At 43.6% G+C, this 142,520-nt stretch overlaps 10 protein-coding genes across 19 annotated transcripts in view; 4 read left to right on the top strand and 6 right to left on the bottom strand.

The window, feature by feature from the left end:
- Positions 1-7,388, bottom strand: part of LOC139388802 (uncharacterized) — an 8,460-nt gene extending 1,072 nt beyond the window's left edge. The window contains exons 1-4 of one of the 2 annotated variants that reach the window (XM_071135739.1): positions 7,054-7,367; positions 6,609-6,734; positions 3,198-5,893; positions 1-2,900 (exon numbers count right to left, since the gene is read on the bottom strand). The exon at positions 1-2,900 is cut by the window's left edge and continues 1,072 nt beyond it. In XM_071135739.1, the coding sequence (XP_070991840.1) occupies positions 535-2,900; positions 3,198-5,493 (4,662 nt within the window). In that variant the 5' untranslated portion in view covers positions 5,494-5,893; positions 6,609-6,734; positions 7,054-7,367 and the 3' untranslated portion in view covers positions 1-534. Of the gene's footprint in view, positions 5,894-6,608; positions 6,735-7,053 lie in introns of both variants that reach the window. The other variant, XM_071135733.1, reaches the window with a different exon arrangement.
- Positions 7,389-8,223: 835 nt separating this feature from the next.
- LOC139388795 (uncharacterized) lies at positions 8,224-28,217 on the bottom strand. The gene is made up of 6 exons (XM_071135720.1): positions 27,612-28,217; positions 15,060-17,736; positions 14,597-14,754; positions 13,322-13,384; positions 12,938-13,123; positions 8,224-12,837 (listed from the first exon to the last, which is right to left on the bottom strand). Exons 2-6 carry the CDS (start codon positions 15,824-15,826, stop codon positions 11,660-11,662), a joined length of 2,352 nt encoding a protein of 783 aa, XP_070991821.1. The 5' UTR covers positions 15,827-17,736; positions 27,612-28,217; the 3' UTR covers positions 8,224-11,659.
- A 6,994-nt stretch (positions 28,218-35,211) lies between these two features.
- Positions 35,212-41,714, bottom strand: LOC139388786 (ubiquitin-conjugating enzyme E2S). Its single transcript, XM_071135708.1, has 4 exons — positions 41,248-41,714; positions 39,718-39,865; positions 37,617-37,807; positions 35,212-37,427 (listed from the first exon to the last, which is right to left on the bottom strand). Exons 1-4 carry the CDS (start codon positions 41,248-41,250, stop codon positions 37,080-37,082), a joined length of 690 nt encoding a protein of 229 aa, XP_070991809.1. The 5' UTR covers positions 41,251-41,714; the 3' UTR covers positions 35,212-37,079.
- Positions 41,715-45,485: 3,771 nt separating this feature from the next.
- LOC139388777 (josephin-2-like) lies at positions 45,486-48,641 on the top strand. Its single transcript, XM_071135696.1, has 5 exons — positions 45,486-45,708; positions 45,946-46,074; positions 46,313-46,438; positions 46,686-46,880; positions 47,226-48,641. Exons 1-5 carry the CDS (start codon positions 45,572-45,574, stop codon positions 47,335-47,337), a joined length of 699 nt encoding a protein of 232 aa, XP_070991797.1. The 5' UTR covers positions 45,486-45,571; the 3' UTR covers positions 47,338-48,641.
- Positions 48,514-87,951, bottom strand: LOC139388746 (tweety family member 1). 8 transcript variants are annotated; one of them, XR_011629327.1, is made up of 16 exons: positions 86,915-87,951; positions 74,636-74,813; positions 71,505-71,734; positions 68,872-68,983; positions 66,477-66,814; positions 66,165-66,260; positions 65,893-65,965; positions 59,452-59,527; positions 59,255-59,310; positions 58,869-58,961; positions 58,665-58,757; positions 58,432-58,571; positions 55,154-55,321; positions 51,358-51,436; positions 49,414-49,536; positions 49,097-49,176 (listed from the first exon to the last, which is right to left on the bottom strand). XR_011629327.1 is itself a non-coding variant. In XM_071135628.1 (15 exons), the coding sequence occupies exons 2-15, from the start codon at positions 74,768-74,770 to the stop codon at positions 49,093-49,095; spliced, it is 1,773 nt and encodes a 590-aa protein (XP_070991729.1). In that variant the 5' UTR covers positions 74,771-74,813; positions 86,915-87,951; the 3' UTR covers positions 48,514-49,092. The 8 variants fall into 8 exon arrangements, 7 of the variants coding, with proteins under 7 accessions (XP_070991729.1, XP_070991743.1, XP_070991769.1 ...); XM_071135628.1 differs by lacking the exon at positions 49,414-49,536 and having other exon boundaries at positions 48,514-49,176; XM_071135642.1 differs by lacking the exon at positions 49,414-49,536 and having other exon boundaries at positions 48,514-49,181; positions 86,915-87,950.
- A 755-nt stretch (positions 87,952-88,706) lies between these two features.
- Positions 88,707-98,283, bottom strand: LOC139405745 (leukocyte receptor cluster member 9-like). 2 transcript variants are annotated; one of them, XM_071148168.1, is made up of 7 exons: positions 98,191-98,283; positions 98,020-98,066; positions 97,695-97,847; positions 92,522-92,603; positions 91,193-91,323; positions 90,758-91,087; positions 88,707-90,286 (listed from the first exon to the last, which is right to left on the bottom strand). In XM_071148168.1, exons 3-7 carry the CDS (start codon positions 97,834-97,836, stop codon positions 89,262-89,264), a joined length of 1,710 nt encoding a protein of 569 aa, XP_071004269.1. In that variant the 5' UTR covers positions 97,837-97,847; positions 98,020-98,066; positions 98,191-98,283; the 3' UTR covers positions 88,707-89,261. The 2 variants fall into 2 exon arrangements, with proteins under 2 accessions (XP_071004269.1, XP_071004268.1); XM_071148167.1 differs by lacking the exon at positions 98,020-98,066 and having other exon boundaries at positions 98,191-98,276.
- A 236-nt stretch (positions 98,284-98,519) lies between these two features.
- LOC139388737 (folliculin) lies at positions 98,520-107,148 on the top strand. The gene is made up of 12 exons (XM_071135615.1): positions 98,520-98,814; positions 100,690-100,893; positions 101,247-101,393; positions 102,795-103,016; positions 103,217-103,383; positions 103,535-103,626; positions 104,605-104,768; positions 104,983-105,096; positions 105,194-105,317; positions 105,528-105,656; positions 105,921-106,023; positions 106,327-107,148. The coding sequence occupies exons 2-12, from the start codon at positions 100,690-100,692 to the stop codon at positions 106,532-106,534; spliced, it is 1,674 nt and encodes a 557-aa protein (XP_070991716.1). The 5' UTR covers positions 98,520-98,814; the 3' UTR covers positions 106,535-107,148.
- A 3,137-nt stretch (positions 107,149-110,285) lies between these two features.
- LOC139388730 (uncharacterized) lies at positions 110,286-113,203 on the top strand. The gene is made up of 5 exons (XM_071135606.1): positions 110,286-110,763; positions 111,073-111,182; positions 111,362-111,433; positions 111,848-111,985; positions 112,616-113,203. The coding sequence occupies exons 1-5, from the start codon at positions 110,751-110,753 to the stop codon at positions 112,970-112,972; spliced, it is 690 nt and encodes a 229-aa protein (XP_070991707.1). The 5' UTR covers positions 110,286-110,750; the 3' UTR covers positions 112,973-113,203.
- Positions 113,204-122,596: 9,393 nt separating this feature from the next.
- On the top strand, positions 122,597-129,434 carry LOC139405744 (glutamate-rich WD repeat-containing protein 1-like). The gene is made up of 7 exons (XM_071148166.1): positions 122,597-122,853; positions 122,934-123,051; positions 123,250-123,415; positions 123,577-123,787; positions 124,075-124,220; positions 124,406-124,597; positions 128,957-129,434. Exons 1-7 carry the CDS (start codon positions 122,640-122,642, stop codon positions 129,263-129,265), a joined length of 1,356 nt encoding a protein of 451 aa, XP_071004267.1. The 5' UTR covers positions 122,597-122,639; the 3' UTR covers positions 129,266-129,434.
- A 4,740-nt stretch (positions 129,435-134,174) lies between these two features.
- On the bottom strand, positions 134,175-138,636 carry LOC139388724 (uncharacterized). Its single transcript, XM_071135594.1, has 2 exons — positions 138,499-138,636; positions 134,175-137,242 (listed from the first exon to the last, which is right to left on the bottom strand). Exons 1-2 carry the CDS (start codon positions 138,548-138,550, stop codon positions 136,278-136,280), a joined length of 1,017 nt encoding a protein of 338 aa, XP_070991695.1. The 5' UTR covers positions 138,551-138,636; the 3' UTR covers positions 134,175-136,277.
- Positions 138,637-142,520: the final 3,884 nt, after the last annotated feature.

Genomic DNA, 142,520 nt, shown 5'->3' with positions numbered 1-142,520 from the left:
TCCCACCCTCTCCCTACTCCTACTAAATGCACTTTTTACATAAAAAAATCCCCAAAGGGGCTCTAGGTGAACATCAACAAGACATAGTACACAGCAGAGACAGAGTTATCATACAGCTAGGGGTATAGAAGGGATGCTAGTAAGGCTGAGGGGGTAGAGTTAAATTAGCAGGTCAAATCACCTAAACATGTCTAATAACTGCACAGTGTCAGCCAAGCATAGTGTCAATGCACTTAAGGGTTAATGATCATATGAAAACAGTCATGACTTTCAACATCCTCCCATACAGTTGGATGGAAGAATTCCGGGTGATCCTTGGTTGATCTACAGTAGTTCATGCTGTTAAAACACTCGTTCTAACAGTCAGTGAGTTGAGTTGATGAGGTCCAGACAGACACCAGACCAATTCAATCGCCCCCCCAAAGGCTTTTGTTTTTTAAAGTCCATCTTCTTCTATGTATAGTCCAAAACTGATAACCTCTCCCTTTCCTATCAATGAAAATCTAAACGCCACTACCTTAGAAGTCAGCAAGCTCAGTATCTGTACAATGTAAGCAGGGAGTGCGACATCTCCCCCTGCTCCTCTCTGCTCTTCCTCTCCCCCGCCCTCTTGGACAACTTCAGGCGGATAGCGCCACCTCGTGGAAGTCCCTTGGCCCGATGTCGGCAGGTCACCTTGTGCCTGCGGAGGAGGGGGGCGTTCCAGAAGCGAGCAGAGCAGCGTCTGCAGGAGAAGGACCCTCGGGCGCGATGAGTCGCCCGGTGGATGAAGGCTTCCAGGAGCCTGTGAGACTGCTTCCCACACACACCGCAGCACAGACGCTCCTGGGGGGACAGGACTCTCTGGGTGTGTTTAGCTGCCCTGTGGGCTAGCAGGCCGGCCTGGCGGGCGAACATGGCGTGGGGACAGATGGAGCAGGCAAAACGTTTCACTGGGACTTTGAGAGATGACAGGATTTGTATCTTCATCCCTCTTGTTGTGACCAGCTCATATCCTCCCCCTCCTGATTCCCCCCCTCGTCTAATCTTCAACAGAAGCTTTTTCTTCCTCAGCTGTTTTTGCAAAACAGACTTCCTCTTCCTCTGGTCTTTCCTCTCCTCGTCTCTGACGAAGCCTGAGGACTCCCCCCACATGTCCCCCCTTCCCTCCCTCCTGTCGGACTTTCTCTTCTTCTTGTGCCTCCTTATGTCATCGTGTGATTGGATGTTCCTGTGATGTGGTTGCTGGGACTGTGGCTCTGAACGGTGGTGATGTGAAGAATGGTGGTGGTGGTGGTGGTGGTGATGGTGGTCGGATGGCAGCTCCGTGAGGGGCTGGAATGGAGCTGTGGTGTGAAGGGTGTGACTACTGGACCCAGCTGGGTAAATGTGCTCCCCTTTCACCCTTGCAGGGGAATGCTGGTGCTGAGGGGGCATGATTGTGGAGTTGGGTGGCAGGGGCTGAGAGTAGGGAGGGACGCTGGAGGCTGAGGAGTGGGCCGTACCAGCATCATAGAAAAGGGGGGAGTAGCCAGCTGGGGGCTGAGGTGGCTGTTGTTGATGACTGTGGGTGACAACACTGTGACTCTGCTGCCCCCCGTGGCCCTCAGTGGAAGGTGCCATCTGAAGGAGGGCGTTGGTGGCTGCCTCGCTCTCTGACGCAGTCCCACTTACTCCACCACCAGCTGCACTGTTTACCCCTGACCCACTGCCGTCCCCTTGTGCGTTGTCAGGGCCGGTGCGGGCCAGGCCGTGCTGTGACAGCCTGTGTCGAGTGAGGCTGTTGGAGTAGGCAAAGGCCTTCCCACACACCTCGCAGCTGAACAGCTTCTCACCTCCGTTCTCATGGACCGTCTGGTGATGAGCCGTCAGGTGGAAGTGATGACGGAAAGACTTCCAGCATATGGCACAGGTGTAGAGCCTGGGCGGGGGCTGGCTGTTGGAGCCTTGAGGCTTGACATCTTGGGGGTATGAATAATAGGAGGAGGAGCTGTTTCCTTGGTTCTGTTCCCTGTCTTGGCCCATCCCACATGACGGGTTTGTGTTGAAGTTGTTGAGGTTCTCCCCTCCTGGTGTTGTGGGGACCTCTTCCACCTCCCCTTTCTGATGGAGTTTCCCGTGCCTCTTGAGGCTCTGGGAGTAACCAAACTCTTTCCCACACAGGCTGCACTTGTAGTTCTTCTCCCCAGAGTGAACGGTGTGGTGCTTGGTGAGGTGGAAGGCCTCTCTGAAGTGCTTCCCACATGTACTGCAGCGGTGGGGCTTCTCCCCAGTATGGACACGGTCGTGCCTACGCAGGGTCTCGCGGCGTGCAAACCCCCTGCCGCAAACACTGCACAGATATGGCCGCGGGATGTTGCTCAACTCTCTGGGAGCTCTGGGGGTGTACTGCCTGCGTTTGGGGGGAGCGTTGGGGTCTTTGGGCTTTCTGGGTTTACGGGGACGTTTTGGTTTGGCAGCAGGGTTCTGTGGATCATTCCCCTGCTGTTGGTTGTGGTTCATATTACCACTCATACCATCCTGGTTCCCTGCTCCTCTATAGGTCTTATCCATCCCAGATGTTGATGAAGGGGACCCCAAGGGGCCTAAGTCCAGCCCCCCCAACAGTCCTCCGATGATATCCCTCCTATCGTCGCCTCTGTTCCCACTGTTCATATCACAGTTGGCGGCAGCTGCGGCGGCGATGGCTGAGATGGCGTTGTTGACAGAGCTGGTGACGTCGTCTTCAGAGTCATCCAGGAGAGAGGACAGGGGGAGGTGCTGCTGGTGGTGATGTTGGGTTTGACTCTGAGGGTGGGGGTGCAGCGTCGGGGCCAATGGTGCCTTCCTCAGCGCCGGGCCCGCCATCCCACTGCCACAGGGGGAGGCTCCAGAGTAACACGGAGACGGGTTACCTTGAGAACGGTGGTCGTCATGGTAGCCTGTGTAACGATTCCGAGAGTAATCAGTGGGGTATTTACCATCTGGCCTGTCCCTGCTGTTAGCATTCCCTCCCCTCTCTGACTGAAACAGACCACCATCACACCCTAGCCTTGACTTCTGACCTCCCTCACCTCCCATGATCACACCCTCTTCATCTTCCTCAGTTTTCCCATAAATCACCCCTCTACTACCCTGGTAATCCCCACCTCCTCCACCTTCTCCTCCGCCCCCTCCTCCCATTCTGCCCTCCCCTACAGCTCCTTCCTTGCTGCTGCCCTGTGGTTTTGATGCCCTACCTGGCTTGCCGCATGTGCCAGAGGCAGCATGGTTGAGTAGAGAGGTACTCTCACGGAAGCATCGACCGCAGGCTGGACAGCGGAAGGGCTTGTCCTGGTGAATCTTCTCGTGTCGCGTCAGCGACTCACGGCGGTTGAAAGCCCGGGAGCAGATGCTGCAGCCATACGGGCGAGCCTCTGAGTGGATGACGCCATGCTGGAGGAGGTGCCCCTTTTTCTTGAAGTGCTTGCCACAATCTGAGCAATTGAAGGTCTTGTCAGGGCTGGGGCAGGAAGATGAGGCCTGGACTGAGTTGGAGGATTGTTGGGAGGATAGCGAGTTAGATTGAGAGTTCAGATCCTGGGTGGAGTGTTCCTGGGTGGAGTGTGGGAGAGTGGGGTCAGTTAGTGGTTGGATATGAGTCGGGTTTGGGTTAATGCTGACATTATTGCTAGTACCTGCTGCCGTAGACTCATGCATACGCAGGTGCCTGCGAAGGCTGGAGAGGTGAGTGAAGGTTTTGCCACACTCACCACAGTTATAGAGGGGCTCAGTGTCAGCCTGTGTAGATGCAGATGGCATGGAGCCCATGTTATCAGGTTTGGATAGGTGAGAACCATTAGTAACCAGAACTGATGCTGCAGTGGAGGGGCCAGAGGAAGAGGAGGATGAGACAACTGATGATGATGATGATGATGAAGAGGCAAGGAGGGATGGATCTCCTCCCAAACCTGACATGCCAACCCCTCCGCCCCCCCCCCCAACCAGCCCTGGGGAGGGGTCGTGGCCCAGCCCCCCTGCAATGCTGCTAGCATTGGGGTTCCCACTGCTGTGGCCGCTGCTGCTGTTACTGCCGCCATCTGACTTCCTCTGTGGCAGGTAGCCAGCCATCGCTTTCTTCCTTCTACTGCTGCTGCTTCCGCCCCCACTGCTGTCCCCCTTGCCGTCATCCTTGGAGAGTGACAGATGAAGCGGCAGGGGGAGCGGCAGGCCTGCTTCCTGCTGCATCAGAGAGGCCAGCTGGTTGGAGGAGAGCACTGGAATGCCCTGGAAGTCAAAACCACCCAGGGAAGAGGGCTGGGAGCCTGGGTGTAGGGGGTGGTGAGGGTGGGAGTGCGAGTGGGGGTGGGACAGGGTATGGGGAGGCAGCTGCTGCTGCTGTGGAGGCTGCTGCTGTGGCTGAGCGGTAGAGAGGCCATGCGAATGAGAGGAATGCAGAGCTGGAGGCGGAGCAAGGCCTGAGCTGGATCCCTCACTCTGAGCTAAACCTATCCCCAGGTGGTTGTGGGTTCCCTGTTGAACCAGAAACTGCTCTAAGCTAGCGTTAGCAGGCACCCCAGAGAGAAAGTACTGATTAGCAGCTAGCATGCAACTGAACTGCTGATGAAGACTCCGTGCATCAGACTGGGCCCCAACCAGCTGGTGTCCCAGAGAGGTGACTGTACTGCTACTGGGGGGATTGTTAGTTACCACTGAACTGGAGGGGGAGGGGGAAGAGGATGAAGGGCCAGGTGATGCTTGGGGGACAGAGAGGCCTGGATGCAGAGGGGGTGGTGGAGGGGGGGCAAGTCCCAACCCCCCAGCACCCCCACCACTGCTACCCCCAGAAAAGTGCTCGAAGCGGCTGACCCCAGAATGCAGTTGCTCCTGTGCCAGAGCTGCCTCTGTCGGGTGGAAGGAACGCAGGAACTGTGGGTAGCCCGACACATGGCTTGAGCTGCTGCTACTCATCTTGCTTGACTTGGATCTTGAGCTATGTGAGGACGAAGAAGGTTGTTGTTGTAGAGGGGGAGGAGGAGGGGCACTCATTTTTGCGAAAATAGAGGCAGAATCGGAAAAGGCGTTGCTTCTGGCCCCTTGGAGGGACCCAAGGCCTAGCCCAGACAGGAGAGCTCCTGAGGTCTCGGCCTGCTGTTGTTGTTGCTGCTGGAGCTGGTGCTGGTGAAGCTGCACCTGCTGCTGATGCTGTAGCTGTCGTTCTAACCCAAGGCCTTTGAACTGATGGGCCTGGTGTCCGCTTAACATCTCTATTATGTCCAAATTGTATTTTCCAAATTGGAACATCTCCCACTCACTGGCACATGGGGGTGCAGGAGCCACACCTCCAGCACCAGGAGCAGCGACAATGATCCCACCACTGCCGCCAATGGAAGAGCTTCGGCCGAGGGATCCTGCAGTGCCACTATTTGACCTGGAACTGCCTGAGTCGCCTCGGCTCGATCCCGAACTCCGCCCGATAACACTGCCGGTCCCCCCTGTTCGCGCACTTCGGCTGCTGCTACTTCCGCCCGATCGTCCACTGCCCCCACTCTCCATCCAACAGGAGAGGGAGCAAGTGTGTGGGGAATGGGGTTATTTAGTGTAAAGGGTATTTTTTCTCAAACGCGAACAGTTCTCACAGTTATTTTCAACGTGGATACCGTATTCTCTTTTTATCTTAAAGGGTTGGTGCCATTTTATTTAGTCTTAAACACTTTGTACAGTTTCATGGGGAGAAAAGGCCTTGTTTTGGTGTGCAATTGTTGTTGGTCTGTTGTTGGTTGTTGGTCTCTTGGTGTTTTATGGCACAGAACAATCTTTATTAGAGAGCAGTTCGGTCAACAGCTGTTGGTTGGCTGTTTCAGTTACAGCGTTTTCATCCATATCATCGTTTCCCTTCATCCACGTCAGTTTATTCACTCATTCTCTGGGAAGAGATGATGTTTTCTTCTCCTCACTGAAAAACAGAGACTACATTAATCAAAATTCATATTTCTGTTTGATAAAAACTGTTAAATTGAACAGCTGACATTTGTAAATACACCAACATTTGTACCATTATGATACACCACAGTATGTATGACAAAATAACATTTTCTTTAGCTTAAAATAAATCACACACAACAAAAAAAGGTATATAATATATACACACGTATATATATTTTTTTAAATCATGTAATTTTTAAATTATTGAAAAGGGATAAAGTAGGTGATGAAAATGCAATCACGAACACCAAACATCACATTCATAGATGCAACAAAACAAATTACACATGGTTTTGATAACAATGTGTATATTTATGTTGTATTATCCAGGGCGCAATTGAAAAAGAGACCTAGGTTTCAATATGTCGTCAAAATGTTAAAATAAAGGTTAGATAAAATAAAACTTAGTAATTATATATTTTTTAAAACGTCAGTCTTACTACAATTAATAGCTTTCCAAATGTAAGTATAGTATGCCGAATGACTATTTTATTACTACTGTTATTAGAATGTATTTATTGTTTATTACTAGGGTATTACTACTGCATATAGTTTCGTATGAACTGAGCACTGTGTCACACTTTTTAAGTCCCCCTAACTGGAAATAAAACAATAATTATTATGAATTATTATTGCATGTTTATAGGACGTCGGCGAAATATTGATCACGTTATGGAAAATCTTACCTTTGAATGTTGACAGGTGTCAATGAGTCAAAATATGTGTTTGCCCGACAGCGGAGGGAGATGGATTTTATTTCCCAATCGCATATTTTTGATTGCCTTTCACATTAGTAGTGTAGATGACCAATCCTGTGTGGAGGACAGAAATTCAGAATCAGCAACTGTTATTCAGCCACTGCAAAAATTGCATAACTGCACAATACTAGCTACGGGAACTACTAACTTTGGGTTGCACATTGCTTTGACAAACATTGGGGGTTTTGCAAAGAAGCGCTTACATGCAAATCTGACAGCTTTTGGTATAACATTCTGCTATTTAGCTAGCTATCGCATGCAACCCATTCAAATACACAACACACACGGCTTGCTATCTATAGCATAAAAAAATATGCATTCAAAAGTCAATGAATGCCTCTTGGCAGAATGAAATACGAAATTGCTTATTTACCTACACATCCAAGTACACGTTCAGGATGCGGCCTGTCACGCCTTCCTACCATCTAGCTATCATTCGCTTAGCTCTCCATTTCTGCGTACTGTTTTCGACTCGTTAGCCATAGCCATGTTCACTGATGCTGAGCTAGGTGAATGCTCGGCTCCCTTTCGCTTTTAAATACTCAGTATTTGAGTCTGCAACATTTTCCTCGCCATTTGACAGCATCAATCCCCATTGGTAATGATGAGTTGGTGATGTTTTTGTCGGCTTAAATGTTTTGGACGGTCGGTTATTAAAAAAAAAAAAAAAAATTTTGGGGGGGGGGGTAAAAGGGAATGACGTATGCTCACTTAACATTGGTCCTTTCCGGCCCGTGAAATATTTCCGGGTAGCATAACCTGTGGTTCAGTAGTTGTTTTGGATAGCAAGCATGCTATCTATAGCTAACTGATATTTTGCATTGGATTATTCTTATTTCCATTTGATAAAGATTTTTATGGTATATTATGTCAAGTCGTCACCCGTGTAGGTATCCGAATGACAAATAATGTGATAAAGATACGTCAGAAATAGATTCAGACTCTGCGTGAGGTTGAAGCCATTTTAACTGGCTTCATGCTGCAGCTGGGCATAGCATTCACCAACCAGACTTGTTAAAATGGCTGCCGTGTATTTTCTAACTTGCATTTCATTGTCATTCATATAAAACTTTTAAAATGGCTAGATGTTTGGACAAAAAAAAGTAAGCTTGTCATTCTGGCACGTGCGGGGTGACAGGCTTTGTCATGCAAATGTGGTGTTTCATTGAAATGGTAAAGTCGCCTGGATCAGGGGTAACTCCTGAAGGCTATTGGTGCAGGCTTTTGCTCCAAACCCGTGGTAGCATACCTGATTCAGTTAATTAAGGTTCTGGAGAACAGTTATAATTTCGTTGAAATTAAAGCTTGCAGGACAAGTAGCTCTCCAGGGGGGTGGTTGCCCTATTAGCTAGTGATTTAATTGTAGCCTACTGTAGATTTAGGAACAACTTCCCACAGAATGTCTAACATTTATTCAATCTTACCTGTCAGTAAAGTCACTTCATATGAGAATAGTTGAGTAGGATGGCTAGTTATCACTACTAATATCATACAATTTCATCAGTACTTGAGTAAGACCCTGATGAAAGAAACAAGTCTGACAACCTTTTCCACCAACTTTATTTTACAAATGTAGTGTTCGATCACTGCTGTATCCAAGGGGATCAAAATGCATTGGAGAAATTAAAAGTAGGCCTTTATATATTAAAATTAATAATAGTCATGAAAACATTCATGAAGTTCACTTGTAAATATCATCCCATACAAATCTATATAATCTCATACAAATCTAGATTTAGATTTATCCTTCGTCGTTCTACATAGGTTTAAATTAATTAATGATGGTGTCGAAACATACACCTATTCATTCATCTCTTTGTGTCTTATTTTATTCACCATCTATTACATGTGTTATGTGTCATTACTCATCAAAAATATCCCTGTTGCCACATAATAGGCTATATAGAAATATGTTAAATGTTAAGCATTTGGGTGGTCACTGTACATTCCACTAAATACTCACATATAATTTGTTGAAGCCTCAAATGAATGTGTTATAGAAGAGAGCCACAACCCATTAGAATATTCTGATTGTACTAGCTATACAAAATACAATATACTTACACAAAAAAAGATTTACCATGTACAAAATAATGGCAGAAGTGTATGTAATGACTGTTTCAATGGTTATGGCTTGTGGCGATAGTACAGACATTGCTACAGACTTTCTGTGACTTAAATACAAATCTAAAACTAGGTTAGCTGTCCTAATTCCCTGAAAAAAGACACTGTTACTGAACATTCAGGTTGTTACTGTTATACCCTTTTTACCTACCTGTGTTTAAGACATTAATGTAAACACATACATTGTGACATCATGTGTTAACCCTTTGGGTTTTATTAGGTTAGGCTGTGGTGTTAGCAAGTGTTTCAATTTGGTCCCAAACCCAGAACTTTCCCCTCCCTAGTCCCTATCAATATTGTCTGACCATGTGAACGGTGAGTGTAATGATTCCACCCCAACACGTGGAACCAACACAACTTTTGCTAATACCTATGCAATATTTTCAAATAGTCTAGATAGAAGGCTCCATCTAGGGAAAGGGACTAGGGAGAGGTTTGTAATTGGGCCTTTGTCTCAAAACATACTGTAATAAAGCCCTGTATTCAGGCATGTTGTCAATGCATTACCAGGCCATGGAGTTGACATGCATCAAGATTAGACAGTGTTAGTTTGAATCCCCATTTTGTGTTCAGATGTAACAAAAACAAACCAAATGTCATGAGAAAGATAGGTATCTAAAAACATGTAAACACTTCAAATCTCACTAAGAAAAATAACACCAACATCATTACTATAAGATAACCATTAATTATAACAACAATTATAATAATCATTAATAATAACACTTGTTGTAATCATGACAATAACCGACATGGACTACCCAGTGAACACCGTCTGACGCCGACGTCCATGGACGTCTAAAAGATGCCATTTTGCTCACTGGGTAAGTTACCATTGTGTATAGGAAGATTGTCAAAAGAAAATCTGTATCAACATGTCAGTCATTTTATCTCCTGAATTATGTCAGATTTTTTTCTTCTGTCCATTTGTAAGTTATATGAGACACTTTGTATACTGTAGATGATATATATATATATATACAGTTATACTTCTCTCTTAGTCGAATACAAGTCTGTTCATTTTCTTAAGTCCCTTAAGTTTATCAAACACAGCCCCGCGCATCACCAGTGATTTGAGTGTCCTTTTTTGCTGAATGTAAACCACTAAGACGTGATACAAAATATGTCTGTCTTTATCTGGTGCAAATATCAGGGGATTGTGCAAAAACGTTTCTGTCTTAGTGTTTCCCTCTTTGAGCTGGGCTGGAAAAAAACTGCTCATGTTTATTTTTACAAGTTTGACTCCAGGCATCTACAGGACATTAGTACTCACACGTCAGTGACAATATCAACACCACAAATTAAGTGAAAGCATTAATATGCTGTATTATATGGTCCAAAGCCACACATGTAGGATAGGATAGCCCTTAATATTAAGCATTATTATTGATATTATGACATTTCTACCTAATAGAGAACGGTTGGAGTGTGTTACTACGAACGAGCAAGGTCCTCTTCTGATGAAGGGCATGCTAGCCAACCAAGTCTCTTCTGAGTCTCACCCTCATATCTGACTGCTTCATCATTGGAGTCGTCCTACAGTATGCATTATAGTCCACTGCCTTGTTACAGTCAATTCCCTAGACACATACACTTTGGCTTGCTCTGAAGCCAATCATTTGTATTGTCCTGTAGAAATGTTGGCTTGTGTCAGTTCTCCTCTGGTGAGATTAATAAAATAGTGATTGTCAGATGTGCTTTCTCTGGTATTTTATTTGTATCCCAATGCATGGCTTTGAAGGTCAGTCGTATTATGAAGTGCAACACCTGCATCATACTGTACTTTTTGTGCTCTATGAAAGAAAATACCCTGTAGTTGCAGTAGCTAATCCTCCTATTGGTAGGCTGACCGACTCAGAAGTTCCTCGTCAAACATAGTGACTCATGGCTCAATCAGATTTGGTTGTCCTGATGAAGACAGGTGGGTCACAGGGGAGCTCCAGGTAGAAGTTGCACTTAGGCACAGATTTAGGATCAGCTCAACCTCCCCAAATGCTGAGCATAACTATTAGGCGGAGGTGGGATGCAAAACTGACCTCAGATCAGTTAATGGGGGCAACTAGAGAATGTATGGAAGCAATTTTCTCAAGGTCACTCATTCTTTCACACAAGAAGCAACTATCGACAGCTCTGTTTTCCTGCGTCAGAATGAGGCGGGCTCACTTGTATACCACTCCCTGGATTCAAAACCCTACATCATCCGACATTCCACATCATAGGTCATGAAGATCATCAGTTCAATGCTCCATGAGGAAAACAGCATCCTTTGATACAAGTGTAACCTGTTTTTCTATGTAACACTGAAGTACACAGTCTGGCCGTACACCACTCTTCTCTCTCTCATACTTAGATGTATTATCTTGGTCCCTCCTTTCTAATATGGCTCAAAAGTTTCTTTATTCTGTTAAACATTTGATATAAAACACAAGGTTATGCATGAACAAACCAGTTTCTTAACTAAGTCCTAGCTATCTAATTTCTCCCATGTTTGTTCTTTTTCAGTTATTCATGGAATCAGTGTATGGCAATATGGCACATTAGATATGAAATATGGCTGATGTATCACATATATAAAAATGGCAGGATAATTCTGTTCCTCTACCATTTTGACCTCTAAGCAAGTCCCTCATCTCCCTATATGTACAGATTGATTTACCATATTTCCTTCTCTACCCTTCCTATTCTCGTATGTCTACTCTCTTTATGAAGACCACACACACAGTAGGTAGAATTTGCCCTAACCACTGATACAGAGTCAGATATTTGTTCATCCCCCTTATGGTTAAGGGTGGGTTTAGGGGTGAGATAATCTGATCCTAGATTTGCAGTTGATGGCAATTTCTACCTGGTGCCCCTCACACTGTCACCTCATTCTTACTGCCTGTCCTGATGCCCTGACTGCCTCCCCCTCCTCCTCCACTTCCTCCTCCTCTACTTCCTCCTCCCGCTCCTCCGTCGCCCCCTCCTGGTATAAAGTGTAACTGCTCAATAGTGTTCTGCCTCTTGGCAGCGAAAGCCATCCTCTTGGCGCTGTGGCCCCCTAGCGTTCCTGTTCCCATGACAACCCCCGCCCCGGGCATCTCGCTACCACCCCAGCCCCCCATGCCTCCCCCCATGCCTCCACTCATATGCCCCGTCATGCCCTGGCTTCTCTCCTGCTCCCTCCCTGAGGTGGGGTGAGAGTTCATCTTGATCATGTGGTGGCGGTCCAGGGAGGGCGTGGCACATACATTCTGCTGGGACTGGGCTTTCTGCTGAGGGGTGAGACCACCCCGGGGGAGAGTGGGGACCATGCCTCCCCCGCCTCCATGGGCGTATGGATCCTGCACACCCACTCCCATCCCTCCGACCCCTCTACCCATGCTCTCCTCCAGGTGATCTGGGGACATGAGTAGGCGATCCTGGGGACGCTCCTGCGCCCAATCCTTGGGCTTCCTCGTCAGGGTCTGGTTGTTGGACTGAGGCCGTTCCTGGGGTCGATCCTTGGGCTTCCGTGTCAGGGTCTGGGTGTTGGACTGAGGCCGCTCCTGGGGTCGATCCTGGGGCTTCCTTGTCAGGGTCTGGGTGTTGGACTGAGGCCGTTCCTGGGGTCGATCCTGGGGCTTCCTTGTCAGGGTCTGGGTGTTAGAGTTCTTAGTAGCAGCAGCCATGGCTTTGTAGTACTGGTGCTGCTGGTTCTTGGACATCCTGGAGAGGGTCCCAGTGTTCCCGGGGACGTCCCCCATGTTGAGCAGCTGGTCCTGCGACATGACCTTCCTGGCAGGCTTGGACAGGGTGTCGTAGTTGGGATTGTAGTGCTGCTCGATTGGGTCCAAGGGGTAGGGGTTGACCGTGGGGGAGACGGGGGGTAGGCCGGTGGGTTGAATCCAGGGGCGGGGGGCGTGGCGAGGGAGGGTGCCCCTCCCACCCATGGTGTTGTAGTCTCCGCCACAGGGGATGTGGTGACTGGAGGACTGGAGAGCGGGCTGGGCTGTGTGGGGACGCCTCTTGGTGGTGCAGTAGCCCGATGAATATTCATCAAGACCACTCTTTTCTGGAATCAAAAGAGGAATAGTGAAACACATAAGTAATAGAGCTATTGTTTTCTGTGTAACGGGGTCTATCTCTATGTTGCTACGTGGTACACTACTCACCCAGGCGTTTGAGCGAGGAGTATCTGTTGAGCTCTGGCTTGGTGGCGTTCTCGTAGGATGGGGGGAGCTGTGCCAGGTTATGGAGGGAGTGGTGGAAGGAAGGCTGCTCTTTAGTATTGTTGTGTTTGCTGGACAGAAGAGTGCCTCCTGCCGCCAGCTGGGTGTTGTTCATACGGGGGGCGTGTTCTGAGGGGTCAAAAGACAGCTATGTTATGGTGTGTTTGTTTCTTAATTGTTGTTTTTTGGACAACCTTTATCTAACCAGGTTGGTATCATTGACATCTAAGACATTATTGTGAAAAACTGTAAAACATGGAAGGGCACCAGATCCATACATTACAGTATGTCGATGGAACCAACCATTTACACCACCAGTTGACTTACCGATGGTAGCAGTGTGATTGGGACTGGTTCCTGAATGGATAAAATTGTGTTGAATATTCCCCACTGCAAAACAAACAAACAGTCATCAGCTGTGGAGCAACAGTGTATACATAATGTAGATGTGTGTGTACGTGAGTGAGACAGCAGAGGGATACACTGTATGATGTGCTCAATTGTGGATGTTATCAGGTGATTTCTAGCTTCATGGTTTATTAACCATATTAAGATCAAGGCATCCATCCTCTTTTACATTACCTGGGCCAATTCCCCTTTACACGCTCACTCACTTATCATTTATTGAGCCTGTGGGAATCGACCAGGATATTGCACTTTGTTTCACATAACTGTCCCTCTTCGAGAACTTACAAGTTCCTCGACGTAGACATATCTGATGAGATGAAATGGTCAAACCACAGGGACACCGTAGTAAAGAAGGCACAGCAGCGACTCTTCTACCTCAGGAGGCTGAATAAATTTGTCCTGTCTCCGAGGGCCCTCACAGTGTTTTACAGGAGCACCATTGAGAGACTACTGTCGGTCTGCATTGCATCCTGGTACGGCAACTCCCCCGCCGCTGACTGCAAGGCTCTACAAAGGGTGGTACACTCAGCCAAACGAGCCATTAGGTGCTCACTGCCTGCCCTCCAGGACACCTACAACACCAGGCGTCGCAGAAAGGCCAAGAAGATCATCAGGGACCTCGTGGCACCCAAGCCATCATGGCCTGTTCTCCCTGCTTCCATCGCTCAGGCACTGGCAGTATAGGAGTATCATGGCAAAAACTGTCAGACTGGCCAATAGGTTCTACCACCAACCATCAGGCTGCTGAATAGCCACTAGGGAGCTACCTACTCCCTCCCCCTTGCTTTTCCCCCTATGGATATTCTACCCCCTCCCAATAGCACTTACCCTGCCCCTCCCCCCAATAGACATTATCATTGCTACAGTTGTAATATTATTTTTATTATTGTCTCATTCACTTGTCTTTTTTTGACCTGCGCTGTTGGAGCTCGGATCATAAGTATTTCACTGAGCCCTGCGATTACATCTGCAACACTGTGCATGTGACTAATAACCTCATCTAATCTAATCCATTTTACTCCTTCCCCTTTCTTACAAGACAGTTTGAAATAAGCCTAAAGCCCAACAACAGCACAAAACAGGAGAAACGACTTTGAAACAGAAGTGTACTATTAGAGCTTGTCCTCATTTCCCTTTTAAATTTAAAAACATGTTTCCCGTTTGTTCCAACTGAATGCTCCCCTGGCCACTCACGTCTGTTGTCCTTGCTGGGCAGGCCAGGGGCATAGAGGTTTTTGGGAGGTCTGCCCAGCGTACCCTGTCCCTCCCCTGAACCACACAGAGCCACGCTGTTGTTCCTCTCATCCTGCTGCACTGGACTGGACTGGTGACGCAACATGTCCACCAGCGCTCTGAGAGGAGAAACCAAAAAGAGAATGTCAAAAATGTAAACGTACAAGTAATTAGGTGTAAAATGTGTTTTATTGCCTGGAGTAATAACAGTCCCCCCCCCCCCCCCGGCATTAACGATATCATATCTTGTCTAATCTTATGAATGAAACATGCTATAAACATGTTATAACAACATTATGAAATGATTAAAGAATCTGTGTTTGTCTGTCTGTCTGACTGTCCATCTGTCTGTGTGACTGTCTGTCTGTCTTGCGCTCTGTCTGTTCATCTGTCTGGTCTGTGACTGATTGACCCCTCCCCTCACCTGGGCATGTTGATCTCTCCGTTGTTGGCCTGCTGCGACACCTTGTTGAACATTATCTTAATCCCCACGGCAACCGCTACCATAAACACAATGACACCTCCAATCACAAAGCCTGTGTTGTGGCTCAGAGGCTGCAGAGGGTCCAGTTCTGGCTCATCATCATCCAGGAGTATGGCGTTTGGTGGCGGGGTCTTGGCCCAATCCGGGGAGTCGTAGTTGGTACAGCTGCTCTGCTCCAAACGACGGGTGGGGTCGGGGCAGCAGAAGCGGTAGTGGCAGCTGCCACAGCAGTAGATGAAGCTGTCCTTGGAACAATTGAAGGTGTTGTCCAACTGGCCCATGACGTCATAGTAACCATGGCACACGTCCACGTCCACCAGTCTGTGGGGAGGAGGAGCCACCTGGGCCGCGCGCAACGGAGGAGCCAGGGCTCCCGCTGCCGCAGACGTCACGTTCTTGGGGAACATGATTTGGGCCAGGGGTCGGGGAGGGGTCTCCAGAACCCCAGGGGATTCTGGAAGTTTCTCTGGAGCTTTGGGCCTGCCCCGGAGGGCAGAGGGGCGGTTGGCATGGATGGTCAGGAGGAGGAGAGGGGGGCTGGGGGCGGACTGAGGGGGGTCGGTGGAGCCCCCCTGGCGAGGCCGGGGGTCGGTACGTAGGGGAGAGGGAGTGGGAGAGGGGGAGCTGTCCTCAGCTGTGGTAAGTGGGGCAGCAAGGAGAGAGAGGAGGGAGACGGCGAAGACGTGGAGATTGGTGGTGGGCGTCATCTTTACATGACTAAGAGCTCTATTTTCTGTTGTCGACTCAACGCTGTTACAAGGCTGTCCTTTTTTCAGAATTAAACCACTAAATTAACGATTTGAAACATTTAGGTAGCAGGTATGAGTTGTTTGGTATTTCAAAATATCTTAATTTAATAATTAATATGTCTGATGAACTTTGTGAATTAATTCTAGATATGCTTTAAGAGATGGAAGTCATTAGTGTCAACCAGTTGTAAGTGTCAACCATTGGTGACAGAGGTATTTACATGGCTTTCATTCTGTTACTATTATCTTCAACATCTTCTGTGATAATATTCTGCATCCCATTACAGTAAAATCAGACCTGTATAAGCCTCACAGAGTAAACGAGGGTAAATTGATCAAACCCAGATCGTCTATTTCTTCTCCTAGTTCTAGAATCTATCTACCATACAAAGCCTAGCTATGAATCATGTGAAGTTAGTTTGAGGTTTTAACATTCACATGCAAAAATACAAAAATAGATGGAATCTCCTTGGATGAAAGGTCAAACAGAGGGTTTTTACCTTCACCATGACGTATTCCTGAACACGTTGAGCTTTGTTTAGCTGAAGACAAGAAGTAAGCTTCCTCAATGAGTTATGGCAATTTTATACATTTCCTTTCGGTTATGGCACTTGTAAAATAATATGTCACAAAATGACACGTAGGCCTGTGTTTTAAGGGCAACAGTCCTCTGTAAACATTCATCCTAAAATGTAAACCGTTAATGATTCAATCATGTCGTTTTGCCACTGGATACATTCCAAGTTTGCACTTAGACTCAACCTGTAAACTAATATTCTCTGAAAAAGTAGAAAAATCTCTACATATAAATGTCTAAATGTTTCAATATTATGCTTAATAAAAGATTTGTACTAAATAAATCTCATGCTTAATAAAAGATGTGTACTAAATACATCTAAATCATTTGTGTTCCTGTGCTTTTAGATGTTGCAGACCATTTGAATGGCAGTTGGAGAGGTTGTGGTTCTTGACGGGTCAGGGCACTGATTGGCTGTGGCGTAGTGTAAACATACTGTGTGACTGTAAAGCAGGACATTGCGCTTCCAGGCATATAAACATCACAGGTCACTAACTACATAATGCATTGGCCACTTATTTACTTACATTTTTTATGGTCTTATCTAAAATGCATAGGCACTTACTGTTCCTCTGATTGGGCTGAAGGCTACAGAGCCAGCGCCCTACATTAAGGACAGAGGACAGTGAATACCACAAATGAGGAGAAAGTATAAAACGGTACGACAAATCGTATTATATCAAATAGACAGCTAGTGGCTGGATGGGTACCTCTGTTTTTAGATGTACAAACTTAGTATGTATGGTCTAGTATAGAATATACAAGGAAAAGAGCTTGAGGTTTAGATGTAACCCTACAGATTGAATTCAGTTGTGTCTCATTATGATGGTTGAGGACTGAATAGCACGTTGTAGTTCACATGTGCCATTCCTTCAATAACTCTGATTATTCCTGATTTGGTCCTAAAACTGAAAGAAAAGCATTTTTGGAGAGAAATATGTAAATGCGTGGAGTTATTGTGTCTGAGGTTACAGGTGATAATAGACAGAGACAGCTCCGTCTCCCACACAAATTATAATTACATACAATTATCAAAACAGTTCTTATCTGTTGCTGAGCATGTAGGCATGGATAGGGGAGGCAGGGGGGCTGCTGAAATCACTGATGGCTCTACTTGTTTCAATACATGTGAATAAAAACAATGGAGAATACAACCAGCAGTTCTCACTGTTGTTCCAAGTTTTTATAAAGAACTCTTCTATTCCCTGAAAGTTCTGCTTGATTTCCTGTATCGTCTTCAGATTTGGAAAAAGGGGATCAGGCCTGGAATGTCTTCACAGATTTGTGGATCCTGTATGGAACACAGAAAGAATCGATTAGGAGAGTGGACATCAAGACCCCCCCCCCCCCCCCCCCCAAACTCCCTCCCTCGTATTCTAACACACACACCACAGCAACACACAGACAACACACTCTGTAACACTCAGACAACACACTCATGAATTGCTATGAATTTCTAGCTATAAATTGGAATAGAACTTGTCAAGAAGTGTGCACCATGCATACTGTATGCACCGGAATTTGATTTGTGTGCTGTTGTGTGTGTGTGTGTGTGTGTGTGTGTGTGTGTGTGTGTGTGTGTGTGTGTGTGTGTGTGTGTGTGTAGGGCAGCCAGCCATATGCACCTGAATTGGTGTGCTGTTATGTGTGTGTGAGATAGCTGGCCCTCACATTGATGAGATTGACAGAGATAGTGATATCGTAATAAATAGTGTTGTTTTATTAAAAACTTGCAGACATCCCAGCAGTCCCACTCACACACAGAACACCATCCTCCATTTAAACAAACTGAAGTGCTTCAGGCAGGAGGCCACAGGTGTGTGCAAGTGCAATCAGCTAATTAACAAAGCTTGAACGCAGTCAGCTCACACAATTAAAGGGGCATGTCACTCATTCTAACGTTCCAACCAACAGGTAAAGGTTGAGCTGATGAATAAAGATCAATTAACTGGAAGGATGTGATAATTCATTGACAGTTTAGGATCCTATATAAATAAATACACAATAAATCCATGCATACAAAGCTACTAGGTATGCTAGGTGTGTCTGTGTGTTAGTGTGTCTGCCTTTTGCAGGAGCATCAGCTCCTGAAAAGCAGATGAGAGAGGGAGAGAAAGTGAAACAGAGAGAGAGAGCAGGGGGATAAATGAAGGGTCGGGATTTAAATGAGCAGAGAGAGTTGGTGGGGAGCGGAAAGAGCCAGAGGTATAGACGCAGAGACGGTCGTGAGTGGGAGGGCGGTGTGTGGGTGGCACAGAATCAAGTACATTTCTCCCAGCACTTACCAATATAACACCGCACAGCACAGTTAGACAGACCCACAAATGCACAGCCCAAACAACATAACAAGATAGGGTGACACAACAAGCATGAAATATGATGGAAGAGAGTGGTTTGGATGTCCTTTCACTTGCATCTGCAAGATCTGATATCTGCACAATGAACACTGTTAATGCTGTTGTTGAAGTGGCAGCATGTATGTCAGTCAGAGAGATTGTGTGTGTGTGTGTGTGTGTGTGTGTGTGTGTGTGTGTGTGTGTGTGTGTGTGTGTGTGTGTGTGTGTGTGTGCGTGCGTGTGCGTGTGCGTGTGTATGTGTGTGTGTGACTGCAGTATACTCTACAGGCATTCTGAGTCTCTCCCTCTCGCCTTTCATTCCTCTCGCTCTCTCCTGTCTCCCATCTCCCTCGTTCTCCCTTCCTCTCTCTTTCTCAGATTTGGTGCGTGGGTTGAGGCAGCTAACTCTCTTAGAATAGCACTGCAGCTCTGTCTGTGTGTAAGAGAGAGAGATAGATGGAGAGAGAGCGAGCGAGCGAGCGAGAGAAAAATAGGTATTGTCCAATCTACACCTATTAGCCAATTCTGAAACTTCTACCTCCATCATCACTGGTTGTCCATGATACCATAATATCTTCCATTTCATCCTCTATCTATACATTGTTCTATCTCCATCACCACATTCCTTATCACTTCCACTAACAACATCTATTCTCATGAAAAGGCATCCCAACCTGCATTTTCCAGCAGGAAAAACTAATCCAAAAGACTTGTCACGACTAAAGACGCAAATTAGAGTGAAACATCATGCAGTTATAATTCCTGTAATGTATCACCAGTATCCTAACACACCTACAAGTAAAAATGTAAAAATGACATATGCTGTAACATAAGAAATTAGATATCTCTATAGTTCTATCTCTATAGTTACCACTATATACTGTAAGGTAGTCTCTATAGTTATATCTCTATAGTTCCCACTATATACTGTGACATGAGAAGTTAGATGTCTCTATAGCTATATCTCTATAGTTATATCTCTATAGTTACCACTATATACTGTAACATCGTAAGTTAGTCTGCATAGGTTTATCTCTATAGATAACACTATATACTGTAAGTTAGTCTCTATAGTTATATCTCTATTATTACCATTATATACTGAAAGTTAGTCTCTATAGTTATATCTCTATAGTTATATCTCTATAGTTAAATCTCTATAGTTCCCACTATATACTGTAACATCGTAGGTTAGACGTCTGCATAGGTTTATCTCTATAGATAACACTATATACTGTAAGTTAGTCTCTATAGTTATATCTCTATAGTTATATCTTCATAGTTACCACTATATACTGTAAGTTAGATATCTCTATAGTTATATCTCTATAGTTACCACTATATGGGGCGGCAGGGTAGCCTAGTGGTTAGAGCGTTGGACTAGTAACTGGAAGGTTGCAAGTTCAAACAAGGTACAAATCTGTCGTTCTGCCCCTGACCAGGCTGTTAACCCTCTGTTCCTAGGCTGTCATTGAACATAAGGATTTGTTCTTAACTGACTTGCCTAGTTAAATAAAGGTCAAATAAAAAAATATATATATATACTGTAAGATAGTCTCTATAGTTATATCTCTATACTTACCACTATATACTGTAACATCAGAAGTTAGATGTCTCCATAGTTATATCTCTCTAGTTATATCTCTATAGTTCCCACTATATACTGTAACATCAGAAGTTAGATGCCTCTATAGTCATATCTCTATAGTTACCATATACTATATCACTATATACTGTAAGTTAGTCTCTATAGTTATATCTCTATAGTTATATCTCTATACTTACCACTATATACTGTAACATTGTAAGTTAGATGTCTCTATAGTTATATCTCTATAGTTACCATATACTATATCACTATATACTGTAAGTTAGTCTCTATAGTTATATCTCTATAGTTATATCTCTATACTTACCACTATATACTGTAACATTGTAAGTTAGATGTCTCTATAGTTATATCTCTCTAGTTATATCTCTATAGTTTCCACTATATACTGTAACATCAGAAGTTAGATGTCTCTATAGTCATATCTCTATAATTATATCTCTATAGTTACCACTATATACTGTAAGTTAGATATATCTATAGTTATATCTCTGTAGTTATATCTCTATAGTTACCACTATATACTGTAACATCAGAGGTTAGATGTCTCTATAGTTATATCTCTATAGTTACCACTATATACTGTAACATCAGAAGTTAGATATCTCTATAGTTATATCTCTATAGTTACCACTATATACTGTAACATCAGAAGTTAGATGTCTCTATAGTTATATCTCTATAGTTACCACTATATACTGTAAGATAGTCTCTATAGTTACAATGGGGAGAACAAGTATTTGATACACTGCAGGTTTTCCTACTTACAAAGCATGTAGAGGTCTGTAATTTTTTAATCATAGGTACACTTCAAATGTGAGAGACGGAATCTAAAACAAAAATCCAGAAAATCACATTGTATGATTTTTAAGTAATTAATTTGCATTTTATTGCATGAAATAAGTATTTGATCACCTACCAACCAGTAAAAATTCCGGCTCTCACAGAATGTTCGTTTTTCTTTAAGAAGCCCTCCTGTTCTCCACTCATTGCCTGTATAAACTGCACCTGTTTGAACTCGTTACCTGTATAAAAGACACCTGTCCACACACTCAATCAAACAGACTCCAACCTCTACACAATGACCAAGACCAGAGAACTGTGTAAGGACATCAGGGATAAAATTTTAGACCTGCACAAGGCTGGGATGGGCTACAGGACAATAGGCAAGCAGCTTGGTGAGAAGGCAACAACTGTTGGCGCAATTATTAGAAAATGGAAGAAGTTCAAGATGACGGTCAATCACCCTCGGTCTGGGGCTCCATGCAAGATCTCACCTCGTGGGGCATCAATGATCATGAGGAAGGTGAGGGATCAGCCCAGAACTACACAACAGGACCTGGTCAATGACCTGAAGGGAGCTGGGACCACAGTCTCAAAGAAAACCAATAATAACACACTACGCCGTCATGGATTAAAATCCTGCAGCGCACACAAGGTCCTCCTGCTCAAGCCAGCGCATGTCCAGGCCCGTGTGAAGTTTGCCAATGACCATCTGGATGATCCAGAGGAGGAATGGGAGAAGGTCATGTGGTCTGATGAGACAAAAATAGAGCTTTTTGGTATAAACTCCACTCGCCGTGTTTGGAGGAAGAAGAAGGATGAGTACAACCTCAAGAACACCATCCCAACCGTGAAGCATGGAGGTGGAAGCATCATTCTTTGGGGATGCTTTTCTGCAAAGGGGACAGGACGACTGCACCATATTGAGGGGAGGATGGATGGGGCCATGTATTGCGAGATCTTGGTCAACAACCTCCTTCCCTCAGTAAGAGCATTGAAGATGGGTCGTGGCTGGGTCTTCCAGCATGACAACGACCCGAAACACACAGCCAGGGCAACTAAGGAGTGGCTCCATAAGAAGCATCTCAAGGTCCAGGAAGTGGCCTAGCCAGTCTCCAGTCCTTAACCCAATAGAAAATCTTTGGAGGGAGCTGAAAGTCCATATTGCCCAGCGACAGCCCCGAAATCTGAAGGATCTGGAGAAGGTATGTATGGAGGAGTGGACCAAAATCGCTGCTGCAGTGTGTGCAAACCTGGTCAAGAACTACATGAAACGTATGATCTCTGCAATTGCAAAAAAAGGTTTCTGTAACAAATATTAAGTTATGCTTTTCTGATGTATCAAATACTTATGTCATGCAATAAAATGCTAATTAATTACTTAAAAATCATACAATGTGATTTTCTAGATTTTTGTTTTAGATTACATCTCTCACAGTTGAAGTGTACCTATGATAAAAATGACAGACCTTTACATGCTTTGTAAGTAGGAACATTTGCAAAATCGGCAGTGTATCAAATACTTGTTCTCCCCACTGTATATCTCTATAGTTACCACTATATTCTGTAACATAGTAAATTAGACATCTCTATAGTCATATCTCTATAGTTACCACTATCTACTGTAACATCAGAAGATAGATGTCTCTATAGTCATATCTCTATTGTTACCACTATATACTGAAAGTTAGTCTCTATAGTTATATCTCTATACTTCCCACTACATACTGTAAAATCGTAAGTTATATATCTCTATAGTTATATCTCTATAGTTATATCTCTATAGTTACCACTATATCCTGTAACATCAGAAGTTAGATATCTCTATAGGTATATCTCTATAGTTACCACTATATACTGTAAGTTAGTCTCTATAGTTATATTTCTATAGTTATATCTCTATAGTTACCACTATATCCTGTAACATCAGAAGTTAGATATCTCTATAGTTATATCTCTATAGTTACCACTATATCCTGTAACATCAGAAGTTAGATGTCTCTATAGTTATATCTCTATAGTTACCACTATATACTGTAAGTTAGTCTCTATAGTTATATCTCTATAGTTATATCTCTATAGTTACCACTATATCCTGTAACATCAGAAGTTATATATCTCTATAGTTATATCTCTATAGGTATATCTCTATAGTTACCACTATATACGTTAACATCAGAAGTTATATATATTGTAACATTTTAAGTTAGATGTCTCTATAGTTATATCTCTATTGTTACCACTATATACTGTAACATCAGAAGTTAGATATCTTTATAGGTATATCTCTATAGTTACCACTATATCATGTAACATCAGAAGTTAGATATCTCTATAGGTATATCTCTATAGTTACCACTATATCCTGTAACATCAGAAGTTAGATATCTCTATAGGTATATCTCTATAGTTACCACTATATCCGGTAACATCAGAAGTTAGATGTCTCTATTTTATGTTTATTTTTATTTCACCTTTATTTAACCAGGTAGGCTAGTTGAGAACAAGTTCTCATTTACAACTGTGACCTGGCCAAGATAAAGCATAGCAGTGTGAACAGACAACAACACAGAGTTACACATGGAGTAAACAACAAACAATAAACAAGTCAATAACATAGTAGAAAAAAATAATCTATATACATTGTGTGCAAAAGGCATGAGGAGGTAGGCAATAAATAGGCCATAGGAGTGAATAATTACAAGTTAGCAGATTAACACTGGAGTGATAAATGATCAGAGGAACATGTGCAGGTAGAGATACTGGTGTGCAAAAGAGCAGAAAAGTAAATAAAATAAAAACAGTATGGGGATGAGGTAGGTAAATTGGGTGGGCTATATACCGATGGACTATGTACAGCTGCAGCGATCGGTTAGCTGCTCAGATAGCAGATGTTTAAAGTTGGTGAGGGAGATAAAAGTCTCCAACTTCAGGGATTTTTGCAATTTGTTCCAGTCACAGGCAGCAGAGAACTGGAAGGAATGGCGGCCAAATGAGGTTTTGGCTTTAGGGATGATCAGTGAGATACACCTGCTGGAGCGTGTGCTACCATCGTGACCAGTGAACTGAGATAAGGTGGAGCTTTACCTAGCATAGACTTGTAGATGACCTGGAGCCAGTGGGTCTGGCGACGAACATGTAGCTAGGGCCAGCCGACTAGAGCATACAGGTCGCAGTGGTGGGTGGTATAAGGTGCTTTAGTAACAAAACGGATGGCACTGTGATAAACTGCATCCAGTTTTCTGAGTAGAGTATTGGAAGCTATTTTGTAGATGACATCGCCGAAGTCGAGGATTGGTAGGATAGTCAGTTTTACTAGGGTAAGTTTTGCGGCGTGAGTGAAGGAGGCTTTATTGCGAAATAGAAAGCCGACTCTAGATTTGATTTTGGATTGGAGATGTTTGATATGAGTCTGGAAGGAGAGTTTGCAGTCTAGCCAGACACCTAGGTACTTATAGATGTCCACACATTCTAGGTCAGAACCATCCAGGGTGGTGATGCTAGTCGGGCGTGCGGGTGCAGGCAGCGAACGGTTGAAAAGCATGCATTTGGTTTTACTAGCGTTTAAGAGCAGTTGGAGGCCACGGAAGGAGTGTTGTATGGCATTGAAGCTTGTTTGGAGGTTAGATAGCACAGTGTCCAAGGAAGGGCCAGAAGTATACAGAATGGTGTCGTCTGCGTAGAGGTGGATCAGAGAATCGCCCGCAGCAAGAGCAACATCATTGATATATACAGAGAAAAGAGTCAGCCCGAGAATTGAACCCTGTGGTACCCCCATAGAGACTGCCAGAGGACAGGACAACATGCCCTCCGATTTGACACACTGAACTCTGTCTGCAAAGTAGTTGGTGATCCAGGCTAGGCAAAACTGAGGCTACTGAGTCTGCCGATAAGAATATGGTGATTGACAGAGTCGAAAGCCATGGCCAGGCTTGATGAAGACGGCTGCACAGTACTGTCTTTTATCGATGGAGGTTATGATATCGTTTAGTACCTTGAGCGTGGCTGAGGTGCACCCGTGACCGGCTCGGAAACCGGATTGCACAGTCTCCATAGTCATATCTCTATAGATGTCTCTAAAGTTATATCTCTATAGTTACCACTATATACTGTAAGATAGTCTCTATAGTTATATCTCTATACTTACCACTATATACTGTAACATTGTAAGTTAGATGTCTCTATAGTTATATCTCTATACTTACCACTATATACTGTAACATTGTAAGTTAGATGTCTCTATAGTTATATCTCTATACTTACCACTATATATTGTAACATTGTAAGTTAGATGTCTCTATAGTTATATCTCTATAGTTATATCTCTATAGTTCCCACTATATACTGTAACATCAGAAGTTGGATGTCTCTATAGTTATATATCTATAGTTACCACTATATACTGTAAGTTAGTCTCTATAGTTATATCAATATAATTACTACTATACAATCAGTGGCCAGTTTACAAAAATAGTTTGCCACTACAGATTGAATCACATGGTAGTGGCGTGCTATATAAAGCAAGCATCGAGGCATTCAGATACTGTTCGATTGAACGCTAGAATGGGCAAAATGAGCGACTTAAGCATGGTATGATCGTCAGTGCCAGGCGTGCGGTTTCGAGTGTCTCAGAAACAGCTGGCTTCCTGGGCTATTCACTCACGATAGTCTAGGGTTTACCGAGAATGTTGCGACAAACAAAAAGCATCCAGTAAGTGACAATCCTGTGGGCGAAAACAGCTTGCTGATGAGAGGTCGAAGAAGAATGGCAAGAATCATGCAACAGGCAGGCCACAAACAGGCAAATAATGACGCAGTACAACAATGGTGTGCAGAATGGCATCTTGGAATGCACAACTCGTTGTTCCTTGTCACAGATTGGCTATTGCAACAGACGACCACACCGGGTTCCACTCCTATCAGCAAAAAACAAGAACAAGAAGAAGCGGCTCCAGTGGGCACATGATCAACAGCACTGGACAAAACTTTGGCTGGTCCAATGAATCCCAGTTCCTGTTGCGTCATGCTGATGGCAGAGTCAGGATTTGGCGTAAGCAGCAAGAGTCCATGGCCCCATCCTGCATGGACAGGCTGGTAGCGGTGGTGTAATGGTGTGGGGAATGATTTCCTGGTACACGTTAGGTCCCTTGATACCAATTGAGCAACGTGTCCATGCCCCAAAGAATTCAGGCTGTTCTGGTGACAAAGGAGGTCTGACACGGTACTAGATGGGTGTACCTTAAACTGGCCACTGAGTTTATACTGTAACATTGTAAGTTAGATTCCTCTCTATAAATGTCTCTCTATAGATGTCTCTATAGTTATGTCTCTTCCTGACTAGAAGCACTGCAGTTGCATGAGGAGTGGGGGCAGAGGCAAGGCTGTCTCACATACATTGTTTCATGCTAAAGGACAGGAGGAAAGGAGGGAGGGAGTGAGAGAATACATGGGAACAAAATGTGAAGGACAAAACACTCAGTGCTGTGCAGATCAGAAAGATGTATCCATGAGTTCCATGTCCACTGAAGGAAGGACATCATGACATGACACTAAACTTATTCAGAACAAACACACAGGACTAATCCTGCATGCCATTGTATCACAGCAACAGCATCTTGCTTATTGATTTACGATACTATAGTGTGAAGAAGATGTTAACAAAACTTGTCCATCATGACTCATTGGTTTCGGATTGGTTTGATCCAATCTGGGTGTGGAGAGGGAAATATCTCCACACCCTGTGAAGAGCAAAATGTTAAATGCTCACATTTGAACAACATTCCTTTCATATTCCATATTGAAAAACAATAGAGTCTAATATGCACCCTGCACAAAAAATGGCTTTAGTTCTGATAAAAGGCCAGCAAAGAAGAAGTAGCCTAGTGCAAACAGACGTAAATCTGAAATGCCCATAGTGAGTTTAACTGCGCAATGAACCTGCAGCTGCTTGTGTACCCATATCTGGCTGTAACCGGTCTGTGTATGAATGGACTTCGGCACATCTATATCTTTTACAGGTTAACAACTTGTAGCTCAGCCACTGCACGCATACATTATTGCATGTAGGTTACGGAGGTATTACTTGCATGTATCATTAAGCGTGCGTGGGTGTATAAGAACCCGAGTGTGTATACACTGACTGGCTGCGTGTGTGTAGTCTAATCACATATGAAGTATCAATGTATAAAAACGGTGTCAATGTGTATCAGCTGCGTCTTACAAGCGTGTGTATGTGATAAGTCGATTTCTGTGGCGCAGCTTTCAAATCAATATGTTTTGTTACTGTATCCTATATTTATCCACATTGATAGCAAATCACTTTGTGCCATATGTGGAACCCGAGGTAACGAGAAACACGAAGACAATTTAAACTATTACTGAGCATTTGTTTCATGATGTTCCTGCATCAAAAAAGGTTCATATATTGCCATGTCTTACCTGCGCGTTCTGCCGGATAACAGCCGGGGAGACCGTGCGCACTGGATTGCTGCGATACATTCGCTCTGGTTAGACAATAACGACTGTCTTATAAACTGTTGAAGGAAGACTATTGTGACAAATCATCCTCATTTTGTAGTCGATAAACTGCTGCCCAATGTTGTGTACCAGCATATCCGTCGACAATATGACATATCTGCACTATTTATTTTTACTAGCCTTAGCTAAACTCTTTTAGTTGACTCTATCGATGGAATAAACTATTATTAGAATAGCCTACAAGCTGTGCAATGGCAAGTTTATGGAAATATTGTCTAACTTTTTCTGTTGAAATACATTTTGTAACTAAACGATGTGCATAAATTCCATGTGTTGCACATATAATTGTCTGGTAAAAAAAAAATCCGTAGAAGAACACGCCAATCTAGCTATCCTACGAAACTCACTATAGCAAGCAAGTGCAGCACAATAGGCATATCACACCGTCAAAAGGAAGGTCGCCAGATTTTTGTCTTCCTGAATTAAACTACAAATTTTTCCTCTGCAAATTTGCGTTGCATTTATTCCATGCTGATATAAAGAGTTCCGTCAAAAATTCCGACCGACCCCGATCATACAATGCCTATGGGATTGTGCGACTGGTCTCACTAAGGTCCGCAAAGCTCAAGTGCGCTCCCATTGGTCGCTCGAACTGGTGTTGATGAGAGTTCTCTCCAGGGCTTTCGGATGCTGAGTTCCATCCCATCAATGATGGTCTGTAATTGGTTTAAGGAAGTGATTATGGTTCCAATACGATTGGTTCCAATACCAGAAAGACTGTATACAGAAGACATGAGCTATCCTTCTCAATCATTCTCAATAATGCACTGCAACTGCTATGCAGAGCCGGATTGTGGACCATTATGGACCGCAAACGTGCCACGGCCCCCGAACACGTCATAAGCAATGGCAAAGTTGCAGGAAATCAGCTTTAAAACTGCAGTTTACTCTCAGCCTCATGGTCAAATGTGAAGAATAGCATGATATAAACTATAAACAGCACATTTTTTACTTTGCCTCATGGCAAAATGTGTATAATTGCATGAAATTAGCTTTAAAACTGCAACATTTTCTCTCAGCCTCATGACAAAACCCCCTGGAGGTAGGTGCCCCGGGGCCCAAAATGAGGTAGTCCAGCCCTGCTGCTCTACAGTGTCACAGGTGTTAGAAGAAAAACATGAAGATGGAAATTGACAGCCATCAGTCATCATAATGCTGCTGGTCATCAGATGATAATGCGCAAAAATACATCAAAATGGGGGCCTTTGATATTTTTCTGCCTTGATACAGTCTCTCACTATCTTTTTTGTGTATGTCGGTATTAAAAGAGAGAGCGAGAGAGAGAGAAAGAGAGAGAGAGGGGTGCACCAACGGTTGCCACAGCAACTGTGTGATTATGTTGGTGGCAATTATGAAAGGGATGAAAACGGGGTGGGGGAAGAGGACAGGAGCAATCCAAAGCCAGAACACTGATGATGCGCGTGAGTGAATCTGTCAACCATGACGGATAGGCCTAAAATGTAAAATGTGATAAGACGCTGATGTCTTCAAAGAAGTGAGAGAAGTTTGAATCCCTAATTCCATGTAGTGTGCATAAAACATAAACATATTTTTTTGTATGTGTTTCATTAGATTTCATAGAATAATGACTATGTTCATTTATTTTTGACAAAGCACATCATACTCCCAGATTACAATACTTGCTCTTGTAGCCTCTCAGCCAACAGTAAAGCATGGGGCTTATTCATGGTGTTAAACCTCACAGATAATAAGACAAAACAATAATAGCCCTGTATGACATATGTATGTTCTATACCTCTATGAACAGCCTGAAATGTTTTCCCAAATGAATAAACCCATGCTGTGCAAATCCCAGAAAGAGAGAACAGTATTAGGTTGTGGGTAAAAAGGGCTGGCAGAAGCCAGCATAGGGGAGAGAATACAGACATTGTCCCAAAACACTGAAACAGCAGGGTCAGATATTGGGCTCGTTTGAGTGGTAAGGCGAAAGCAACCGACTGTAGACGAAGGTTGAGGAGTGAAGTTGGGGGAGGTGCATCTGCGACAGCCATAAGTCAGACACTGATGTGGTTTTCCTACAGCGAGGCTCAGTGTAACATGGCAGTGTTGCCATTGATTAGAAAAGTTGTTCTTTATAATGTCAAAATAAACATGTCTCCAGCCCCCATATCACACACTCACAAACTGAAAATATACAGTGGCAAGAAAAAGTATGTGAACCCTTTGGAATTACCTGGATTTCTGCATAAATTAGTCATAACATTTGATCTGATCTTCATCTTAGTCACAATAGACAAAACACAGTCTACTTAAAATAATAAACACAAATTATTGTATTTTTCTTGTCTATATTGAATACATAATTTAAACATTCACAGTGTAGGTTGGAAAAACTATGTGAACCCCTAGGCTAATGACTTCTCCAAATGCTAATTGGAGTCAGGAATCAGCTAACCTGGAGTCCAATCAATGAGACAAGATTGGAGATGTTGGTTAGAGCTGTCCTGCCCTATAAAAAACAACTCACAAAATGTGAGTTTGCTATTTACAAGAAGCATTGCCTGGTGTGAACCATGCCTCAAACAAAAGAGATCTCAGAATTGTTGACTTGCATAAAGCTGGAAAGGGTTACAAAAGTATCTCTAAAAGCCTTGATGTTCATCAGTCCACGGTAAGACATATTGTCTATAAATGGAGAAAGTTCAGCACTGAAGAATCCTAGAGTGTCAGCTAAAGCCTTACAGAAATCTCTGTAACATGCTAACATCTCTGTTGACGAGTCTACGATACGTAAAACAGAAAACAATAATGGTGTTCATGGGAGGACATCATGGAAGAAGCCGCTGCTGTCCAAAAACATTGCTGCACGTCTGAAGTTCGCAAAAGAGCATCTGGATGTTCCACAGCACTTCTGGCAAAATATTCTGGGGATAGATTAAACTGAAGTTGAGTTGTTTGGAAGGAAGGAACACACAACACTGTGTGTGGAGAAAAAAAAGGCACAGCACACCAACAGTATGGTGGAGGGAGCATCATGTTTTGGGGCTGCTTGGCTGCCTCAGGGCCTGGACAGCTTGCTATCATCGACGGAAAAATGAATTCCCAAGTTTATCAAGACATTTTGCAGGTGAATGTAAGGCTATCTGTACACCAATTGAAGCTCAACAGAAGTTGGGTGATGCAACAAGACAACAACCCAAAACACAGAAGTAAATCAACAACAGAATGGCTTCAACAGAAGAAAATACGCCTTCTGGAGTGGTCCTGACCTCAACCCGATTGAAAATGCTGTGGCATGACCTTGAGAGCGGTTCACACCAAACATCATATTGCTAAAATGAAACAGTTTTGAAAAAAGGAATGGTCCAAAATTCTTCCTGACCATTGTGCAGGTCTGATCCGCAACTACAGAAAACGTTTGGTTGAGGTTATTGCTGCCAAAGGAGGGTCAACCAGTTATTAAATCCAAAGGTTCACATACTTTTTCCACCCTGCACTGTGAGTGTTTACACGGTGTGTTCAATAAAGACATGAAAACTTATAATTGTTTGTGTGTTATTAGTTTAAGCAGACTGTGTTTGTCTATTGTTGTGACTTAGATGAAGATCAGATCAAATTTGATGACCAATTTATGCAGAAATCCAGGTAATTCCAAAGGGTTCACATACTTTTTTCTTGCCACTATGTGTGTACATTTTACTATCAATTGGCAAAGGAGAGCCTCAAATATCACATTAATGTGTACATATCCACTTTATACATGAATTGCGGCAAAGTTGGTTCCTGTTTCAGTCATGTCTTTGGTCACATCGGTGTGGGTCATATAAAATAACCTAATGATTGGTTGACAATAGAGCCTCCCACAATGCAGGTGATGGCTGCAGGATGGAGTTGGTGAAGAGCACCTGCAGAAACTTACTGGCGACTGCAGTCAAACCTTCATGACCTTTGATCACATGATTTATGTAAAGTTGGGCACGTTCAAGTGGATCACTTTTGCCAAATCGTGACCATTGTTGGTCACTACCATTTAAAGTACAGTGCCTTGCGAAAGTATTCGGCCCCCTTGAACTTTGCGACCTTTTGCCACATTTCAGGCTTCAAACATAAAGATATAAAACTGTATTTTTTTGTAAAGAATCAACAACAAGTGGGACACAATCATGAAGTGGAACGACATTTATTGGATATTTCAAACTTTTTTAACAAATCAAAAACTGAAAAATTGGGCGTGCAAAATTATTCAGCCCCCTTAAGTTAATACTTTGTAGCGCCACCTTTTGCTGCGATTACAGCTGTAAGTCGCTTGGGGTATGTCTCTATCAGTTTTGCACATCGAGAGACTGACATTTTTTCCCATTCCTCCTTGCAAAACAGCTCGAGCTCAGTGAGGTTGGATGGAGAGCATTTGTGAACAGCAGTTTTCAGTTCTTTCCACAGATTCTCGATTGGATTCAGGTCTGGACTTTGACTTGGCCATTCTAACACCTGGATATGTTTATTTTTGAACCATTCCATTGTAGATTTTGCTTTATGTTTTGGATCATTGTCTTGTTGGAAGACAAATCTCCGTCCCAGTCTCAGGTCTTTTGCAGACTCCATCAGGTTTTCTTCCAGAATGGTCCTGTATTTGGCTCCATCCATCTTCCCATCAATTTTAACCATCTTCCCTGTCCCTGCTGAAGAAAAGCAGGCCCAAACCATGATGCTGCCACCACCATGTTTGACAGTGGGGATGGTGTGTTCAGGGTGATGAGCTGTGTTGCTTTTACGCCAAACATAACGTTTTGCATTGTTGCCAAAAAGTTCAATTTTGGTTTCATCTGACCAGAGCACCTTCTTCCACATGTTTGGTGTGTCTCCCAGATGGCTTGTGGCAAACTTTAAACAACACTTTTTATGGATATCTTTAAGAAATGGCTTTCTTCTTGCCACTCTTCCATAAAGGCCAGATTTGTGCAATATACGACTGATTGTTGTCCTATGGACAGAGTCTCCCACCTCAGCTGTAGATCTCTGCAGTTCATCCAGAGTGATCATGGGCCTCTTGGCTGCATCTCTGATCAGTCTTCTCCTTGTATGAGCTGAAAGTTTAGGGACGGCCAGGTCTTGGTAGATTTGCAGTGGTCTGATACTCCTTCCATTTCAATATTATCGCTTGCACAGTGCTCCTTGGGATGTTTAAAGCTTGGGAAATCTTTTTGTATCCAAATCCGGCTTTAAACTTCTTCACAACAGTATCTCGGTGTGTTCCTTGTTCTTCATGATGCTCTCTGCGCTTTTAACGGACCTCTGAGACTATCACAGTGCAGGTGCATTTATACGGAGACTTGATTACACACAGGTGGATTGTATTTATCATCATTAGTCATTTAGGTCAACATTGGATCATTCAGAGATCCTCACTGAACTTCTGGAGAGAGTTTACTGCACTGAAAGTAAAGGGGCTGAATAATTTTGCACACCCAATTTTTCAGTTTTTGATTTGTTAAAAAAGTTTGAAATATCCAATAAATGTCGTTCCACTTCATGATTGTGTCCCACTTGTTGATTCTTCACAAAAAAATACAGTTTTATATCTTTATGTTTGAAGCCTGAAATGTGGCAAAAGGTTGCAAAGTTCAAGGGGGCCGAATACTTTCGCAAGGCACTGTATGTTGCATTATAGTTATACAAATTGACCACCTTGCACATGTCGACTGCATGAACCTTACAAAAATCATGTGATCAAAGGTCATGCAGTTTCTGAAGTCGCCGCCGCAGTTGCTTCTCAACACCTGCGATATGAGACGTTCTAATCATTTAAATGTACACACATTAAGTTTTCAGCTTGTGAATGTGTGATAAACTTTTACATTTATTCTGAAAAACTTTTGCAAACAGCAGCTATGTTGACACTGCCATGTGATCTGAGCCTTGCTGTTGGAAAACCACTAGTGTCCAACTTTCGGCTGTTGCAGATGCACCTCCCCAGACTTCACCTGAAGACTTTGTTCTAGTCGGCTTCGTTACGCTTACTGCCCGAACACACCCATTTTCTAGGCAGTGGTTGTCAATAAGACTTTTCTGGACCTCTCTTCCCGACAGTTAAAGGTCCCGAAGCTTTTGTGCATGTGCAAGAATCTGTACTTTACAGTCTCTGATCTACTCCTAGAGAACCTCCCTTCACATTTCTATCAATTGTGAATGATAACTTAAGTATTACCGGTGAAACATCCATGAAGCATCTGCATACCAAACATATGGTCTGTTTCAGGGGATATGCATATTTAGATCTTAATGAGTTAGTGTAGTCACAAATTACCCTACAGTGCAGTCACAAAGTACCCAACAGTGCAGTTAGAAAGTACCCTACAGTGTTATGAAGTATCCTACAGTGTTGTTATGAAGTATCATACAGTGTTATGAAGTATCCTACAGTGTTGTTATGAAGTATCCTACAGTGTTGTTATGAAGTATCCTAGTGTTATGAAGTATCCTACAGTGTTATGAAGTATCCTACAGTGTTGTTATGAAGTATCCTACAGTGTTGTTCTATTATGTAGTGAGCGAACGTGTTACCAAGCAGACGGAGTTAACAAACTGTAGCATAGCCTAGCTGTGCTTAGTTCAAAATCAAATATTTTGCCTAATGGAGCATGATGTTGTGTTGGAGAAAAATGTGACCATTTGTACAATCATCCTAAAATCTCAGAAGAAATGACACAGTAACATAGTATGATACTCTTTTTGGTTCTGTTATGTAGACCAGTATCAGTGTTTTTGCAGACATTGTTTCAGCTTTGATCTAACTAAATGAGCGCCAGTCACAACAGTAGCCTGTTCTTTATGAGTAAAGCCAAGGCTGTGTGTAAAGTAGAGAATTTCACACAAGCAAAAGCTTCGGGACCTTTAGCTGTTGGGAAGATGGGGCCAGAAAAGTTGGATCCGCAGCCACTCCATACGTTCTATCCCCATAATCGTCAAGGTGGTAGGGTACTCTGATAGACAGTTGAATCAACCTTTCCACTGATGGGGACTAGAAGGTGAAAAACCTTTCTAAACAGGAGGTTTCCTAGCATCACCTCCAGCCCAACACCCAGGTGTCTAGGGGCAACTACCAGGATCAGGCAGATATTTCCACCCAGATGGGTAGCTGGTTGCTCTGCATGCTGCTCACTGCAGCCAAGCCAGAGGAAGGAGCCCTTCATTACGTACGTCAACTGACAGCCTGCTTGCTGGGGGCACATTCCACTAGACTAAACATGTGTGTATGGAATTCATGACAATGGGTGGAGCTCAACAGTGTAGTGGCTCCCTCCTTCGACTCGTCTCCCCTGTTGTTTTTTCAGCCATCCCGTGTCTCAGACCTTTACAGATGAAGAGGAAATTAATCCTGTATTTTACTATGAAATATGCCCCAGATAGACAACCTACATTCAGGGCTCTCGAAAAATCTGATATCTCCCTTCCGTCATTATACTACTGTACCACAGAAAGCAATTCACACCATAATATGTTCAATATCTCACCAACACTGAAGAAAGAACTAAATTATACATTTTTTCCCAAATTTTTCTAATTTATTAATTTAAATAAATTAAAAACGGACACAAAAATACCCACCCGTTAAGTTTCGCAAGCACCTTCTCCCACCGAAGTAAAAGACAACTGTTGATTGTTTCCCTGGGAAATGTAGGCGCCAACGTGCATTTAGAACGGAGGGAGAAAACATGCCCAGGAAACCCAGCCAGAGGAGATCATCGACTGGGGAGTTCCTTTCTATCAAATCTGTTGAGGCTTCCCTATTGACAAATACATCGGTTTTTTCCAAATCTGGCCCATATGGGAACAGGATAGGAGCTGGATAGTGCATACGACCGGAGCAGGTTTTTGATCCATACAAATCAAATGAAAAACGTTTAACAATAAAGGTTCACAAGTAAACTATTGGCAAATCAGTACTAAAGACCAGATGTGCAGCTATGACCATATAAATAAATATCCATAATTATACATGGGATATAATTAATAATCAATGATATGCACAATCCTGCACCCTAACCTAATCCTGTATGGACAATAACCTACTTCATACACGCACCAAGACATCTGAATATAGGCATGTCACTTTAAAACCACTCTTCAAATACTGGACAGTGAATAAACAATGACAATTTTGTAAAAATGCAAAAACAGAATAGTCATACATGGGGATAAACATTTACAAAAAAAACAAGGGCAAAATCATTTTTTAAAGTAATAATCAGACCAAATGTTGCTCCCTTCGTGTCCATCTCATTTCAACCACGACTAGACAAACATTTTCTAGGAAAACTGCTCATTGCTGCTTCCTCATTTGACTACCCAATGAATGACAATCTCATCATGTTTTGTTGCACTCTATGAATCAAAAAATATTGCATAATCGAATAAGTCCTCAACCCTTACTCCCTTCCAACAACCTGATCTCGTATAAGGTAACTCAACTCAGACATGACAAAACATCACCACTTTCCCAACACGAGGCTAGCTGGGCAGTACACAGTACCATTTCAGCAACAGGAGCCATGTCATGAAGGGGGTGGGGAAAGAAAGAGGCATTTTCTGTTTCTGAAAAATATCCAAGACATTTTGTTTAGTGAACACTGAACAGAAAGAAGCCTAATTTCAGATAGGGGAGATGAGTCAGACTGAAGCTCAAACAGTCTAGCTACTGTATGACACACACAATCACTAGTGCTGTGTATGAAACACAAAGCCTTTTTCAGATCATGACAGCGAGGAACCATGGAGAGAACTAACACACACATCGGTGAACCCATTTGAATTCAGTCACTTTTTCACAACATCCCTTTTGTTTTAAACAAAACGTTCCAGACATGTTTTACCATGGAAAAAGTGGTCAGAAAGTGACGTTTTGGACCTAAATGCCAAAACATTCAGGAGATAAAGGTTCTCAAAGTTGACCTATTTTGCATACCCCACCCTACCAAGAAATAGTCTGACAACCCTGTTTGCAAGCTTTTAAAATATATCAAATCTCAACCGTTTATATTTTCCAGTGATGTAGACATGGATGTCTCATTGTGTGGTTCGCAAAAGGGGTCAAATTTGAGCACCTTTAACTTTTGTTTTGACATTGAGGTCCAAAAACTCACTTTCTGAGCACTTCTACAACAGACAAATATGGATGGAAGGTTTCCTTCAAATCAAAAAGGGGTGCTGTCAAAAAGTCATTGAATGTATATGGATTTATCCACAGGGGATTGGGAGAATATATGGCAACAAGGAATGAACAGGGATACAAGATGCAATGAGTACAAAAGGGACAATAGAGTCAGGGGGATAGAAAGAGTCTGGGAAGGGGAACAATATTCAGTATACACACACACACACACACACACAGAGAGAAGACTCCAAACAGCATTAGAGTCGCCTCAACGCTCGCTTTTTATCAGTTTTCTTCTTCCCTACAACATTACTACTGCTGGAGGTAGTACTGCTTCCATTGGCTCCGTTACCCAGAGCAGCAGAGGGGGCAACCCCTGGCCCCATCGCCCTCTTGGTAGGGTCCCCTGCGTGTTTTTTGGGCTGGGGGCCATCGGCGGGGTCCTGGGGCACCCCCGACGTCCCCCCGTGCCCCCCCATGGCATGGATCTCAGTCAGAAGGCGAGCACGGGATGCATACTCTGTATAGTCCTCCAGGAGCAGACGCCCCGCCTCCTCGTTGAGAGCCGACTCAGGGTTGGGATGGATCATAAGGCACTTGATAGTCTGAGGAGAGAGAGAGAATGAACACCATTGAGTCATCAGGGTATATTTCAAGGTTTTCCTTGAACCAAGCAGAGATGACTATACAAAATGTTAAGAATAAAAAATGAACCAGATACAATATTTTCTTTCACCCATTGCTATTTTGGATTATTAAGAAGCATCCATAGAGATGCTTAAAATGTTTCTTACCAGTAATACATGTCTGAGTCCCAGCTCTGCCCTCCAGTCCCTCTTCAGGACGTTGACACAGATCTCTCCCTTGTGGCCCACATTAGGGTGGAAGATCTTGGTTAGGAAGTAGCCTTTCGGTGGTGCAGCAGGGAAGTCCTTCCCCAGGACCAGGCGCATCCGGAAAACACCCCCGGCAAACGGGGTTCCTTCTATTGAAGCACAATAAATAAACCACGTCAAGCAGGGGTTGACATTACTGGTTGTCCAGGGCAGTTAAACTGAACAGTCGGTAAGGTGGAATCTGCCTTTTGTCCTGAAGACTAGCGTTCATTCACGTTGACTCGTGTTCCATTTGTTCATGTGCATAAGCGACTCAACAAAAAAATAAATCAAGCCAAGTGATCACAGAGTTCTCCCTACATTCTCTTTCACCTCCGTTACTCGTCTCACTCCATTCAGATCCGAACGCTCCCTCTACACAAACGAGTTGCGCACCTAAGCTCCCATTAAGACTATATAAATTACTGCCTAGACAAGCTACCTTCCTTGCCAAATCACGACAGCTTTATCACAAATTCAAAATGGACTGGTTGATTAAAGTAGGGAAATGTGTTCCAACTACGAGCTGCAGATTTGAAAAAAAATTATGCATCTGGTCCATTTAGCGAACAGCTAGTCTGTCATTTAGAATAGGTTACGGATGGACATATGTAACAAAAACATTGTTTTGATGAAGGCAAATAGCCAATAATAAGCTCATTACACCCTGTTAAAACAGGAGTAGGCTAAACGTGCAGTGATATTGATGAGAAAGACGCACCTGTTTCAGTAGCAAATGTCAGTGCTCAAATGGCGGTAGGAGTCCATAATTTAAGTGTTTTCCAGTTCAGACAGTGAAGATTAGACAACTAAATAAAACGTTTAGGCCTTTGTGCCAACTGCCTCTAGTAGTGTGTTAGCTAGCCAGTGTGTAATCTCAGCATAGTCGAGGTCTAACCTGAATTAGCCACAAAAACTAAAGTTTGAGAATGACTTTTCTGGAAGCTGTGCTGCAACTTTTCCCCTACATTTTACCCCACGTGGACCAGCCCCTAGCAATTAGTTTCAGCCAATGGGCTTCAACTCCTTGCCATTTGAGTAACAGTCAACAAGATAGACACAGCAGTACCACTTTTGGCTGCTGAGCTTTACTTTCAGAACCTTTGTCTAAAAAGTACACAAAAGTACCGGAGACTTACATTTCATGCCTCTATGGAGTATTTTACATGTGTGATCATTACTTCATACTTTAACCCTTTTCATCAGAAGTCTGTCAGAGTAAAGGCATGCTTCCCACCCGAAACAGTTCGGAAGAGTTTGTGCATATATTAAGACAATATTTTGTGCCGTTTTTGTTAGTTTTGGACTTTGGTAAGTTTTTTTGTTGTTGTTTGGGCGCACACTTTTTCTTGCTGCAAGCCAAAGTTGGTAGCCAGAGTCAGTAGCCGAAGTCTACACCCCTTTGTCAGTGATTGGCCAACAGTAGGGATTCTTCAGTAAAGTCGGTTGTCATTCAACGAGAGACGACTAATTTTCATGAAAATGTTTCATTGCGAAATACTGCAAACATCCTTGTCAGAAACATCAAAACTATTGACAGATTTCTTGAGTTATCTTAGATTAATTCTGACTATGTTGAGGAAGGAAATACTGGCTAAGGCATTTAACAATGGACAAACAATACTATTTCTGCTTTTTACTTGTTTTTCCAAGCGAAGGTCTTTTAAGGGAGTATGCGAGCACACTCGCTTGGTTCGCCTAGCAGACTTCGGCTAACTGTCAGCCGAACTGAAGCATGCTGACACCTTAAGGCAACTTTTTTACAGATTTAGCATGAAACTTATGAAAAAGGGGTTTGAATAGTGTCATAGTGTGCTGACTCATTCAAACAATGTTCAAATGAAAGGTACTTTATTTTTTTATTTGTACATGTAGAAGACCATTTTCATTTTTTGCTAGTACTTGCCCGATGGACAAGTACCTTTGAGAGCTTAATGTCAACCCCAGCATTAAGCATGTTCTACATTACAGCTTCCCTAGGCAGACAAAACATTTCCCATGACACAGAGGTATGCGTTACCTGGTCCCTCGATGGCTGTATGGAGTTCTGTGATGTCTTCTTCGCTGGGGTAGATCTTGATGCCCTCAGGGGGATCTGCAGCTAGTGCAGACACCTCTTTGTACACCAGGCGCAGAACCTGGGGCGGCAAGTTCTCTACATTGGAGTTCTATAAATGGGGCACACACATACATTACTATTCTGTCCCACTACCCACAGAAAGGTGCAAATATGGTAAATACTATAGATATGGAACCCACACATCCCATGATCACAAACACATTAATAACAGGAAAATCTCAGTCAGGGACAATTTCAGTAAAGCTGTCACCAAAATGGTTGCTCAGAAACAATGTAGCTATCTACTGTCTGATAAGCCTTAGGCCTGTAGCCGATTAAACTCAACTCAACACGATTTATGATGGAGATGAGCTGTGATCAGTGTGAACAGACTGGAGCTCCTTAGTCACAAAATCTATTTGAATAAAAGACTACTGATTTCAACACCCAAAGAATAGCCCACACACATTTCTGCGTAATTGCGTGGGATTCTTTGGATGCTATAATCAGTCGTTTTTGATAAAAACGATATTGTATGGGACTGAGTAAGTTTGCCCACACTAGTCGCTGCTCAACTCCATCGTAAATCGTATAGTTGAGTCGACTACAGTACAGGCCAGGTGGTGATTCACGTTAATATCATCATGAGAGTGCAGTGGATAAGCTGTGTGTCACAACTGACAACTGCGATTTCAGCCAATGTCTGGCAGTTTACTTCATTGATAAATGTACAAACCGGTCAAAGTTAAGATATTGTATTTTCTAGCCATACAAAACGGACATCAAGTAAGCCATTCTGTCTTTGTCAAATAAAGCTAGGTTGTAGCTAGCTAGCGAATTAACAGTTAGCCGAAAGCTAGCTAATGGTAGCATTGCTGCCTAAAATTACTGACTAGTTCACATCATTGTCAAATCAAATAGCTAATGTATCATTACATCTCCAAACCGTTTAACATATTGATGTAGTTCTTATTACAACTCATCAATTTAGCTAAAAGAGAGGAAATAAGATATCTAACTAGCAAGCTAACATTAGGTAGCTAGCCAGCCAAATCATCATCATTAGGTAGCTAGCTAACTTGCATAGGTAGCTACATACGCCAACTTTGGGGTGTGCTAACGTTATGCTAGTTAATTTGCTGACAATCGTGTAGAAGTTAGTTAGTGATTCATCTTTATGTTGGACAGTTTTCCATTTAAATTGTGTTCGGGAGAAGTGTCAACACTGAACTGGCCTGCAAAAGAAAATCGTAGCCAACGTTATATCAGCTAACGCCAGTTAGTTAACTATAGCAAGCAAATAACCAACTAACGTTAGCTACCCAACTTAACTAGTTAGCTAAGTTAGGTCTCGGCTAAGTAACGTTACTGTAGTTAGCTAGTTAACGTTAGCTAAACAGCCGGCAAACAATTTTACGTGCTTTGTTAGCTAGCTAAATAACCAATAATTGTATCCATTTATGAAAGTGTTTGTAAACAATTTTTACTTACCATGTCTTCCGAAGAATATTAGTATTCAGGTGACTGGGGCTAGCTAACTCTATGATCCTCGTCTAAATAGCAACGGTAGCTAGCAACTAATAAATGCTTGTAGCTTATGCTTGATCGATGAGAAAGTGGTCCACGACACCTCAAATAAATGCAGTTATCGCCGACTATTTAGATCTCGAATGCCAAGCAAGCGATCAAGTTATGCTAACGCGTTAGCTAGCTGCAGCTTGCTAGCTGAAATTCTTCTCCTCGAAAGTTCAGATACACCGATAGCACGTAAACTCCAATTCGTTATTCTGCTAAAAACAGCATGCTTTTGGGGGTAAATAACGTATACAGTAAAGGGAAGCGAGTAACTGGAAGAAAGTTTTTTTTAGCCAAAGTTATGTGGTGGCCAAGTGCTAGAGTAGCTAGCCAGCTACTATTTTCGTTGACACGGAACACAACTACGTCTCCCAAATGAAATTGTGTTGTCTTGACCAATCGGCATTTTAGCCATACAACACGTGTACAAACAACGTAACCAACAAGACCAATCATATATCGTAGGTGCTCTGTCGTCATCATACTTGACATTTCCACCAGCCATCCAAAGTCGAGAATGTCAAAAATGATTCCAAGCCATAGGTGCGTTTGAAAAACTCATACCCACCCAGAGGGTAGGCCTTCATCTTGACAGACAGCCGCACACAAAATAAACTTTTTTTCTAAACTTCAATATAACCTAACCCCAGTGAACCTAACTCTACCATACAATATACCAAGAGACGGCAGTGTCGGAGGAAGGCTTAATAACTGGCAGTGATTGGGAGTCCCATAGGGCGGTGCACAATTGGCCCAGCGTCGTTAGTATGGCTGGGTAGGCCGTCATTGTAAATAAGAATTTGTTCTTAACTGACTTGCCTAGTTAAAATAAATAAGACTTCTAAACAATATTGAGAAATAGCTAATCAAATTTCAACCCTGACTACCTGCATTGGCCCATTTTTGCACTGACTCTATGCACACTCACATATACTTACACTGACACCCCAACACACATGCATATGGACGGCACACACTCACCACATACACTGCTGCTACTGTCTATTATCTATCCTGTTGCCTATTCTCTTTAACCCTGCCTATATGTACAATACATAGCTACCTCAATTACGCTGTACCCCTTCACATTGACTCTGTACTCGTACTCCCTCGTTATTCACTGCATATTTATTCCTTGTGTTACTATTTCTATTTTATTTTTATTTGATCTTTAACTATGCATTGTTGGAAAAGGACCCGTAAGTAAGCATTTCACTGTGAGTCTACACCTGTTGTCTACGAAGCATGTGACAAATACAATTTGATTTGATTTGAATTGAATACTAGTTGAGGTACCAGTCTTTTTAGCTAACATTCAACTCCTTGCCTCTCCTGTCATTGGCTTTGGCAAGGAGTGGAATGTAATAGCTGAGCAGAGACACAGAGATGGCAACCAGGCTAGAATGCAACATATCAGAGAGAATTTAGAACGTTCGATGCTATCAGAAGCATGAACTATTAGTCAAAATGTTAGATATGCTTGGGAATTACTACAATAGCAACTTTGTGTAACAATATGGTCGTCATTCTAATGTTCACAAATAACGCCATCCATTCCAAAGCATTACAACAAATGTAGCTATTTCTCAAACCTGTCCATGACTTTTGGTGAGCAGCACAATAAAACCTGGGTACGTAACCCCTTGTTGCATGAGGTAAAACATTAATTTGCTCAAGGTTAAGGTACCAAACCATCAAGCACTGGCATCCAACATTATAATAAGGGGTTAAATATCTGTACCTGTACGACTCTTATCACATGTATTACTTGCATGGAGGAAACTTTTACAGCTCACAGCAAATCTAATGTAAGTGTTGCTTCTGGCCAAACAAAAAACAGAAAACATCACAGCCTGCCAACCCCAGTCTACTGACATCAATGTGTGACTGTGGGGACATAAGCTCAGATTGAATTTGAAAGCCCCTGGCCCTGACCAACCGTCCTGAGAACTATGGTCACAAATGCCAGAGTGGGAAAGTGCCTACCATGTGCCAGACACAGAATATTGCCTGTTATTTAAAAGTAAATTAATGTAGATGAGTGATTATTAATGCCATCCTCAAGATGCATTGATACACTCGAGATTTGAAAAGGTACATTCTAAGTAACATTACATTTAAATTATTCCTAGAATCCATAATTTTGGAAGGGGAGACTTTTTTCTGCAGTATTTCTATTAAACACTAGAGTGCGCCTCATCACTACATTGTCTGCGTGTTTTTATTTTTGGATTCTGGTTCTGGATATTTTCTTTGAATTATTTGTCGGAAAACAGTGCACAGAGATTTTCCCTTGTGGCCCTCTCTGCAATCAGAAAATGTTTTTCGATTAATGACATGATTGTTTGCGTCATATGCAAATACATTTAGTCAAATGTGATTTTTATGGCTGTTAATTGCGATGTAAAAAATACAATAAAATACAATAAAGTCATTCAATCATTTTTATTTACATTAAACCCCCAAACCAGTTTATACTAAGGCACTAACTTGTAATGCTCATTTGGACAGGATGTTTGTGGCTTTTCCCATAGAGATAGATAGAGGACTTTAGTTCCCAAATGTCTATTTTAGAATGGGCAGTGCCATTGAGCACTTTCACTATTTTGAAGTAGTCACTGGGTGGGACTTCCTATGGGTTAAGGAAGGATCACATAATTCCAACCAGGTCACCAGGAGGGATCAGCCAATGCATTATACTTGTGAACAAACATTCCATAACTGCAGGTGGCAGTAAATCGGCAAGCTTTATACCTGTTCAAACAACGCACTCCAGGTGGCAGTATGCACCAAGAGGACAGGGTTCCGGTCTAGAAGAATGGTTTTGACTGCTCTCACAGTTTTGCTTCTGTACTGCAGTTTAATCTTAAGGACCGGAACCTTTTTTTCAATTTTCAACTAAAATGACATACCCAAATCTAACTGCCTGTAGCTCAGCATTTGAAGCAAGGATATGCATATTCTTGATACCATTTGAAAGGAAACACTGAAGTTTGTGGAAATTAGAAATTAATGTAGGAGAATATAACACATTAGATCTGGTAAAAGATAATACAAAGAAAAAAAACATGCTTTTCTTTTTTTGTACCATCATCTTTGAAATGCAAGAGAAAGGCCATAATCTATTATTCCAGCCCAGGCGCAATTTAGATTTTAGCCACTAGATGGCAGTATATGTGCAAAGTTTTAGACAGAGCCAATGAACCATTGCATATCTGTTGAAAATGTTGTATCAAGACTAACCAAATGTGCCTAATTGGTTTATTAATACATTTTCAAGTTCATAATTGTGCACTCTCCTCAAACAATAGCAATAGCATTATTTCACTGTAATAGCTACTGTAAATTGGACAGTGCAGCTAGATTAACAAGAATCTAAGCTTTCTGCCCATATCAGATATGTGTATGTCCAGGGAATTTATTTTGTAACTTACAACCTCAGGCTAATCACATTAGCCTACATTAGTTCAACCGTCCCGTACGCCCGGCCCAAAAAGACCATTTCCATACACTGTCACATAGAGAAGTCAGATTAGAAAATTCTTAATAAGACACTTAGTCATCTCCTTTGTGAACAAAACATCCAATGAATTTTTCAATAATTGTTGCTGAGGCCGTTTTTTTTCCATCACTCATAGCCGAAGATATTTACATTTATATTCATCAAATGTCTGCTCTGTTTTTGGATGGTGTGATGACGTCATCACTGCGTGCGCTGCTCCTTGTGTGTTTGCATCCCAGATATATACAGACGGTCCATGAAATTAATCAACGTATGCGAAAGTGAGTAGATTACCTTGAAAACAACGGACGGACATTTTGGATGTAGTCTTCAGTTCTTATTATATCCCAGTGGTATGCACACATTCTGTTTGTTTACCAAATCATAGAAAATGGACTACTTCAAAATGGAGATGTCCTCAATTGCGCTGCCCCTGCTCTCACAAACGCCATAATGGTACATATACAATGATGCGATGTCTATCTAACTCTATGGGCTTTTCCAGGCGCGCCATCTTTGCTGGCACCACGCATAGTTCCTGGCTTTCAGCGCGCACTAATCTCTGATTGGATAGCCTGATGCGCGTTGCAGAGAAATTCAGCGAGGACAAAAACAACGCTCAATTTACGGGGCGTGACAGTTGAACAACAACAATCAAGCTTCCGTTTTTTTCCCATTCTTACTAGAGAGTTCACTAGCATGTTCTTGTGAGCGTAAAATCGCACAATCAGCAAGTTTATGTATAATAGATTTACGTGTACACTAGGTACATTTTATTATTTTGTTTGTCGTGGAATAAGAGCACCGAAAGAGCTATTACTGACTTTGATACACCGCTTTATTTGGCCATTACACTGCGGACAACTTCCAATACGGTAAAGACTGATCTAGTTAGTTAGCTAATAATTGAATGAAATTAAGCATTCTATTGGACTTCGAATGCACGTGTTTTTTTCTGGAGTATTACAGAGGAGATAGCTATTGTTTTGTTCCCTTGGAAAGTGTTTAATTCATTCCCTTTTCACTGTTTTGTTGAAAGTTCATATATTCAACAATGTATTGGACAGCTGCAGTCAACATGCTTATGTTTTGTGTATTTTGTCTATCAACAGGGTTATTATGAGCGAAGGAGAGGTATTCCATGAGAAGCAGCGACTGGAGTTGTGCGCCATTCATGCTCTGAACAACGTTCTGCAAGAACAAGTGTTCACCAAGGAGACGGCAGATGAAATCTGCAAGCGGTGAGGTCACTTAGGTCAGGCGATGTGTGTGTAATGTCAACTTTAGGGGGTGGTGTTTTGGCTAAACAGGGTTCTTTGTGTCAATGATAACACACAGACTATTCAATATGCAATCTCTGCATGTAAATCATCAAGTACTGCTATACGCTTGTGATCCAAAGAGCACCCACCACACACTTTCTCCATGAGTTCCAAGAGCATGTGAATCTGTTTTTACCATGTTCCCCTTCCTCCCCAGGCTAGCTCCACAATGTGTGGTGAACCCTCACCGCTCTATGCTGGGAACAGGCAACTATGACGTCAACGTCATCATGGCTGCCCTACAGAGCAGAGAGTTGGCTGCAGTATGGTGGGACAAACGCAGGTCAGACATCAATACCTCAGGGCCAGACAGATTCGGAAGAGATGATTGGCAATGAAATACACCTGTGTAATAAATCCAACCAAGTACTGTACAGGTCACAAAGAGCTACAGTTTTATTGACCAAATAAAATATACTGATAAGGAAACTTCGCCACAGATTCTGTTTACTCCTACTGTGCATCCCCTTCACCACCACTGTGGCTCTGTTGATTTTAAACCAAAATCTCTTTTCCTATTTCTCCCTCAGAACAGTACAGAGTCTCTGTGTTGACAAGGTCCAGGGGTTCATCCTGAACGTTCCGTCACGTGTCTCTCTTGGAATTGTGTCCCTCCCCGTCAAGCGGCGGCACTGGCTTGCAGTGCGCCAGGTTAATGGACACTACTACAACCTCGACTCCAAACTAAAGAGTCCTGTCTGCATTGGGAACGAAGCAGATCTCCGGTGAGTGATGGGAGGGATGACGACTATGCAGACATGTATTGTACAACTCCTAATCAAAGGCACAGTATCTCAAACTTTACGCTCAACTTCTCATGCTTGTTGTTTACAAACAGAAATGTCCCTCTGTAATTTTTTTTTTACATAGTCATCCTGTCAGGAACTTTTGAATGCAGCCCACAATTTGACTGTGGTAGACTACTCGTCAGTTCGATCTGATCCTGTTAGAGGAGTGGTCACATGGGGCTTACCACAGTGTCTGTTTGTTACAGTTTGTACTTTGCACTCTTGTAAACCAGTCTCTATCGCTCTCTCTCCCTCACCACACTCTGCTTCTCTCTCTCTCAGTACATTTCTCAGTGAACAGCTGTCTCCGGACGTGGCAGAGATGCTCCTGGTTGTGAGGAGGGACGTGGAGGAGTACGGAACCTGGCTGAACTCTGATGACCTCAGGAAGTGATTCCTCTGGCCTGGGCATTCCATTCATTCAACATGGGACTCAAACTCCTGCTCTACTCTGGAAAAACAAATAACATTTTAGAAAACAAGAGACTCTTAACAAAAAGTACATATTTCAGGAAATGCATTACCGGTTGCTGAGGAGTGTGGGCACTGTTACACACACACACACAAAGTTCCAAAGAGAATTTAAGATGACGAGGGATTTCTGTCCCAAATGGCTTGTTTGTAAGTTTACTGGCCTTTGTTTGGATTTCTACACTACAGCAGCATCTATATCCTCTTTCCTTCTCTCTCTTCCTTCCTTCTCTTCTCTTCCTATGCACTGCACTGTCAAGGTAGACCAGTTAGAACTGGTTTGTCTTTTAGTTATTCTATGCACTGAGAAGGTACAGAGGAGGCACTGGATGTCATGTTGACAACTGACTGTGTGAAAATAACGCTTCTATGTTTGTGTTCTGTCTGCGTTTACATCTAACTGCATATCCAAGTGAATGGGAGTACCGTCTTTGTTACACGAGCTCAAACTACACACACACTGAGGATATAAAGAAAATGTTATTTATATGTAACGATGTGTCTCATTGTCTTTGTGTGCATACAATCTTTGAGGTTCAGCAGTACCGTTGAGTGATTTAAATAAGGCCAAACTTTACTCATTGTTATTATTTTATTTATATTAGACTCTGGAGTGAAAAAGGATGCCATTCAAAAGGAGCATTGATTATACCATACAAACGCAATTCAAGGGTTAACAAGGTCAGTAGGCAGGGAGGGTGTTCAATGAAATCTGACATCACATATGTACATAACATCCTATAGAGACCCCAGAAACCCACTGCTGTATAGTTATTATTGCTATTTATGGTAGGGCTACTGCTGCACCAGTGGCAGGAGTTTTATTGCTATGTGCCTGCTGTCATTGCATGGGATTTGTAGTTCTCTAATGGTCTCGAGGTTGGATGGGAGATGTAGTTCTCCATTCAGCCTACAGAGAGGAAGTACTGTAGCCCTCTCTTGAATGTTCTTTTTAAGAGCAAAGTTTCATGAGGGGATGGGCAACTCCAGTCCTTGGGGACTTGGTGTCCCTTCTGCACCGGACTCCAACAATCACCTAATCATGATCTTCAGTTTAGAATGCAATTAGTTTATTCACCACTCTGGCCCCAAGGACAGGAGTTGCCCATCCCTGATTTAGATAATGTCATCAACAGTGAAATGTATAGTATCAGAAGGTAATACAAAGGAGGTACAGAATTTTCACCTATAAAAAGTAAATCAAATAAAAATTGCAAGTTGAATACCAAGTGAGGAGAGCATATTCATTCACCCAAAAATGTGTCTGGTTTCTACGTGTCAGTGTTTCTCTACAACAAGATATAGATATAAAAATGTGAAAATAAATTGGTGCTACATTTAAAAAACATAGAACTACAATGTCATAACGTCAATACCATTCTGGCTCGCCTCGCAACTGTTGACACTGGACAGACAAGGGGGATTGTAAGGGGTGACTTTGACCGAGTGAACCTGGTTCAGACGTCTTCATAATCATGCTACCTACTGTATCTATCTGACATTAGCTTACTGTGAGGTTCTACAGCAGGCCATTCAACCTTCTTGGTACTGATGTTACGCACCTTTAATTTACATCTAAAGCTACATTTTTGGGGATTAGTTATTTTTTCTTCATCTCAGTAGTGTCCATTCATAAAAAAACGGGAAAAAAAATCTGTACTTTTTTAAACAAAAAAAATTAGCGTGAATACAGGTTCCTTGAATGGGCGGAGTTGGGGTGTGTTTGACTACCCCCATAACCAGTCAGCATGCTGGGAGAGTACTGTACTTTCAGAAACAGCGTTTTGATTCGATATGGGGGAGCCGCCATTGAAGATCCACAGAGGAGGGTGTACAGAGAGAAGGGAGACAAGAAAACAACAAGAAATCTCCATTATTCAAATTTGTTTCAAAATCATCTCATTTATGAAGATGAGCACTCACATGGTCACATTATTCCCCTAACAACAGGGGTAGAGGAGGTAGAAGTTATCCACAACCACTGATCCAGGGTCTTTACCTCCAAATGGTTAAGGTTAGGAATGGGTGTCAGGTAATCTGATCCCATATCAGAGGTGGATGGAGGCAACTTCTACCACAAGCACCAGGGACTGTTGTAAAAGTTAGGACTGGGATGGTAATGCTAGAAAGGACAAAGGTAGGGTAATGGTTAGGGTTAGGTCTCAGGTTTGTGGTCAGAAAGCACTGTATTTACATCCTTTCTAGCATGTCCAATGTCAGAGAGGTGACAACCGACGGAGTTAGTTGTTAGGGGCAGAAAGTGAGTTTTCCCATTCAAGCGATAGTACACATACTTTAGGCTAGTTGAATAAAAAAAAAGAATGCCAGTTTACAGCAGGTGCGTAGACAGAATTTAGTTGGTAGATGGGCCTGCAGAAATTTGGATGGGCCAACGCTACCCAGGCCCACCCATGCCTACACTCCTGGCCTATAGGGCCCTGTGAGGTTGGAGCCACACCACCATCACAACCATCATCACCACTACCATCACCACCATCCCCAATACCATCACAACCATCATCACCACTACCATCACAACCATTATCATCACAACCATCACCACCATCATCACCACTATCATCGCCACCATCACAACTATTATCATCACAACCATTATCACCACCATCTCCACTACCATCACCACCACCACCATCCCCACTACCATCACCACCATCCCCACTACCATCACAACCATCACCACCATCCCCACTACCATCACCACCATCCCCACTACCATCACCACCATCCCCACTACCATCACCACCATCCCCACTACCATCACAACCATCATCCCAACTACCATCACCACCATCACAACCATCATCACCACTACCATCACCACCATCCCCAATACCATCACAACCATCATCACCACTACCATCACAACCATTATCATCACAACCATCACCACCATCCCCACTACCATCACCACCATCCCCACTACCATCACAACTATCATCGCCACCATCACAACTATTATCATCACAACCATTATCACCACCATCTCCACTACCATCACCACCACCACCATCCCCACTACCATCACAACCATCCCCACTACCATCCCCACTACCATCACCACCATCCCCACTACCATCACCACCTTGACCACCATCACCACTACCATCACCACCTTGACCATCACCACCATGACCACCATCACCACCTTGACCATCACCACCATGACTACCATCACCACCATGACTACCATCACCACCATGACTACCATCACCACCATCCCCACTACCATCACCACCATGACTACCATCACCACCATCCCCACTACCATCACCACCATCCCCACTACCATCACCACCATCCCCACTACCATCACAACCATCATCACCATCATAACCATCATCTCCACTACCATCACCACCATCACAACCATCATCACCACTACCATCACCATCACCACCATCATCACTACTACCATCACCACCACAACCATCACCACATTGACCACCATCACCACTACCATCACCACCTTGACCATCACCACCATGACCACCATCACCACTCCCATCACCACCTTGACCATCACCACATTGACCACCATCACCACTACCATCACCACCTTGACCATCACCACCACCACCACCACCACCATGACCACCATCACCACCACCACCATGACCACCATCACCACTACCATCACCACCACCACCACCACCACCACTCCCATCACCACCATCCCCACTAACATAACCACCATGACCACCATCACCACTACCATCACCACCATGACCACCATCCCCACTACCATCACCACCATGACCACCATCACCACTACCATCACCACCACCACCAGTTAGTTAGATCCAGAATGTTTATTATCGACTAACAACAAACGTACAGGCAAAAAACACCTCGAGGGACGATTTACATGCATAGTGATGATAAATGCCACAGATTAGGATGTCACGAATACAAAGGAACTCACAGAGGGGGGTGGGGACTGCCTGTCAGTCAGGGGTAGGCTCTCATAGCCAGGGTTGCCATTGGAGGAAACGTTTGGAGTCCTGTGTAGAGACAGAAAGAGAGAGGAAACAAAAGGAAAAGCAGGAAGGCAGAAGAGGAGGAAGAGGAGCAGGAGTGGAGAATGAGTGAGAGAGAGGGGAAAAAGGGATGAGACACATTGAGAAAGACGAAAAGAGGGAGGTGGACCAAAGGAGGGAACCGAGGTGGGGTAAGAAGAGAAAGGGAGGAAGAGGAGCAGGAGTGGAGAATGAGTGAGAGAGAGGGGAAAAAGGGATGAGACACATTGAGAAAGACGAAAAGAGGGAGGTGGACCAAAGGAGGGAACCGAGGTGGGGTAAGAAGAGAAAGGGAGGAAGAGCGATTAGAGAAATGGTGATGTAGAAACGGACCTCCTTTTAACTGGTGGCATTAGTGTTATTAGGGCACTATATCTACGTAGGCAGGGGGATAGCTGGAGGTTTCAGCATGGGGGACACAGATATTATACACACAGTGCACTCCTGATAAGTCCACTTTGGGAAATGCAAAGTCATGTACAATGATGAAATGCACATTTGTGTACAACGTGTACGTGCATGGCAATTTAAAACTTCACCAGTCCCAATTCAAAATACATTCATTTTTAATTGCTCTGGATATCCACATGCTCCACTTTAGTGTGTGCTTTCTAGTCGGCCCCAAACCAGAGCATTTATCAGGAGTCCACTGCATTCTTATTGTTTATTGGGTACCTGGAATCTGAGTTACTTTACTCTGGGCAGTTTGGTCATGATACTGTTACTATTAGATCTAGGCTAGGGCCACTGACGATCACAGTGTTTACAGCGCCTGAATACACCAACTGGACTTGGCATTTAGTTATGTTCTACATGCTAAGGCATAAGGTAGGAAAGTACACTTCTTAGGGCATTAACTGGACTTGGCATTTAGTTATGTTCTACATGCTAAGGCATAAGGTAGGAAAGTACACTTCTTAGGGCATTAACTGGACTTGGCATTTAGTTATGTTCTACATGCTAAGGCATAAGGTAGGAAAGTACACTTCTTAGGGCATTAACTGGACTGGCAAAGTATAGAAAGAGAGTGAAAGAGAGGAAGAGACAGTGAGAGGAAGTGACAGTGAGAGGAAGTGACAGTGAGAGGGAGTGAAAGACAGAGAGAGAGTGAGAGAGTGAAAGAGAGGAAGAGACAGTGAGAGGGAGTGAAAGACCGAGAGAGAGTGAGAGAGAGGAAGAGACAGTGAGAGGGAGTGAAAGACCGAGAGAGAGTGAGAGAGAGGAAGAGACAGTGAGGGAGTGAAAGACCGAAAGAGAGTGAGAGAGAGGAAGTGACAGTGAGAGGGAGTGAAAGACCGAGAGAGAGTGAGAGAGAGGAAGTGACAGTGAGAGGGGGTGAAAGAGAGGAAGTGACAGTGAGAGAGAGTGAAAGAGAGGAAGTGACAGTGAGAGAGAGTGAAAGAGAGGAAGTGACAGTGAGAGAGAGTGAAAGAGGAAGTGACAGTGAGAGGGAGTAAAAGACAGAGAGAGAGTGAGAGAGAGGAAGAGACAGTGAGAGGGAGTGAGAGACCGAGAGAGAGTGAGAGAGAGGAAGAGACCGTGAGAGGGAGTGAGAGAGAGGAAGAGACAGTGAGAGGGAGTGAAAGACAGAGAGAGAGTGAGAGAGTGATAAAGAAATAATAAAGGACAGAGACAGAAAGAGAGAGGTGAGAGTAATTTGAGAGACTTGATAACATGAGACTTGGACACCACAGTGTGGATGGTGGGTGGGAGTGATGGGGTTTACCTAGGTCAACCTGAGCCTCATATCTCCGCAGTATTAATGTATGTGTCTCAAATGACACCCTATTCCCCATATAGTGCACTACTTTTGGACACTTGGCCCCAAGTAGTGCACTATATGGTGAATAGGGTGTCATTTGAAACACACTCAAGATCTGTGAGTGATCGATCGGACCGGTCTGTGTCTGTCTTGGAAGGCGCGACAGACCGATAGACAGACACACAGAAAGACAGACTTCTGGAGTTGTGTCTGTTTTTCTGCCTACCCTGCAGTCCACAGTAGCCCTGTCTGTGTGTCTGTTTCTCTGCCTACCCTATGGTCCACAGTAGACCTGTCTGTGTGTCTGTTTCTCTGCCTACCCTACGGTCCACAGTAGATCTGTCTGCGTGTCTGTTTCTCTGCCTACCCTGCAGTCCACAGTAGATCTGTCTGTGTGTCTGTTTCTCTGCCTACCCTGCAGTCCACAGTAGCCCTATCTGTGTCTCTGTTTCTCAGCCTACCCTACGATCCACAGTAGCCCTATCTGTGTGTCTGTTTCTCTGCCTACCCTGCAGTCCACAGTAGCCCTGTCTGTGTGTCTGTTTCTCTGCCTACCCTGCAGTCCACAGTAGCCCTGTCTGTGTGTCTGTTTCTCTGCCTACCCTGCAGTCCACAGCAGACCTATCTGTGTGTCTGTTTCTCTGCCTACCCTGCGGTCCACAGTAGATCTGTCTGTGTGTCTGTTTTTCTGCCTACCCTGCAGTCCACAGTAGACCTATCTGTGTGTCTGTTTCTCTGCCTACCCTGCAGTCCACAGCAGACCTATCTGTGTGTCTGTTTCTCTGCCTACCCTGCAGTCCACAGTAGACCTATCTGTGTGTCTGTTTCTCTGCCTACTCTGCAGTCCACAGCAGACCTATCTGTGTGTCTGTTTCTCTGCCTACTCTACGGTCCACAGTAGATCTGTTTCTCTGCCTACCCTGCAGTCCACAGCAGACCCATCTGTGTGTCTGTTTCTCTGCCTACCCTGCAGTCCACAGCAGACCTATCTGTGTGTCTGTTTCTCTGCCTACCCTACGGTCCACAGTAGATCTGTTTCTCTGCCTACCCTGCAGTCCACAGTAGACCTATCTGTGTGTCTGTTTCTCTGCCTACCCTGCGGTCCACAGTAGACCTGTTTGTGTGTCTGTTTCTCTGCCTACCCTACGGTCCACAGTAGACCTGTCTGTGTGTCTGTTTCTCTGCCTACCCTGCAGTCCACGGCAGACCTATCTGTGTGTCTGTTTCTCTGCCTACCCTGCGGTCCACAGTAGACCTGTTTGTGTGTCTGTTTCTCTGCCTACCCTGCAGTCCACAGTAGCCCTATCTGTGTGTCTGTTTCTCTGCCTACCCTACGGTCCACAGTAGACCTGTCTGTGTGTCTGTTTCTCTGCCTACCCTGCAGTCCACAGTAGATATGTCTGTGTGTCTGTTTCTCTGCCTACCCTGCAGTCCACAGTAGATATGTCTGTGTGTCTGTTTCTCTGCCTACCCTGTAGTCCACAGTACCACCAATGTCAAACGTTTGCCATGTGTTCATGTATGCTAACATTACAGGGTGTGGTGAAGTAAATATGTGTGTCTTTTCAAGCTGTGCATCTAAAACCTCTGTGTGTCTCTGTTTTGTACCTATCCTTTACTTTTGCTCATTAACATAGCAGACTTAGTCAGTAGGTCTGTGTGTGTTCATGCACGCTCCACTACTCTATACTGGGCCTATATGAGTGTCCTGATCTTGTTGGCTTCAGTTGGGAGCTTTGAGTTGAAGTTACACCAAGGCACAGATCTAGGATCAGCTTAACCTCCCCCAAGTCTTCATCCTCAACAACTATTGTAAAAAAAAAAAACTGACCTTGGCTCAGTGACTGGGGGAAACTTCATCTTATTCCCGGGGGGTCTCTCTGAGGCAACTCTGTCTGTCTGTCTGTCTGTGTGTGTGTCTGTGTGTCTGTGTTACTCACGGGAGGGGTGGCGCGCTAGAAAAGGGAGGAGTCCACCCGGCTCCCTGGTAATTATAGAAGGGGGGCAAGGCCCCTCGCTGAGACCCCACGGCCGGCTGTCTACGTGCCTGATGGGAAGTGAAGGGGTCCTCGCTCTCGCTGTCCGAATCTTCATACTCCTCGGAATCACTGTCGCCCGTCAGAGAGAGGAGAACTCATGAGAACAACAATTAGGGGTTTTGGTAACACTTTGTATGAACCTGTGAAATCCTATGGAACAGATACGGAACACACTCTTCATGTGTGGAAGACAGCCACAACATCTGTGTACTTTTACCCTACTGTACAAGAAAACAAAACAAAATGTTTTGTCAAATAGTAATATACAGTACTGTGTAAAAGTTTTAGGCAGGTGTGAGAAAATGCTGTAAAGTAAGAATGCTTTTAAAAATAGACATGTTAATAGATTATATTTATCAATAAGCAAAATGCAAAGTGAGTGAACAGAAGAAACATCTAAATCAAATCCATATTTGGTGTGACCACCCTTTGCCTTCAAAACAGCATCAATTCTTGTAGGTACACTTACACAAAGTCAGGTATTTTGTAGGTATATAGTCAGGTGTATGATTATACAATTACACCAAACAGGTGCTAATTATCATCAATTCATTTCTGCAAATGTTGGGGATTTGGTCAGAATCAATGGTCTCCTCAATACTGAGAAGTACAGGCAGATATTTATCCATTATGCAATACCATCTGGGAAGCATCTGATTGGCCCCAAATTTAATCTGCAGCATGACAACGACCCCAAACACACAGCGAAAGTCATTAAGAACTATCTTCAGCGTTAAGAAGAACAGGGAGTCCTAGAAGTGATGGTACGGCCCCCACCGAGCCCTGATCTCAACATCATCGAGTCTGGCTGGGATTACATGAAGAGAGAGAAGCACCTGAGGCTGCCTAAATCCACAGAAGAACTGTGGTTAGTTCTCCAAGATGTTTGAGCCAGCCTACCTGCCGAGTTTCTTCAAAATCTGTAAATGTACAGTTTAGAAGAATTTATGCTGTTTTGAAGGCAAAGGGTGGTCACACCAAATATTGATTTGATGTAGATTTTTCTTCTGTTCGCTCACTTTGCATTTTGTTAATTGATAAATATAAACTATTAACATGTCTATTTATTTTAAAGCATTCTTACTTTACAGCATTTTTTCACACCTGCCTAAAACCTTTGCACAGTACTGTATATATATTTTTTTATCTGTTCAATTAATGGGTTTGTGATGGTGCATTCAGCAATGTCCTTTGGAATACAGACCTCCTGTTAATTTTACATCGATATTCGCAAATAGAAAAAATTAATCCCCTTGTTGATCCCTGAATCTGTTTTTCCCTTCATGTTTCTGGCTGTGACACAGTTGGAAGCTGTTTACTACAGACAGACACACAGACAGAAGCTCTGACAGACCTGGAGGTACAGTAGTGAGTTACATGCCCATCCAGTACGTCAACCCACACCTAAAGATACACCTCTATATACAGTGGGGCAAAAAAGTATTTAGTCAGCCACCAATTGTGCAAGTTCTCCCACTTAAAAAGAGAAAAGGCCTGAGAGAGGCCTGTAATTTTCATCATATGTACACTTCAGCTATGACAGACAAAATGAGAAAACAAATCCAGAAAATCACATTGTAGGATTTTTAATGAATGTATTTGCAAATTATGGTGGAAAATAAGTATTTGGTCAATAACAAAAGTTTTTCAATACTTTGTTATATACCCTTTGTTGGCAATGACAGAGGTCAAACGTTTTCTGTAAGTCTTCACAAGGTTTTCACACACTGTTGCTGGTATTTTGGCCCATTTCTCCATGCAGATATCCTCTAGAGCAGTGATGTTTTGGGGCTGTTGCTGGGCAACACAGACTTTCAACTCCCTCCAAAGATTTTCTATGGGGTTGAGATCTGGAGACTGGCTAGGCCACTCCAGGACCTTGAAATGCTTCTTACGAAGCCACTCCTTCGTTGCCCGGAGGGGTGTTTGGGATCATTGTCATGCTGAAAGACCCAGCCACGTTTCATCTTCAATGCCCTTGCTGATGGAAGGAGGTTTTCACTCAAAATCTCACGATATATGGCCCCATTCATTCTTTCCTTTACACAGACTAGTCGTCCTGGTCCCTTTGCAGAAAAACAGCCCCAAAGCATGATGTTTCCACCCCCATGCTTCACAGTAGGTATGGTGTTCTTTGGATGCAACTCAGCATTCTTTGTCCTCCAAACACGACGAGTTGAGTTTTTACCAAAAAGTTATATTTTGATTTCATCTGACCATATGACATTCTCCCAATCTTCTTCTGGATCATCCAAATGCTCTCTAGCAAACTTCAGACGGGCCTGGACATGTACTGGCTTAAGCAGGGGGACACATCTGGCACTGCAGGATTTGAGTCCCTGGTGGCGTAGTGTGTTACTGATGGTAGGCTTTGTTACTTTGGTCCCAGCTCTCTGCAGGTCATTCACTAGGTCCCCCCGTGTGGTTCTGGAATTTTTGCTCACCGTTCTTGTGATAATTTTGACCCCACTGGGTGAGATCTTGCGTGGAGCCCCAGATCGAGGGAGATTATCAGTGGTCTTGTATGTCTTCCATTTCCTAATAATTGCTCCCACAGTTGATTTCTTCAAACCAAGCTGCTTACCTATTGCAGATTCAGTCTTCCCAGCCTGGTGCAGGTCTACAATTTTGTTTCTGGTGTCCTTTGACAGCTCTTTGGTCTTGACCATAGTGGAGTTTGGAGTGTGACTGTTTGAGGTTGTGGACAGGTGTCTTTTATACTGATAACAAGTTCAAACAGGTGCCATTAATACAGGTAACAAGTGGAGGACAGAGGAGCCTCTTAAAGAAGAGGTTACAGGTCTGTGAGAGCCAGAAATCTTGCTTGTTTGTAGGTGACCAAATACTTATTTTCCACCATAATTTCCAAATAAATTCATAAAAAATCCTACAATGTGATTTTCTGGATTATTTTTCTAATTTTGTCTGTCATAGTTGAAGTGTACCTATGATGAAAATTACAGGCCTCTCTCATATTTTTTAAGTGGGAGAACTTGCACAATTGGTGGCTGACTAAATACTTATTTGCCCCACTGTGGTACAACCTTACCTTACTGCTGAGCATGTTCAGAGGAACTGTTAAACTATGATGTAGAAGATTTCAGCAACAACATTATGACATCAATAACATATCTCGTTCTCTATCTATCTCTCTCTCACACACACACAGACACACACACCTGGGGAAGCTTCTCCAGGCGCCGGGCAGGGAACAGAGGATGGCAGTGAAGGCCAGAGCCGAAAGGAAAGAGTAGAGAGAGAGGTAGAGCAATCCCTCCATCCCATCAGAGCACAGGCCTTTCAAAGAGTCAATATAATCCTAAGAAACAGAGACAGAAAGAGCAAAAAGACTTGAGAAAACAGCAAGAACACACCAGAGAGCATTACACCCCATGTTAAACACCAGGCCTACCTTGTTGAGACCTCGACAGTGGAGTAGCGCCACCAGCTGGTGAAAGTTGCCCTCTGTGGCATTGAGAATCTGCTGAACCTCCCTGAGTGACTTCTACAACGACAATAGGTAAGGATAATTTCACACTTAGTTTCATAAACTGTGTTTTATGTATTTGGCAGCCATTTTGTGTCATGGGTTGCACCCTGGCCCTGTGTGACGTACCTCTGCCTTGGGGACCTGTGGGAGAGCATTCCGGTCCAGGCTGGATAGGTGTGTGTGGATGCTGGAAAGGGACCTCTGTGACTGGGTCAGCAGCTGCAGACAACAGGTCATTGAAAATATTGCTTAGCATCATCATGCTAACACGGTATAATCTATAAACATCCTGATCAGTACCTATCAGATAATACAAGTTTACTTACTGTCCTATAATCAGTGCCACCAGGGTTGGAATTACAGAGCTGCCCAGAAATAATACAAACCCCCATATATTTACATTGGTCCAGCCCACTAATTTCAGGGCACTCAGAAGAGTCCATGTGTTATTGAAACCCTGATCCCCTAACACCACTACGTGAGACACAGCATCTACAGAGAACAGTTACTACCTGCTGGAAAGGGCTGTTCATACGTCTGCTGCAGGTCAGGTAATAATCCAACACGTCTGGATAGGACAGAGGACAGCAGCAGACCATCAATAGGCAATGAATAAAGTGTGTCAGGGCATTTCAGCATCAAAATGAACGGCTATATGAATGAAATAATCAGAGACTCTTTGTTAGTGTGCAGCGATGCACTACTGTACCTGAGCTGGTCCCAGAGTTGAAGTGGGTGGAGTTGAGCACAAAGGTGTTAGGATCTGTACAGAAGTCACTGACAGACTGGAGATGCAGAGAGAGGTAGAGGGGGAAGAGAGGTAGAGAGGGATATAGAAATAAATACATAGAAAGAGAGAGAGGTAGAGAGGTGAAGGGGGAGAGAAATTGAGGGAGAGATCACAAGGGAAAAGTTAACAGAGACACACTTCCCTCCTCAGATATCTGACAGCAGCACTTGACCCACTGCCTGTTCTATTGATTTACTGAGTGAATCACATGTTGAATAGATCTACTGTACCTTTACATGCTGCATAGACCTACTGTCCCTCTCCATACTGTATAGATCTACTGTACCTTTACATGTTGAATAGATCTACTGTCCCTCTCCATACTGTATAGACCTACTGTCCCTCTCCATACTGTATAGACCTACTGTCCCTCTCCATACTGTATAGATCTACTGTCCCTCTCCATGATGTATAGACCTACTGTCCCTCTCCATACTGTATAGACCTACTGTCCCTCTCCATACTGTATAGACCTACTGTCCCTCTCCATACTGTATAGATCTACTGTCCCTCTCCATACTGTATAGATCTACTGTCCCTCTCCATGATGTATAGATCTACTGTCCCTCTCCATACTGTATAGATCTACTGTCCCTCTCCATACTGTATAGACCTACTGTCCCTCTCCATACTGTATAGATCTACTGTCCCTCTCCATACTGTATAGATCTACTGTCCCTCTCCATACTGTATAGACCTACTGTCCCTCTCCATGATGTATAGACCTACTGTCCCTCTCCATACTGTATAGACCTACTGTCCCTCTCCATACTGTATAGATCTACTGTACCTTTACATGTTGAATAGATCTACTGTCCCTCTCCATGATGTATAGACCTACTGTCCCTCTCCATACTGTATAGATCTACTGTACCTTTACATGTTGAATAGATCTACTGTACCTTTACATGTTGAATAGACCTACTGTCCCTCTCCATACTGTATAGACCTACTGTCCCTCTCCATACTGTATAGACCTACTGTCCCTCTCCATACTGTATAGATCTACTGTCCCTCTCCATACTGTATAGACCTACTGTCCCTCTCCATACTGTATAGACCTACTGTCCCTCTCCATGCTGTATAGATCTACTGTCCCTCTCCATGATGTATATACCTACTGTCCCTCTCCATACTGTATAGAACTACTGTCCCTCTCCATACTGTATAGATCTACTGTACCTTTACATGTTGAATAGACCTGCTGTCCCTCTCCATACTGTATAGACCTACTGTCCCTCTCCATACTGTATAGATCTACTGTCCCTCTCCATACTGTATCGACCTACTGTCCCTCTCCATACTGTATAGACCTACTGTCCCTCTCCATACTGTATAGATCAACTGTCCCTCTCCATGATGTATAGACCTACTGTCCCTCTCCATACTGTATAGATCTACTGTACGTTTACATGTTGAATAGACCTACTGTCCCTCTCCATACTGTATAGATCTACTATCCCTCTCCATACTGTATAGATCTACTGTACCTTTACATGTTGAATAGATCTACTGTCCCTCTCCATGATGTATAGACCTACTGTCCCTCTCCATACTGTATAGATCTACTGTCCCTCTCCATACTGTATAGATCTACTGTCCCTCTCCATACTGTATAGACCTACTGTCCCTCTCCATGATGTATAGACCTACTGTCCCTCTCCATGATGTATAGATCTACTGTCCCTCTCCATACTGTATAGATCTACTGTACCTTTACATGTTGAATATATCTACTGTCCCTCTCCATACTGTATAGACCTACTGTCCCTCTCCATACTGTATATACCTACTGTCCCTCTCCATGATGTATAGACCTACTGTCCCTCTCCATGATGTATAGATCTACTGTCCCTCTCCATACTGTATAGACCTACTGTCCCTCTCCATACTGTATAGATCTACTGTCCCTCTCCATACTGTATAGACCTACTGTACCTTTACATGTTGTATCGACCTACTGTCCCTCTCCATACTGTATAGACCTACTGTCCCTCTCCATACTGTATAGACCTACTGTCCCTCTCCATACTGTATCGACCTACTGTCCCTCTCCATACTGTATCGACCTACTGTCCCTCTCCATACTGTATAGACCTACTGTCCCTCTCCATACTGTATAGATCTACTGTCCCTCTCCATGCTGTATAGACCTACTGTCCCTCTCCACGCTGTATAGATCTACTGTCCCTCTCCACACTGTATAGACCTACTGTCCCTCTCCATACTGTGTAGACCTACTGTCCCTCTCCATACTGTGTAGACCTACTGTCCCTCTCCATACTGTAGACCCACTGTCCCTCTCCATACTGTATAGACCTACTGTCCCTCTCCATACTGTATAGACCTACTGTCCCTCTCCATACTGTATAGACCTACTGTCCCTCTCCATACTGTATAGACCTACTGTCCCTCTCCATACTGTATAGACCTACTGTCCCTCTCCATACTGTATAGACCTACTGTCCCTCTCCATACTGTATAGACCTACTGTCCCTCTCCATACTGTATAGACCTACTGTCCCTCTCCATACTGTATCGACCTACTGTCCCTCTCCATACTGTATAGACCTACTGTCCCTCTCCATACTGTATAGACCTACTGTCCCTCTCCATACTGTATAGACCTACTGTCCCTCTCCATACTGTATAGATCTACTGTCCCTCTCCATACTGTGTAGACCTACTGTCCCTCTCCATACTGTATAGATCTACTGTCCCTCTCCATACTGTATAGATCTACTGTCCCTCTCCATACTGTATAGATCTACTGTCCCTCTCCATACTGTATAGACCTACTGTCCCTCTCCATGATGTATAGACCTACTGTCCCTCTCCATACTGTATAGACCTACTGTCCCTCTCCATACTGTATAGATCTACTGTCCCTCTCCATACTGTATAGATCTACTGTCCCTCTCCATGATGTATAGACCTACTGTCCCTCTCCATACTGTATAGACCTACTGTCCCTCTCCATACTGTATAGATCTACTGTCCCTCTCCAGACTGTATAGACCTACTGTCCCTCTCCATGATGTATAGACCTACTGTCCCTCTCCATACTGTATAGACCTACTGTCCCTCTCCATACTGTATAGACCTACTGTCCCTCTCCATACTGTATAGACCTACTGTCCCTCTCCATACTGTATAGATCTACTGTCCCTCTCCATACTGTATAGATCTACTGTCCCTCTCCATGATGTATAGACCTACTGTCCCTCTCCATACTGTATAGACCTACTGTCCCTCTCCATACTGTATAGATCTACTGTCCCTCTCCATACTGTACAGATCTACTGTCCCTCTCCATACTGTATAGATCTACTGTCCCTCTCCATGATGTATAGACCTACTGTACCTTTACATGTTGAATAGACCTACTGTCCCTCTCCATACTGTATAGACCTACTGTCCCTCTCCATACTGTATAGATCTACTGTCCCTCTCCATACTGTATAGATCTACTGTCCCTCTCCATGATGTATAGACCTACTGTCCCTCTCCATACTGTATAGACCTACTGTCCCTCTCCATACTGTATAGATCTACTGTCCCTCTCCATACTGTATAGACCTACTGTCCCTCTCCATGATGTATAGACCTACTGTCCCTCTCCATACTGTATAGACCTAATGTCCCTCTCCATACTGTATAGACCTACTGTCCCTCTCCATACTGTATAGATCTACTGTCCCTCTCCATACTGTACAGATCTACTGTCCCTCTCCATACTGTATAGATCTACTGTCCCTCTCCATGATGTATAGACCTACTGTCCCTCTCCATACTGTATAGACCTACTGTCCCTCTCCATACTGTATAGATCTACTGTCCCTCTCCATACTGTATAGACCTACTGTCCCTCTCCATACTGTATAGACCTACTGTCCCTCTCCATACTGTATAGACCTACTGTCCCTCTCCATACTGTATAGATCTACTGTACCTTTACATGTTGAATAGATCTACTGTCCCTCTCCATACTGTATAGATCTACTGTCCCTCTCCATGATGTATAGACCTACTGTCCCTCTCCATACTGTATAGACCTGCTCTGGTTTTCTCTTTCCATCTCGCTTTTCTCCTCTCTCAACTGTTTCCTCCCTTTCTCTATCACTATCATCCTCTCTCTCTCTTTTCATTTACATCGATCCCTTCCTTTTTCTTCCCTCCTGACTGCCACATTGTAAAAAGAGCTGCAGGCACACAGACACAGAACAAGGGGCAGTCTGGCCAGGAGAGGGAGTGAGAGAGCCAGAGAGAGAGAGAGAGAGTGAGAGACCCAGAGAGAGAGAGTGAGAGACCCAGAGAGTGAGAGAGTGAGAGAGAGAGAGAGAGAGAGAGAGAGAGAGAGAGAGAGAGAGAGAGAGAGAGAGAGAGAGAGAGAGAGAGAGAGAGAGAGAGAGAGAGAGAGAGAGAGAGAGAGAGAGAGAGAGAGAGAGAGAGAGTGTCCAGGGCAGTTTAGACCCACAGCTGGGTCATTGTTTTGTCTGTCAGTGGCCAGGGACAGAAGGGCTCTGTGTGGACCGCTGGATGGGCTCTGAGACATCTCCAGCCAGCTCCACATGACACTGGTCTGCTTGAAGCACTCTCCCTCCAGGCCCTTCAACCTTCTTTCATAGACACAGGGGCGCGCACACACACACACACAAATGTCTCCCATTTGTCTCTCCTGACAAACTTCCAAGGCATGGATTTGGAATGGGACAGTTGCAAGAAAGAACACTCCTTGGCAGTTCTCAGCAAATGTCAGTTCTATATTCTTGGCTCGCTGCCAATTCTTTTTTATTTATTCTTTTTTTATTTTACCCCCTTTTTCTCCCCAATTTCGTGGTATCCAATTGTTTTTAGTAGCTACTATCTTGTCTCATCGCTACAACTCCCGTACGGGCTCGGGAGAGACGAAGGTTGAAAGTCATGCGTCCTCCGATACACAACCCAACCTGGGCGCGAACCCAGTCTCTGACGGCACAGCTGGCGCTGCAGTACAGCGCCCTTAACCACTGCGCCACTCGGGAGGCCCCCGCTGCCAATTCTTTATCAAAGCAATATTGAATAAAGATCTCTATGTTCTCGATTCCCTCCAAATGTTTAATTATTTTTTATTTAACCTTAATTGAAATGCCATAATAATTTGTTGCTTTGCTGTAATGATGTGTTGTGGTCTGTGGTGTTGTGGTCTGTGGTGTTGTGGTCTGTGGTGTTGTGGTCTGTGGTGTTGTGGTCTGTGGTGTTGTGGTCTGTGGTGTTGTGGCCTGTGGTGTTGTGGCCTGTGGTGTTGTGGTCTGTGGTGTTGTGGTCTGTGGTGTTGTGGTCTGTGGTCTGTGGTGTTGTGGTCTGTGGTGTTGTGGTCTGTGGTGTTGTGGTCTGTGGTCTTGTGGTCTGTGGTCTGTGGTGTTGTGGTCTGTGGTGTTGTGGTCTGTGGTGTTGTGGTCTGTGGTGTTGTGGTCTGTGGTGTTGTGGTCTGTGGTGTTGTGGTCTGTGGTGTTGTGGTCTGTGGTCTGTGGTGTTGTGGTCTGTGGTGTTGTGGTCTGTGGTCTGTGGTGTTGTGGTCTGTGGTGTTGTGGTCTGTGGTGTTGTGGTCTGTGGTGTTGTGGTCTGTGGTGTTGTGGTAGGCATCAATCAATAGAATGGCCAAGATGTGTCATAGCATAGAATCAAATGGTGCTTTTACTGTCACTGGCTGTCCCACTAGTCCCATTTCTACACCACCCTAAACAAACACCTTCTCCAACTCCCTCTCTTTCTCTCTGTGGGTTCTGTTGAGTCTTTGGAGAAGTTCTCCCTCCCTCCCTCTCAACTCTCCCTCTCTCTGGGACTCACTCTCTCCATGGATTAACATGTACTACTTACATACACATGCGCCCACACACACACGCTCCCACACACACACGCTCCCACACACACACACTCCCACGCTCCCACACTCCCACGCTCCCACACACACACACACACACACACACACACACACGCTCACACACGCTCACACACTGCTCACAAACACACAGAAAATACACAGAACACACCTACACACTAATTTCTGCCCCATTTTCCCTCCTTCTTGGTCCCCTGCCATGACTGCAGTGTTCCCTAGGAGGCCAGTCTTTTCACAGTTTCACAGTTTAGCACAAGGGGCACAGAGACACACTGAATGCAATACAGAAACACATACACACACACATGCAGACAGACACCAACAGAAGTACACAGCCATTCTGTTCTGCTCTGGCCGGGACTTCTTTAAGACATTCCTGAGATACTCTCTAGCCAGCCATGAACGACCAACTCCCTCCCTTCCCCTCAACAACACACACCACCCCTCCACCTCTCCTCCCTTTATCAGTCAGTACTCACCACCACAGTGGCAGTCTCCAGGCCCAGGGATCCCCAGCTCAGGAACAGAGCCAGCCAGGCCAGCACCGTCATCCTGGGAGGAGAGAAACCACACACACATAGGGGTCAGCGAAGCACCAAACACACCTCCTAGGAACCATCATATATTACACAGCCTACATGACACAGAGTCGCGGAGCATTACAAACTCAGTGTTGTTCGATGCAATATAACACACAGGGTTTAACTGTCGGTCTGTGTGTCTGTGTGTCTGTGTGTGTGTGTGTGCTTACAGGATGAGGAGCCAGCGAGCCTGTTTGGCTAGCCCCAGCAGGATGAACAGACACACTAGGAGGTCCAACAGCAACAGCAGCACGTAGGACAGCCACCTACAGCCCAGGAGATAACAGCCATCTCAGCAATAGGACACCATAGAACCACACAATGCAGGGAGTACACTTCCAAATACATTTCTATGGTGCTGAACGCAAAACTCAATCTTTCAGCAAACCACAAGGGAGTGATATACTGGCACACGCTATGTGTGTTCTTAACACCCAATTTAAAACATTGGAGAAGAAGACACTCCCACTCCCTTCCCTCACCTGTAGTCCTCGTTGACCATCAGTGTGTTGGCTGCCCAGCCAGGGGAGAAGGGGCTTGGCATGACCCCTCCGACTGGTGCCACTGTGGGGGCCATGGAGGGGGGCACAGGGGTGAGGGCTGCTATGGGAGGATCTCCGCTATTGTTACTGCTGTTCCAGGCACCCCCGTCAGAGGAGCGAGCCATGGTCAGAGAGGTGAGCAGGGACACCACGTTCTCTGACAGTCTCCTACAGTTCCGGGTGGACACCAAATAAGGCTTACTGCCTGTAAACAGCTCCTCCATAGTGGTCAGGGGCCCAGCGATGGACTGCTGTAGCCCAGAGATTGTGTCTGAAACCTGGGGAGGCGGAGAGGGAGGGGTGGGGCAGGACAGAGAGGTGGAGGTTATAAGTCATACAATCAATCTCATGGTTGATTGTATGACTTATAACCTCCACCTCTCTGTGGAATAAAACATGTACAAAGAGGGCATCCATCACCCAGACAGATAAACCACTGAGTGACCGCATGGGGACAGACAGATAAACCACTGAGTGACCGCATGGGGACAGACAGATAAACCACTGAGTGACCGCATGGGGACAGACAGATAAACCACTGAGTGACCGCATGGGGACAGACAGATAAACCACTGAGTGACCGCATGGGGACAGACAGATAAACCACTGAGTGACCGCATGGGGACAGACAGATAAACCACTGAGTGACCGCATGGGGACAGACAGATAAACCACTGAGTGACCGCATGGGGACAGACAGATAAACCACTGAGTGACCGTGTGGGGACAGACAGATAAACCACTGAGTGACCGTGTGGGGACAGACAGATAAACCACTGAGTGACCGCATGGGGACAGACATATTAACCACTGAGTGACCGTGTGGGGACAGACAGATAAACCACTGAGTGACCGCATGGGGACAGACATATTAACCACTGAGTGACCGTGTGGGGACAGACATATTAACCACTGAGTGACCGTGTGGGGACAGACATATTAACCACTGAGTGACCGTGTGGGGACAGACAGATAAACCACTGAGTGACCGCATGGGGACAGACAGATAAACCACTGAGTGACCGCATGGGGACAGACAGATAAACCACTGAGTGACCGCATGGGGACAGACAGATAAACCACTGAGTGACCGCATGGGGACAGACAGATAAACCACTGAGTGACCGCATGGGGACAGACAGATAAACCACTGAGTGACCGCATGGGGACAGACAGATAAACCACTGAGTGACCGCATGGGGACAGACAGATAAACCACTGAGTGACCGCACAGGGACAGACAGATAAACCACTGAGTGACCGCATGGGGACAGACAGATAAACCACTGAGTGACCGCATGGGGACAGACAGATAAACCACTGAGTGACCGTGTGGGGACAGACAGATAAACCACTGAGTGACCGTGTGGGGACAGACAGATAAACCACTGAGTGACCGCATGGGGACAGACATATTAACCACTGAGTGACCGTGTGGGGACAGACAGATAAACCACTGAGTGACCGCATGGGGACAGACATATTAACCACTGAGTGACCGTGTGGGGACAGACATATTAACCACTGAGTGACCGTGTGGGGACAGACATATTAACCACTGAGTGACCGTGTGGGGACAGACAGATAAACCACTGAGTGACCGCATGGGGACAGACAGATAAACCACTGAGTGACCGCATGGGGACAGACAGATAAAACACTGAGTGATCTCATGGGGACAGACAGATAAACCACTGAGTGACCGCATGGGGACAGACAGATAAACCACTGAGTGACCGTGTGGGGACAGACAGATAAACCACTGAGTGACCGTGTGGGGACAGACAGATAAACCACTGAGTGACCGCATGGGGACAGACATATTAACCACTGAGTGACCGTGTGGGGACAGACAGATAAACCACTGAGTGACCGCATGGGGACAGACATATTAACCACTGAGTGACCGTGTGGGGACAGACAGATAAACCACTGAGTGACCGCATGGGGACAGACATATTAACCACTGAGTGACCGTGTGGGGACAGACAGATAAACCACTGAGTGACCGCATGGGGACAGACATATTAACCACTGAGTGACCGTGTGGGGACAGACAGATAAACCACTGAGTGACCGCATGGGGACAGACATATTAACCACTGAGTGACAGTGTGGGGACAGACAGATAAACCACTGAGTGACAGCGTGGGGACAGACAGATAAACCACTGAGTGACCACGTGGTGATCCATATCACACCTGACAAGTTTACACCCCACTTTCTCTCCCTCTCCACCAATATATCTACCACACACACACACAAACACACACACACACACACACACATTGTGCATGTCTGAAATTTGCTGGGAGGGAGGAGCTGGAGTACTCACCAGCAGATCGATGGAAGCCAGTGTGTAATTGGCTGTGAGAAGAGATGAGGTCAACTGATATATCCCATCATTAGCCTCACTGTTGCCATAGAAACCAACGCCTATGGCAACACTGCGAAAAGGGGAACAGGGATTGAGGGAGAGAGATTCATATTTCATTCAGTTTGTACTGTATGTACATATTAAATGAATTTGACACAACAAGATGGAACTGGTGAGAGTGATGTGAAATGTGAGAAATGGACGAATGAACGAACGAACGACCACAGGAAAACATACAGATAGCTTTAAAGAGTCTTAGCAGTGTCTGCATCTGCAGTCTTCAGTTGGCGTGATATTAGAAACATAAAAAATAATCACATATATATCTCTGTTATTCAAATATTCAGATTAAAGCTTAGGCCAGATGTTCACCAAATCCCCTCGCACCCAAGAGCAATGGTATGACCCAATCTCCCACAAAGTATGTGACCCAGATTAGAAAGCGGGAAAAAGAGGAGGGGGTGTTTCATACACGTTTGACTGTATGTTTTCTATGACAGCATCATGTGTGTCTCATATGTGCTCTGATGCACAACTTGAAGAATAGGGTGTAATTTGAGATTTTTCCACAATGCATTTCTAAAACTAAGATGTCTACTACCATGTCTCCCCTTTTTCATCTAAACAGCAAGGTATCCGAGAGAGATGACATCATCATGGCCGCAGGGGGGAACATTATCACCATAACACAAACACCTGCATAATGATGACATCACTGAAGCGGAAATCAACTCAAGCTGACAATGCAATCCGATAACATGTGACAACGCTATGCTGCTGAGATGGGAGGGGAAATCCAACATCATGCGGTGTCAGAGCTGAAGGTGTTTAACTGTGGGTTTTCTATATGAGAACCCAATCTGGCTCAGTAAACCAGCACCGTCATGCTGTAGCCCAGAGATTGTGTCTGAAACCTGGGGAGGCGGAGAGGGAGGGGTGGGGCAGGACAGAGAGGTGGAGGTTATAAGTCATACAATCAATCTCATGGTTGATTGTATGACTTATAACCTCCACCTCTCTGTGGAATAAAACATGTACAAAGAGGGCATCCATCACCCAGACAGATAAACCACTGAGTGACCGCATGGGGACAGACAGATAAACCACTGAGTGACCGCATGGGGACAGACAGATAAACCACTGAGTGACCGCATGGGGACAGACAGATAAACCACTGAGTGACCGCATGGGGACAGACAGATAAACCACTGAGTGACCGCATGGGGACAGACAGATAAACCACTGAGTGACCGCATGGGGACAGACAGATAAACCACTGAGTGACCGTGTGGGGACAGACAGATAAACCACTGAGTGACCGTGTGGGGACAGACAGATAAACCACTGAGTGACCGCATGGGGACAGACATATTAACCACTGAGTGACCGTGTGGGGACAGACAGATAAACCACTGAGTGACCGCATGGGGACAGACATATTAACCACTGAGTGACCGTGTGGGGACAGACATATTAACCACTGAGTGACCGTGTGGGGACAGACATATTAACCACTGAGTGACCGTGTGGGGACAGACAGATAAACCACTGAGTGGTTTAGGTATCCGAGAGAGATGACATCATCATGGCCGCAGGGGGGAACATTATCACCATAACACAAACACCTGCATAATGATGACATCACTGAAGCGGAAATCAACTCAAGCTGACAATGCAATCCGATAACATGTGACAACGCTATGCTGCTGAGATGGGAGGGGAAATCCAACATCATGCGGTGTCAGAGCTGAAGGTGTTTAACTGTGGGTTTTCTATATGAGAACCCAATCTGGCTCAGTAAACCCCGCAAATTCTAATCTGGACCGCTAAACCAATTCCACTTCAGGGACTGATTAAGACCTGGGACACCAGGTGGGTGCAATTAATAATCAGGTAGAACAGACAACCAGCAGTACTCTGGACCTCGTAGGGTCAGATTTGAATACCTGCTGCAATATCCTCATGCAAACTTAAAATTAACATCCTGTCACAATGTGACTAAACGCCCTCATGACAGTGGATGACAGCATAGTCACCAGAGAGGGAACAGAGGAGAGAGGATTCAATACACTGAGATGGAACTTCTGACATCATCGTCACGGTGATAAGAAACCACGAATCAATTTCCAAACCACAAACATGCTGTCACAAGCCCAAACACCTAACCTCAGTGGCCTGGTCCCTGTGGTCAAACGAAAACTTGACCACGGTCAGTTAGGTCAACTGTCTGTGTCAGATATTGCCGTGAGCAAAATACTAACCCATTGTAAAGCAGGGACTGGACACTACTTTCTACAGTGCTCTGAAAATAACTTACATCAAAACTCACACATGGTTATTGGACCATTGGGAAATAATGAAAGTTAGAAGATGGTACCTCTGTATTATAAAAAGGATTCCCTTTCCTCTATCCTTGTGACAAATGGTCATATGGTTTGGTCACAGTTCATGAATACAACACTCATGGCACTGATGTCACAAAGATGACAGGACATCACAATGACCCTCATGATATCACAACATCCCAATGGCCTGCATAAAGAGGTCACAATGACCCTGGCAGTGACGTCACAATAACCTCTCTAACTCACCAGCACAGTGTGACAGCCGCCACCGACACCCAGGTGACGCAGCAGATACCCCGCCCTTTCTTGCCTCCGTATCCATGGCCAGTGCTGCCCTCTTCATCCTCCTCCTCTTCCTCAGATCCCTCGCTCCGGTCACCACGGCGACAGCAGCAGTAGTGTATAAGGAAGGAGATAATGACGAGGAGGGAGAGAACGAGAGCAATGGCCGAGAGACTAGAGAGGACCAGTAGAGTCTGAGAGAGTAAATCAAATTAAACACAGCACATTACAGACGGATGCTTATGGTAACACTGTCATTGTACTTGATTGCATAATGGAAAATGCATTTCTAAGTAACATTATCCCTCTGGGCAAAAACCTGACATAACGTAAAATCAATCTCTATATTCGGTTGATATTTAATTGCATTGCTAACGTGAATAAATCAACCCTTGAAATTCTGTTGTTGATTTACGGTGGAAATCTGGTTCACATTTGTATACGTTTCAGTTCTTTATTTTCAAAAAACAAACAATTAACCTAAAATTGTTGACAGATGACATTGATTAAATGTTGGTTCAACATATTTTTGCAGGCGGGATAGAATTGTATTTCAGAAACTCCCATGAGTCTCCTCCACACCATTTGAGAGTCAAATATTGAGGCCAGACTGTAGCAGCTAGGGCTGGGTAAATGTGTCAATATACTGTGTTATGGATAACAAAAGGGATTCAGAGCAGCTGGGAGGTGCATGTGTTAGTCATGAGGACTTTAGTGTATTCCCAGCCTTCAATATTCTGCAAGAATCCCTACAGTGTATTTATGCAAAATAGCTAAATAACAGGTTGATATTGTGATACCTAAAATCACAACTTTTATCCAAAGCGACTTACAGTCATGCATGCATACATTTTACGTATGGGTTGTCCCGGGAATCAAACCCATTACCCTGGCATTACAAGCACAATGCTCTACCAACTGAGCTACAAAGGACCACAACATTCTTTGGTCCTATAATTCCACTGTGACAAATGGCGTACAGTCCTACCTAGCCAAGCAGTGGAAGTGAAAGGTGATTAGAACATAAAGTTTTCCAGGGGACATCAACTAAAAAGCTGGAGGCTTTTTTCCACACAAATACACACACACACACACACACACACACACACACACACACACACACTAATCTGTATGACTCCATTCACAAGAGCATACCTACAGCATACCTACTGCATTCATTAACCAGTAATTGAATGTAATAATATCATTCCTGACTGTTTAACATACATACTGAACATGATTAAGGGTTAAAAGCTACCTTGTATCGTCACACTCAGCTGCAAGCTGTAGTGAACATTAACGTTACTAACCCCTGTCACATCTCTCCTGCATCTCATCTTCAGCCTGCACTCTGACATACTAGCATCCATCATACTCAACTTTACTGGAGAGTGCATTTAGCCAGAACGCATATCTACAGCATTATCCCTCTCCATCTGCCTGTCTCCCTCCCTTTCCTCTCCTCCACCTTATCTCTTATCCCTTTCTTATCCCTCTCTCCTGCTCTCTATAGCCCCCCCCCCACCCATCCATGTTCCCCCTCCTCCCTTGCCTACTTTCTTTCTCCTCCACTCCCTCTCTCTCTCACTCCCTCTCCTCCCCCTCCCTCTTTCTCTCCCCCTCACCCTCTCTCTTTCTTTCTATCCACGCCACTGCAACTCTATTAATAATCTGTGACCTACTTAAATACATTCACTGCCACCCTCACTTTCTCTATCCCTTTTTACTCTCTCTTTCTGTCCTGTCTTCTGTTCCCCACGACCTCCCCACGTTACTCATCCTCTCCTTTTTACTATCTCTTTCTGTCCTGTCTTCTGTTCCCCACGACCTCCCCACGTTACTCATCCTCTCCTTTTTACTATCTCTTTCTGTCCTGTCTTCTGTTCCCCACGACCTCCCCACGTTACACATCCTCTCCTTTTTACTATCTCTTTCTGTCCTGTCTTCTGTTCCCCACGTTACTCATCCTCTCCTTTTTACGCTCTCTTTCTGTCCTGTCTTCTGTTCCCCACGACCTCCCCACGTTACTCATCCTCTCCTTTTTACTATCTCTTTCTGTCCTGTCTTCTGTTCCCCACGTTACTCATCCTCTCCTTTTTACTCTCTCTTTCTGTCCTGTCTTCTGTTCCCCACGTTACTCATCCTCTCCTTTTTACTCTCTCTTTCTGTCCTGTCTTCTGTTCCCCACGTTACTCATCCTCTCCTTTTTACTCTCTCTTTCTGTCCTGTCTTCTGTTCCCCACAACCTCCTCATGTTACTCATCCTCTCTCCAAGTGCTTTCCATTTCTTTTGTCTTTCTCTACTGGCGGATTATTTGAGAATCTCTCTAGGTACCATAGACATGTTGTAAACATGCAATGTGTGTGACGTAGGGAGTAGGGACGTAGAGCCACTGGAAGGGAATGGTGAAACCTAGAAATGAACAACAACACAACAAACATTTTGACAATACAACATTTTGCTGCTACTACTACAGTGTCTCCAGATTAAAACACTCAAACACACAAACCAAATCCTACTCAAACCGTACTGTGGAACTTTTACAATTGCATGCCGATGATGAGAATGAATGTGAAATAAGATGGAGTCTGTAGTGGAGCTGGGGGATGTAAACTGAACTGTGGTGGAGATGGGAACAGAACAGTGTAATTAAGTGCTAACAGTTTTGAGGAGAGACAGCCAGGTGGTGTAATATTTCTGAAGAGTTGAAATCCAGGTCAAGATTCTTCTGAGTGGTCTGGGCTCGTTTCCCTGTCGATAACTAGGCCACTTGCACCACTAGCATGAATAAGCTGTTTAAATGCTCTAATAATATCAGTAGGATTCTGCAGATGCCGCTGTGCAAAACAGAGAGGGATCTTTATGGGGCAGTATTTAACATGAGGGGGGGGGGGGGGGGGATTCTGGATCAGACTTGGTTCTCATTCTTACCAAGTGCAATACATATTTTCCATTGAATCTTAGCTGTCTTTTATGATCTTGTTGTTTGAACCAAGAGAAAACTTGAGATAAATATGAATCAATCAGTCGTGCTGTATGATTGGCCAGTTGTAGTTTGCGATGGATGTGATTGGCTGTGGGCGTTTTCTGTTACCTGTTGGTACTCCCAGCTGTCGGGGATGAAGAGGTTGTCTCTCATCGTCATGGTGAGGTCTAGCCGGGGGAGGGCATGGCACATCCTCACCCATAGCGAAGGGGTGTAGCTGGGCACGGTCGCCATGGCAGCCATAGTCTATCGCCTAACCCCCCCTCCTCCACCCTGTTGAAAGGAACTAAGTGAAGAGAAGGGTTAGAATATCAAAGGTGTGTAAGTGATAGACATATTCCACATTTCCACACCAGTGGCGGACCAATGATAAATACTATGAGTAAACAAAGCCTTATGCTGTATGTGGTGCTGGGTGATGGCTATTGCAACTGAAATGTTGTCCGTCTACCACTCCTTCTTACACACTGGAAGCCAGGGAAGAAAGATAAGATGTTTCAGAACAACCCTGCTGAGGAGGCAGGGAGGGAGGGAGCAAGGGAGGGAGGGAGTGAGGGAACATCACCTCACCAACCACCCCCCCTCCAGTCTGTGGGAGAGCCAGCCAATGGTTGAACAGTTGTCAGACATGCTCATGTTCACTGAAACTTCCTATTTCATCAATCAGTGTACTCACTGTAGGTGGTTCAGGACAATGTGAAGTTTCTCCTAGACTCTGATCTAAGGTGATGTTTACATTGTCTTCTCCTAGACTCTGATCTAAGGTGATGTTTACATTGTCTTCTCCTAGACTCTGATCAAAGGTGATGCTTACATTGTCTTCTCCTAGACTCTGATCAAAGGTGATGCTTACATTGTCTTCTCCTAGACTCTGATCAAAGGTGATGCTTACATTGTCTTCTCCTAGACTCTGATCAAAGGTGATGCTTACATTGTCTTCTCCTAGACTCTGATCAAAGGTGATGCTTACATTGTCTTCTCCTAGACTCTGATCTAAGGTGATGCTTACATTGTCTTCTCCTAGACTCTGATCTAAGGTGATGCTTACATTGTCTTCTCCTAGACTCTGATCTAAGGTGATGCTTACATTGTCTTCTCCTAGACTCTGATCTAAGGTGATGCTTACATTGTCTTCTCCTAGACTCTGATCAAAGGTGATGCTTACATTGTCTTCTCCTAGACTCTGATCTAAGGTGATGTTTACATTGTCTTCTCCTAGACTCTGATCAAAGGTGATGTTTACATTGTCTTCTCCTAGACCACATCAAACTCATTCCACAGAGTTCTGAGTGTCTGTGGGTTTTCGCTCCTCCCTTGTACTTGATTGATGAATTAAGGTCACTAATTAGTAAGGAACTCCCCTCACCCTGTTGTCTAGGTCTTAATTGAAAGGAAATAACAAAAACCTTCAGAAACTAGGCTGTCTGTGGAATGAGTTTGACACCCCTGTCCTAGACTCTGATCTAAAGGTGAGGTTTTGTGTAAGGAATTGTGAAAGTCAAGGTGATCTAATCCTAGATCAGAGCTATGCCTAAGGGCTTGTACCTGGAGCGAGGAGGTATGCAGGGTGAAACCCTGTGGAGCAGAAACCACAGAGCAAGAACAGACATTGCTAATTATTTTTGCTCAGCTTCTAATCTACATTTGGATCACGGTTGTGGTCAATTCCATTCCAATTCAACTAAACCAACTACCCTGTCGTCTCTACTAACATCCTACTTCATCATACTCCTCAACCTATGGGAGCAGAGTAGGGGAGATAGTGGGAGGTCCAGTGGCAATCTCAGCCACACCACACAACCAGCACTATATAACAGAGGCAGAGTTGGGTCAATACAAGAGGGAGATTCAACCACCATCCGACCAACTATCAACACAACACCCCTCAACCATCCTGGAAATTAGAAGATACTATAAGAGATAGTATGTCTACAACAATGATGCACAGTAGCAGACTTCACACAACCACCCTCCAAAGGGAAGGAGAGAGGGGAAACAAGGGAGGACAGGTCAGTCTTTGTAGCCAAACTCCACCACCACACCCTGCTGAGAGACTCTGCTCCCCCTCCCTTCCTCAAGCCCAGCCAAGAGGGAGAAAGTAGGGGAAATACAAAGGGAAATCCGGTTATCCCAAATAGACACCGCAATCTACATTACAATCACAGAGCTATGAAGAGGGGATGAGGGGGGATGGTAAAGGGGGCCACGACACTGATTGTGCAGATTAAGAGAATACCAGGGTTTTACAGTTGAAGACAAGAGGGTTTCAAGAGAGCCTATGAGATGAGATCAGCACAGACTAGACCATTGACAGGAGTTGTACTGAGGAGTAGAGACAGGGGGTTGTACAGTACTGCTCTACATACAGTGAGACACAGAGGAACGTTGAGGAAAGACAATAGTGTATTTGATAGTGTCTATCAGGGGGGGATTCTTAGATTTGGATTCTGCACCAGGCTCCTATCTTGGTTTTGCTGTCTTTGAATGTTTAGAACATTCAGCATTGTATCACATGAATTCTCATCCTTTTTAATGATCCATCTGTATGAGCACACGACACTACATTTGAATAGAAGCACTACACAATACATGATCAAGAATGTATGATCAAGAATCACATTTGACCTATAACTATAACTATTTTAGAAATATCAACCCAGTCTTTTTACTGTAGCAGCCATTTCAAATCCATTAAGTCTCAATGGACATAATAAGTCCAGGTGTTGGGGTCATTGTTTGGGATGTGTGTGTGTGGTGTGTGTGCATGTGGATTTGGGGCATCCCAGGCCCAGAGAGGGTTAAACAGACAACCCAGACAGTCAATCCCAAGCTCATTAGAATAAGCCTGTTCCCCTTAATGGCTCCAAACCCCCAACTGTCACTAACAAAATCAATGCCAACACTCTGTTTCACTTGTGAACAGTGGGAGCAGAATGGTTTCACACACTGCCGTCCATCCCCTCACACTGAGGCTGTCAACAGACTGGTGTTATTGTTGTAGTCTCACATTGTTATGGCCAGACTCTGATGCTATATCAACAAACAGGATTTTTCATGTTATAGTCTTAAATTATTCGGCTGTGAGGGTGGTAGAGGATGTTGTCACATTAGGTGAATTATAGGAATGTTGTTGTGTGGTTAGACTGTAGTGTGAATTGAAATTCAATTAAAAAAAGTCTACATTAACAATTTTTGGCAATTATCATTGTTACGGCTACAGGTATCCTGTGTGTATCCTGTGTGTATTTTCTTTCCTTCTCCCTTATTGGCGACACCTGTGAATCAGTCACCAATCAGTCAGCAATCAGGAGACACCTGCTCCTTTTCCCTTACCCAATCACATCCCCTTTCCATTGGTTTAAAAGTATCCCAATCAGTTCTCTCTTTTGTTTTTGCAACTGCATGTTACTTTATCCATTATACACTACCCGTAGGTAAATATTGTCTAAAGAACACTAGTTAGAACTGGGCGGACCACCCACTGTATTTTATTGGTTAGTGAGCTATCTGTTGTTGAAGCAGGTTGTCTAGCTTAGGGGTGTTTTTGGATAATGTTATTTCTTTCCTTGGGTCCAGCTCAGCCCCTTTTCCCGCCCCCCTTTACCGTGTGTTTAAAAATAAACCATGAGTGTTTGACGGTACTCTTAAGTTGTCTGTGATTTTTGTTCTCACTGTTCCTTTTCACTGTCATAATTTGCAAGAGTTAAGTTGCGGGTCTCGTTTCCACCCCCCCTAGACTGCAGGGCCAAAGGGATTCGTAACATAAGTGGGGGCTCATCTGGGATCGGTCTTTACTGACACCCATGCCGCTCGTGCAAATTGTTGTAGTGGTCTAGTTCAGTGTTGAGCGTCATAGCTGATGTAGCATTAGTGTTTGATATTTGTTGGCTCTTGTGTTTTCGTGGTAGTTCAAAATGGCTACATTTGATTTTAAATCCTTTTTGGATAACACTACATGCGAGGTTTTTGACAAATGTTGTAGAGTTGATTTACTGACCTTGGCTGACCATTACTCTGTATCGATTCCGCAGAGTTTACTTAATGCGGAGGTTAAACAACTGGTGTTAAGTGTTTTGTTGGAAGGGCAGGTGCTTGTGTTACCGCTGCCTGAGTCTACTACCCCTGTAGGGGATGTTGCTGCTCCTGTAAGCCCGTCGGTGTCTAAGGGCGAGGCTAAAGCTCCAGCCACATTGTCCATTTTGATCCACTCTCCCCACAGTCAAACGGTGATGCCAGGAGGGATGTCCGTTCGACACAGCTCCAACTGGAGGCGGAAGAGAGCCCAAATTAGGCGAGAAAATCTCCAGTTGGAAATGTGTAAACTTGAGGCAGAAAAAGAACAGCGGCAGTTGGAGATGTGTAAAATTGAGACAGAAAAATAACAGCGGCAGTTGGAGTTAAAAATGCGCCAGATGGAACTGGAGGCAGAGACAGCGAGGCTAGCCTCCGTTCCTGCTGTGCCTGTTAGTGAGCCGTCCTCACCAGCTGGAGCTTCCAACACTTTTGACATTAGTAGGCAGATTGACTCTCTGACCAAAGGCACTAAGGCAGAGATTGACTCCTATTTGTGTGTTTTTGAACGTATAGCTGTAGCATTGAAATGGCCTGAAGAGGTATGGTGCCTATTACTTCAGTGTAAATTAACTGGTAAAGCCCAAGAGGTTTTGTCAGCGCTACCTCTTGAAGACAGTTTGAATTATGAAGTGGTCAAAGCTACTGTTCTATGCGCCTATGAACTTGTGCCTGAGGCATACCGACAGAGATTTAGGTCTCATAGAAAGTCTTCTAGTAAGACTTATGTAGAATTTGCTAGAGACAAGGGAAATCTGTTTGATAAATGGCATGCGGCTAGCAAGGTAACTGATTTCAACTCTCTCGGGAGCTAATCTTGCTGGAAGAGTTTAAAAATTGCTTACCAGAAGGCATTGTAGTTTACCTAAATGAACAAAGTATCCTCCTTGTCAGAAGCGTCTGTGTTGGCAGACGAGTTTGTGTTGACGCACAAGAGCGTGTTTTCAGCTCATACTGAGAGTAGAGCCGCTGAATTGCCTACTTTTAGTCCTAGCCGGCCAGCAGTACATCAAGCACGCCCGAAAAATGAGCGTCCCTGTTTCTATTGTCATAAGGTGGGACATATGATTAATGATTGCTTCCTGCTAAAACGCAAACAAGGGATGCCTCTTCGTGCCAAGCCGCCAACAGGTGTTGGTCTAAATCGTACGGTTGTGAGGCCTGAAACTAAACAAGTGCCTCAGGGTAACTGTAGTTTGAAAGTCCCAGTCCCCGACCGCAATAATGAACCGTTCATTTGAGGGGTTTGTGTCCCTAACGAATGATGAAGCGTCTCAGCGTCCGGTTAAAATCCTTAGAGATACTGGTGTGGCGCAGTTGTTTATATTGTCTGATGTGTTTCCCTTATCTGACAATACATACTGTGGTTCCAGTGTGTTAGTGCAGGGTATTGAAATGGGTTTTGTCCCAGTGCCATTGCACTTTGAGTGTACACTGAGTTAATCAGTGGAATATTCAGGAGTGGGGGCACGTCCTATGTTGCCAGTAAAGGGTGTGACCTTTATAATGGGTAACGATATTGCCGGAGGAAAGGTAGTACCCGTATTGGATAAAAGTGACCACTCTCTCCAATGAGCTGGCACAGAGTTATCCACATGTATTCCCCGCTTGTGCTGTCACTTGTCCTCAGGCACGACAAGTGGGTGACGTGATAGATTTGTCGAACACTGTTCTGTTCAAAGAAGTTGATCCAGAGGATGGGTTGTATGCTACCTCTGAGGAGCCCAGGGAAGTATGTTGAACTTATTGCTGATGCAATACAGTTACCAGTCACTCGTGAGCAGCTGATTGCTAACCAAAAGGTTGACAACAAGCTTGCTAAATGTTTTTCTAGGGTTGTCTCATTGGAAGAGGTAAAGAAGAAGAACGTGGCTTTCTTCATTGATGGTAATTTCCTCCTGCATAAATGGACATCCCATGTTGACGTGGGCGGAGATTGGAATGCTATTTACCAAATAGTGATTCCTACAGCCTTTCGACAAAATGTGTTATCCCTTGCTCATGATCACCAGTGGTCCGGTCATTTAGGAATCACCAAGACTTATGATCGAGTTCTTCAACATTTCTTTTGGCCGGGTTTAAAACCAGATGTGGATCAGTTCTGTCGGACATGCCACACATGTCAGATAACAGGAAAATCTGGTTATTCCTCCCGCTCCTCTTTGTCCAATACCTGTCATAGGTGAACCATTCGAACATGTGGTGGTTGATTGTGTTGGACCATTACCGAAGACAAAATCGGGTAACCAGTTTCTGTTAACGATTATGTGTATGGCAACAAGATACCCCGAGGCCATTCCTCTGCAAAGGATTACAGCTCCGGTGGTGAGTAAAGACTTAATAAAATTCTTCACAACATTCGGGTTACCTAAGGTGGTACAAAATGATCAAGGTACCAATTTCCTATCAAAGCTCTTCAAGCAGGTGTTAAAATCCCTGTAAATTATGCACCGTGTGTCAAGCGCATATCACCCAGAGTCTCAGGGTGCGCTTGAACGTTGGCATCAGACACTGAAGTCTATGCTACGTAAATAAGGTTTGGAATCTGAGAAAGATTGGGATGAGCAACACCCATCAACCAAGAAGCCCCGCATGCGTACAGCCGATGACGTCATCTCTCGGATCCTGTGGGACCCGTCGGTGGAGCCGGCGGACTTTGTGGTGGGGTATGTGGACCGCTTCCTTGGGGTGCTGGAGCGGCTTGGTTTGAAGAAATCAACTGTGGGAGCAATTATTAGGAAATGGAAGACATACAAGACCACTGATAATCTCCCTCGATCTGGGGCTCCACGCAAGATCTCACCCCGTGGGGTCAGAATGATCACAAGAACGGTGAGCAAAAATCCCAGAACCACACGGGGGGACCTAGTGAATGACCTGCAGAGAGCTGGGACCAAAGTAACAAAGCCTACCATCAGTAGGCGCCGCCAGAGACTCAAATCCTGCAGTGCCAGACGTGTCCCCCTGCTTAAGCCAGTACATGTCCAGGCCCGTCTGAAGTTTGCTAGAGAGCATTTGGATGATCCAGAAGAAGATTGTGAGAATGTCATATGGTCAGATGAAACCAAAATATAACTTTTTGGTAAAAACTCAACTCGTCGTGTTTGGAGGACAAAGAATGCTGAGTTGCATCCAAAGAACGCCATACCTACTGTGAAGCATGGGGGTGGAAACATCATGCTTTGGGGCTGTTTTTCTGCAAAGGGACCAGGACGACTGATCCGTGTAAAGGAAAGAATGAATGGGGCCATGTATCGTGAGATTTGAGTGAAAACCTCCTTCCATCAGCAAACGCATTGAAGATGAAACGTGGCTGGGTCTTTCAGCATGACAATGATCCCAAACACACCGCCCGGGCAACGAATGAGTGGCTTCGTAATAAGCATTTCAAGCAAGTCTCCAGGTCTCAACCCCATAGAAAATCTTTGGAGGGAGTTGAAAGTCTGTGTTGCCCAGCAACAGCCCCAAAACATCACTGCTCTAGAGGAGATCTGCATGGAGGAATGGGCCAAAATACCAGCAACAGTGTGTGAAAACCTTGTGAAGATTTACAGAAAACCTTTGACCTCTGTCATTGCCAACAAAGGGTATATAAAAAAGTATTGAGATAAACTTTTGTTATTGACCAAATACTTATTTTCCACCATAATTTGTAAATAAATTCATTAAAAATCCTACAATGTGATTTTCTGGATGTTTTTTTCTAATTTTGTCTGTCATAGTTGAAGTGTACTTATGATGAAAATTACAGGCCTCTCTCATCTTTTTAAGTGGGAGAACTTGCACAATTGGTGGCTGACTTTTTTGCCCCACTGTACAACCAGAACCAGCGCCTTATGAGGTGGGCGCTTATTGTGCAAAAATATAATTTGGAGATCCGCCACAAAAAGGGTTCTGATGTTTTAGCAGATGCTTTGTCTCCTGTGTAAAAATTATGATTTTTGTATTTTTCTTAAGGTTGCCTTTGTTTGTTGATCTTGTTGGTGTTCATTGTAAATAGTTTGTAAATACTTTGGTAGCAATCCTTATAGGTTTGCTCTTTTAAGGGTGGGGGCGTTACAGATACAGGTATCCTGTGTGCATCATGTGTGTATATTCTTTCCTTCTCCCTTATTCACAGGTGTCGCCAATCAGGAGACACCTGCTCCTTTCCCTTACCCAATCACATCCCTTTCCCTTGGTTTTTATTTTTTACATTTTATTTCACCTTTATTTAACCAGGTAGGCTAGTTGAGAACAAGTTCTCATTTACAACTGCGACCTGGCCAAGATAAAGCATAGCAGTGTGAACAGACAACAACACAGTTACACATGGAGTAAACAATAAACAAGTCAATAACACAGTAGAAAAAAAGAAAGAGTCTATATATATTGTGTGCAAAAGGCATGAGGAGGTATGCGAATAATTACAATTTAGCAGATTAACACTGGAGTGATAAATGATCAGATGGTCAGTCATGTGCTGGTAGAGATACTGGTGTGCAAAAGAGCAGAAAAGTAAACAAATAAAAACAGTATGGGGATGAGGTAGGTAAATTGGGTGGGCTATTTACCGATAGACTATGTACAGCTGCAGCGATCGGTTAGCTGCTCAGATAGCAGATGTTTAAAGTTGGTGAGGGAGGTAAAGGTCTCCAACTTCAGCAATTTTTGCAATTCGTTCCAGTCAGTAGCTGCAGAGAACTGGAAGGAAAGGCGACCAAATTAGGTGTTGGCTTTAGGGATGCTCAGTGAGATACACCTGCTGGAGCGTGTGCTACGGGTGGGTGTTGCCATTGTGACCAGTGAAATGAGATAAGGCGGAGCTTTACCTAGCATGGACTTGTAGATGACCTGGAGCCAGTGGGTCTGGCGACGAATATGTAGTGAGGGCCAGCCGACTAGAGCATATGCTTTAGTAACAAAACGGATGGCACTGTGATAAACTGCATCCAGTTTGCTGAGTAGAGTATTGGAAGCTATTTTGTAGATGACATCGCCGAAGTCGAGGATCGGTAGGATAGTCAGGTTTAAAAGTATCCCAATCAGTTCTCTCTTTTGTTTTTTGCAACTCCATTATCCTGTGAGTATTGTTTTGTTATGGTGTTTGACTGTTTGTTTGATCGTGGGAAAAGGGGGTACCAAGACAAGTCGCCCATGGACATACACTACCCGTAGGTAAATATTGTCTAAAGAACACTAGTTAGAACTGGGTGGACCACCCACTGTATTTTATTGGTTAGTGAGCTAGCTGTTGTTGAAGCAGGTAGTCTAGCTTAGGGGTGTTTTTGGATAATGTTATTTCTTTCCTTGGGTCCAGCTCAGCCCCTTTTCCCGCCCCCCTTTACCGTGTGTTTAAAAATAAACCATGAGTGTTTGACGGTAGACTTAAGTTGTCTGTGGTTTTTGTTCTCACTGTTATAATTTGCAAGAGTTAAGTTGCGGGTCTCGTTTCCATCCCCCTAGACTGCAAGGCCAAAGGGATTCATAACAATCATAAATCTGTCTGTCCTCAACCAGATGTGGTGTCAACAATGGGAACTAGTGCTAACATGAACCCAGAAAGGGATTGAGGGGGCACCAGGGAGGGAGCAGCCTGAGTTGAGCAGTGGTCCAGCAGTAGTTGTCGTCAGAGGGAGGCAGGCTCAAGTTGACGTGATGCTTCCTGCCAGCTTGTTACCATTGCATAACTGAAGGAAAATAATGGGGAGTTCGCACTCACGTGATAGGGGGAGCAAGGAGAAGGGGAGAGGAGAGTGAGACGGAAGAAGGAAACTTCTGTGCCTTGCACTCGCTGCTTCAAAACCAACAAGAGACTCTCAGGAACAACAAAGCCGAGGAGAAATGGATAAAATACAGTAGAATAGACATCAACTATCTGTCACTGCACTGAACCAAGCTGACTGACTCAACCCTGGGAATGGCTCTGTTATGAAACAGTCACTCAGCTATTTGTATTGAGGGAGCCTCCAGAATATGTTTCTCCACGAGGCCATTTTGTAAGGCGGTTAATGAGGAAGACTGAGAATGTGCAGCTGGGAAGAAAATCCTCTTTGGACAGTAAAGCCACCTTCTCCTTTATCCTGTATTGCACCACATATTCTTATTACTACACATCACAAACAACAGCTTTCTTCTGGGCCACTGGGTATGAATAATGACATGCAACAGAAATCATGCCGCACGTTAAGACCCAATGGTCTCCCTAACGACCACTTAAGGACACTCTTAATGATTGCCGTTTATGAGACAGTTATATGGCCCTGTGATACACACCACAGCCCAGTTATCATCAGTCAGTGGGGACATGAACGGCCCATTCAGTGTGAGGACTGTAATGTATCTACACTACCGTTTAAAACTTTGGGGTCACTTAGAAATGTCCTTGTTTTGAAAGAAAAGCACATTTTTTGGTCCATTAAAATAACAATTGTCAGAAATACACTGTAGAGATTGTTAATGTTGTAAATGACTATTGTAGCTGGAAACGGCAGATTTTATGGAATATCTCCATAGGCATACAGAGGCCCATTATCAGCAACCATCACTCCTGTGTTCCAATGGCACATTGTGTTATCTAATCCAAGTTTATTTTAAAAGGCTAATTGATCATTAGAAAACCCTTTTGCAATTATGTTAGCATAGCTGAAAACTGTTCTGATTAAAGAAGCAATAAAACTGTCCTTTAGACTCGTTGAGTATCTGGTGCATCAGCATTTGTGGGTTCGATTACATGCTCAAAATGGCCAGAAACAAATAACATTTATTCTGAAACTCATCAGTCTATTTTTGTTCTGAGAAATTAAGGCTATTCCATGCGAGAAATTGCCAAGAAACTGAAGATCTCGTACAACACTCTTTGCTACTCCCTTCACAGAACAGCGCAAACTGGCTTTAACCAGAATAGAAAGAGGAGTGTGAGGCCCCGGTGCACAACTGAGCAAGAGGACAAGTACATTCGTGTCTAGTTTGAGAAACAGACACCTCACAAGTCCTCAACTGGCAGCTTCATTAAATAGTACCCGCAAAACACCAGTCTCCACATCAACAGTGAAGAGGCGACTCCGGGATGCTGACCTTCTAGGCAGAGTTGCAAAGAAAAAGCCATATCTCAGAATAGCCAATACAAATAAAAGATTAAGATGGGCAAAATAACACAGAACCTGGACAGAGGAACTCTGCCTAGACGGCCAGCATCCCGGAGTCGCCTCTTCACTGTTGACGTTGAGACTGGTACTTGGCGGGTACTATTTAATGAGTCATTTACAACATTAACAGTGTCTACACTGTATTTCTGATCAATTTGATGTTATTTTAATGGACAAAAAAATAGCTTTTTTTCAAAAACAAGGACATTTTTAAGTGACCCCAAATTTTTTAACGGTAGTGTATAAATACACATTTCCTTTTCATAACCACAGACTCTAATAGAGGTTGAATTGTTTCTTATTAAATTAATATTTAAGTTTCAGTTGAAATTCATGTTTGTGTAAAAAAAAAAATGTCCCACCAGGATCACGCACGTTTGTTTTACTATCCTTGTGGGTAACAAAGAAAAAAGACATTTAAAATGCTATTTTCCCTAACCCTTAACCCTAACCTTAACCCTAACCCTTATCCTAATTGTAACCCTAAGCCTAAAATAGCCTTTTTACTTGTGGGGACCAGCAAAATGTACACATTTGTCCAAATTTTGGATACAAGAATAGTTAAATCAAACCATACCATACACACACACACACACACACACACACACACTTCCCCAAATCAATGAAAGATTGAGTGCATTCAGCTGCAGGCTGCTCCGTGCTTGTAGAATCAATAAATCCAACATGGAGCTTTGGAGTGTGCAAGAGTATAACATACAGTACCAAGAGGATGGACAAATGCTCCCACACTAACAATCTCATTTAGAAGCTTGCACAAAGTCAACTGTAGCTTTTGTGAGAGGTTTGCTGAAGATGAAGCTAAGCAAACTATTCAGTGACATACAATGTGATATTTTAAAATATCACTTATCAACTAAAATATCTCTTATCAACTATGATAAAGTAGAGAGATTGACAAAACAATCCAAAACAGAATTAATCAAACTAACATGGTTCAACCTCAATGTTTTATAAATCATGTCCTAATTTCAACATCAGCCAATGCAGACATTGCGTAAAAATCCAAACATTTGATGTAAAACCCTCTCCCCTTTCCATCATTGAACATAAACTGCAATGGTCTAACAGTGCATGATGAATCTATTTCACTTGACTGCCCATTCATCTTGTAGAACACAGACAATTCACCCATGGTGAATGAGTGATTGAAGAGTGATCCGTTTCTTACCTTTGACTGTAGCGTTGGTAGGGTGTTCTGCTATCTCTTGCTCTTCTCTGGTGTTCTGTCAAATATCTACACACTCACTGAGGTATACCGTTGCCAACCATCAACGCTGGATCCTCTTGGGAAAAAAACTCATCCTGAAATATATAGGTTTAGGGGACATGAACCCCAAAAATATGTCAAATGTAAATAAATAACAGGGTCTGTTTTTGAAAATATTAAACAGCCTGTGATTGGATGGTTGTCTGGTAACAGTGGAGAGGTGCTTGTGTTGATGGATAAGAGAGGAGCCCTCAGCGCAAGAGAGAGAGGAGAGAGAGGGAGGAGAGAGAGGGATTAGGATTGAGAAGACACCCCAGAGGGACCCTTATCGTCATGTCAGAACCCCATTCAGGCAGCAGATCGCTCAGCCAGGCGACTTCACAACAAGGCAGCGACACGATTGTGCCAAGCGATAATGAATCTGTTAACGGGGATTAGGACTCCATCCATTCTCAGCTCACACAAATGGTGATGCTGCTGGGCGATACAGACACAGCTCTTACTGAAACCTCCATCAACACTCAGTCACACACACAACATACCAATCTCTACACTCTCAGATTAGGAGGCAAAAATCTGACCAATCAACAAATCATCACAAAAAAAATCTACGATTGTCTAAATGCAAAAATACAAAACGAGAAAAGGTCCAATTATTCGAGTTTGAGTCACATTTCAGATTTCTGCACAAAAAATCCACAAAATATTTGTTGAAGAAATCTCCTGTGTAGTTAGGCAGGGCAGTGTTTGGCTGTGTTGTGCAGAGAGGAAGAGGTAGAGATGCACATATATTTAGGCAGAAGCAAATAAGCACACCACTCTTGCTCTCAGATGGATACTGAGAGCAAGAGAGGAGGGAGGGCAGGATGGAGGGTGCAACAAAGATATTGTGAATAGGAAAAAAGATGGGTTGTCAACTGGACAGTGAGTGAGCGTGAGAGAAAGAGGGAGGGATGGAGGGAGGGATAGTGAGCGATGAATAGAGGGAGAGGGGAGTTGCAAAACCAGTTTCGAGTAGAGACTGCAAAATAGTGTCAACACCATGATTCAACAACAACGAGAAAAAGCAGAGATGGAGAGAATGAGAGATGATCTTCCATGACCGTGGGTGATTTGACTGAAAAAGAGGGGGATTACAAATAAACAATAAAAACAAAGTGAGAGCGGGTGGAATGAGAGACCAGGGTGTTTGTGCCATTGGAGGACGGGGGAGAACGAGAGAGCGAGAGGGAGGGGTGGCATTCGTTTTTCTGTGTCACAGAAAGGGAGTGGGGGAAGGGAGTCAGAGAGATAATGTGAGCAAGGGAGCGTACGGGAGTGAGAGAGAGAGAGAGTGAGAGAACACACTAGTGTGCGTGTATCTAGGAGGAAAAGAGAGAAAATTGTATTACGTATGCAAGAGTTACTCAGAGAGTTAACCGTGCCTCCATGGCTCTCACTTAGACCCAGCACTATACTGTAGCAGCCATCCTCTCTCCTCTCTCCTCATCTTATCCTCCCTTCATCCCCATTTCTCCTTTATCATACGTCCGTCCCTCTTCACTCTCCATCCCCCTCTCTCCATCTATTTATCCTCTCCATCCCTCTCTCTCCTTTTTCATCCCTCTCTCTCCTTTTTCATCCCTCTCTCTCCTTTTTCATCCCTCCCTCTACCCCATCCCTCTCTCTCCTTTGTCCATCCCTCTCTCTATCCCTCTCCTCTCTCTCTATCCCTCTGCTGTTACACAGAAATATCACCTCTCAGACATTCACAAAAATTACAAGTTCAATATTTAATGTCCTTGGCAATTCAAATCCAAAGGTCATAATTCTTTGTAAAAGCAGACATTTTACATGATCAACGTAGCAGCGATCAGTGGGTTTCTGTTGGATTATATTAAAATATTCATATTAAATTCATCTTATTACAATTATAAAATCATCTATGTAGACGCAAAGTATGAAAAGATTGGTTGAGATGCAGTTACCCTGATGGAAGTAAAAGACACAACAAATCATTTGTGTCTTTTACTTCCGGTTTTATACACCAGCTTCAAAAAGCTGAAAATACAATATTTTGGTTATTGAAAATATATTTTACAGCGGTTTAGATGGTACAATTATTCTCTACACAAAACCAGGAATGATTGCTTGTTTGTTCACAAACTGAAATTAGGCAAACTATTTGAATTTCAGCAACCAGGAAATGGCGGAGCGATTTCTGCATATTGCACCTTTAAATGTAAAACTATGGAGACAGGTGTGGAAATGTGGGTTCTGTGCTTTGTAAAATAGCACCTCCATACCTAAACAAACACACACCTACATCTCACCGGAGATTGACCAAACACAGTGTCTCATAAAACCCATCCCCAGTCATCCCCATGCTACACAGGTGTAGCCTATTTATAGGCAGTCGCCCAAAATTCACCCCCTTACCCACCTTCAGCTCTCCCACCCCCTCAAACACCCTCGCCCCCTCCTGGTCCTTCACCTTGGCCAGGGTGAGATGGTAGCGTGGGTTGAAGGAGTCCCTGTGCAGCCAGCCCTGCTCTCTGAAGGCCTCCTGTAGGCCAGCATTTAGCTGCTGGAGGTGGGGCTGAGGCTGGGGGCTCAGGTAGAGAACCTTCCCACCAAAGTGCTTCAGTTTCACGGGGAAGGAGACGGCCACAGGGGGGTTGCGGTCCAGGTAGGCGAAGCGTTGGAGCATCTCCCCGGCAGCAATGACCTCGGCTGGGCCGGGGAGGACCAGGTGACAGAGGGTGATGTGGAGGGAGGAGGGGGGCAACCAATGAGGGGCGGATGAGGGGAGGAGGGAGGTGAGCTCCTCCTGAAGGTGCTGGAAGGAGGAGAGGATGGCGGGAGTGTTGGCCCGGAAGGTGATGAAGTGGGTGGGCTTACGTTTGGAAGGCCGGCCTCCACCCCTCTCTGTTCTCTGCTCCACAGGTACAGACGGACACTGGGCTAGGTCTGGGCCTTTCTCTCCATCCCAGTAATCTTTCCATTCTTCCTCCTTCTCACCTTCCTCCCCCCTGCTCTCGCTTTCACTCTGAGATAGAGACATCTGGTCTGCTATGACGACTAAAACGGAATCCTTCCCAACTTCCTCTTCCAAGGGTTCTGATTCTCTTCTTGCTTCCTGTTGGTTCAGTGGAGTACTTCCTGTGCCTGGTCTGGTCGACTCAGGCACCTGAATACTTGTCTTGCTCTGATTTCTTTCCTCCAAGTGTCCGTTTTCAACATCCTGTTTTATCAGGGACTCTTTATTCTCCTCTGTAGTGATGATGCCATCTTGTTCTTCTCTTGATTCACGGTGGTCGTTTTTTGGGTCTTGTTGTTCTTGTGTCCCTGTCCCTGCCAACAAGCAGATTTTGAAGGTTAACCAAACATTATGACAAAAACATGTTATAAACTAACAAAGTGAAGTAGAACAATATGTTAATCCAGGTTCTAGAGCTGTGGAAATTCCTCCCGCTCTCCCTTCCTTCATACATACCTTCCTCCCTCCCTCTCTCCCTACCTTCCTCGCCCTCTCTCCCTACCTTCCTCACCCTCCCTCCCTACCTTCCTAGCCCTCCCTCCTCCCTCCCTCGCATTCTCTCCTTCCTTCCCTCACCCTCTCTCCCTACCTCCCTCGCCCTTTCTCCCTACCTTTCTCCCCTCCCTCTCGCTCCCTACCTTCCTCCCACCCTCGACCTCTCTCCCTACCTTCCTCCCTCCCTCCCTACCTTCCTCCCTTCCTCGCCCTCTCGCCTTCTTTTCCCTCTCCCTCTCTCCCGACCTTCCACCCTCCCTCGCCCTTGCTTCCTCCTCGCCCTCTCTTACCCTGCTCTTGCTCCTCCTCCTGCCCAAATGGGGCTGCCAGACACTGTCCAGTGGATCCAAACACCCTGTCAGTCCTGTTGTTGCGGTCCCAGACTCTACGCCCTATATGGGTGAAGTACTGAATCCTGTGTCTGGGCAGGGCTAGCTCAGAGGAGTAGTCACAATCGCAGGGGTCGGTGTCCCAGTTGAACTCAGAGAAGGGCCGCTCCAGCACCCCAAGGAAGCGGTCCACATACCCCACCACAAAGTCCGCCGGCTCCACCGACGGGTCCCACAGGATCCGAGAGATGACGTCATCGGCTGTACGCATGCGGGGCTTCTTGGTTGATCCTGAGGGGAGAAACTCTTTGTTAGTTAGTTATACTTAGTTTGCAGTAAACAGGTATTTTAGTGGATTCTCATATACTCAGTTAGATTTAATGGAGGAAATTGTACCTTTTCCCTCTGTGTCTTTTGGCTGGTTTGTTTTATTCCCTATTGCTTTCTTCTTGAGTTTTCCCTCTTTTTCTCCCTCCTTCCTGTTTTCCTGGTCTATAACAGCCTCTGGGTCGTCTAATGTTGGAGTGCTGAGAAAGAGGGAAGGAGAAAGAGGGATTGTATTCATCACTCTGGTCAATGTAAGAGCTAACCTGTTAGGTCTTCCTCATACTGATAGGACAGTGACCTTCAGATGGATGTATTTTAAGAAGTTTATCTAGATGTCTAAACAGATACATTCATTTAACTCTGCTATTCTACCTCTTCACTTCCTTATCCTATGGAATTAACTACCTATCTATTATATTTCTACTGTGCTACATGACTTGATTACCACTTGGTTCAGAGGCTCTGTTTGCTGAGAGGGCAGACAGAGCCAATACCACAGATGCTGCTTCTCACAGGAGGAAAAACAATATCTTCCTCTGAAGATTCCACTGTCGCCAGGCAGAAGGATTAGTGATGAGAGGGAGGACTCTGAGATTCTGAGGGCCATCTGTTTAGGGCTGGCAGCTATATGCTTTGAAGATTTCTGTCTTTCAGTCTTATTTAGTTGTTCAAGTGGTTAGAAGCCTGAAATATACTGAACATTGAGTAAATATTAGCCCCTAACCCCTGGGCATTTTCAGTTGTTCAAGGGCTGCACAAACATTATGCATCATACAATTTAATTCATTTTTGTTAATAAATTGCAATGAATGTTAAAGGCATGTTTAGACATCACAGTTTTATTTTATTTTTATTTCACCTTTATTTAACCAGGTAGGCTAGTTGAGAACAAGTTCTCATTTACAACTGTGACCTGGCCAAGATAAAGCATAGCAAACAACAACACAGAGTTACACATGGAATAAACAAGTGTACATATGTTTATAGTAGAAAAAAAGTATATATATGGTGTGTGCAAATGGCGTGAGGAGGTAGGCAATAAATAGGCCATAGTAGCGAAGTAATTACAATTTAGCAGATTAACACTGGAGTGATAAATGAGCAGATGATGATGTGCAAGTAGAGATACTGGTGTGCAAAAGAGCAGAAAAGTAAATAAAAACAATATGGGGATAAGGTAGGCAGATTGGGTGGGCTATTTACAGATGGACTATGTACAGCTGCAGCGATTGGTTAGCTGCTCAGATAGCTGATGTTTAACGTTAGTGAGGGAAATATAAGTCTCCAACATGGCACCATCAAAAGTCGAAATGCAATGTTACTTAGCCATTGCCCTGTCATAGTTTCTGGTATATAACAATTTTTTTACAGGTCGTGGTGATCGTGTTAGCTACAGACCTGTGAGATCGACGACACCTGTTTCCAAAACGACATTTTCCCAACAGGAAGAACTGACAGAAACCTGCTCCCTCCTCCTGGCCTGGAACATCAGAGAGAGAGGAGAGATGAGGGGGCAGTTATTTAGCAGCCCGTCTCACCCAAAGTCAGTACAAAACAACATAATATCTGTATGGCCTTATATAATATCTGTATGGCCTTATATAATATCTGTATGGTAGTTTGTGCTTCCCAGTGTTCTCTGTGTTATCAGTGTCCTTGGATTTACCTAGTTTTACATTGAGAACACATTTTAAATTCCCATGTATTGGTCCACCAAGACCAGTGTGTATATACTGTAAAGTAGGGGACTGAGCCCAGTAGACTAGATTAGTTCATGAGCTCATGGAGAGATTGGAGCAGTCAGGGAGAATGACTTCACTCAACAAGGTCATGATGACCCCGAAATGAGCCCCAGACACGCAACTTGCCAGACCAGCCAACCTGACCAAGTCTTTACTGAACTGAAGGAGCTGAGAGAGATGGTGGTGGAACAGAGAGTGGAGCTGAGGAACATGGTGGTGGAACAGAGAGAGGAGCTGAGGAACATGGTGGTGGAACAGAGAGTGGAGCTGAGGAACATGGTGGTGGAACAGAGAGTGGAGCTGAGGAACATGGTGGTGGAACAGAGAGTGGAGCTGAGGAACATGGTGGTGGAACAGAGAGTGGAGCTGAAGAACATGGTGGTGGAACAGAGAGTGGAGCTGAGGAACATGGTGGTGAACCAGAGAGTGGAGCTGAGGAACATGGTGGTGAACCAGAGAGTGGAGCTGAGGAACATGGTGGTGGAACAGAGAGAGGAGCTGAGGAACATGGTGGTGGACCAGAGAGTGGAGCTGAGGAACATGGTGGTGGAACAGAGAGTGGAGCTGAGGAACATGGTGGTGGAACAGAGAGAGGAGCTGAGGAACATGGTGGTGGAACAGAGAGAGGAGCTGAGGAACATGGAGAACATGGTGGTGGAACAGAGAGTGGAGCTGAGAAACATGGTGGTGGAACAGAGAGTGGAGCTGAGGAACGTGGTGGTGGACCAGAGAGTGGAGCTGAGTATCACTAAGACTGAACTGCAGTTCTACAAGAATAAGGTGGAGCCAATGCAGGTAAAAAAAAAAGGAGGCCAGACTGAGTGCCAGTGAGAGAGGTAGAGGAGCTGAAGAAGGAGAATGCAGGTTAGAAAACACACAAATGTAATCACTGCGCAACATTGACATTTTCTTAACAGGTGTAGGATTACTGTGTATACTATATCATATAATGTGAAATAAGATACAGTGGGGAGAACAAGTATTTGATACACTGCCGATTTTGCAGGTTTTCCTACTAAAGCATGTGGAGGTCTGTAATTTTTATCATAGGTACACTTTAACTGTGAGAGACTGAATCTAAAACAAAAATCCAGAAAATCACATTGTATGATTTTTAAATAATGAATTAGCATTTTATTGCATGACTTAAGTATTTGATACATCAGAAAAGCAGAACTTAATATTTGGTACAGAAACCTTTGTTTGCAATTACAGAGATCATATGTTTCCTGTAGTTCTTGACCAGGTTTGCAGCAGGGATTTTGGCCCACTCCTCCATACAGACCTTCTCCAGATCCTTCAGGTTTCGGGGCTGTCGCTGGGCAATACGGACTTTCAGCTCCCTCCAAAGATTTTCTATTGGGTTCAGGACTGGAGACTGGCTAGGCCACTCCGAGACCTTGAGATGCTTCTTATGGAGCCACTCCTTAGTTGCCCTAGCTGTGTGTTTCGGGTCGTTGTCATGCTGGAAGACACAGCCACGACCCATCTTCAATGCTCTTACTCAGGGAAGGAGGTTGTTGGCCAAGATCTTGCGATACATGGTCCCATCCATCCTCCCCTCAATACGGTACAGTCGTCCTGTCCCCTTTGCAGAAAAGCATCCCCAAAGAATGATGTTTCCACCTCCATGCTTCCCAGTTGGGATGGTGTTCTTGGGGTTGTACTCATCCTTCTTCTTTCTCCAAACACGGCGAGTGGGGTTTAGATCAAAAAGCTCTATTTTTGTCTTATCAGACCACATGACCTTCTCCCATTCCTCCTCTGGATCATCGGCAAACTTCAGACGGGTCTGGACATGCGCTGGCTTGAGCAGGGGGACCTTGCATGCGCTGCAGGATTTTAATCCATGACGGCGTAGTGTGTTACTAATGGTTTTTGTGTTACTAATGGTTTTCTTTGAGACTGTGGTCCCAGCTCTCTTCAGGTCATTGACCAGGTCCTGTCGTGTAGTTCTGGGCGGATCCCTTACCTTCCTCATGATCATTGATGCCCCACGAGGTGAGATCTTGCATGGAGCCCCAGACAGAGGGTGATTGACCGTCATCTTGAACTTCTTCCATATTCTAATAATTGCTCCAACAGTTGTTACTTTCTCACCAAGCTGCTTGCCTATTGTCCTGTAGCCCATCCCAGCCTTGTGCAGGTCTACAATTTTATCCCTGATGTCCTTACACCGCTCACTAGTCTTGGCCATTGCGGAGAGGTTGGAGTCTGTTTGTTTGAGTGTGTGGACACGTGTCTTTTATACAGGTAACGAGTTCAAAAAGGTGCAGTTAATACAGGTAATGAGTAGAGAACAGGAGGGCTTCTAAAGGAAAACTAACAGGTCTGTGAGGAATTCTTACTGGTTGGTAGGTGATCAAATACTTATGTCATGCAATAAAATGCAAATGAATTACTTAAAAATCATACAATGTGATTTTCTGGATTTTTGTTTTAGATTCAGTCTCTCACAGTTGAAGTGTACCTATGATAAAAATTACAGACCTCTACATGCTTTGTAAGTAGGAAAACCTGCCGATTTTGCCGGTTATCAAATACTTGTTCCCCCACTGTAAGTGATAAAAGTTGACTAAATCAGATTCACTGCCAGTGATGCCCCTAGCCCAGGAGACATTGGTGTTTACATGTACAAGAATGACATGTACAAGAATGACAAGAGAATCATGTTTAATTATGCACACAGTCCTGGTGGAAATTGTAGATTTGTGGTAAATGCAGTGACTCTAGAGCTGCAGGTGGGTGTGGTCTACATGAGTCTCCCCTCGGGCACGGGGCTGTATGATGATTCAGATAACCGCCAACAGTGGCTTCCTGCTCTTCCCTATGTGAGGGGAATCCCTTCAAATCATAGGTCCAATAAAACTATGTAACTACCAATGAAAACTCTTAATACAATTATATTTCTGAAAACTGATGGGGGTGATATCTAATCGAAATCACATACCACCACACCTTGAATGATGTCATAGTTGAGGATTTAATGAGCCTGTTGTTGTGCAACTTCTGATTAGGACAACCAGGACTCATTATGTCAAGGGTGTCAAACTCATTCCATGGAGGACCTAGTGTCTGCTGGTTCTTGGTTTTTCCTTTCAATTAATACCTAGACAACAGGTTTGTTAATTCATCAACAAGGGAGGAGTGAAAACCTGCACTCGTTCCTCCGTGGAACAGGTTTGACAAGTGCATTATTGCCTTTCCATTCATAAATCTCCCAACGTATTAGCTGTCACTGATTTCCCAACATTAATGTTACACCGTATATGACACACATCTGCAGTATTACTTGTGTGTAAGGCACATATTTTGTCCTTAGGAGGGGTTTCCCATAAGAAGTATGATAGTGCATTAAACATTGCACGTGTAATTCCATCTGTTCTTGGCACTGACAACATTTGGACTGGACTGACTTGGCTTGCAACCTAATGACACTAGAGGGGGTACACAGACAGTTTGGTTGGTTTCTCCCTTTCCCAAAAGTAGGAGTAGGAAGAACTCAGCCCTAGACACTGACCTAGGTTAGTTCTGTGTTTTCCTTAGAAGTTAGAGACAGTGAGCTGATACTCGATCTGTGCTTCAGAACAACTTCTACCAGGAGCTTTCAGAGAGAGTGGGGGAGTAACAAGTGGGACAAACACTGCTTTCTTCCAAATATCAAATCAAATGTTATTAGTCCCGTGCTTGGTAAACAACAGGTGTAGACGAACAGTGAAATGTTTACTCATGGGCTCTTCCCAACAATGCAGAGAGAAAGAAAATAGAGAGATAATAGAAAAGTAATAACAGGTAATAAATAATACAAGCAGATCTCAGAGAGATCATACTGTCTGATGAATACACTGTTAGATTCTGGGTTAAACTTGGAACACTGTTATACTCAGAAGTATAGTATCTGAGGAGTGATAGAGACTGGTTTTTACATCAGAAGTTATTGGTTATCTGTAGGAGCCAGATGGCTTTGGAATGTGTTGGGTGGACAGGAGGAAGTCACAGGATTGCTATAGCGGATACGGGTGGAGATCTTTGGATTAGGCATCAAGGGGGCTGAGGTCAGATCAGATCCCCTTAAGGGAGAAACAGTGGTTTATTACCCTATCACTTCGTCTTCCTGTCGAACCATAAAAGATGTAAGGATTAGAGAGAAGGAGGAGTGCCTAAATTGGAGAATATATACTTGTGTTGGTAGAATCATGTTTTGTCTAATGCAGCTGTATTGATCCTCTGGGAAGAAATAAACTTGGTTAAGCTTTCATGGTGTCCGATGAGTTATTTACTCTGAGAATTAGAACCTAACAACACAAATCAAATCGTATTGGTCACATGCAGATGTTATTGCGAGTGTAGCTTAAGGTACAAACAGTGTGGAATTTCTGTGGAACAGGCAAACCCAGACTTCCTTCAGAGAAGATGAGGATGGGGTGAACACCAGTGGAGGCTGGTGGGAGGAGCTATAGGAGGATGGTCACATTGAAAAGGCTGGAACGATATAAAGCACATCGCACATATGAAAACCACGTTTGACTCCGTTCCATGTATTCCATTCAAGCCATTACAATGAGCCTGTCCTCATATAGTTCCTCCTACCAGCCTCGACTGGTGAACACCCAACTTCCTCGGTACCTCGATATTAAAAACGGTCCTTCATAATTTGATCATACCTAGATAAACTTCAGTGTTGTGTAATTATCAAAATATGAACGTTCTCTTTCACCGTAATTTCTGCTCTGCCTCTAAAGAAGCGTATATGCCCTAGTTAGGCCTACATCTCATATCTACACCTACCAGCAGTGCACACAGAATCCAACTGAATGACAAAACATTACCTGCCGTCACCTGAGGTCCATCTTGGCTGGGACTGGCTGGGACCTCTGTCTTTGGCCCCTCTGTAGCTCTATGCTCCTGTGCTCTCCTGTCCTCCAGGTTCTCAGCTGAGTCCAAAGGCACACCTGTCTCCTCTGACGCCATAGTCAATCAACCTGTGGGTGTAAACGATTATTATACAAAGGTGTTAACTTTGTTTCTCACTGTTAACATTGCAATACAAGGACAACCAGTTAATAAATCAATCAATTAAGCAATAATTGATTTTGTAAATATAGTAGCTATATATTTAGAAGTAAGTTGTGCTAAAGTAGCTATAGTAGATACCTGAGCTAAGGAAAACTGAGAGGTAGCCTTCCCTAACGAGGATGTAGCTACAACACACCCAAGAGTCAAGATAACAAGTTATACAATGCCACCAAAATGTTAAACATTAATAAAACGATAATGTAGTACTGTATAAAATATGCATTATGAGACATTATTGTTGTTAGTTACCTGAATGTACACCCTCTGACTTATAAACAGATATACGACAGATTCTGTCTGAAACTACCGTAAATGTGCACTTTGACCTTTGGTATGTTTGTACTGAGGGGACTTGTGGGAAATGTAGGTCTATGTACCGCAGTGACGAGAACAGGCTTTCTTCTCTCGTTTAAATAATCATTCAAATCCTCAAAATAATTGATACTATAATATTTTCTATACTAGGCCATTTATAAATTGACGATAGTTTGTTATAATTTCCTCCCGAAGAGAGTATAGCAAAACTGTGAGTCATCTGTGCGGTCCTCCTGGATCCAAAGCGCGTGACTCCCCTCATCACATGACGACTACCACTAACCTAGAGAGCGAGCGTATCAGAGCGGTGAAAAAGTATAAACAAAGGCTAATACAGCAACAAGACTACTTTTGTGAATTAATTAGAAATTAGAACTTGCGTGTGCATTGGCGACTTATTTCCCATGCTTTTAAGAAAAATGATCATGATCTATTTTCGAGACATTGGTTCGTGCTGTGCTAGGGGTTAGCTTGTCAGTAATGTCATTTTGTGATGTTTTGATGCAATCTGAATACCTGTAATTTGTTGCAGTGATTGTTCACGCTGCTTAATTCAAGGTAAGTGTGCTTGACTTATAGGTTTCCATTTAGAAAGGTTGTAGGAAACTTTCCCCAGCAATTCAATTTGAGATGCATCATCAATGTTTACACTGAATCCAAAGACAAAGCATTGACAATAACACACCTCTGATCACCAGTCATCTCTTCCCGGGTCAGGTGTTGGCCGTTCTCTCCCGGGCCAGGTGCTGGCCGTTCTGCAGCTATAGGCCAGGCAAAGCAAATTGTCGACCTCCTATACCTCGCCAAACTTGAATGGTCCCAGTAAACAAAATTACGTTAAAAAGCCATCTAACATATTTATTTTCCTGTCGTTGAAGTTTATTTTAGGTTAGGAATGAAAAGTGAAAAGACGTCTTCGGTGGAGTACATACTGTACTGTGCTATTATACTGTACTGAACTATACTTTCCTATACTGTACTGTGCTATTATACTGTACTGAACTATACTTTCCTATACTGTACTGTGCTATTATACTGTACTGAACTATACTTTCCTATACTGTACTGTGCTATTGTACTGTACTGAACTATACTTTCCTATACTGTGCTCTGCTGTACTGTACTGTGTACTGTACTTTTTTTTACTGACCAAACTTGTGAAACATAGATGTCTATGATTGGTACAGATTTAGTCTGGTAAAATGTTTGGGTCCGGACCGGATCTAATCTCAACCAATTGTAGACGTTTATGTTCTGGCCAAATATATGCTGGTCTGGACCATATGTCTGTGGAGGTTGAAATCAAGCCTGGACCGGACCAAATATAGATGTCTATGTTTGGTTCAGATTTGTTTTGGTCCATGGATGTTGAAATCAAGGCTGGTCCTAAACATTTTTTTTTTAAAGATGCCGGTCTGAACAGCACCCAAAGAAGACATTCAAAAGACATTGGCCCGTGCTTACTGAGGTGTGGCCTACAGTTTAGGCCCCCATTCCATTTTAAGAATGCCCATTCATGTGGTAGGCCTACCTTTTGTAAAACAGGCAATTGCATTGGCTTTATTAATTCTGATTCTGATTCCTGTGACTTATAATTTTGTTTCCTTAAGCTCTGAATATCAACTACCCAACTTTATCAGAAGTTGTCCTGAGCCTATATGAAATGAGAATCAATGTGTTTACACAGCGGGAAATGCAGAAGTATTTTATTTTTTGCTATGATCATCTCGTCAAAAATGTATGGATACAAACATGAAGCCATTGATTATCATGACAATTTAGCTCAATGGGTGAAACTCCTAGACAGTAAGTAGGCTTGGGCTATCCAGACTATCACAACTTCGTATGATCCCGTTTGGCTCAGTTGGTAGAGCATGGTACTTGCAACGCCAGGGTTGTGATTTTGATTCCCACGGGGGACCAGTATGAACAAATATGAAAATATATGCACTCACTACTGCAAGTTGCTCTAGACTTATTTTATTATTTAACTAGGCAAGTCGGTTAAGAACAAATTCTTATTTACAATGACGGCCAAACTTGGATGACGCTGGGCCAATTGTGCACCGCCCTATGGGACTCCCAATCACGGCCAGTTATGATACAGCCTGGAATCGAACCAAGGTCCGTAGTGACGCCTCGAGCACTGAGATGCAGTGCCATAGACCGCTGCGCCACTCGGGAGCATCTGCAAAAAAAAATTTTTTTTAAAATACCAACCTTGTGCCATTCCAGGAAATTCGGTAATAGCGGCAAGGGACACGGGGTGTTTTTTTCAAACCCCACTAATACACTGAAATCCGAAGGTTAGCGTGTTGTTGGTACTTCTTGGTCAGTTTAGCTTGGAAAATGCCACCCTCGTCAATCTGCAACTGAAGGCTGCCGCCTGATCCTGCCTAACGGGTGTGCCGGCCCTGTTCTCTCCCCCTTCAGATGAATGCTCTGGTAGCTCTCTGTCATTTCTGTGAGCTCCATGGCCCCCGGACCCTGTTCTGCACCGAGGCTCTGCACCCCCCGTCCCCCACACCCTCCCAGGCTGGCGCCCCCATACCCGGGGACAGAGAGTCGGACAGAGAGGGAGAGGGACTCACCATGAGGGCAAACAGCTCAGCTACACAGAGAGGAGACATGTGCGAGGTGAGTGGGAGATGAGTGGGAGATGAGTGGGAGATGAGTGGGAGATGTGTGCGAGATGAGTGGGAGATGTGTGCGAGGTGAGTGGGAGATGTGTGCGAGATGAGTGGGAGATGTGTGCGAGGTGAGTGGGAGATGTGTGTGAGGTGAGTGGGAGATGTGTGTGAGATGAGTGAAGGGCTGAACGGACAGAATAGAAAGGACATTGACTCATTTGTTTTGTCTAATAACTATTCTTTCTGGCCATCTCGTTTTCTCTCCCTCTTCCCCACTCTCTCACTCACTCTCTCTCACTCTCTCTTACTCACTCACTCTCTCTCTCATTCACTCCCTGTCTCTCTCCATCTCTTTGTCAGGGCTGCCGGTCTCTCCCAGCGTCTCACCCTGGCTTCGTCAGCGTGGACAGTGAGACAGGCATCCGGTTCCTCAGCCACCAACACCCCAGACAACCCCAGCTCTTCAGTGTGGTCCGCCAGGCCTGCGTACGGAGCCTCAGCTGTGAGGTAACCACCTGTGTGTTCGTGTGTGTGTGTATGTGTGAGCGTGCGTGTTGCCATTTGTCTTGCATTAAGACTCATGACTGTTTGTCAATACACAAGCCTTTAGTTAAGGGCGGCAGGTAACCTAGCGGTTAGAGCATTAGGGCTGTAACGAAAAGGTCGCTGGTTCCAATACCCAAGCCGACAAGGTAAAACATCTGTCAATGTGCCCTTGAGCAAGGCATTTAACCCTCATTTTCTCCAGGGGTGCTGTACTATGGTTGACCCTATAAAACAAGACATTTCACTGCAGCAATCCGGTGTATGTGACAATATATATCAGGGGTCTCCAACCTTTTCTAGCGTGAGAGCTACTTTAAAAAAAAAATGTAAATGTTTTTTTCAAGCTTTCAAATAGGCACATTCTTCTTCTCTCCCCTGCAACTCTTCCCCTGGTCCTTAGTGCACTACTTTCTATTGTACACTATGTTTTATGGTAAAATAATGGTTAAACAACTCTAAGGGGGGCCCTATAAAATATTTTATATACAGTTGAAGTCGGAAGGGGGGGGGGGGGGATTGTGAGAGGGGTCTCGAATGGTTGAGGGACAGCTATTGGGGAACTGTGGGGGGGATCTTGGAAGGATCGTGTTTCACAAGATTGTGATCATTAAAAAGGAAACTATGACATTTTATATCACTATCATGCACACGCACCCTCACACATAAGGATGGCTCTGTTGCGGAAAGACTGATACATGTTTGATAGTGTCTTGATGGTGTATTGTTTGTCCTTCATGTTCTGATAATTTAATGTTACCCCTTCCTTGTGTTTTTTGTAATCAATAATTATACAAATAAAATAAAAACACTCAAACAGATTACATGTATTTTAATGTTTGTAAAACAATAAATGTATTACTAGTAAATTGTTTAATTTAATTATTTTAACCAAAATATCACAGATGAGACAAAAATGTTCACCTGCACCTTTAGGGTAGCGTGACTTTAGGCCCTAGTGACTAACCAGCGGTGGAATAATGTCAATGTTGCGTTGATTAGATGGTAGCTGGGAGCTTGCCGTGTCTGAGTCTACTTGTGAGATTTGTTTGCGGTGGAACACGTGAAAATTGCATGTACTTTCAGAATTGTTTGGGGTGCTACTCATTAGTGGGCTGCGAGCTACTGCGTGATCTACCTGTTGGAGACCCTGATAGATAGATAGATAGATAGATAGATATCACAGGAGGTTGGTGGCACCTTAATTGGGGAGAACGGGCTTGTGGTAATGACGGGAGCGGAATCAGTGGAATGGTATCAAATACATCAAACATGATTTCCAGGTGTTTGATGCCATTCCATTTGCTCTGTTCCTAATGTCTGTTCTCCCCTCAGTACCCTCCCTCTCTCCCTCCCTGCTTCTAGGTGTGTCCAGGTCGTGAGGGTCCTATCTTCTTTGGGGATGAGCAGCATGGTTTTGTGTTCTCTCACACGTTCTTCATCAAGGACAGCCTGGCCCGGGGCTTTCAGCGGTGGTACAGTATCGTCATGGTAGCCATGGACAGGATCTACCTCATCAACTCCTGGCCCTTCCTGCTTCGCCACCTCAGACTTACGATACAGAGTCTACAGAGCACAGCACTGAAGGTAAGGACACACACACAAACTAACACACCATGTTAAATGAATGGGACATAGATATATACACACACATTCAAACACACTTACTATTCATAACGTGAACATTAAACATAAGACAAATAAACATGAACACGAACTCTTACTACCAGACAGAATGTTTGACTTCTCTCCCTCTTATTTCTCCCCCATCCCCCTATCCTCTACAGGTGTTTGACAGTGAGCAGTGTGTGTGTCCTCAGAGGGCGGTGAGGATGAACAGCGTGTTCTCTCCTGCTGTCTTCCCCCACCAGAGGAGTGGTAACGCGGCCCGCTCCCTGCCCTCCCTCACCCAGCACACCAACCTCTGGGCCAGCCTACACTCCTCCTTCAGCTGGTGAGACGGCTAACTGTCGCTAACGATCACTAAGATTACTAATCTAAACAATAGCAGACATAGAGTCAACATTAGAGGTGGTAGGGCAGTGTTCTATCTGTCTATCCCAGTTGTTTGATACACTCTCTTGTGTTTTTCTCCTCTACTGCAGGTTACTGAAGGCCTGTGGTAGTCGTCTGACAGAGAAGCTGCTGGAGGGAGCTCCCACAGAGGACACACTGGTTCTTATAGAGAGACAGACAGGTACGCACTGGTGCTCATAGAGCGACAGACAGGTACGCACTGGTGCTCATAGAGAGACCGAGAGGTATGCGCTGGTGCTCATAGAGAGACAGACCGGTACGCACTGGTGCTCATAGAGAGACAGACAGGTACGCACTGGTGCTCATAGAGAGACAGACAGGTATGCGCTGGTGCTCATAGAGCGGCAGACAGGTACGCGCTGGTGCTCATAGAGAGACAGACAGGTACGCTGTGGTGCTCATAGAGCGACAGACTTGTGCTCATAGAGAGACAGACAGGTACGCGCTGGTGCTCATAGAGAGACAGACAGGTACGCTGTGGTGCTCATAGAGCGACAGACTTGTGCTCATAGAGAGACAGACAGGTACGCGCTGGTGCTCATAGAGAGACAGGCAGGTACGCGCTGGTGCTCGTAGAGAGACAGACAGGTACGCGCTGGTGCTCGTAGAGGTGCGCGCTGGTGCTCATAGAGAGACAGACATGATAACTCTAGAGGTGGAAGACACCGTGAGACCAGTTTAACACTAGTCAGAGAGACATATTACCCCATATGGCTCAAGTTAAAATAAGTGAATAAAAAGGGTGTGATCTGATATCAGGGTAAAGCATTATCATGAGAAGTCATGTGTTTGCCCAGAGTGGAACAGGAGTTCGTGTCTACAGTAAACGTGTGTTTAACACGGTTAGACCACAAGGACAGAGAGCTACGATGTGACTCACTCAACCATATCACACAAATTCCATTCTGATGACCATTCTTGGACCAAAAATGTTTCCATTGCTCCCCCGTGTTCAGCTCTGATATTGCAAGTCACTATGACACTTGAATACTTCCAATCAGGAAAATAGATGCAATTGTTACTTTGTTCACTATCCTGGCTAAATCAATTTAAATAAAATAACAGTATATATCTTGGAATAAGTCCCGATATTGGGTGTTTTGTATGTCTTTTTAACAATGTCCTGTTGTCTTCTCAGAGCAAGAGGAGGAAATGAGTTGCTGGGAAGGAGCAGAAGGGGGCGGGTCTAGACCCCAGTGCCACCAATCGGAAAGCGAGCTGTACAGAGACTTCTTGTTTGACGAGGGGAAAGCAGAGGGGTATCCTGGTCCAAAGTTCAGGTCCTTGAGACATTTAAGACAGGTAAACATTGGTGTGCCTTTCTCCCTACCACATCATGAACACTTTCATTTCTAGCACATCATACATCATACTTAATTCTGTTAACCACTTGGTTTCAAAAGAAACAACTTTGTGAACCAATTGGTTATAGAGGGAAACCAATATCGTCTTATTTTGTGAATGCATTTCTTGTCTGTTTCCTTGTGATGATATCTGTTATCTGATTGGTACACAGGTGCTCGGGACCACTGATTTCCGCCAGCTAGCATGGCACGTGCTCATGGGAAATCAGGTCATATTGAGAGGGGCTGACCCAGGGCTCATCCATTCAGCATTCACCATGTTGAAGGTCATCCAATCAAAAGTTTACTCATTGTATCCCCCTTTAAAGAATATTCCTCCTAACATTCTTTGCTAATCACATGGTTTGGTATATGTCCCATCAGGCCTTGCTCCCGGTGGGCTGTGTCCGCTCTGTGACATACAGCGCCCAGTATGAGGAAGCATACCGATGTAACTTCCTGGGCCTCAGCCCTGACGTGCCCATCCCCACACACGTCAGCTCCTCAGGTACACAAACCCAGAATACATCACTGTGGTTACTGCTTTATTTGGAGGTCTGCTTATAATCACTATTACATATGATAGTAATATGCTAATAATAAAATACTGTATGATAATGATATTAGTTATAAGTGCGAACAGAACAAACAACAAATAAAAGGTTTCGAATCCTAAAATACCCATAAAATATGATCATCTTGCTGTGTCCCTTCCCAGAGTTCTCAGTGTTGGTGGATGTGGTCAGTCTGGAGAGGGGCTCTCTGTACTCTGCTGCTTGTGGTGAAGACATTCTCTCACTCTATCAGTTCAACATCAGCAGTACCAACTCACAGCCTACAGATAAAGGTGAGGATATACCCCATCTGGACAATATACTATATACATCATCAACATGAAGGTATACATTATACTTCAAGGCACCTCTAGTTGCTAACAATCATGGCAAAGGTCAAAGAGATGCAATTAGTCATGTGAAATTTCCCTCCATTAACTTTCCAGTTTCAATCTATTGACCTGCATCTCTCGTGCTCTCTCCCTGTCTCTCTTCACCCCTATCACCCCCCCTCCCTTGCTCTCTATCCTTCTCTCTTCCCCCCACCCCTCTCTCAGGTCCCACGTTGTTGAATAAGATGGAGGTGGCGTTGTCCAATGAGAACCTGTCAGTGGACGTGGTCTCTCACTGTCTGCTGTGTCTGAAGGAGGAGTGGATGAAGTGAGTAACAACAACCCCTCTGATGAGCAGGGAATTTCCCTCAACTTTGAAGTTTCATTTCTTTGGCTTTTTCTAAACAGAGGTATGTAGGTATGCAACTGTAGATAGTGGGGCATTAAAGAGTCAAACAAGTCCCCCTATGAAACCCCCCAAAGCCCCAGCCTGGTTACATTGGCTGTGCAGTACAGGATGATGTGGAATGCTTAATGTAGTCCAGAATCATTGGGAAATTCCAATAACTCTTCTCCCTCCCACTTCTATCCATACCCAACCCCCCCCCCCCCTACCCTTTCAATTCCTTAGTAAAGTGAAGGTGCTGTTTAAGTTCTCCAAGGTAGATGGGCGTGGGAGGGAGGACACCCAGAAGGTGTTGGCCCTGCTGGGTGCCACGGGGCCTGGGGAGGAGGACAACGTCAGGCTGCTCAAGTTCTGGATGACGGGACTCAGCAAGACCTACAAGAGCCATCTGATGACCGCTGTCAGAGGAGGGGAGAGGCCCCTTAGCCAGTGAGAGAGCAGTGGAGGAGAATATGAGCGGTAGCGGGAGAGACCATACAGCTGGAGTGAAATATACTGTATCTCCGTATAGGAGGCTGGTGGGAGGAGGTATAGGAGGGTGGGCTCATTGTAATGGCTGGAATGGAATAAATGGAACGGAATCAAACGTGATTTCCATATGTTTGATGTGTTTGACACCGTTCCATTTATACCTTTCCAGCCATGACAATGAGCCCTTGCTATAGCTCCTCCCACCAGCCTCCTCTGCATGCATCTACTACTGTATTTGGACAGACAGAGAGAAAGGGAAAGAAAACGAGTGTGAATGAGTGAGTAATGACAGATAGACTGAAGGATATGTTTGTGTCCAGGTACTGACTTGATTCAAATCCATCCTTCACCATAAAGAACAAAAATCCACTCCATGGGTCGGTTTTAAATGAATAATTCATTCAGATACATTACGTAATAAGTCATTTGTATCTTTTTTTTAGTAATCAAATGGGAATTATTATAGGAACACTGTCCACAATGTTATGTCTAAATTATTATAAAAGTTTCAATAGTTTTGTTAACACATTGTACAGAGATATTCAAATAAAATAACTGCTTGAGCTGAAACTGAAATATTGGTGTGGCATTCATCCTTTTTCCCAACTGGCACCATCTTGTGGAGAATCATTAAATCTAAGAAAGAAGGGAGAAGGAAAAAGAGTGGAGGGGAAAAAAACGTGTGACCTTTGCCAGTTCCCTCTCACATGCTTTTTTTACAATGAGTGGCTGTCAGCCAAGAGACCTCAAGTGGTGTAAAACAACAGTTCTCGGTCTTCGGTGACACGCAAAACCCTTGCATAACGAGCTCTCAGTCCCTCAACATATCATTGTGTTGTACACTACCACATCCGCAGGGGGCTTCTTCACTAACGAGCTAGTAACTCATTATTAAAACTAAATAGTTGTTTTTGCAGTTATTTGATCCCTTTCAGAAGACTTGTAAAATCCACTGGCACAAGGCTTTGTTTTTATTCTTTTTACCTCGTATGTACAGTACCACTCAAACGTTTGGACACACCTACTCATTCAAGGGTTTTTCTTTATTATGACAAATGATGAAATATAGATTTTAGATTCTTCAAAGTGGCCACCCTTTGCCTTGACAACATATATGCACACTCTTGGTATTCTCTCAAACAGCTTCACCTGGAATGCTTTTCCAACAGTCTTGAAGGAGTTCCCACATATGGTGAGCACTTGTTGGCTGCTTTTCCTTCACTCTGTGGTCCAACTCATCCCAAATCATCTCAATTGGGTTGAGGTCGGGTGATTGTGGAGGCGAGGTCATCTGATGCAGCACTCCATCACTTTCCTCCTTGGTCAAATAACTTACACAGCCTGGAGGTGTGTTGGGTCATTTTCCTGTTGAAAAACAAATGATAGTCCCACTAAGCGCAAACCAGATGGGATGGTGTATCGCTGCTGAATGCTGTGGTAGCCATGCTGGTTAAGTTTGCCTTAAATTCTTACAAAGACATGGCGGTTGGAAACAAAAATCTAAAATCTGGACTCATCAGACCAAAGGACAGATTTCCACCAGTCTAATGTCCATTGCTCGGGTTTCTTGGTCCAGGCAAGTCTCTTCTTATTGGTGTCCTTTAGTAGTGGTTTCGTTCCAGTAATTTGACCATCACAGAACAAAGGAATACAGTTGGTTACACATGACCATTGATTTGATATTGTAAACTGTAGGACAGCCCACTGGTGGAACGTTAGGTCTTATAATATAGTAGAGTAGACAATAAAACAAAGTTACAGACGCAGAAATATCATACCCCCAAGACATGCTAACCTCTCACCATTACAATAACATGGGAGGTTAGCATTTTATATCATACCCCCAAGAGATGCTAACCTCTCACCATTACAATAACATGGGAGGTTAGCATTTTATATCATACCCCCAAGAGATGCTAACCTCTCACCATTACAATAACATGGGAGGTTAGCATTTTATATCATACCCCCAAGAGATGCTAACCTCTCACCATTACAATAACATGGGAGGTTAGCATTTTATATCATACCCCCAAGAGATGCTAACCTCTCACCATTACAATAACATGGGAGGTTAGCATTTTATATCATACCCCCAAGAGATGCTAACCTCTCACCATTACAATAACATGGGAGGTTAGTATTTTTGGGGGGTATGATATTTTTGAGTCTAACTTTGTCCATCATTATTTACGATTAATTCAGGACTATCCGTAATCATGGTAGCATCCACATTAATGTAGAAGTGTTTAGAAACATGTTATATTCTTATTTACAATAAAAGTGACTCCAAGTCACAAGCTTGATGTAATCATTGCGTGCTAGGAATATGGGGCCAAATACTACACTTTTGACTACTTTAATACACATATAAGTGAATTTGTCCCAATGCTTTTGGTCCCCTAAAATGAAGGGACTATGTACAAAAAGTACTGTAATTTCTAAACTGTTGACCCAATATGGAGGAAAATATCTTCAAATTAAAGCTGCCAGTCTGCACTTTAACCTCATAGTCATTGTATCATTTCAAATCCAAAGTGCTGGAGTACAGAACCAAAAACATTTTTAAAATGTTTCGCTGTCTCAATAATTACAGAGGGCACTGTATATACACTCTGGGTAGAAACTCTTAGACACAGATCCCGGACCATCTTATCCTTCCCACTTCTGAACCATAAAGGAAGAATATGCTAAACTGACCTGAGATCAAGGATCATCCTACTGCCCTATGCAGAGGACCAAGGTGAAAAGAGTTAGGACTGATGGTGCCTCTGGGAGGCTGAAGAATGTTGGTCTGTTGGACTGCAGAACTCTGTCTTCCTTTTCCCTTTGGACCTCTAGAACATTCACTGTTTCTCTTGGCCCATGTTCAAAATGGAAGTGACACAAGAAGTAGTACTACAACAATGACTTCGTAAAACCTGAACATGACAATGTACTAATTCATTTACTTCTGATCCCCACTCACTTTCTCAATAGTAGTTTGTCATAACAAAAATATCTGAGTAGCACTTTAAATAATAAACGAGTGTACCACAAACTAAAGTGCTATCAAAATGTGAGGAAGTATCTAAGCCTCCAAACTATAATATTCAACTTTTCCACTTCAAATCAACTGTCATTTTTTGTTGTTCATTTAGTTTTTAGTTTTGAGAAGGAACATCAGCTTCACTGTCATGATTATTATTGACTTTGCACACTTGAATGACTTGCAGCGTAAGTCAGTCAGTGTTGCAATCTTTTTAGCCTAAAAAAAATACAAGATAATTGTTGATTTATAAGATTCCCTCTGTGTGGTGACTCAACAGGATGAGTATTACTAACTGGCTCACTGGAGACAAGGAGGCATGCACACAAGCTCATGGGTGTGGGAGGTGGATTGAAAACATATGGCATGACTTGAGCCTTCTGAGGCCTCGTTTGGATTGAGGGGTGGGGGAGCAGAGAGAGGGAGAGAGAAAGTGAGAGAGAGGAACTTTTGTGAGTGTAATGTTTACTGTTTATTTTGTATTTTTTATTTCACTTTTGTTTATCTATATCACTTGCTTTGACAATGTAAACATTTGTTTCCCATGCCAATAAAGCCCATTGAATTGAATGTCATTGAATTAAGAGGGAGAGGGGGCTTGGTCAGTCAATAGGGAGGTGAAATGACTGGTGGTGGGAGGGGCTGAGAGATTTACAGGGAGCAGATATCAAGCACTTTCACTTTCAGGCTAGCCTCTGTCTGAGCTCACACAGACAGACTGCCCAGAGGGCGAGAGAGAGATAGCGGGTCTGTTTCCCCCACTCTGTCCATTAGCCATTTAAAGGGTGAGCAGAGAGTGAGGTCTGTAATATACTGGGTCAACAGGGAAAGAGAAGGAAAGGGAAAGGCTGAGAGGTCGGAAAATCCAAAGTGAGAGCGCAGTGCAGATTGCGTGAGAGAGAGAAGGGGGTGAAAATATTTGGAAAGTACCCGGGAGACAAAAAGAGGAATTCTAAAAGACAGGTCAACTAAGCTGGAGTCTCAACAGTAAAGGAAAAAGAAAAGACTCTCTCTCTCTCTGTGTGTCACACACTTGAAGGAACCGCTGAGGAAACTTTGCCTAGTCAGACCAAAGGACTTATTTGATCTGCGTATTGCATGCTTTCAACCACAGAAATGGAGAAGTGGCCTTTCTCATGAAGATAAAAGGATGTCACGATCAGGTAAGAGAAATTCAGTGATTACATCAATTCAGAGTATGCAAAAGTTAATTGATTGATTCGTGGATTTGTATTTGTTTGATTAATTTGACCACATTACCATTGTACTGTAATTCATATAGTGGTTCTGTAATTTAGGTTTGTTGTTAATTTTCGCAAGTTAACATGAAGTCATGATGTTTCTCATTAAGCATGTGGCTGGAACCACATGGGCAGGACACAGAAATGTTCCATCCATTAACCTGCTGCATCTCTCTCTCTCTCTCTCTCTCTCTCTCTCTCTCTCTCTCTCTCTCTCTCTCTCACACACAGTTTTACTGTTGCTATCAATATTGACAGTCCAAGGTAGTGGATGTGATGACTTTTTGAGGGAGGTTGTCAAGAATCTTCAAACCACCCTTAACTCAGACCATGCTGGATTTGTGAGTTGAACGTTGTTGCTATCCTTTTGTACCTGCATGCACCCTGAGTAATGACAGTAGTTTAAACAAATATGCGTTCACTTCCTAGTGGTTACATTTTTTATCAATTTGATGTTTTGTCTATTGGCATAGATACTCTTGTGAATACTGTGATTCCTGAACCAGTTTTTTCCTCCAAGCGTAAGGTGTTCCCTAAAGACTATTGGATTTCCCACCACTACAATGTCAACCTGCTGTGCAACACTGATCCGGTGAGGCACCATCTATTGATTAAATGACACCATTTTAGTAAATGATTTATTCTCGTGTTTTATACAAACATCACACTTAGTGTATCTGCTATGTCTATCATTAAATCCTTCATTATGATTCTCTGTTGAGCAATGTGGAAGGACCGGGATGGTATCAAATATACAGTATCAAACACTGCAATGCCATTCGCTCCCTTCCAAACATTACTATGAACTATCCTCCCCTCGGCAGCCTCCACTGGTTCCAGTACTCTAAAGTCTAAATTTGTGTTGTTGTCAGCGTTACTGGGCAGGATCATCAATAGCCTCTGATTAGCACAATGATGATCAGCTCTGTGTGGTGCTCCGTCTATTCAAATCATCAGCGTAACCTCTGTGTCTAAAATCCTGCTTCTGCCTCGGCTGTCCCTCCAGTGTTGTGTGTTCCGAGCTGCGACTGTTCTCTCTGACTCCTGGCTCCAGCTCCGCAGCCAGCTGTGGCCAGAGCACCATAGCTTCGAATTCATCTCCAACCTTATACAAGCCCTGGATGACAGGGGTATGACAAAAGGGGTGGGTATAACTTTTACAATGTCGTGGACATACTCTAGTCATTGTCGCGGGAAGTATGGGTGCTGCAGCACCCCCCTACTAAAGTAATGCATTGGTCCTTTACAAGTCAAGTATTAGCGAAACAATATAGCTGTCTGTATTGCCGGCAAAACTGTCTTCCCCAAACTACTTCCCGAGGCTATGACTCTAGTAGTCTATATGAACTGTTTTGGATAGAGAGTGTACTGTAGGTTGCCAGTGGGGGTGAACAAGTAGCAGCATGTACTCAAAAGAGACAGACACAGCAGCCTTAAACATTTTGGACTAAGTACTGTAAAAAGAACTGTGCCCCTGCAAATGCAACAAAACACTATAAAGATGCCTTGTTGTTATAGTAAAACAATGACATAAAAGGGCTAAAACAGGGGAGAATAACGTTTTTTTTCCTGACCATGTGGCTTGACTATGCTGGAACCAGTGCATAGTTTTCCTGTTCAGGTCACCTATAATGTACGCAATGTATATCACAGAGGTTAACTCCCCAGAGAACCGGCTATCAATCAATGACAGACTGTATGTTTGTTTAATAACAACTCCTCTCCTCCCTTATCCCCCTTTCCTCTCCTCCCTTATCACATCCCTCTCTCACAGAGATTTGAGGATCCTGACCCTTCAGTTCTTCCCTCTGTCTCCTCCTCTCCAGAGAAACTTCTCAACTTCACTTCATCTGTTTTCTCCAAATGGCTGGAGCTGGGGTGCTCGACCCCGGTGGACACTTGTCCCTTCCCCACTCTGGCCTCTCCTGCTGGGGAGGAAGAAAGGGCAGCTCTGGAAAGTAAAAAAGTGAGGTTATTAACCACACGAGCAGTTCACATGCAACACAGGGAGAATGAAGGGGAAACAGAGATGAGGTTAAACACACCTTCACCAACCAATAGGAGCCCAACATCCAAAGGTGGGCTCCTATTAGTTCTTTCTGGGTCTTTGTTTTTTTTTATCTTTATTTAACTAGGCAAGTCAATTAAGAACAAATTCTTATTTACAATGACAGCTTACATTGGAGCCTCCTGTTATGTGGACTGCCCTGGATGCTACTGTAGAGCGGTTGCTATAGTTACTGAAGTGGATCTCTTCAATGGCGCACACAAAATGCAAGAAATAAAATAAATACGATTCCCTGTTTCTGAAAGAATACATCCTTTTCTTTTTGCAATGTGTTTTGGAGCACTGGTTGGCTTTTTCTTCTCAATCTGTCCATTCTAGCAGTTCTAATACAGTAAGCTTTGTCAATCAAGTGACTGACATACACATGTAATTGTTGCACTGAAAGTACAACTGCAGTCAAGATTATGTATAGAATAACAACCTTTTAATTTACTGTCTGCACACCAGAGTTCTATTATTATAGTTATAACCGTTACAACATAGCCATATGTATAAAAAGCCATATTCTATGCAAGCTAACTAAACACTAACAAGTGTTTTATATTGAGCAAGCTACAGCACATAAATTATTGTCCAATATTTCTGATCAAATTCATATGATGTTTACAATGCAGTGGAATGTGAATATTTGTTTGTCTGTTGGTCTTCAATGAATGTTGTTTTTTTCTATGAACTTTTGTACATACTGCATCTTGTAAATAAAAACCATGCAGCCGTTATGAGTTTCTCTGATGTAGTCTTGTGTAGAGATCCCTGAGTGCTGACTGTTACCATCCCCAGTGTGGGGAGTATTTTGCAATTGCTGCAGAGCTGCACTGCTGTCTGATTCTCAACAGCTATCCTTTTTCTTTCTGTCTCCTACAGGAAGACTTCTGTCATAAGTAAGTTGTAGTTCAATAGAATATTTATGTCTGCAGTTACTGGGTAGGCCTACAACTGAGCCAAATCACTCATATTAATCACACACATCAGGTATATGTACAGTTGAAGTCGGAAGTTTACATACATTTAGGTTGCAGTCATTAAAACTTGTTTTTCAACCCCTTCTCAAATTTCTTGTTAACAAACTATAGTTTTGGCAAGTCAGTTAGGACATCTACTTTGTGCATGACACAAGTAATTTTTCCAACAATTGTTTACAGACAGATTATTTCACTTATAATTCACTGTATCACAATTCCAGTGGGTCAGAAGTTTACATAAACTAAGTTGACTGTTCCTTTAAACATCTTGGAAAATTCCAGAAAATGATGTCATGGCTTTAGAAGCTTCTGATAGGCTAATTGACATCATTTGAATCAATTGGAGGTGTACCTGTGGATGTATTTCAAGGCCTACCTTCAAACTCAGTGCCTCTGCTTGACATCATGGGAAAATCAAAAGAAATCAGCCAAAAAATTGTAGACCTCCACAAGTCTGGTTCATCCTTAGGAGCAATTTCCAAACGCCTGAAGGTACCACGTTCATCTGTACAAACAATAGTACGCAAGTATAAACACCATGGGACCACACAGCCGTCATACCGCTCAGGAAGGAGACGCGTTCTGTCTCCTGAAAATCAATCCCAGAACAATAGCAAAGGACCTTGTGAAGATGCTGGAGGAAACAAGTAGAAAGTATCTATATCCACAGTAAAAAACGTATGTCAACATAACCTGAAAGGCCGCTCAGCAAGGAAGAAGCCACTGCTCAAAAACCGCCATAAAAAAGCCAGACTACGGTTTGCAACTGTACATGGGGAAAAAGATCGTACTTTTTGGAGAAATGTTCTCTGGTGTGATTAAACAAAAATAGAACTGTTTGGCCATAATGACCATCATTATGTTTGGAGGAAAAGGGGGAGGTGTCACGACTCCTACCGAGAGTGGCTCCCCTTCCTGTTCGGGTAGTGCTCGGCGGTCGTCGTCACCGGCCTACTAGCTGCCACTGATCCTTTTTCCTCCCCCTTGTCTGTTTATTAGTTACACGTGTTTAGTTAGGTTAATTGGTTGGGCTTAATTATCCAGCCGGCCCGCCTGCTGGGTGTGCGGGATTGTTTTATGTGTACTCTTGTGCACGCCTGTAAGTCACGGTGTTGCGTGTACGTGTGTTGTTCGGGACTGTTTAGTTCCCCTGTGTTTTGGGGCATTTGTTTGAGTGGTGTCGTTTTCACCTGTGTGGTGAATAAAGAAGTATCGCTACTCTGAACTCTCTGTTTCCTGCGTCTGACTTCTTCCTCCACTACACCCCGGGGATTACAGGAGGCTTGCAAGCCGAAGAACACCATCACAACCGTGAAGCACGGGTGTGGCAGCATCATGTTGTGGGGGTGCTTTGCTGCATTATGGTCTGGTGCACTTCACAAAATAGATGGCATCATGAGGCAGGAAAATTACGTGGAAATATTGAAGCAAAATCTCAAGACATCCATCAGGAAGCTAAAGCTTGGCGGCAAATGGGTCTTCCAAATGGACAATGACCCCAAGCATACTTCCGAAGTTGTGGCAAAATGGCTTAAGGACAGCAAAGTCAAGGTATTGGAGGGGCCATCACAAAGCCCTGACCTCAATCCAATAGAAAATTTGTGGGCAGAACTGAGAAAGTGTGCGCGAGCAATGAGGCCTACAAATGAGGCCTGTGACTCAGCTCTGTCAGGTGGAATGGGCCAAAATTCACCCATCTTATTCAAATCAAATCGAATCAAATCAAATGTATTTATATAGCCCTTCGTACATCAGCTGATATCTCAAAGTGCTGTACAGAAACCCAGCCTAAAACCCCAAACACCAAGCAATGCAGGTGTAGAAGCACGTTATTGTGGGAAGCTTGTGGAATGCTACCTGAAACATTTGACCCAAGTTATACAATTTAAAGGCAATGCTACCAAATACTAATTGAGTGTATGTAAACTTCTGACCCACTGGGAATGTGATGAAAGAAATAAAAATCTGAATTCTCTCTACTATTATTCTGACATTTCACATTCTTAAAATAAAGTTGTTATCCTAACTGACCTAAGACAGGGAATTTTTACTAGGATTAAATATCAGGAATTGTAAAAAACTGAGTTTAAATGTGTATGGCTAAGGTGTATGTAAACTTCTGACTTCAACTGTATGTATGCCAATACATGCACACACCCTGACACATCCATGCATGCACAAGCACACACACACTTTGGACAGAACACTTGCAAAATCTTTGATACAAAAAGAAGGAGCCCCTTTTTTCCTGCTGTTTAAGACAGAACTTCCATTAAACTCAGCCAGGTGCTTTCTTTAATGCACACAAACTTTAAAAAGCAAGGCTCAGAGACCGACAACAATACCCCCAAGGCATGTCTCACTTCCTTTTGTAAATGTAGAGGCAGCAAAATGAGCATCAGCCTTTCTGAGAAACTATGATAAACCTCTGCAGACACAGCTGAGAGAGAGACACAGTTGAGAGAGAGAGACACAGTTGAGAGAGAGAGAGACAGTTGAGAGAGAGAGAGACAGTTGAGAGAGAGAGAGACACAGTTGAGAGAGAGAGACACAGTTGAGAGAGAGACACACAGTTGAGAGAGAGAGAGACAGTTGAGAGAGAGAGGCAGTTGAGAGAGAGAGAGAGAGAGAGAGAGAGAATGTTGCACAACATCAAAACAGACAGTGAGATTCAAACAAACAGATACACACAGATAATGTTTGCTGTTCTATTATGAGGAGAGGACAACCACAGAGGTCAGAGAGAGAGCTTTCAGTTATTAGTTCTGTTTTAATTAACTGCTTCATAGCCCCGGGTGTTGGGAAATAACATAAGACAGCAAAAATACACATTTTCTATGCAAATTTGACAATAAAGTTGTGTAGGGCCAAGGGACTTCAGGGGGACTGCAGTAAATACCATAGAGATAGATCGAGGACTCGTCTTTGTATCTGTGCAGTTATAGCGTCTGTGACAGCATGGGCAGCACCATTGAGGCAATCTCCATTTTGAAATAGTGAATTTTCTTCTTCATGGTTGACTTATCCCTCCTGATGATCTGGTTGAACATGACTCCAACAGGGTCACCAGGTGGGATCAGCAAGCGAAGTTGGAAGTCCCACCCAGTTGACTACATTAGAGAGAGATAGGGGGCAGCAGGTAGCCTAGTGGTTAGAGCATTGGGCCAGTAACCGAATGGTTGCTAGATCGAATCACCGAGCTGACATGGTAAAAATCTGTCTATCTACCCTTGAACAAGGAAGTTAACCCCTAGGCTGTCATTGTAAATAGGAATTTGTTCTTAACTGACTTGCCTAGTTAAATAATAGTAATGTGTCTTCTTGTAGGCATTAACTCCGCCATGGTTAGTTGGACAAAGCCTATGGGAAAATTAATGGAGTTTTTGGAGGATTTTTGTATAAATAAGGTCTGTGGTTTTGTTCTATGAGGTAATCTTCATCAGCTAACGGCACTTTTTTTGAATTTTGAAGCATTTATGTAATCGAAAACACACTTAAAGCACATAAAAGGCATCGTAATTCATAAAGGTCATGTTAACTGACTGATATTATCTCATAGAACAAAAAGTATAAGATCTCTGATCTTCAAAGCTTGTGTTAACCTTATTTTCGGGATTTATTACAAAACCTTATCCTTTCCCCATTAATTTTCCCAATAGAAATGGTTCAAGGAATCTGGGGAAACTCACTTCTGTTTTTGAGGACTACAAGGTGGCGAGCTCCATAGCGCTGCCTATGTTAATAATATGACCTTTTGGCCACTAGAAGCCTCAATCATTCTCCATGGTAAATACCCATCACCATTACACCAGAAGTAAACATGATGATATGTAGTATAGTATTGATATTGCATGACTGAAATTGCAATGATAATGCTCAGGCTCAGCAATGCAAGTGGCTGGAGTTTGGACAGTAGGCTCAGTGGCGATTTTAGCATGTAAATCTTGGTGTGGCAAACTCCCCAAAAATGTTTTTGATGCATGCCAGCAAATCCACTACACAACACAAGACAACATAAACAATACATTAATTCCACTATAATGGTTAACAAACGGTGCCACAAAAACTGTTAGGGCCTACATGAAGCTGTTCCAATAGCAGAGCCTTCCTTTCAGGAACATGGAGTGAATCCTTACCACCGCTACACCTGGCTATCAGCTATGCCTTGTCTGGCAGCGAAACAGTTAATTCAGCCTAATTTACTGCCTTTTAAAAAAACATAGCTTATATGGCTGACTTGTTTAAACAAATGTGGTTTCTACTGACAATTGATATGTACAAACTATGACATAAGGGAACGATAAGCGGATAAGAGGCCATCCTTAATATCGATTAAGACATTAATGAGTGAGCTAAGACGGATGTAATCAACATAACTATTTGTTCAGCACTTTTGAAATGTAGAGCCAAAGAATTCAGAACATTCTCCCTGTACACCAAGTCAGAACCGTAAGATTAAAAAAAACACCTTTATTTAACCAGGTAAGCTAGTTGAGAACAAGTTCTCATTTACAACTGCGACCTGGCCAAGATAAAGCAAAGCAGTGCGACAGAAACAACAACACAGAGTTACATGGAATAAACAAGCGCACAGTCAGTGTGTGCAAATGGCATGATGAGGTATGGCAATAAATGGCCATAGTAGCAAAGTAATTACAATTTAGCAGATTAACACTGGAGTGATAGATGAGCAGATGATGGTGTGTAAGTAGTGATATTGGTGTGCAAAAGAGCAGCAAAGTAAATAAAAACAATATGGGGATGAGGTAAGTAGATTGGGTGGGCTCTTTACAGATGAACTATGTACAGCTGCAGCAATCAGTTAGCTGCTCAGATAGCTGATGTTTAAAGTTAGTGAGGGACATGTAAGTCTCCAGCTTCAGCGATTTTTACAATTTGTTCCAGTCACTGGCAGCAGAGAACTGGAAGGAAAGGCGGCCAAAGGAGGTGTTGGCTTTGGGGATGACCAGTGAGATATACCTGCTGGAGCGCGTGCTACAGGTGGGTGTTGTTATCATGACCAGTGAACTGAGATAAGGCGGAGCTTTACCTAGCATAGACTTGTAGATGACCTGGAGCTAGTGGGTCTGGCGACGAACATGTAGCGAGGGCCAGCCGACTAGAGCATACAGGTCGCAGTGGTGGGTGGTATAAGGCGCTTTGGTAACATAGCGGATGGCACTGTGATAGACTGCATCCAAATTGCTGAGTAGAGTATTTGAAGCTATTTTGTAGATGACATCGCCGAAGTCGAGGATCGGTATGATAGTCAGTTTTACTAGGGTAAGTTTGGCGGCGTGAGTGAAGGAGGCTTTGTTGCGAAATAGAAAGCCGATTCTAGATTTGATTTTGGATTGGAGATGTTTGATATGAGTCTGGAAGGAGAGTTTACAGTCTAGCCAGACACCTAGGTATTTGTAGTTGTCCACATATTGTAGGTCAGAACTCTCCAGAGTAGTGATGCTAGTCGGGCAGGCGGGTGCGGGCAGCGAACGGTTGAAAAGCATGCATTTGGTTTTGCTAGTGTTTAAGAGCAGTTGGAGGCCACGGAAGGAGTGTTGTATGGCATTGAAGCTCTTTTGGAGGTTAGTTAACACAGTGTCCAAAAAAGGGTCAGATGTATACAGAATGGTGTCATCTGCGTAGAGGTGGATCAGGGAATCGCCCGCAGCAAGAGCGATATCGTTGATATATACAGAGAAAAGAGTCGGCCCGAGAATTGAACCCTGTGGTACCCCCATAGAGACTGCCAGAGGTTCCGGACAAAAGGCCCTCCGATTTTACACACTGAACTCTATCTGCGAAGTAGTTGGTGAACCAGGTGAGGCAGTCATTTGAGAAACCAAGGCGATCTAGTCTGCCAATAAGAATACGGTGATTGACAGAGTCGAAAGCCTTGGCCAGGTCGAGAAAGACAGCTGCACAGTACTGTCTTTTATCAATGGCGGTTATGATATCGTTTAGTACCTTGAGCGTGGCTGAGGTGCACCCGTGACCAGTTTGGAAACCGGATTGCACAGCAGAGAAGTTACAGTGGGATTCAAAATGGTCAGTGATCTGTTTATTAACTTGGCTTTCAAAGACTTTAGAAAGGCAGGGCAGGATAGATATAGGTCTGTAACAGTTTGGATCTAGAGTGTCACCCCCTTTGAAGAGGGGGATGACCGCGTCAGCTTTCCAATCTTTAGGGATCTCGGACAAAATGAAAGAGAGGTTGAACAGACTGGTAATAGGGGTTGCAACAATGACGGCGGATAATTTTAGAAAGAGAAGGTCCAGGTTGTCTAGCCCAGCTGATATGTATGGGTCCAGGTTTTGCAGCTCTTTCAGAACATCTGCAATCTGGATTTGGGTGAAGGAGAAGCTGGGGAGGCTCGGGCAAGTAGCTGCGGGGGGTGCGGAGCTGTTGGCCGGGGTTGGGGTAGCCAGGAGGAAAGCATGGCCAGCCGTAGAGAAATGCTTATTGAAATGTTAGATTATCATGGATTTATCGGTGGTGACCGTGTCGCCTAGCCTCAGTGCAGTGGGCAGCTGGGAGGAGGTGCTCTTGTTCTCCATAAACTTTTTGGAGTTAGAGCTACAGGATGCAAATTTCTGTTGGATAAAGCTAGCCTTTGCACACTGACTGTGTGTATTGGTTCCTGACTTCCCTGAACAGTTGCATATTGTGGGGACTATTCGATGCTATTGCAGTCCGACACAGGATGTTTTTGTGCTGGTCGAGGGCAGTCAGGTCTGGAGTAAACCAAGAGCTATGTCTGTTCTTAGTTCTAAATTTTTTGAAAGGGGCATGCTTATTTAAGATCGTGAGGAAATTACTTTTAAAGAACATCCGGGCATCCTCTACTGACAGGATGAGGTCAATATCCTTCCAGGAAACCTGGGCCAGGTCAATTAGAAAGGCCTGCTCGTAGAAGTGTTTTAAGGAGCATTTGACAGTGATGAGGGGTGGTCATTTGACCGCGGACCCATAGCGGATGCAGGCAATGAGGCAGTGATCCCTGAGATCCTGATTGAAAACAGCAGAGGTGTATTTGGAGGGCAATTTTGTCAGGATAATATCTATGAGGGTGCATACTGTATAAGCAGACAATGAAAGTTCTTAAAATATTAAATTATTACATCTCTCTAAAACAGGCTATAGGCTACATGTGCACCACCAAGTCAGAACAGTAGGCTAAGTAATGAGGGGGAAAGGGACCGAGTTATTAGTGTGATGCACATGGGCTGCTAACAGCTTACTACACAACATACACTTAGTATTACTTTCTTAGATACAGTATACATATCTCCCTGGCATATTACATCATTTATGCAGCAGCATTCAAGACATTTTTGGACATTTTTGGACCTGTTCAAGTTCTGTGCTCACTTGAACAGGAAGGTGGCACGGGGAACCTTCTTGTGGGCAAATTTTGTCTGGCATTCTCTGGGTTTATGGTACTTTCAAGACAACTGGAAACTCAGAAAAAAAGGTTGAATCATGATGTCAGTGATCTTCAGGTCGGAGCTCCCGACTTGGAATTCCGAGTTGGATGACCATTCAAAACATATTTTCTCAGTCTGAGCTTGTTTTTTTTTCCAAGTTCCCTGTTGCCTTGAACTCACTAAAGTCTGAGATTTCCCTGTTCCGAGTTTCCAGTTGTTTTGAACTCGGCAGAAGTCATTCTGGATCGACAGCATGGACAATGTATTCAACCTTTTCTTGCATATTGTGTTGCGTGTGAATGTTTATCCGTTTAAGCTTGAAAAAAAGACTCTAAACCCAGACTTGGACCACACAACCTCTCCACCGAATAGAAAGCTAGTGATTGCTTTGCAACACTTGCAGTTAACCACTGATTCCTTCCAAACCACTCATTGTTGAATTTGCCGATGAGCACCGATATGTTTTTTCTATAATTTCTCTTCATATGACAAGAATTGAAAAGGATTTGCCAGTAGATTGTCGACTTGATTCAAGATGATGACTGCTTGTCTAGCTTGCTAGCTCAGATTTTTTAAAGCTACGGTAGATATAACGTGATTTTACGTCATTTTATCTTTTTACGTCATTTTATCTGCCAATGACCTTGAGCCTTCTTGGATGTGCACTTTTAATGTAAATTTATGGCAGCACCCAAGGCGCTTGAACTTTCTAGCTCTCTCTGTAGATTTTGCGGTGACGTAGTGTCCCCATGAGTGACAGAACACTGAGCAAATCATGGCACAACTAGAGAAGATTACCAACTCCTATGCTCTGTATTTTTCGCTGGCTGCCCCTCCACCACACAAAGCACTGAGCTATGCTGAAACACCTGCATTTCTGATCTGCCTTACTCAAGAAAGCAAAAAGAAGACCATGTTTTGTATTCGGCTTTATTAACCCAATATTTTTTTTTACATTGTTTGCAAACTGATATGTGACACGTTTAATGCCAAAATAACATGCGAAACAGGGGAAATAATATTTTAGCTAAACAGGTGGGGCTCAAAACCCCACTTGCCTTGAATGGGTGGCCACAATCAGCTATTTTCAAATCTTGTTCACTTTTTGTTTGTCCATAAGATTACAGTAATTCCTTCCTTGGTTAGATGTTTATAGAATTAGTGGACTTTACTGGCAGTAGCAAGGGTCAGGCAAAATTCCAGACTGTCTGCCAAAGAGGCCAGTCAGGAACAGAGAAAGAACATCAGCTGAATTATCGTAAATGAGCGAGACAGAGCCAGCGAGAGACAAACCACGTGATCAATCCACCGGAAGTAAGCAAAGCCTGGCCCCTCTCAAAATGTCGGCGCCCAGAGAAGACATGCTTCCGAACGAAGATGGAGAGGTGGATGAAATGGAAGGGGGTGGCAGCGACGAAGACGAAATGGAAGAAGAGGGAAAGGACGGAGAACAGGAAACTCAAGTTTATGTCCCCGGAAAACAGCCTCTCCAACCCGGAGAGGAGCTCGAGATGGACCGCTCGGCTTACCGCATGTACCACGAGTGTCAGACAGGTTGGTCCAACAGTTAACTAGCTAATAGAGTGATTTTATTGCCCAACAAACAAATGAATTTGAATGTTTTAAACTGACAGGTGCTCCTTGCCTGAGCTTCGACGTGTTGAGAGATGCGAATGGAGACGGCAGGGAACAGTATCCCCTCTCTATGCTGCTCTGTGCAGGCACCCAGGCTGACGCTGCCCTCAGCAACAGGTAGCTGTCACACCCACCAATCCATTACAATGACACTCAGCATACCCTCAGACTGCCTTCCTATTGTGAGGCTGATGTGAAGGGATCCCCAAATACTCACTTTGAATATACTTTTTGCACACCCCGCTATTGGTAGTCCTTTATTGCCCAGGCCTCATTGACTTATCCTACCATACCTTTTCTCGTCCTTCCTCTAAGACTGCTTCTCATACGCATGCACAACCTCCACGGTACTACAGAGAAAGTGAAGGAGGGGGACGAGAGCAGTGATGGAGAGAGTGATGAAGAGGATGATGATGAAGATAAGAAGCCACAGATGGAGTTGGCCATGATGCCTCACTATGGAGGGATCAACAGAGTCCGAGTGAGTTTAACTGTTCTCATTTTCTGAGAGTATCTGAATATCTCTTGCACCCTCAGTTTGTTATTCTGTACATGCACCCTGATTGGACTGTGTGTGTTGAGAGGCAGCAGTATACTGTGGTTTGAAAGGCTCAACATTAACGTTGTCTATTTTCCCACCAGGTGACCCATCGTGGAGATCAGTCATTGGCTGCTGTCTGGTCAGAGAAAGGTCAGGTGGAGATATTTGACCTCCGATCCCAGATGGAAGCCGTCTACAGTTCAGCTGCCATGTCAACCTTCGTCAAACAGCAGAAGGAAGCCACGCCCCTCTTCAGTTTCTCGGGTCACATGACTGAGGGCTTTGCCATTGATTGGTCGCCCAAAGTACCCGGTGAGTCGGTCCATTGCCACGTCTGATGTTTTGGTACGTCTAAAGCAGAGTGCATATTCCTCACCATCCGCTGTGTAGATACTGTTCTATGTATAAGGGGACGTCTACTATGTTTGCTTCCATCCCAAATTAATGAGAATGACTGGCTCAATCTAATTACCTTGATGATAAATTCTATTTTTTTGTACAGGACTAGTCTCAATGTGGTTCTGGGAAACTGTCCCTAAATAAATGTGAATACATGAGTAGAATAATAAGCTAATTTATTAGTATGTTTTGTCTAAAAGGTCGGCTGGTCAGTGGCGACTGCAAAAAGAACATCCACGTGTGGGAACCACAGGAGGGAGGGACTTCCTGGCAGATCGACCAACGGCCTTTCAGTTCTCACACCAAGTCTGTGGAGGACCTGCAGTGGTCACCCACAGAAGCCACTGTATGATGGGAGAAGCAGTGGGATGTTAGGCTGAGTGACAATATCAATAGATGAAAATAAACTTTAGACTATTTTTGTCAGTTGAAGCAGACATGAAATGTCAGTTGTAGAATTATAGCTAAAACTGCAACTTTCTGTCTCATTGTCCTCTTTCTTCCTCCTCCCTCTTTCATCATACCCCCAAGGTTTTTGCGTCCTGCTCTGTGGATCAGTCCATCCGGGTCTGGGACACCAGAGCCCCGCCTAACTCCATGCTCTGTGCCAAGGAGGCACACTCCTCAGACGTCAACGTCATCAGTTGGAACAGGACTGAACCATTCCTGCTGTCTGGCGGGGACGACGGACTTCTGAAAGTTTGGGACTTGAGGCAGTTCCAGGTAAGAACTGCAGTAGGGTTAATTTGCCCTTAGACTTAGACATTAGTCTAAGGCTGGGATTTAGGGAGGGTCATCTGATCCTATGGTACGAACCAGGGCAAGTTTATTTTGGGAAACTGAAGGCTAAGTTAATCGTTAGAACCTTCGTAGGAGCATCATTTAATCTCAGAGCTGTTTCCCAAAACCATCATTGCTGAAGTTGCACTTGAAAACATTTGTTATTTAGCATTTAAAGGCAGAGACCGTACAGGTGCATTAAAGCTGGGACTGAGATACTGGAAAAATAGCTGCTCCCCCTCTAGGCCATCAGACTGTTTAAATAGTCACCACTAGGGTTGCACATTTTAGGGAATATTCAGAGGTGGAAACTTTCCGTGGTAATATATTAATATTACTTTCTGTTAATTCCCATATCATTTAAATGTACATGTTTTTGCATTGGATATACACTACACTTCAAAAGTTTGGGGTCACTTAGAAATGTCCTTGTTGATGCTGACCTTCTAGGCAGAGTTGCAAATAAAAATCCATATCTCAGACTGGCTAATAAAAAGATTAAGATGGGTAAAGAACACAGACACTGAACAGAGGAACTCCGCCTAGAAGGCCAGCATCCCAGAGTCGCCTTTTCACTGAAGCTGACAATTGACCTCAGTACGCCTATGTAGATATTCCATTAAAAATCATGTTTCCAGCTACAATAGTCATTTACAACATTAACAATGTCTACAATGTATTTCTGATCAATTTAATGTTATTTTAATGGACAAACAAATTGCTTTTCTTTAAAAAACGAGGACATTTCTAAGTGACCCCAAACTTTTGAACAGTAGTGTATTTTCCATATCATATGGAGACAGAAACATATACCTTTTACCTTATCATAAGTAGACATAATTGCAAATTATTAAATACTTCCAATGTAAATTTAAAAACTGATTTAGTTATGAATTGAACTTTTAATTAAATGAGTTTACTTTTAACATGGAATGATTTCACTGAACAACAAAAGAAAAGGAATATTGAATGATCCCCAATGATCCATTGCAACCAAAAATGTTTTCAACATACATCTGTAAAAGGATATTCTAGAAACAAAATCTTTGGTTGTATCCCTCTCAAGCTTCCATGTCTTCTCCCTGGACCTCATCAATGTTTACCTCTTGAACATCAGACTCTGAGGCCTCATCTTTACTCACTTTCCAACCTTGTTGAGGATGGCTCGCTGTCAGGCTCAAAAAGCCTAAAATTTACCCGGATGGCACCAATTCTTCAACATTTGCATTGGTCAGCCTGTTGCGTGCTTTGGTGTGTGTGTTCCCAAACAAGGACCAGTTGTGCTCTGAGGAGGCTGATGATGGTGGGATATGGAGCATGATGGAGGCAACCGGGGAAAGAGCCTCAGATCCACAAAGTCCCTTCCACCAGGTGGCTGATGAGATATGTTGGCACTACTGCCATATTGCATCTCCATCCCAAAGCCCTTGCTTGGAAGTGTACTTCGCCAGACTGCCAAGAACCTTGCCCTCATCCAGGCCAATGTGGCGAGACACAGTAGTGATGATACCGTAGGCCTTGTTGATCTCTGCACCGGACAGGATGCTCTTGCCAGCATACTTTGGGTCCAACATGTACGCTGAGGCAAGTATGGGCTTCAGGCAGGAGTCTTCACGCTTTTTGATGTATTTCAGAACTGCAGTTTCCTCTGCTTGGAACAACAATGAAGGGGGCCGTATGGATTTCTTCTCTTACATCTGCTAGTATAATGAAACAGCAGGGAGCAGGTCTCGAACCCTCGACCTTTGAGCCCGAGGTCCGGCGCGCTATCGACTGTACCACAAAAAGCATGCTCGTGTGGTAGAGTCGATTTCCGCGCTTATAAACCCAGGGTCGTTACACTAGCAGAGTCTGAACATCAGACAGGATGGCATTGTCTCCCTCAATCCGTGCAATGGCTTCTGCTATAGGTTTCAGGAGTTTCAAGCTGTTACCAACCTCTCCCAAAATACATAATCCAGAAGGATCCTCTTGATGGGGTTGTCCATATCGGTAGGCTGTGATGTGGCCATTTCTTGGAGCGACTCCTTCCCCTCCAGGAGTCTGTCAAACATGATGACAACACCAACCCAACGGGTGTTGCTGGGCAGCTTCAATGTGGTGCTCTTATTCTTATCACTTTGCTTGGTGAGGTAGATTTCTGCTATAACTTGACCCTTCACATACCTAACCATTTCCTTGGCTCTCTTGTAGAGTGTATCTATTGTTTTCAGTGCCATGATGTCATTGAGGAGCAGATTCGATGCATGAGCAGCACAGCCAATGGGTGTGATGTGAGGTTAGGACTCCTCCACTTTAGACCAAGCAGCCTTCATGTTCACAGCATTGTCTGTCACCAGTGCAAATACCTTCTGTGGTCCAAGGTCATTGGCTGCCTTCAGCTCATCTGCAATGTAGAGACCGGTGTGTCTATTGTCCCGTGTCTGTGCTCTTTTAGAATACTGATTGAGGGGTGGAGATGATGTAGTTAATTGTTCCTTGCCCACGAACATTCAACCACCCATCAGAGATGATCGCAATACAGTCTGCTTTCTCTATGATTTGCTTGACCTTCACTTGAACTCTGTTGAGCTCTGCATCCAGCAAATTAATAGATAAAGCATGTCTGGTTGGAGGGGTGTATGCTGGGCAAAGAACATTCAGAAATCTCTTCCAATACACATTGCCTGTGAGCATCAGAGGGGAACCAGTTTTATACACAGCTCGAGCAAGACATTCATCAGCATTTCTCTGACTACGTTCCTCCATTGACTCAAAAAAACATGATTCCAGGAGGACCATGAGCTGTTGCTATCGGTAAGGTGTCTGATTCATAATTTTCACCTCGAACAGAAGTAGAGGGACTTTTGTCAACGGTTGCTTGTTGTGAGTGCTGAGGGAATTTTATGCACTTAGCCAGATGATTCTGCATCTTTGTTACATTCTTCACATATGATTTTGCACAGTATTTGCAAATGTACACAGCTTTTTCTTCTACATTAGCTGCAACTTTTTAAATAGCATTTCCGGGTTAAACAGGAATACCAGGATGGTTGCAATTTTCTCAAAGGTATTTTTTAAAAGATTTTCTGTAAAATATTAAACCCATAAAAAGGAATGGAAGCAATGCAAATACTGTAAATGTCATCTTTGCATGATTATTGCACCATCTGGGTTGGTTTGTTTGGGTTTAAAATGGCTGCAGTCCCAACACTCTTAACAGATTAATCCTCACTGCACACCACTGCTGCTGAACAATCACACACTGCCATCAATCTCTACCTGTGTTTTCTGTGCATCGGACAATAATCAAATCAAATTTGATTAGTCACATACATGGTTAGCAGGCGTTAATGCGAGGGTAGCGAAATGCTTGTGCGTCTAGTTCTGAACTTGCAGTAATATCTAACAATTTCCCAACTACTTTATACACACACAAGTGTAAAGGAATGAATAAGAATATGTACATATAAATATATGGATGAGCGATGGCCGTGCGGCATAGGCAAGATGGTATAGATGATATACAGATGGTATACAGTACAGTATATACATATGAGATGAGTAATGCAGGTTATGTAAAGATTATATAAGGTGGCATTGTTTAAAGTGACTAGTGATACATTTATTACATCCAATTTTTTATTATAAAAGTGGCTAGAGATTTGAGTCAGTATGTTGGCAGCAGCCACTCAATGTTAGTGATGGCTGTTTAACAGTCTGATGGCCTTGAGATAGAAGCTGTTTTTCAGTCTCTCGGTCCCAGCTTTGATGCACCTGTACTGACCTCGCCTTCTGGATGATAGCGGGGTGAACAGGCAGTGGCTCAGGTGGTTGTTGTCCTTGATGATCGTTTTGGCCTTCCTGTGACATCGGGTGCTGTAGGTGTCCTGGAGGGCAGGTAGTTTGCCCCCGGTGATGCGTTGTGCGATAAATCCTCTTGTCTCCCCCACACCTTCTCCTCTACACCCACAGTAATCATGTCCTATCCTGTATGATGGCATTTCAAGATCTAGGTGGAATGTAGAGGAAAAGTTGGCTCCCACACACTGACCCTCTTTTTAGCTTCGAGGTTTATAGAGATTTGATATTTCTCTGATGTGCTGGAGGAGCACCAAATCAACAGTGATTACATGGTCTGACTCGTATTGCGCTTTAGAACCCTTAACTTGGGAGGTCGCCCATGGGACTGGTCTGGGGTCAGTGTGTGTTTGACAAGGCAGATCTTAAACATGGTTATGCAGTTATTCTAAACCAGAATGCACACAACGGAAGTGAGGAGAGATGATGCTAAACCGTAATATTATCTACCTGTGCTTTCAGTCGGGCCGGCCGGTGGCTAACTTCAAGCAGCACAGCGCGCCAGTGACATCAGTAGAATGGAACCCTGTGGACTCCAGCGTGTTCGCCGCCTCTGGAGCGGACGACGTGGTCAGCCAATGGGACCTATCAGTAGAGTCAAGTGATGTGGGTGCGAGGGAGGAGGGGGTGAAGGACCTGCCCCCCCAGCTGCTGTTCCTGCACCAGGGTCAGACAGAGGTCAAGGAAATCCATTGGCACCCGCAGATACCCGGGGTGATGGTCTCTACTGCTCTGTCAGGCTTCAACGTGTTCAGGACCATCTCTGTATAGTTGTGTGTGTGTGAGGGTCAAAGTGTGTGTGCCTGTGTTTTTTACTTCTCAGTCCCCTCTGCTCTGTTGGCATGCATTTACCATGTACTGTGCATGTATGTTATTCCTTCTGGCCTTCACAAGTAGCATGTGTACCAACATGTTCAAAATAAAACACTTTACCAAATTACTGTTTTGGTGTGTATTTTTTCTCAACCCAACAAAATGCCTGTTGGTTGACATGAAGCAATGAGATCATGAGCTATTCATTTCCATTGATGTACGCCCCCCTATGTCTTTTTCTAGAGTGATGCTAATATTTTGCTTTTAGATCAAAGGGTTTAGTACAGTGTCACCTTTTATTTCAGGGTATTTTTATATACAGCTGTGGAAAAAATGAAGAGACCACTGCAAAATGATCAGTTTCTCTGGTTTTACTATTTATGGGTATGTGTTTGGGTAAAATGAATTTTTTTGTTTTGTTCTATAGTCTACTAACAACATTTCTCCCAAATAAAAATATTGTCATTTAGAGCATTTATTTGCAGAAAATGACAACTGGTCAAAATAACAAAAGATGCACTGTTGTCAGACCTCGAGTAATGCAAAGAAAACAAGTTCATATTCATTTTTAAACAACACAATACTAATGTTTTAACTTAGGAAGAGTTCAGATATCAATATTTAGAGGAATAACCCAGATTTTTTTCAATCACAGCTTTCATGTGTCTTGGCATGCTCTCCACCAGTCATTGATGTTGGATGACTTTATGCCATTGCTGGCGCAAAGATTCAAGCAACTTGGCTTTATTTGATGGCTTGTGACCATCCATCTTCCTCATGATCACATTCTTGATCTGGTGGTCCTCCAGCCACACCTTGATTGACCTGGCTGTGTGGCATGGAGCGTTATCCTGCTGGAAAAACCAATCCTTGCATCAACGATCCTCCACCTAATTTCACAGTGGGTACGAGACACTGGCTTGTAGGCCTCTCCAGGTCTCGCACCCGCTGTGATATTTGGTGGAGGATCAGCTATGAACTGAGGGTGCTTCAGCAAGGCTGGAATCGGGCAGATTTGTCTTTGTGAAGGACGCATGAATCAAGCCACGTACAAGGTTGTCCTGGAAGAAAACTTGCTTCCTTCTGCTCTGACAATGTTCCCCAACTCTGAGGATTGTTTTTTTCCAGCAGGACAATGCTCCATGCCACACAGCCAGGTCAATCAAGGTGTGGATGGAGGACCAATTTGGGAGAAATGTTGTCAGTTTATAGAATAAAACAAAAATGTTAATTTTACCCAAAAACATAGCTATAAATAGTGAAACTGATAATTTTGCAGTGGTCTCATAATTTTTTCCAGAGCTGTAATATGCACACAGTGGTCTTCTCTAAATACCCATACCAGCGTACTACATACTTAAACTCCATGCTATTCCCTCACCTTCACATTCTATTTTGCATGTACCATTTAGTAAAAAGTATGCAGTATGCCACAGCTGCAACTCAGTAGCGGCTCCTGATTGGCTGAGTAGGTGGGGCGGGGCAGAGTATGGGTGTATTTTTTCCAAATTCAACAGACATGCATTACATTAACCAGCCTGATAATAGTTCCATTTCCAATTTGATTATTTCCTCTAAACTCTGAATAAATGAGGAATGGAGTTATAGGCCTACTCAGGCTGGTTATAGGAAGACTATCACATTAGACCTACACCGTAGTAGACCATATAGCTCATCTCTCCTATTTAAGGACTGAAGACAAACTAATTTGGTTTCATTTCAACAAAGTGCTGTAACATATAGTAATGAAACCAAACAGCCTAGTAGTATACACAAACATTAAAACTGTTCAAATCAAAGGACTATTGCACATAAAACGTGGACAGTTGGGTGCATGCAAATTCAGAACTGCTGGACAGCACCATAATAAACTAAAGTACTGATCATTGGGAACGAGATCAGAATGAATCCTGAGGCTTGATCCATTAATTAAATAGATAGCCACGCCTACAACACTAAAACAATCCATATGTTCAAATCAAAAGGCCTGATTAACATGACATCAATAACACAGCCACAACACAAATCAAAAGATGGTTTAGTATTTAGTTTAAAAGCGCTGACTAAGGCCAAGAGAACAAGAAACACTTTCAATGAGAAAACATAAATCCACGTAGTTTTTAAGGAGAAAAAAAGACTAGTCTACGATGCGATACTCGTGATCATTGTAAGAACAAAAACGGCATTTGAACACCGCAAACAACCTGGTCTCAGAGCATGTTGTAGTATTCTGTATTTAAAGCAGAGACACTCAATTTAGAACGATGTTACGTTTCGTATTGTATGTATTCATTTTTGGATGTCCATTACCCATTACATAATTTACGAATTTGCCAAACGTATGATATGTTACGAATTCTAGCTTGGTGGCTAACATTAGCTAGTCTGGGCGTTTGGGTTAACGGAAGGGTTAACTAACATGCTAAGTAGTTGCAATGTAGCTCAAAAGTAGTTGAAAATTGCTTTGGGTTGCTAGACGTTCACGTTATACGCCAAACCCATCCTATCCACACGACCAACCACCCTCCTTTTGTTTTTGACTTAAGTAACCATCTGTCTTATGTAACCATACCAGACGTAACATATACTGAATGGAGTGTCCCTGATTTACATACAGAGTCCTATGAAATGTTCTAAGACCAGGTTGCCGCAGAAGCTTGCTATTAGCTATCTTCCCAATTAATGATAGCCTAGTTTTGTTGGAAGAGAACTAGGGGCTTATCCCTCGCAGCCCACCTCTTCCAATGCATTGTGGAAAAGTGTGCATCGAATTCTACAAATATGAAGAGCCAAAACTAGCATAACATCCTGGCATTTAAACCATACACGATTTAAGAAAATTCACATAATATAAAACGTTTTATTTTCGCATACTGAGAATGCGTCATGCTGGACTGCATGGTTTCGCATTATTGACTAATTTCGGTAGCACATCCCTATTGATTATCAGCTGTTGTCAAAGCCGAAATGAGTATGACATCTGCACATTTACAGTATTTTTGAAACGTCACATACTATAAAATTGTGTCTTTTTTTGGCATACTCAAACGGCCTATTAGCAGTTGTGGAAAAAGTATCCAATAGTCATACTTGAGTAAAAGTAAAGATACCCTAATAGAAAATGACTCAAGTAAAAGTGAGTCACCCAGTAAAATACTACTTGAGTAAAAGTCTAAAAGTATTTGGTTTTAAATATACTTAAGTATCAAAAGTAAATGTAATTGTTAAAATATACTTAAAAAATAAAAGTATAAATAATTTCAAATTTCTTATATTAAGAAAACCAGATGGCACCATTGATTTTTTATATTAACTGATAGTCAAGGGCACACCAACACTCAACAGACATAATTTACAAACGAAGCATTTGCATTTATTGAGTCTGCCAGATCAGAGGTACCAGGATGACCAGAGATGTTCTCTTGATAAGTTTTTGAATTGGATAATTTTCTTGTCCTGCCAAGCATTCAAAATGTAACTTATGGGTGTCAGGGAAAATGTATGGAGTAAAAAGTTAATTATTTGCATTAGGAATGGAATACAGTAAAAGTTGTCAAAAATATAAATAGTAAAGTAAAGTACAGATACCCCAAAAAACTACTTTAGTACTTTAGACCACTGCCTATTAGGACACAAGTATGGGTATTCTGACATGACCACTAAGCTTGTGACTACAAACATCTTGGATGCATAGACCCTTTTCCAGTAAACGACACACTGACGTCATGCACAGATGCGCACTACTCTTGGCGGCAATAAGAAAGCCATCGCCATCTGCCCATTCGACATACCCTAGATTTACGTTTTTATTACTTATAAACAAAATAACTTTTGGGGGTTCTCATACGCTTACAATTACGTTTTGATTCTTGCTTGAACAGTCGTTAAGGTTATATTTGGGTTGGGATCATTGCAAAATAACTAATTTTGGATGCAGCAGTTGTTAGCTAGATTTTTTTGCTGGTGTTCTATGAGAACTCCCCCTTGTTCTGCCACCAATTTGCACAGCTTGCGCACAGCGCCCTCATGCGGCAATATTTGTAAGCACAGAAAGGGGTCTAATTTACAGCTAGTTTAGGTTGTGTTTCGGATGATGTTTGTCCAATAGGAAGTGAATGGTGAATAATGTTCTGTCATTTGAGACACTTTTATAGTAAGAATAGGTGTTTTTGAACACCTACATGATTAAGAATGATGATTATAGATTATCATCGATGATTTGTTAATGATGAGTAAGAAAGTTAGAGAGATAAAGATCATATCCCCCCCCCCCCCAAAAAAATGCTCATCTCCCCCATTATTGGTAATGGTGACAGGTTTGCATGCTTTGTTGGAGCCTAACTTTCTCACTCATTATTCATGAATGATTTTTCTTAATCATGGTATTATCAGGATTGATTTAGAAGTGTTCAGAAACATTGTATCTACTCACTTAGAAAATGTCTCAAGTCATCATTCAGTTTCTATTAGGCAAAACAAAAACAAAACAAACTGCAAATGCATCCAATGAGTTTGTAGTCACAATTTTGATGTAGTCAATGTGCTAGGAATTCGGGACCAAATATTAAACTTTTGACTACTTTGGTAGACTAGAAGGGGGGGGGGGGGGGGGGGGACTAGATCTATAAAGTGCTTTCATTTCTAAACAGTAAAATACCATCAAATAAGAAGGGGACATTCTCTCCTGTCATCTCATATGAAACATTATCTCATATCCAAAATGCTGGAGAACATAGCCACATTTTAAAGGTTGGCATCTCTGTCCAAATACAGACGTAGTAGAGTGTTTTCTCGCATTAATATTCCTGCCATCTTTCCACATAAAGTTCATGAGTACACTGACACAAGGAAACACTTTGCTGAAACATTACGCTGTAAGGAAATATGTTTATTGAAGTAACCAGCATATCCAAGAGGATCCATCACGAGATAAAGAACATGTCCAGAGACAATTCATTCCAGACCCCCTCCTCTTCTCCCTACAGCATTACTTGTAAGGGGAAAGGGGGATAGTCAGTTGTGCACCTGAATGCATATAACTGAAATGTGTCTTACGCATTTAACCCAACCCACTTGTACAATGTTGGTCCAAAAGAAGCATTAAATATAAGGTCATACATGCTTTGCAACTGAAATTCAAAACATGAGATTTCAGAGATTGTCAGTGGTTAAAATCAATACTAAGAACTTTTGTAATTGACTACACAGGCTAAATGCATTAAAATAAAAATAGGCCTACATTGGATGTAATTTAGGTCAGAAAAATTCTGACTTGAGAAATTAAAATATTGGAATGTGAACAAATAGGAATGACAGATTTATTTAATGAAAACACCATAGATATTAAAGCTCTAAATAAGAGGAAATTCTTAAAATGAGGTATCCATAAACAGAGTAGGGTTGTTCCATGAAATTAGTTGCTTTTGTATCCTTTGATATTTTAAGTAGAAATTGTGCACCAATATTGGATTTTTAAAGCCTGTTATATTAAACGAAGTAGACCACATGGAAAATTCCATAAATCAGATTTTTTTTATATGAATAAAATTCAGCATTGACATGTCCCTCTTTGCACTGACCTCTCAGAAGATTTTTAGTGCAAACGCAGGTGAGCTGGTTCTACTCTTTTTGGACATTTTCTGGTGTTGTGGTGGAAAACTGAGTGGGTTGAGTGGGTTGTGCTTTAACTCGTCAACCCCGCTACCCCATTGCTACAGGCTAATAATGTTTAATGTAATAAAATGTTGTGAACCTGGCATTCAATTGCCCCTCCCTGTTGCACGCAACAAGCTTCCATTCCCCCTGTCACAAGGGGATTTATGGCTGATTTAAGATGAAATCATTAACCCTGTTACAGTCAACCCTGTTACTTTATTTGGCAGTTATAGTATTTTTATTTATTTATTTATTTAACCTCGAAATGGGAAAACATATTTTATTAAGTTGAAAATGTGCTTATATAAAAAAAAAATATATATAAAAAAAATATATATATATAAAAAAAATATATATATATAAAAAAAATATATATATATATATGAGTACATTTAACAATAAAATCGCTCAGAAAAAAAACTTTCCATTAATTAGGTGGAGAAACAGGTGGCAAATAATTATATATTTGTCATAAAAGGCTCTTTCATTTAGTTTGTTTGTAAAGAGCATTAAGATGCAATGCAAAACGGACAACAAAGCAATTTGCTCTGAGCAAGACATGATATGAAAATACAACATAAAGAAGGAAGACATGGCTATGGTGAGTTAAAGCACAGGGATATGAACAATAACTCCCTTTAAGGCACCTTCAGCATAAGATACTAGTCTTTCTGTATCATATGCACTTTCTCTTAAGAAACACCTTTGAACTGGTAAAAACTAAAACATGTTAGTTAAAACATTTCAATTTGCCTTAATCATTGTAATTTAAAAACTGTCATTATCTTTTACTGAGCACTGATTTAACAGTAAAGCTTCCAGTTTCTTGAAATGAATTAAAGTGCTGCAAACTAGGCTATTTATTAACTGAAAACCTGCTTGGCCTAAAACAATACTAGGCTATTCTTTGTATTTTCAATTGAGACATAATAAATTGAAGTACAGTGTCTGTTAAAAATGTAGCATTTCAAATCTGATGTCAATACATAGGTGGCTATTTCAAAAGGTCCAATTTTTGTCTGTCCATTAATTGGAGCTTATAAGATTGATTCAATGAAACGGATTCCTGTAGTAACTGTTTACTAACTGCATGTCTATGACTGAGGATCCAAAGGAGCAATTTGGTCCCAAAAACATTTCAACAGAGACTCTTCAAATATCCAGTTGTTGTTCTGAAATACTTAGCTTTGCTTAAACCTCCGTTTTGAATGATAATTTGCAGAATGCATAGAGGAAGTAAACTGTACATAGTTCACAACCAACGAGGAACCATTTTATCCTCTGATTGATTGACGTAAGGTGCCCTGTAGCACTCTTATAGGCCGATTTCATCATCAAACTCATCTTCAAATGTGTAGCCCCGTCCATTGTCTCCCCCTTCCTCTTCCTCGGAATCAGTCTCTGAGTGACAGTTGTCAACCCTCCTCCTGTCCAATGGGGTGACACCCTCATACTCTGAGCTGTGTGAGGAGGCGGGACTGGAAGGTGAATCCACCTTGTGATTGGTGGGCTGTACCTCTATTCCCGCGATTGACACACTGATGATGTTGTTCCCTCTCTCTCGATCTTCCTCGGTGGGACTCACACACTCTTCCTCAACATCTAAACCCTGACCTTCCTCCTCTGACGCTTGGCGAATTATCTCCTCTCGTTTGTCGCTGAATCTCACCTTCGGCCTCTGGCCTTTGGCCTTGAGCCCTCCAGTCCCCTCTATTATCCTTCCATCTCCCACCTCATCTCCCTCGATCCCTAAAAGCTTATTCTCATTCAGCTCGTTCCTTATGCTGACAGACTGATCCTCCGCCGCCATTTTAAAATTCTCCACTTCAACGACAAGACTTTTGCTTGGACTGAAGACGTCTTTCTCATTAGCGCGAGTCCTAGTCCAGTCTGAGTTCAGCCCCAGACCATCCATCACCCCCAGCACATCACCCATGATGGATGGGCCCAGGTCGAAATCCATATCGAGTGTAAAAGACGACACCGACTCAGAATGCTGAAGCTCACTGTTCAGTGTGCTTCCGAAGTCATCCGTGACATCATCAGTGTGGTTAAGTGGCGTCTCGGAATCAACGGGCGCCATTGAGTCGTTTGTTGCCGTGGCACCCGGAGACCCAGGGTCAGAGCTGGGGCCAACAGTAGCCAGGAAGGAGGTGTCACCGAAAGCATCTCCGCCCCTCCCGATGTGCATGGTGTGGCGGAAGTCCCCCAGTGGAGCTGAGATCATGGTGGGGTCCAGGCGAGGCGCCTTGTGGGACGACTTGTGGAGTGGCATGACAGCTGAGAGAGGGAGAAAGAATTATGGAGAAAGGAGGCAAGAGGGAAAGAGAGGATGGGGTTCAGAGGGAGAGAAAAAGTGGTGTAGAGAAGAGAGGGTGAGAAAAAATGAAAGAGTGACAGAAAGAAAGAATGAGGCCAGAGACGGGGAGAAAAGAAAACCAGTTGGGTGAGACAACACATCAAGCAGAAACACTTCTATGCATCAGAAAACACACTGGCAGACTAAATTAAACTAACAAACTACCTTGATGTTCTTACTTTGACGTAATCTATTTATGCGGACACTGAACCAAGTTCAGTCAGTGTGAGACAAATATCAACTCAATAAACCTATTTAGAAGACACATAACAGAAATAAATCACCTTCACAAAAAGGCATTTTGCCAGTATATAAACCTACAGTGAACAGAGAAGTCCATTCTAGACTGTCAACATAGATAACAGAGAGAAAGTGAATATGAGGGGCCCAGAGCCAAGCTGTCACTGAGGGGCCATTTCCCTTGATTAGTGTCATTGTACAGGGCAGACTATGGTCTTATATACAGTGACCTGTCATGACAGGCCTACATGAAAACATTGCTGTTGTGCAAGAGTGTGAGAAACCAACTAGTCTTTGGCATTGATATGTATGCCAAGGCCATGCTGGGACTTGCAAGTGAAACATACTTCTGCCTGGATTCCTTCCCTCGGGGTAGGGGACTTTAAAGCCATAGACAAACACTATCTAGGGAAATACTAAAAGCAATTACAATGATTCCCTATTCCATTAAATTGAAAACTATATTGAAAATGGGCACAAACCGGTGCTACTGAGCTTTTAAAGACAATGAGGTAGCCTACATTTAAGAAGCAGTCTGACATTACTGTCATTTGTTTACTATTTACCAATAACTTCCATCAGAGGATGAAACAGTAAGCGGTTGAAAGTTAATTAGTCCCCTTGTTCTTGCAAGTGATATTGCCTCATCAAAGCTAAATCAACAACTCCTCATAAAACTGATCGCTTTTATGCGGCAAGGCAGACTACATTATGTCAAACTTACTGCCAGCCAATAGCTCAGGACCCCATTTCAACAAATTGCAAATGTCTGCGAATTGAACTCTAAAACGTATCATATAGATTGCCTAGCAGTAGTAGTCTATGGAAGGCCATAATGAGTGATGTCAATGGGGAGGGAAAAGGGCAAAACTTGCGCTCCGCCGATCAAGTTTCTGAGTGGAATGTTTCCAAAGCAGAAAAAGTATGGGAAACTTACTTTGATTACGCTCGTGTTTCGCTTCCTCCCGCCTCACTACCCCTCTTTTCATCGGGCTTTTCTTCTTTATCTTCTCTTCTGGCTTATTCTCGCTCTTTCCCAGCGTCGTTCGGCCCTTTCTAATATTTCTTTTTCTAAGGGATTGGCAAGGAAGTGACGCGATATTTTATTAGGGAGTGTTTTACGGGAGGGAGAATGACGGGGTCTCGAGTCCACATCAAGTGCACACATAATCAAACAATCAATAACTAAATGTTTTTGATACAAGGTTTTTGTTACAAGTGTGTAGCATAAGGGGGTCCCGAGTGGCGCAGCGGTCTAATGTACTGCATCTCACTGCAGAGGCAGTAATCTGGTTCACTACAGTGACCTGGTTCAAATCCAGGCTGTATCACATCCGGCCGTGATTGAGTGGCGCACAATTGGCCAAAGCGTCGTCCAGGGCAGGCTGTCATTGTAAATAACAATTTGTTCTTAACTGACTTGCCTAGTTAAATAAATAAAATACAAATAATTAGGCTACATTAATGAGAAATCTTCTCTCTCCCTCAGCCAGTCAGGTTGGTGTCATTCCTGTACATTACTATGATTGTAGGAAATTGGCTATAATTCCTCCCTTTTCGGGAATGCTGTCAGGCAAGTCAGTCACTCTCTATGACATGCTTTGACCTAGAGAGCACTGCCTGTGGGGTCTAACACTCAGTTCCTCTTGCTAATTTGGATCAGTCCGCTATTATCCTTCTTGAAAGGGGACTTTGAGGAAATCCTGGATCTAGGTAATCAGAATTCTGCCCGCTGCTGTAGGAAGACCTTTTGTTTGTTGTGGGACAGGAGAAACTATCTCTCATCTTCCTCCCCATTCAACCCCATATCACTCATACTTCAGGGAATCACACAATGATGAAGCATGGAAGTGACTCACTGTTTTGTGGCATATCCTCAGCCAAGGTTTACATAGCTGTGGGAGGATGTGTCCAAAGGTTCAATTGAATGGCACACCGTGGGGATTTAATTCAATCAGGGAAAAGTAAAGTGTCTTCTACTACCCATCAAGTCCCAAATACAACCCCTGGATGAACCAGTAGACTAACAGGAACCAGTGGAGGTGCTTGTGGTCACACTGATGAGTGCCTATGGGAATGTTTAAAACATTTTTATTGAACATTTATTTAACTTTATTTAAATATTGATAAAGGATATTGCATCTGAGTCCTTGCTCTCTATCTCTATCTCTCTGTGTCACACACACATTATACAATAATAAGATATCCTCCTTTGCCGACCATTTATGTGTGTGTGTGTGTGTGTGTGTGTGTGTGTGTGTGTGTGTGTGTGTGTGTGTGTTTTGCGAAGACACTGTGCCTAGGGTTGTGAGTATGAAAAGACCTACACATCCTGCAGCAGTCGAGGTGCAGGGCAGGAAATAGAGGGAATTGCAGGGGGGAGGAGGAAAAGGGGAAATTAGGTACAAATGTACGTGTGTTTATTACGCCATATTACTCACCTCTCCTGTGCTCTATTCTGTTTGCCAAACATCACCTCATAAATAGAATAGAGCCCGTTCAGAAATCAGAATTTGCTCAGTAATAAAAATTATATAATTATTTGCTCTTATCTGGAAGAAGTTGGACTTCTGTCTCGGGTGACATGACCTAGCCATTAACCCCATAATGTTTCAAATTAAAGCCATGGGATTAGTGGCCTTATAGACTTTTTTTTTTTTAATTGTGTCTACTGTTCAGTTCAATGCCACATGTGGACGCTATTAATCTTTAATAGTGCTTGATTCCACCCAATTTTATTTTTTACTATCACTGTAAATCAACTATTAAGGTTCATGAGTCAATGTATTTAAGACACTACAACATAGTATCAATGTGTCTGATAAAACAGTGTCAGTTACGCATCAGTCATAATTTTTCTGTCTGTCCTTACATTGTTCATGTGTGGCTCCGTAGACGGGCTCATCGCTATTAAGACATCGACGTCTTACTCCCAGACAAATTAAACAACTTCTTTGCTCGCTTTGAGGACAATACAGTGCTACTGACACGGCCCGCTACCAAAACAGCCAACATGAGTAAAACATTTAAAGGTGTTAAACCTCGCAGGGCTGCTGGCCCAGATGGCATCGGAGGATGCGCAGACCAGCTGGCTGGTGTGTTTACAGACATATTCAATCAATCCCTATCCCAGTCTGCTGTTCCCACATGCTTCAATAGGGCCACCATTGTTCCTGTTTCCAAGAAAGCTAAGGTAACTGAGCTAAATGACTATCGTCCCGTGGGCCTCCCGGGTGGCGCAGTGGTTAAGGGCGCTGTACTGCGTTGTAACCGGCCGCACCCGGGAGGTCCGTGGGGGTGACGCACAATACAACACATTTTCCAAAAAGTAGTAGCATTAGTCACGTAAACACAGAAATAAACAAATGGCACATTGGATTCCTAATTTTAAAAATAAGTGGTGCTTTTCTTACCGAGGAGACAAAGTAGCGTTGTCCGGGTTAGGGAGGGTTTGGCTGGTAGGGAAATCCTTGTCTCATCGCGCACCAGCGACTCCTGTGGCGGGCCGGGTGCAGTGCGCGCTAACCAAGGTTGCCAGGTGCACGGTGTTTCCTCCGACACATTGGTGAGGCTGGCTTCCGGGTTGGATGGTGCTCTGTTAAGAAGCAGTGAGGCTTGGTTGGGTTGTGTATCGGAGGACGCATGACTTTCAACCTTCGTCTCTCCCGAGCCCGTACGGGAGTTGTAGCGATGAGACAAGATAGTAGCTTACACCATAGTGTAACACCAAACTCGTCATTAAGGGTGGAGACCCATAGTATCCTGGTCTCGACCCCCACCCTGTGCAACTGGGTCCTGGACTTACTGACAGGCCGCCCCAAGGTGAGGAGGGTAGGAAACAACATCTCCACCCCGCTGTTCCGCAACACTGGGTGCATTCTCAGCCCCTCAGTTACCCCACATTACACTACCTCAAGTTTTTGAAGTACACAGTGTTTCAACATGGGATTTCAGCAACAATGTTGGGAAGACAAACAATCAGAGTGCTAATTATGGGAGGCCCAGGGTGGTTTCCCGAATGAAACATAACCCAGCTAGCACATACTATATGTTTCTTAGAGCTTGGTGAGAGTATGGTTGTCCTACGGTTATTTTGCATACAACCTTCCTACAACCTTCTAGCAATGGTGCATGATTATTATATTTTTTTATTTAACTAGTTTTATTTAATTAGGCAAGTCAGTTAAGAACAAATTCTTATTTACAAGGATGGCCTACCCCAGCCAAACGGCGCTGGGCCAATTGTGCGCCTCCCCATGGGACTCCCAAACATGGCCAGATGTGATACAGTCTGGATTTAAACCAGGGACTGTAGTGATGCCTCTTGCACTGAGATGTAGTGCCTTAGACCACCTTTAGACCACTGCGCCAGAACGCTCAGAGAACATTAAGAAACAACGTTCTTCTGTGGGAATTTCAGTACTTCAGTATAACGTTTTCTGCAGGTTTCCTTATATTTCTATTTTAAATCCAATCAAATCAAATTTTATTGGTCACATACACATATTTCGCAGATGTTATTACGGGTGTAGTGAAATGCTTGTGTTCCAAGCTCCAATAGTGCAGTAGTGTCTAACAATTCCCAACAATACACACAAATCTAAAAGTAAAATAATGGAATTAAGAAATACATAATTCCATTCCATTCTAAAACCTTTTAGAAGTAGGGTCCCTTGTTTAGGGATCTGCATGGTTCTGGTACCGGTTCGGACCGACATTTTCGCTTATAAATCTGTGGACACCTTAGATCGAAATGGAATGCATTGAGTGGCAAATAGCCCTGGTTCCCACAGACACAGTAGTGTTTTTTCTGAGCCTGTGTGACGTAGATGTGAAATCTGAAACCACTTGAAGCTGGGATGTAACTCCTACCATTTCATTCGCTCTTCTGACATTTCATTCGCTCTTCCGACTGTCCATCAACTTTTGTCTGAACCCCACATCATAGCCACTGACAAA

This window comes from Oncorhynchus clarkii, chromosome 3 (assembly GCF_045791955.1).
Source record: "Oncorhynchus clarkii lewisi isolate Uvic-CL-2024 chromosome 3, UVic_Ocla_1.0, whole genome shotgun sequence".
Lineage (NCBI taxonomy): Eukaryota > Metazoa > Chordata > Actinopteri > Salmoniformes > Salmonidae > Oncorhynchus > Oncorhynchus clarkii.
This window is presented reverse-complemented; position numbering and strand designations above follow the sequence as displayed.

Coding starts and splice junctions, on each gene's coding strand:
- LOC139388724 (XM_071135594.1), bottom strand. CDS start 138,550: ATGAAAAGAGGGGTAGTGAGGCGGGAGGAAGCGAAACACGAGCGTAAT. Junction 137,243..138,498: donor GAAACACGAGCGTAATCAAA/GTAAGTTTCCCA, acceptor TCCCTCTCTCAG/CTGTCATGCCACTCCACAAG.
- LOC139388795 (XM_071135720.1), bottom strand. CDS start 15,826: ATGACGCCCACCACCAATCTCCACGTCTTCGCCGTCTCCCTCCTCTCT. Junction 14,755..15,059: donor GGAGAGATCAACATGCCCAG/GTGAGGGGAGGG, acceptor TTCTCCTCTCAG/AGCGCTGGTGGACATGTTGC. Junction 12,838..12,937: donor CTCCTCGCTCAAACGCCTGG/GTGAGTAGTGTA, acceptor TTTTGATTCCAG/AAAAGAGTGGTCTTGATGAA.
- LOC139405744 (XM_071148166.1), top strand. CDS start 122,640: ATGTCGGCGCCCAGAGAAGACATGCTTCCGAACGAAGATGGAGAGGTG. Junction 123,788..124,074: donor TTGGTCGCCCAAAGTACCCG/GTGAGTCGGTCC, acceptor TTTGTCTAAAAG/GTCGGCTGGTCAGTGGCGAC. Junction 124,598..128,956: donor GGGACTTGAGGCAGTTCCAG/GTAAGAACTGCA, acceptor CTGTGCTTTCAG/TCGGGCCGGCCGGTGGCTAA.
- LOC139405745 (XM_071148168.1), bottom strand. CDS start 97,836: ATGGCGTCAGAGGAGACAGGTGTGCCTTTGGACTCAGCTGAGAACCTG. Junction 91,324..92,521: donor AGGTGTCGTCGATCTCACAG/GTCTGTAGCTAA, acceptor CCTCTTTCTCAG/CACTCCAACATTAGACGACC. Junction 90,287..90,757: donor GGAGGAGGAGCAAGAGCAGG/GTAAGAGAGGGC, acceptor GCTTGTTGGCAG/GGACAGGGACACAAGAACAA.
- LOC139388746 (XM_071135628.1), bottom strand. CDS start 74,770: ATGGCTGCCATGGCGACCGTGCCCAGCTACACCCCTTCGCTATGGGTG. Junction 71,735..74,635: donor ACAGCTGGGAGTACCAACAG/GTAACAGAAAAC, acceptor TTACTCTCTCAG/ACTCTACTGGTCCTCTCTAG. Junction 68,984..71,504: donor GCGGCTGTCACACTGTGCTG/GTGAGTTAGAGA, acceptor CCCTTTTCGCAG/TGTTGCCATAGGCGTTGGTT.
- LOC139388777 (XM_071135696.1), top strand. CDS start 45,572: ATGTATAATAGATTTACGTGTACACTAGGTACATTTTATTATTTTGTT. Junction 45,709..45,945: donor TGCGGACAACTTCCAATACG/GTAAAGACTGAT, acceptor GTCTATCAACAG/GGTTATTATGAGCGAAGGAG. Junction 46,439..46,685: donor GTATGGTGGGACAAACGCAG/GTCAGACATCAA, acceptor TTTCTCCCTCAG/AACAGTACAGAGTCTCTGTG.
- LOC139388786 (XM_071135708.1), bottom strand. Junction 37,808..39,717: donor TACAGCCATCGAGGGACCAG/GTAACGCATACC, acceptor GTGCTTCAATAG/AAGGAACCCCGTTTGCCGGG. Junction 37,428..37,616: donor GACTCAGACATGTATTACTG/GTAAGAAACATT, acceptor CTCTCTCCTCAG/ACTATCAAGTGCCTTATGAT.
- LOC139388730 (XM_071135606.1), top strand. Junction 111,434..111,847: donor TGCTGTGCAACACTGATCCG/GTGAGGCACCAT, acceptor CTGTCCCTCCAG/TGTTGTGTGTTCCGAGCTGC. Junction 111,986..112,615: donor ACAGGGGTATGACAAAAGGG/GTGGGTATAACT, acceptor CCTCTCTCACAG/AGATTTGAGGATCCTGACCC.
- LOC139388737 (XM_071135615.1), top strand. CDS start 100,690: ATGAATGCTCTGGTAGCTCTCTGTCATTTCTGTGAGCTCCATGGCCCC. Junction 100,894..101,246: donor AGAGAGGAGACATGTGCGAG/GTGAGTGGGAGA, acceptor TCTCTTTGTCAG/GGCTGCCGGTCTCTCCCAGC. Junction 105,097..105,193: donor CAGCATTCACCATGTTGAAG/GTCATCCAATCA, acceptor ATGTCCCATCAG/GCCTTGCTCCCGGTGGGCTG.